At 43.0% G+C, this 128,906-nt stretch overlaps 3 protein-coding genes and 2 pseudogenes across 3 annotated transcripts; 2 read left to right on the top strand and 3 right to left on the bottom strand.

The window, feature by feature from the left end:
- Positions 1 to 7,623: 7,623 nt before the first annotated feature.
- Positions 7,624 to 93,454, bottom strand: LOC147465803 (protein MLN51 homolog). The gene is made up of 12 exons (XM_086522049.1): positions 93,320 to 93,454; positions 92,531 to 93,071; positions 35,774 to 35,879; positions 9,895 to 10,103; positions 8,938 to 9,746; positions 8,736 to 8,850; positions 8,501 to 8,650; positions 8,355 to 8,416; positions 8,240 to 8,270; positions 8,099 to 8,148; positions 7,952 to 7,992; positions 7,624 to 7,721 (listed from the first exon to the last, which is right to left on the bottom strand). Exons 2-10 carry the CDS (start codon positions 93,028 to 93,030, stop codon positions 8,112 to 8,114), a joined length of 2,019 nt encoding a protein of 672 aa, XP_086378175.1. The 5' UTR covers positions 93,031 to 93,071; positions 93,320 to 93,454; the 3' UTR covers positions 7,624 to 7,721; positions 7,952 to 7,992; positions 8,099 to 8,111.
- Positions 20,538 to 22,373, top strand: LOC147465805 (uncharacterized). Its single transcript, XM_086524855.1, has one exon. It carries the CDS (start codon positions 20,538 to 20,540, stop codon positions 22,371 to 22,373), a length of 1,836 nt encoding a protein of 611 aa, XP_086380981.1.
- LOC147465804 (uncharacterized) lies at positions 87,439 to 90,239 on the bottom strand (annotated as a pseudogene).
- Positions 93,455 to 95,411: 1,957 nt separating the features above from the next.
- Positions 95,412 to 96,464, bottom strand: LOC147465802 (uncharacterized; annotated as a pseudogene).
- An 18,599-nt stretch (positions 96,465 to 115,063) lies between these two features.
- Positions 115,064 to 116,641, top strand: LOC147465801 (uncharacterized). The gene is made up of 3 exons (XM_086499468.1): positions 115,064 to 115,628; positions 115,707 to 116,235; positions 116,491 to 116,641. Exons 1-3 carry the CDS (start codon positions 115,064 to 115,066, stop codon positions 116,639 to 116,641), a joined length of 1,245 nt encoding a protein of 414 aa, XP_086355594.1.
- Positions 116,642 to 128,906: the final 12,265 nt, after the last annotated feature.

Here is a 128,906-nt window from a genome sequence, read left to right as displayed (position 1 = left end):
TGTAACAAGTGCAAGGGTGCACCGATGTAACCAGTAGCGGATGGTCCTTATCGGAATGACTTTGTTGGTCAGAATTTTTTTCATAAATGTGTGGTTATGTGGATTTTGGGCAATAGAACTCGGAGGCCTCGAGGGGGGCTTCTTCCATTGCGATGGAACTGGCTACGTTGTGGAAGCATGCATAGGGGTGAAGTTGAGATTTTTGGTGCAGAGGAATGGGGTTGCGGACCCACAGTGTTGGTTATGCTAATGGGCCCAGAGTCCCTTGTCGAGTCTCGAGCAAAGGACTCGTGGTATGTATCCAAATTGAGTGCTCTTGGGCTTGTGAATGGCAACCACAGCGGGTATCCTTTTTAGTGAATAAGCCCACTGAACGGGCAAGTATTGGGGCCTAGACAACCCTGTTGATGATAAATTTACGTAAGGTTTTTCTGATGCTTGGTAAAGGGAGTCTCGGGGTTGGGATGGGGACCCTTCAAGGACAGTTATGCGGGAAAGATAATGGGCAAGGTGGCCTTGTATGTGACCCGGGGAAAAAGGCCCAAGCCCAGATTATGGATGTGATTATGAGGCAATATAAAGCAACCAGGATGTATGAGGAGTGGTCGGTGAAAAGGCTACTAAGCAGGGTCAATCTAAGCGAGGATAAACCCGAGGAATTGGAGGTGCTTACTGGGTTGATAGAGCACTATGTGGGCTGAGATAATTCGTACCAAACAGCACACCGGAGTATGTTATTGAGGCAGGCCAAATGGCCGATGGGTCCCCCCTCGACGGAGGAGGTTGGATGGTGATGCTACGCACGCAAGGGGTGGAATGTACAAGGCCGGGCACATAGGCCAGCAAATGTTCAGATGAGACAACATGTATCAGCAGAGAAGAAAACTGGGCAGACGGCTATGCTCCACTGCTTCATGTATTGCTTGTATGGCACGAAAATGGATCCCCAGGAGCATCAACGCGTAACTATAGCCAGCGGGTTTGTTTGGTTGATCGCTTGGGGAGAGTGGTATGCTAGTTCAGATGAGCGCTACTGTGGACCCCTAACCGTTATTATGTATGCGGATGAGGATGGTGATGGACAGGACACGCTTCATTTTTTTGGGAAGTGTTGTCATGCTCGATGAGGACATCAAGCTCTCTTATGGGCGGGGACAGTGTTACGGGTCTCTCTTCTCGGTTGGGGTTCGAGACTCTTCACGGTTATTGGGCACCATTACTCGGCTCCGAGTCACAAGGCCTCAAGGAGGACCCTAGGCTGATGAGAGGCCTTTAGTGCGGGTAAGCTCCCTTGTGAAATGGGCAATATAGGAAACTCACAAGACGTCACGTGGGAATGGACCCTTTGGAGAGTTAATAGGGTAGGTGGTGGAAAGTCCAAGTGTAGACTGACTCTAGAGAATTTGATGGGGGCATGAATACGTATTAAGGATACGAGCATCATGCATGCACAATAATAAAAAGTTATCGAACCTGCAGGTTCGTGCAGGGAGACAGAGTAGAAAAACAACAGTCAAGGCCTCGGCTTCGCGAGTGCGCGCGTCGGGTAAATAGTTCAAGTCGCCCAACGTGGGCTGTTGTGCTTGCGCGCCTTGAGGGGTTACCATCCAGCCGCGTGCTGACCTGTACAAGGGACCACGAGTTTCTCATTTGCAGACAGTTTCGAGGAGCAGGTTTTGCTCAGCAGGACGTTGGTCCCTTTGCTTCTTTTGTGTTGCTTGGTTGGCAAGGCCCGCAATGGGCTGTGGTTCCATTCGTTCGCATTAGGAATTGAGCAGGTGATTCGACATGGATGTTTATGCGTTGCCGGCCCTTACAGATTTCAGCGAGCAGGCTTTGTATTTGGGCGGCACGTCCTGGATTGCGGTTGTTGTTAGTGGTTGTGCCCGCAGTGGGCTAAGGTATTTCTCTTGGGATCTAGTCCTTTCGGACAGGCAGCTTGGTGCTACAGGACAAGTCTCTTGCAGGGCTTTTTGAGAGCGAGGTTAAGGAATTCGGTGAATACTCTCTCGTCCTCTTTGCATTGTGCTTGATTGCACGTAGTGGGATGTGCATTGCATTCTTTTGGTCAAAGATAGTTTCCCAACATAGCTGGATATTGCGAGGTTATTCCATCAGGATTTTGCATCGTTTATACGTCAGAAGAGTACGGTGATATCGCCCGCAACGTGCTTATGTTTGTGAAGCTGCCTGGTCTCCGTAAAGCTAGAGCGTGCTGAGCCTTTGAGGCTAAAACTGGTTCTTCGTGCGCGTTACGAAATCCATATTTTATATGTCAGTCAATGTACGAGCCATAGAGCTCCGAACACTTATCATACGGATTGTAGAGCCTGTGCTCACTCATCGAGTCAAGGCAGATACACCCTCACTCGCATCTTATCTTATGGCATTGGATTGTTGGTGTTGCCGATCACTATAGACCCAGCCATTGAACACGGGGCTCCCATGCTCGAGTGGAGCCCCGTGTTCAGTGTCATAGGCTCTCTTTGTGTGGTGTAAACACGAGGGGCTTAACAAAGAGAAGAGTGTCTTCTTGGGATATAGCAAAGAGTCTAAAGCATACACACTTTATGATCTTGAAACAAAGAAGACAACCACAAGTCAAGATATAGTGTTTAAAGAAGGACCACACTCAATGAACAAAATAAGTACATCAACTATCTTACCATACAAATAAATAGCTCACCATGTGCCAGCTCAAACTCAGGTAAAAATTGAGGAGTAGGAGGTATTTGATGTAGATAGCTCATGTGAAATTAACTAACAAGTTGCACCACCATAGGAAAAGCCACTACCAAAGTAGACTCAATAAACCTCGGATGATCGCAATCCTTGTGTTCATACTCCCAAGGTAATAGTAGATGATTTGCACAGTTCAAGGAGAATAGAGAAGTAGAAAAGGACCTCTGAACACATTTTAACATGGCTCTAATGGCTAAGATTATGGGCTCTAGAAAAAAAACCAACATCTTTGGTTGATCCAAAGTGAAAAGAAGCAATGCAGTTTTAGTATGAGAGCATTATGAAGAACAACATTTGGGAGCTAGTGGACCGGCCAATAACGAAGAATGGCATTAGCAATGTGAATTTTGAAAGCTTAGTAGAAGGTTGATGGTTCGCTAAAAAATATAAAGCAAGGTCAGTACTAACAGTTTTTCTCAAGTTCAAAGTCTTGATGTTAGTAAAAACTTTTATCCAATAGCTCCCATGGCCACTATTTGCATAGTAGGTGCATTGGCTATTGCTAAAATTTGGCCTATTTTCTAAATGAACGTGAAATCGAACTTTCTAAACGGGCATAAAAAGGAGGAGTTATATGTAACTTCAACACCAGGCTTGATTTGTTCCATTCAAAAAATAAGATGGTCAGGCTGAAAATCCTTTATGGGCTAAAGGAACCATCAACAGTATGGTATGAAAGAATAAATATTTTTTTAAAAAATCTTGGTTTTAAAAAATGGCTTTTGATGAAAATTTGTATTTGAGAAGGAAGAATAAGATGTATGGGTAATATATCTTGTATGTAATGACGTGATTCTCATAGGTGATCATAAAGACTGCATTAATGAGACATAAGGTTTACAGATTGAAAGGATTTTCTTGGCCTAAAGCAAGCACCAAGAGCATGGTATGAAAGAATAGAGAACTTTTTAGAAATCTTGGTTTTAGAAGAATGCATTGGTGAGACCTACAAGAGTTTAAGCTCAGAGTTTGAGATGACACTTGCGGCTTCCACACTATTGCTTGAGAATTGAGGTAAGAAAATTCAAAAGGCATCTTCATTCCTCAACGAAGGCCTACCACAAAAATCCTAAAGACATTTGGATCTTGGATTTCAAGCCTATGAGAAATCCTATGGAGATCAATTCTAAATTCTCCATGGAAGACTCTTCCCCTTAGTGGATGTTGGAAGCTTGATTTTATTATGTAACACAGCCATATTTTTGTTTTCCAACTAAAGTGATAAGCGACTGCTCCAATAGATATCACTGCAAGGTAGGTATGTGTGTTCCTTAGAACAACAAAGGTACTTTGGGTGATGGTATTTTTCATGGGCATGGCATTGATACTCTAGACGGGTAATGATTTGGTTTCTTCTTTAAAGGGCCGGACAAGCTTCATATAATCCAGTTTGTGTGCTATTCAAATGGATTAATTCATATTTTTAAAGTAAACATATTGTAGCTATAAGCTCAAGTATAAACATGGGTTTACATGCATGGTATTCTTGGGTATAGTCATGCTTATAGTCCTAGGTATACTCTTTTTATAATCCTTTGTAATTCCATGGCTAGTCATGATGTTATGGACTTGGTCTTATGGTTTGAAGTTTGTTGTGATAACATGTATGCATTTATCTTCTTCTATTACCGTTGAATCTTAATAGCTAAGAAAAAGGTCACGTTTGTTGGGATAATATTCTCAAAACATACATCGTTCTTCCATACCCATACGTGTTTGTCGTATGTTAAACGTATGAAAAATCTATGCATTAGACCTTTAGGATGCAAGCCCCTATTACATATCCTAACACAATGGGAAGCACTTCTCAATATTCCTATATTTTTGGGTGGTGCACAAGAACTTCCCTCCATCTTGTCCATAGTGATATTATGTGTTCTTTGTGGGCCAACATTGGTATAAGAGCTGGCAGATTCACATCTTGGTCGATTTGCTCATGGAGGTCAATAATTTGAAGTATGTAGAATACCGCATAGCATTGACACGCACCTAGTATCTAGAAGTACTCTTTTGATCGTTCCATCAGCTAGCTGTACATTGATTTGTACATCCATTCCTCCAAGCTAACTTTGCTCAATTTGGACTATTGTAATAGGAGAAGAAGGTGCTTCAACTTGCTATAGTGGAGCTGGATTTTATCTTTCTTTGCGTTTCAATATCCATAATTGAGCTTCTTCATGTGCCTATTCTTTAATTTTTAATGCCTTTTTCTTCCTTTCCTTTGCTTCCTGTATCTTTTCCAACATTCTTGCAGTGAGGGGTTGATGATACTTCTTCAATCTGCATCCATTGATCCAATTAGACATTACCTCTCCCTCCAATGTACCCTTGAGACTATACAAAATCTTAGTGTCAAATTTTTTTAGTCATCACCATCTTTGTAGAACCCTAAAGCCATCATAGTCAAGGATTGAATCCTTCAACACGATGAGCTTAGAAAAAGCACAAAGAGACAAAGAGAAGAAGAGAATGTTTCACTCATATAGGAAACACCCCAAGAGACCTTAAAGATCTATCCATGACAAGAGTCTTGAACTCAAGACCTAGGGTCATCAAGGATTTAGGGTAACCATGCTAGAATCCCAGGCTAGTGCGGGAATATAGGCCTCAACTACATGGTATGCACTTTACATTAGTGCACCACAATCCCTCATGTATGCCATGTTGTGATTTGTTTTATTGATTTTTTAACATGAACAGACTTTTGGTGAATGATGCCACCACAAATGTTTGGACTTCGGTGTGAGTATCGCATGTAGCATTGTAATAAAAGGCACATGGAAAGCAAGTTATACACTTCAATAACATGAAAATTCAAAGGCCAGAGAATTTCAATTGGTGCTATCACCATGTTCAATGTGCACGTTCAACAAATTCAACATGGCTTGAAATGTTGTGACAATACCTTGTCGCTACCGACGACGACAATGCATTTTATGTCTTAACTTGTAAATTCTAATTTCCTATGGCGTCTACTGTAAAGTAAAACTATATAGCTTAGATAGTAATCCACCATTCCATGCTTCCATCCAAATAGATCATAAGGGCAATGAAAATTGTAATTTCTAAGAGATCATAAGCTGGTACACACATTTGGTGTATCAAGAGCCAAAACCATGCCCTCAAATTGATCCTTATACTAGTCGATCATCAAAACCATAGAAAAGATTAAGCTTTTGCTCTACGTTCACATGCTTCTTTCTTGCTAAAATGACCACTATGTCTCTCTCTTTTGCAAAAAGCTGCAAACCAAACTTTATTATTTTCGTGCTGCTGGCAAAAAAGTAGAGCAAGGTTGCTTTTTGCTGGGCATTTTACCCATTTTGCCTATTTCTTGTAGGTTCTACCCTTCAAAAAATACACCAAAATGCTTGAAAAATCATAAATCATGGAGGGCAAGGTGCACATCAAGAATCAACCAGCAATGTGTGGGGTATTGCTCTGGCACCCACGATCACAAAGTACACGACAAGAGGCATGGGAGAGGGGGGGTGCACAGAGAGAGAGAGAGAGAGAGAGAGAGAGAGAGAGAGACCCTGCTTTTCATTTTGAAGGCCTCAAAAAAACTCCTCTTTTCTTTCAACACAAATTGCAAGGGCTGCGTTTATTCAAACTTCTTATTTTACTTTGAAGGGTAGTATTTTCTCAGCCCTTCTCTAACAAGGCTGAACCCCCTTGGAAGGATGTTGAAGCCTTCTATTTTAAGGGCTGGCAATGTCCCCCATTGCCCCCTCCATGCCTGGTACGACCCCGTCTACTAATTGGGACAGTTTTCCTTGCATGCTCTCGCATTCCCAAAACAAGATTCAAACCCAAGGCAATCCCAACAATGCCTCTTAGCTAACTAGAATTATAAGCAGCAGCTTATGCTTAGCAAGTATCTTGGTCCCCCTGTCTCTCAAATGCTCTTAGGCCCTATCTACACTCAAAAGTTAAAAAGAAGTAAAATAAAATAGACAAGGAGATGAGGAATATTCTCACAAGTGACCCTCTACCATCCGTTTTCTTGTTTATTGGCGGGACAAGCACGCGAGCACGGGGAGTAGCAAAATTTAGTGAACTTGACTCGACGGAGAAAACTCTAATTAAAAACTTCGAAAAGCATACACCACATCATACATTTTGCAAGCCATGTAAAGGGTTCAAAAATTTCGAAAAAAGGTACCACAAATTGGATGCTATATAAACCAGAGCAATAGTACGATGCATGTATTGGCGGTAGTTACATTTGTGAACCTCCTTGAACTATGTTTTACACATGCACCTTCTATGGAAATAACTTCTCCTCTCTCACGAGCTGATCAGAGTTGCACTTGTTCGACTACTTGTACTACATTCAACTACCTTAAAGGGGCAGTGCCAAACCAGGGAAGGCTTAGAAGCTCTATCCAAAAGATAAGCACACCCCAATAATCACAGACATAGCAACTCAAACTGAGCAGCAGACTTCATGATTTGTGCCCAAAAAATTCTGTTTAACCAAAACAAAAGAGCACAGGAAATTTGGTTCAATTCATTGAGTGTACTCCGGCAATTACTTTTAATTGTAGACATCATGCTAAGTTGGAGTCCATTTAAGTGGGAATTGAACCCATCAAGTGGAAGGTCAGTTTTACCCGCCAGCAGGATTTGAACCCAGAAGCTGAATGTTATGCTGAACCCAGAAGCCTAAATAAAACAGACAAACTCTCTTCTTTATTCATATGTTACAGGTTACAAAAGTCAAATCCAACACTCACAATACATCTAAAACGAAAATTACTCTGAAAAATCTGCAATACGGTAATCAAGCACGTTACATACACATGAAAGATTTCAATATGAATATAAACAGGACTTCTGCATGTAGCTATTGCTTTAGTTTTTGTCCAATTTCGACAAGGTTTTGAACCGCTTCCACATTCCTTTGATGTTGCCTTGTCTGCATCATAGACACGACCATAATCCCCTGTTCCAATGCCACTTAAACAATCTGCAAGCTGAAGATTGAATAAGAGCAGACTAGTCAGTATCAGTCCATTTACAGATAATCGAACACAAATAGCACCACCCATGCACTCTGCTGGCTCTTTTAATAATGAAAATGCTAGCCAGACCAATACTTTGTTAAACAGACTCTATGGCAGGTGAGCCGTGCAAGGACTAAGTAACATTGACGCCCAAGAATTTATTCAAAGAATCAGCACAATACTGCTGTCATCACTCATACCATCCAAACTGCTGACATGGAAATCCAATCGATGCTGAAGTCTGCAATGACAGAAGTATTAAGTAGTTACAATCAACCATGTATACTCCAAACAACACTTCCTTTTCAGGCAAGGAAGAATCATATAAGGTTGCAAAAAGGACATACTTCCTCACTAAGACTATCTCCTTTCCTCCCCAAAAGTCATTTGAGAGTATCTGGCCAGACAGAACAAAACATTTGCTTAGCCTCCATCCAGCTTAGAAAAATTCCATGCTCCAGCTTTTAAAATCAACTAAATGGACTTACCTCCTTCGCTGCTGACCAAACTCATCAGCTTCTGCTTCAAAAGCAATGGAAATAGGGTGACATCATTTGACAGATTTTAAAAAGCGATGTGAGCCTGCAGTGAAAACTACATTACCAGATCTTGCAGGAGGATTGAAGGAGCCGCCAGCAGCTGTCTTCGAGTTATTTGTTTCTCTTCTGAACGCAGATTTTTTTCAGATGATCAACTAGAATTAAAATATATACAGAAGTTTAGCAACTGATCAAAACCATCAGCCTCACCCCAAATTTGGAAAAGTAGACGTCTGAGATGCCTGCTGTGTGTGGGATGCTGGAGGCGTGTAGTAAACAGCAGGTGAGCTACTGTCTACAGCAATATAAGAGTTGTTGTAATTTGAACCCAGTGACCCACCACCTGCTAAAATTGGTATCCTACAACGAACAAGAGTCGTCAGAAACTTTCAACGACGAATAGCATTACAATCATCATATTCCAGTCTTACAACCAAACACTAACCATGTCACTTCTGAATTTGGGAAACCAAACTGCGGCTGACTTGAATAGCCTGGTAAAGCAACACCCACTGTTGGAACTCCAAGGTTAGCTTGTGGCTGACCAGCAAATTGTACGACTGCAATTTTACACCCTAGCCAATCCAATTAGCTCCAACAACCAAGAGAAGCTGCAATGTGAAAGAGAAAACTCATTTCCAACCTACCACTGCGAAGGCCATTTGTGAGTGAGCTACCACCATACATTAATGACCCCCTTCCCGCTGAGAGAGTTCCTGCTTGTGTAGCCCTTTGATTTGCAGCATTAACTAGTTTGTTCCCTGGTGGTGGAGGAGCCCCTTTGGAGTCAACAGCTGGCTGCACTGAAAGGGCAACGGGTGAAACTAAAGATTGTGCTTGCATCGTCTGTCCCCTTGATACTTGGCTTGGTGTCATTGTCTGCACATGTTGCTGTGGCTGCTGCAGCCGCAATAACTGAGATGGATTTCCTCTAGTAGTCTGTTGAGTTGGCTGAGATGGTGAAGAAGGCGAAGACTGCTCTAAAACGTGCTGCATGCTTCCTTCAGCTCTTCCTGGTCGCTGATGCTGAAGCATGGAACCGGATCCTGTTTTCATCAACTGCTGCTTCAGAGTGTTCGCACCTCGAGGCAAACTCCTGTCTACTTCCCCCAAACCAGAATCCGAGATCATATTCACAATATTTCCTGGAGTAGAAGATGACCTCATAACTGATGGAGGGTTGGCCTTTGTAACGCCCTTGTCCACAACGCTTCTTGCCGTGTTTACTAGACTTCCAGGTTGGGTGGCATCCCTGTCGATTACTTTTTCTTCAGAGCCTTTGCCTGTGTTAGATTGTCCTCCAGTGATATTGTTCGTCACTGCCCCGGTAGGAAAAAAAGGAGGGGATTTAGAATTGAGCACAGAACTGGTTGAAGGTTTCTTTGATGCAGCGTCCTCAGCTTTGCCTGAAGGCTGTGGCACTGCTGGCTTTGGTGTTGATAGAACTCTATTATCACTGGAATTTCATCAATAAAAGAAAACTTCACTAGAGCTTTAATTTCACTGTAATTTCATTGGTAAAATTTACAAATGAGGACTCATTTTTAGAATTCCTGATTGACCTCAACAACAGATAACAAAGTAAGATGAGAATTGCCATTTACTTCCTGATGCTTGCTGGCTTGGTATCTCTAAACTCATAATCATCCATTCTGGCTCTCCTCATACCCCGTCCTCTTCCACGTACACGACGGGCAGGAAACCTGACATTTTCTTCGGGATCCTTCTCGTTGAGACCCCTGTGCCCTGAACCCCTGCCTCTACCTTGACCTCTTCTTCCTTCACGGCCTCTTCCACGTCTCCCTCTTCCACCCTATCAAGAAAGTATGAAGTTGTAAAAAGCATTTCAGCCATCGATAGCAAATAATTCATATAGATAGAACTCTTCATAACAACCAGGACTGGACTTATGATACAACAACATACTACACCTCCTTTTTGCAAGGTCAACCCTTTTTTTTGCAATACAAGTTCTTGCCACAGTAGACTTCAAACCTTCCAAATTTCACGTCATACTTGACAATGTCGCCATGATAATTTGACATGCACCATAAACATCACAATTTATTTGAAAGTTACACATGTGAGTCATGAACCATCACATCAATTTCACAAAAGCCTCACTGCATGTGTGTGCTTATACGTGTGCATATGAGATATATGCAAAAGCACACAATGAAATTCTAGACTTTAGGGTCTAGGTTCACAAATGCAGAGACAATCGGCAAAACATGAAACCCCACATAAATATTGCAAAGCCACGAAGTACATAAATAAGCAGAACATGGAGAGAGAGAGAGAGAGAGAGAGAGAGAGAGAGAGAGAGAGAGAGAGAGAGAGAGAGAGAGAGAGAGAGAGAGGAGAAGAAGAAGAAATAAAAACATCGTACGAAACTATCCTAAGAGACCTTAAAGATCTATTTGACGAGGAGAGTTGAACTCAAGCCCTATTATTCAAGAGGGAAATGGAGAGAGAGAGAGAGAGAGAGAGAGAGAGAGAGAGAGAGAGAGAGCTTTTGCTTTTGCTTTTTAACCTCTATGTGAGGCCGAAGTTGGCCTGTGAGACAAATCAAGTATACATGTATGTCCTCTATCTATTGAAAAAGACAAAATAGTTCAGACTGGTACAAAATAAAAGAGAGAAGGACGTCTGGTGGGTGATGAAATCTATGGGGATGGGTGGAGCTCTAGTACTAGGGGTATGTGCATGTCTATATGCTGAGGGTAGTACAACCATGCAAATGCATCAATCTAGCTAGCTCCATCATGTGATAATGGCGGAGTGTAAAATGTGGTGCATGGGAGGGCCGGGAGCAAGGGCTGCCCTAATGAATGCCTCTAGGTGAGCCATCATCTGGGCCCGTCTCTCCTCGGCAGCTCGATGTGCTCGAGTCTAGATCTCCTCGATCTGTCTGCGGTGGAGTTGGCGGGCCTAGCCTCTGGTAGCCCGCGGGCGTCATCGGGCCCGGCTCGTCTCAGCCTACTGAAGGGTCACTCCCCTCGGTGGGTCTAGGAGTGGGAGGGGTGTAGCTCTCTGAAAAAAATATGTAAGCTAAGACGGTTTCCCCCCGCCCCGCCCCCCAGGTCTCTGTAGGTGGCTACAAAAGTGTGTCCCTGAGCCTCTGTATCTCTAGCAAGTAGCACCCCAGCTGTATTGATCTCGAGAGTGCATGATATCTCGGAAGGTAACCTGCCCTCTGAATAGGGGCTCGTTCCGACCTCTGATATCCGCATAAGCTCTGCATCTGCAAACAAAATGCTCCTTGCCCTCCACTTCCTCTCTGCATACTCTACACACTCTCCTCTCCATGGGAATGTCATGAGCTCGCCCCACCTCAATCTCTAGTCTATGTCATGACACTCTGAGCTGACAAATTGCCACCCGTGAGCTTTGTGGCATGTACGTTTCCATATAGCATGGTCGTTGTATGAACCCATCCTTCAATATGATAAGAAAATGGTCCCCGTAGTGACATCTTCCGCCAGAGGGGGGATGTGATCCAAGTCTATCTAATATAGAGCTGCCAGAGATCCTGTCAGATCACTATGTTTCTCTCATTGCGTGAGAGATGAAGTTGGGGGGAGTCGGGGTCATACTGGAAAGGTGGCAAACTCTCCAGGTCAAGCCGTGTGCTCCGAACCATGCTCTGTTGTATGCGGTCTCTGATCTCTGTATAGCTGACTCAAATGCTCGTCGTGTGAGTTTGTCAGTCGGGGAGCTCTCGCACTCTCTAGATGAAGCAAACCGTCTGGAAGAGTGCCTCCACTACCATGGGGGTGGGTGTGTCACAAGACAGGAACCACGTGCCAACGGAAAAGAACAGATTCAACAACTTTAAACACTCTAATAACAATTGAACTGAAAGAGAGAGACGACACGGGGAGTGGCGAAGTTCCACCCCAGAGATTATTGGCCCCAAACCTTGGCGCCCCTTTCGGTATTTCTTTATATTACTTGAATGTCGGTACTCCACCCTCTGCACCTTCCTACTGAAGCATGTCAGACAATGAGTGTAAGGTGCAGCAGAATGAATGTTGTATTTTCTCAGTTTGTATTCGAACAAAAGGGTAAAAGCTCATTTGATTTGAGCTTTTACCCTTTTGTTCGAATACAAACTGAGAAAATACAACATTCATTCTGTTGCACCTTACATTGGTATCAGAGCTTTGGAAGTGTTCTGCATTACTCAAGGGAAGAACCAGAAGGATTTTTTTGCTTGTTGCAATTGCACGAACCCAAGTTTACTTAGGCGTGACGATTCCTAATCGTGTTTTGTTGAAGAGTGACAGGAATCCCAAGAAAGAAGGGCTTGTCCAACCTCCCCTTGTGTCTCTTTTCACTCATTGAGAGCGGACCATGCACTTAGCGGCCGGCCAATCGACATGAGGTGGGAAAAAGCAACCTTGGTGTGAGCGCAAGGCCGCCAAGGGGTGCGCCTACAGAAAGAAGTACAACTCGGGTGAAGAGAAGATCCTTCTCCAACGCGATTTGCAAGCGAAAGAAAACCTCAAGAACCCCAAGAACCCAAGACCCTCAAGACTCAAGAACATCAAGAACCTCAAGAACACAAGATTCTCACGAATCAAGGACCTCAAGAACCTCAAGACCCTCAAGACCCAAGTTCCTCGCGAGCTTAAGACCCCAAGATCATAGTGCATGGTCGTCACCCGAAGCGGAATGGATACTTCGCATACAGGTGATGAGCATGAGAGAGGCGACGAAGACTCGTCCCCACCCAGAGATGATTTCTTCAACCCTCCTCCTTCGCCATCTACGCCACCAAGTGCACCAAACCCTATGGAGGAAATGGTCAAGCAGATGATGGCCATGATGGATAGACAAGAACAAAGTCACCTTGCTCAGGAGCGTGAACGCCTTCCTCTTGCCGCAAAACAAGAAGAAAATCGCCTTGCTCGAGAGCGTGAGCGCCTTGCTCTTGCCGCAAAACGAGAAGAAAATCGACTTGCTTTCGAACGCAAGCGCGATGAATGAGAGGCTTGAAGGGAGATTCGTCATCAAGAATTTATTTCCCACATGCTAGCCTCGAAGACCGAACCACCCAAAGATCGTGGGAGTTCATCAAGTGGCGCAAGCCACGATGCGGATTCCAACCATCCAGTCACAGAGAAGTTGACTTTCAGTAAGTACGACGGTAAGATGGATGCTACAGTTATTCATTCTTGGTTGCATCAATTTAATGCTTATTTTGCGACAACTAAGAAGACAGGAAATAGCAAAGTTTTGACGACCGCTATGTACCTTGCCGGTGATGCCATTAATTGGTACCACGCATGGCAAGAGGCACAGCTAGCCGCGCACCTAGAGGCAGCCGACGATTTCACGCCCCTCTCTTTTAGTTGGGCTGATTTCCAAGACAAGCTCAAGGCGCGGTTTATGCCACCTCAGTACCTCGCACGATTGAAGGACGATTGGCGCACTCTCAAGCAAATGGTATGCCGGTTATGTCTTTTTCTAATCGTGTTTTGCAGCTAGGTACCCATTTACGCATGTCGGATGATGAGCGCAAAGAGGCTTTTCTCTTTGGATTCGACGAGTATATCAAGTACGATGTCGAGGTATTCGATCCAATCGATCTCAACAAGGTGGTAGCGATTGCTCTCGCACAGGAGATGAAGCACAACAAGGGAAAGCCTAAGGAGAACAAGACTTGCACAAGTACCTCACAGACTTCTCAGAACCCGCAGAATGGTAAGAACGGTAAGAATGATAACTCTTCTAACCAATCTACCAACAGTATCTCATCAAAGAATTCTTCCAATGAATCTAAGGGTAAGGCTAACACAACTGCTAAACCTAAGCTTACTCCAAATGAAAAGGTAGCACAAGGAATTGTAGGAGGATACATCACTTCGGAAGCACTTATTTTAAGGAAGGTCGTTGTTTTCATTGTCACATTAAGGGTCACATAAAAAGAACATGTCCTAAGCTTGAATCGAATGAATCTAAAGAACCCACAGCACCCACTACATCTATCAATGCAATGAATGATAGCACAGGTGTGCACAAAGTTTCTCAGGACCCTCCCATTGATGATTCTCTCATTAAATGTTATGGTCGTACGTCGGGGCACCGTTTTGTCATATTGTTTGACCCAAGTAGTATGCATGATGTGATCAGTTCCTCCCTTGTTGAGAGAGCCCGCCTCGAAGTTAGTCTGAGATCTCCTATCGAGGTCTCTGGCTTTCGTCCCGGTATGGACGCTCTCATCACGAAGGAGTGCCTTGATGTGTTGTTTGCCAAAAGTGATTCTCCTACTATCTTTCATGGAGAGGACATTATTCATTCTCCATCTCTCATTGCTAATATGCAAGACAAGGTTGAAAGGATTCGGGATAAGGAGATTCTCTAAGTCTCTTTTTCTCTACAGCATGACACACAGAACTTGCATGATTATGAGAAGCATAATGATTTGAAGGATAATGATTTGCTTGATGATTTGGATGAAAAAGACAAGCATGATGAATTGAATGAAGATGACGTGATTGTTCACAAGGATGATGTGTTAGTTGATGCTTTTTCTAGCGAAGCTAACCTCGTTGTAGAATCAATCAATCACCAAGAATCGATCTTGGCTTTCGAGTCGAGGTCCACAGATCCCCCACAAGAAGATTCGATATCCCGAAGAAGCGATCTTGGCTCTCGAGCCTTGGTCCAAAGAACCCTCAAAGGAAGTATTATGTGTTCACGCATTGTATGAGTGTTTCATTCGTAAAGGTTTCGTGTATTTTAGTCAGTATCGTTATGTGATCCCTTTTACTAGGCATGACATACTGTATGTTGAGCACGTTTCTCTCATGGATGAGCGCGAATGTCTGCGGATTTTTCGTAAAAAGCTGAAAAATTTGTATGTAAGGAAGTCACATTCCATGTCTCTTCCTTGGCATGACATAGTTTCCGAAAGCGCACATGATAGTATGAACACCAAACATGGACATTTCCATTGGGATTTGCCACAGTTGATTGATTTCGATCAAACACAAAAGATTTGACCTCATTGTTTGCATGTGTTTGATGAACGGGTTGTCACTCCGTCTCTATGTTCATCTACATTGCATACACAGTCTTTAGAGAAGACAAGATTTTTTTCCTTCACTTTACATGGAATAGGTATGTTCATGGTTTTGTGTTGGAGATAGTTTCAGGAATTTTTAGCCATGAAGATTCTTGAAGACGAAAGAAGCAGGACTCTACACGAAGTTGAAGCAAGGAAGGAGATTCGGAAGACTTTGAGTCGCTTTCGGCGCGGCCCATAGAAGCAAGCGTTGCAGACCTTTATGAAGTTCAAGTACCGCACGACCCACACATCAGAGTGGGCCGGCGAATAGTCCCTTCGGGGATTCCGGATGCTATTGGCGATCTCCCTCGACGTCATACAGTTCGGTACCAGTACCTCACTTTGAAAAGGAGGGGATGTCACGTGACACATCCCAACCCTATGTGTCCGTGGACAATCTACACCATGGCAGGGTTCCCGTCAGTCAAGTCAGTCTAGATTAGCAGTGATCTGGCACTTTTGTGAGTCTATTCGTAGATCGTGCATGCCCAGTCACTTAGCATAGATGCATATCCTCCGGTTGCACACAGCATGATCATCGGAATTCCCTTCAGAATCCATTAGCATCAGTTAGGGGAATTTTCCAGTGCATTTAGCCTATTTTTCTATTTTTGGTTATTTTCACTTATTATTTTTAAGTGACTTTCCAACAAAAGTAGGTAGGGCAATTTTGCTAAGTTAATATATAAGGAAACCCAAGTTAGCACTTTCTGGCAGAAGAGGCAGCAGGAGCTTCCCGCTCAACACGCAACTTCTCAGCAATACCCTCCCTCAACACGTAGCCTCGCCATACCGCTCACCCCTTCCTTGGCGTTTTTCCCAGATCAAGCCATCGCCATCAAACCCCATTGTCTGGCGTTTTCTCCCTTAGCTACCTCAGCCCTTTAGCGGTTCTAGCTCAGCAACTTCAGCGTTTTTGTTGCAACTACTAACGCTAGGGCATGCTGGCCATTCCAGCGTTTTGGGATTGCAGAAACATCAGCAGATCAGCGTTTTCCTTGCATGTCATCAGCGTTTCCAACCCCAGCAGAGCAGAAGAGAATTCAGCCAAAAACGCTAGCATTGCACCAGCCATCTCAGCGTTTTTGGGATCAGAAATTCAGCAGTCAGAATACACACAGTTTCAGCCATGACACAATAGCAGATCCCCCCCCCCCCCAGGTTGGTTGCAGCTGTTCCCCCATTTTCAGCCCTAAAAACGCAGCCAAAACAGTCATTTTCAGCCACCGAAACAGTCCCGAAATTCAGCAATTAGAAGATCTCAGATTTCAGCCACCAAGTCGTCGTCGTCATCACCGTCGTCGTCATCGGCATAGTGTCATTGCATCAATCCATTGCATACGCATTGTACACCTTTGTGCAATCAAAGTAGACCGCTCTCGATGAGAGTGGGACCTTCGGAGGAGGGTTTTACAACCTCTCGGGTGTCATATCTCTTCTCTCTCCTTCTCTCAGTCTCATTCACTTGCACGCACAATATCCACTGACTTTGTTCGTGATCATAGCACTCTCCATAACACGGAAAGCTCTCTCTTTCCCTAAGAACAAAAAGGAACCTTGAGTAATAAAGATCACTAATCTTGAGAAAATACAACATTCATTCCGCTGCACCTTACAATGAGCCCTTGGCTCATATTTAAAGGCCCTTGGCCATAAAAAGCAACCACATGAAAATCTTTCTAACTCAAAAGCAATTGGCCCAAAAAGCTAATGTACAAAGCTGCCAACGCAAATTACAGAAATCCGTACACTGCCACGTCAGCACATGTCAGTGCAAAACACGGAAATCTGTACACTGCTACGTCAGCACCTGTCAGTGTGAAATCCATGCGTCCATACAATTGCCACGTCAGCATGTCAACGTAAAATGCCGGATTCCGTACAACTATGCCACATCATCAATCTTTAGCAATTCTTCTTCTGCTACTTCTCCTTCTTCTGCTAATGCTTCTAGGGTTGAGGCCTCTCGACCAAGATCTGCAGGTTGGCTTCGTTCTTCAGTGGCTTGACACGTCAACAGTTTGTGACATTCTTGGTCCGGGCCATGAGCTATTCAACGACTCCATATCACTCCTCCCGCAAATAACCTAAAAAGGTCCGAGCCATGAGATATAGAGGCCTTGTACAACCAAACGCCCCCCAGACCACAGTGTGCGTCGCTTGGAGGTGCTTAGAGTAACCACTACTCAAACTTCTTAATACTTCCCCCATAAATAACCATCAAGGTCTGGGCCATGAGTAAAACAGCACTTTTCAATCATTGAATACTCCCCCAGCAAATAACCACAAGGGTCCGGGCCATGAGTATGAACAAGTATTCTCAAACATTATTTCTCACTACTCCACCCAAGAGTAAAAATCACCAATCATTGAAACGTTTATTAAAACCAGAGTCAGACAATTCAAATCGGCACCAAGTCAGGTTTAAAACAGATACCATCCATTTCAAACAAATTTTCGAACAATATTTTCTCAAACAGAGTTGAAAAGTATGTAACTATAAAACAACTAGAGAGTTCATTGAGGGTTTTGTTTGGACAACCAAACTTTGAGGACGACTCGCTTGTCCTTCTGCATCACGGTGATGGTTCGGTTCCGAACCTGGAAAGTCGCATCATTCTTGTCATGCCAAGGCATGCCCAAGAGAACCTCGCAATGGCCCAACTTCATAATGTGGAGATCGGCTTTTCCTTGGCATCCTTGGATGGTCACTGTAAGAGCACCAATGAGAGGTACCACTTTATGGGTTAGACCGGTGGCTAACTCGGCTTCGATTTCACCACCTTGTGGATCGTAATCAAAGTCCATTTGCTTCAAGAATTCAGGATGGATGAAGTTTTTGGTAGCTCTTTGGTCAAAGAAAATAAGGGCTTTCAAACCGTTGACTTTGCCATATGCTCGACACAAGTCATTTGTACTTTCAAGGCGTATGCCATAGATGTCAGGTACTAATCCAATGGCTGGTTTAGCTCGTTTGGCTGGAGATGTTCCTGGGTTTTTGTCAATCGTTGCCGCGAACGTCGGCTCCACTGGTCTGTCAGAGCGTTGGGGACAAACGAAATAGTTATATCTTGTTTGAAAGCATCCAAACCATAGGCCTTCTTGTAGTAAGGTGTCTCTATTCTTGGAAAACCTTGCTAACATATTTCAATGGATTTTGTTACTAGATTTCCACTCACTATTCACAAGCATGATATGATTTGGACTATAATTGACTATTTTTCTAAACAAGCATACTTTATTCCTTGTAAGAAAACACTCACAACACATCAAGCTGCACTTCTATTTCTTAAAGCTGTCTTTCCACATCATGGTTTGCCTAAAGTTATAATATCTGATCGAGATTCCAAATTTTGTAGTGCTTTTTGGACTACTGTTTTTGAAAATCTTGGAACAACACTTGATTTTACTTATGCATTCCATCCTGAATCTAATGGTCAAACCGAAGTCACTAATCGCACTATCATTGACTTGCTAAAAGCTTATGTTTCTTCTCAACCCAAGAAATGGGATGATTACTTGCATATTCTACAGTTTGCATATAACAACACCTCTCACACTCCCACAAGTAAATCTCCATTTTAAATTGTGTATGGTCATTCTGTCTACTCCTGCTTCACGTCTTTCTAATGGTGTGCCTGCGGCTGATGATTTTACTCCTAATTTTCATGATATTTGTGCAAGTGTGCATTCTGACATTAAACATTCACAAGAACTTTATAACAAGCACCACAAGGCACACCAATTTAAAGAAGGTGATTATGTTATGCTTCGCATTGAAAAACGAAGGATCAAAAGTGTTGATACCAATGTTTTTGTTAAACTTGCTCCTTGTTTTTACGGCCCATTCAAAATTTCTGTTGTGATCAATGATGTCTCATTTCGTTTAGACTTACCTTCACATTGGCACATCCACAATGCTTTTCACATTAGTCTTTTAAGACCTCTCAGCTTCGGAGACAGATTGGTGTTCTTGCACCTGTGGTATGAGGATTTTACACTAGCCGCTTTTGAAGACAAATGTCAGGTTCCGAAGTACCCAGTAAAAATATCTTTCCCAGAGCTTCCTACACAGTTTTGGTTGCCAGACATGATGAGGCAGATGGGTTCTATCTTTGGCATACCATTTGTTCATTTGATGCAGCTTCACATATATGTGCCATCTATAAAGGTAGCTACTACCCTTCTACAATCTTTCCAAATACCATCACCTTTGAGTGGACAAAGGTGTTGCACTCGTACGGGTAGACTGAACCAGTGCCTCAGATACCATAAGATGGGGCACTTGGTGAGGAATCGCCCTAGACGGCGACAACAGAGACAGATTGGTCGGAGAAGGAGATTCACAGCCACAACAAACACAGCAGAGCTCTGCACAACGGCAGGACCCTATGCAGAGTCAGCAGCAGCGGAGTGCTGAACAGCACCACTGTGTTGAGCAAACACAAAGACAAAAAAAACCAAGTAGACAAGTATACGCACAATCTATCCTTGTTTAGGAAGGGTAGTGAGACAAAGGTTGGCAGAGGCAAAGCAACCCCCAAACAGACCTTGTTTATGGAAGGGTAGCGAGACAAAGGTTGGAAGAGGTAGAGCGACCCCCAGACACACCTCTAGAGGATAGGTTACCAAACCAGGGTCGAGAGGAGGTACCAAGGCAGTTGGAATGTGAGATTGAGGAGGATCAACAATCGATGGCAATTCAGGAGCAACCTGAGCTACCCCAGGATAGGCAAGTCCAACAGACTTTGGATCTCCTAGAGATCAGTCGTAGGTACAGCTCACAGTAGGCACCATAGTTTTTTCCAGACGCGTCCGATTGCCCAATCGGGCTTCCTCACGCATCCGCGCATGGTTGCCGCATGGTATCCGTTTCCGGACGTGAGTAGGGCATTTTTTGACGGGCTGGCAAAATTCCCCCAATTTCTCAAATGTGGCCCAAAACGCCTCTGCGGGATTTTAAAAAAACCTGCAGTGTTGCCGTTTCTACACACAGAGTCCCCATCGAAGCTTTAGAGTCGAGAAGACTCGAGACCGCGAGCCGGGAGCCCTACCCAGTGCCCACACACTCTCCCGCGCGCGGCTGATTCTTCACCTACGCCCTCCGTTACTCGTGAGGCCGCCACTTTGTCAAGGTTTGCAGTGTGCACCTTGCAAGTTTGCAGAATCCGGATGGGCCGAGTGAAGCGTCCCGAATGGCAATATGTAGAACAATTGAAGCCTCAAAAGAAAGGGCAATTTACATGTAAATGCAAGTATTGTGGGCATAATTGGGACGGCGGTCCCTTCCGTATTCGTGCACATTTATTGTCCCTCTCTGGCTATGGTGTAGGCCCATGTGATAGTGTGCCAGAGGACGTCAAAGAGGTGGTCACAAGATTGCATGTAGATGTACAGAATGATGGGAAGGACCCAAATGCATTTGTAGATGCCTTGGTGGATGATTTGGGAGGTAATGCCTCTGCCTCAGGCTCAATGAGTACACATGCATCAGGGAGTGCTCATGTAAGTGCCACTGGGACTTCGGCTTCCGAATCAAATGTGGGGTCCTCGAGCAAGAAGAGGAAGGTTGCACAAGGGCCCTTGGCAAGTGCATTTAGCTTGCAAGCACGCAAGCAAGCAGATCAAGCCTTGCGCAGGTTTTTTTATGCAGAGGACATTCCTGAATGGAAAGTGCGGAGTCCTTTCTTTTTGGAAATGGTCAAGGCAATTGGACAAGTTGGTCCATCTTATGTGCCTCCCACATACAATGCTTTGCGCACCACAGAGTTAAATGATGAGGTCAAATGCATTGGTCATGAGATCATGGGTGTGCGCGAGAAATGGAAAAAACATGGATGCACAATTGTATGTGATGGATGGTCTGACACTAGACGCAGATCTATCATTAACTTTCTTGCATGCTCTATACATGGTTCTGTGTTTTTGAAATTTGTGGACACATCTAGGGAGACAAAGACATCAGAATTTATTTTCAAGCAGCTTAAGGATGTGATTATTGGGGTAGGACCCTCCAATGTTGTGCAGGTATGCATGGACAATGCAACTAATTGTGTTGGGGCCGGGCAAATGGTGGAAGAGAAATGGAAACACATTTTTTTCACGAGATGTGCATGCCATTGCTTGGACCTCTTGTTTGAGAATATTGGGAAGCTCCCTTGGATTGCAAAAATTCTTGAAGATGCAACAAAGGTTGTCACATTTGTCACAAGGAAGTCCACTGTCTTGACATTGTTTCGAATGCTTAGCAAGAAGGAATTATTGAAGCCATCGGCCACTCGATTTGCCTACTACTTCATCATGTTGGCTAGTCTTGTGGATGAGAGATGTATGCAAGGTGTGCGTAGGCTTATGATTGATGCAAAATTTGTGAAAATGAAGGCATCCAAGACTGCAAAGGCCATAGTGGTCTCGGACATTGTGTTTAATGCATCCTTTTGGCAAGAGACCAAGTTGATTTTGAAGATTTGTGCTCCCATCTTGAAGACACTTCGTTTGGTTGATAGGGAAGGAGCCACCATGGGGCTTGTGTATGAGCTTACGGATCGCATGGTTGAGCAAATTCAAAACATGCAAGGTATTGATGCGGCAAGGATGCAAGAGATCAACGACCTATGCGTTGATAGATGGAATATGATGCACACACCATTGCATGTTGTGGGATACTTGTTGCATCCTATATGGCAAGGAAGAGGGCAATTCAATGATAGTGAGGTTCATGACGGGTGGATGACATTTTTGGACAGGTATACCAAGGGTGATTTAACCATGCAGGGTACCCTCATTGATAAGGTGGACACTTTCCTCATTGAAAGAAAGTCATTTGCTCATCCTATTGCAAAGGGTCCAAAGAGCATGCAAGAGGGTGTAAAATGGTGGGAGACTTTTGGGGCTTGCACGCCCACATTGCAAACTCTTGCACTTAAGGTGCTTTCTCAAGGGACATGTGCCTCTCCATGTGAGAAATTGGAGCACCTTCTCTCTCATTCACACCAAGAGAAGAAATAGGTTACTTCCTGCTCATACCGAGAAGCTTGTCTACATACACACCAACTTGAGGCTCTTATGCAAGATCAAAGAGCGCGGCTATGAGAGAATGGAGGTGACATTGGAGGTGCTTAACAAAGAGAAGGATGAGGAGCGCTTGCTTGAGTTGCAGGAGATTCAAGAGGCTATTGCACAGAGCACTTATGATGTTATGGAGTCTCTTCCGATTAGCATGTCCAGTGATATTGGGACTTCATGCACCGTTGTTGAGGATGAGTCTGGGGATGAGGATGAGGATGATGAGGGTGATGATGAGGATGATGATAAGGAGGTGACCTTTGATGAGAGTTAGAGCTCATTGCATTTTGCTCTAGCCTCGGTCCTGACTCCTCTTAGCTCTGCTTATGTTTTGGATTCACTATTTAGCATCGAGCGGCTGGACTCCACCCTCTAGGCTCTATTTATGTTCTGTCATTTGAATTTTGAAGTACTCAGTATACAGTCTTGTTGGTTTTGGAGGCTCCATACTTTGCCATCTAGTATGATCATGATTCATTGATGTATCTATTGATCAGAGATCTTGATCTGTTTCTCGGCTCCCGACTCCTTGATTTAGCTAGATTCTACATTTTCTATGATGTTTTAATGCATTATGTGGCTTTGGGCTGCTCTCTAGAGTCTAGCGTTTTAATTTTAATTGCTATTTGTTATGAGATATATATATATACACTAATTTTTTAGTGCCGTATGGTATTCCACGTATGGATACTACACTAATTTTTTAGTGCCGTATGGTATTCCACGTATGGTATCCATACGTGGAATACCATACGGCACTAAAAAATTAGTGTATATATATATATCTCATAACAAATAGCAATTAAAATTAAAACGCTAGACTCTAGAGAGCAGCCCATATAGTATTCCACGTATGAAATCCTCGGGGGGTCTGAATCGGGCTTATATCGGGCTTCCATACCCGCCCGAGTAAGACGCATGGTTGCCGCATGAAAAAACTATGGTAGACACTGTAAATAGACTATTTTCTTATCTTTCTAAGTAATTTCTACTTATTGAAATTAGCATATTTAAATGTGTACACTTGAATTGTAAAATATAGGAATTGTATATCTACTAGAATTGATAAAAGCCATCAGCAACGGACAACTCAGATGTGTCATATGATGGGTGATATTAAGCATCACGAAGGAGTTGTTCCGATGGGTCACATGATGGGTGATGGGTGCATCGGATAGAGGGAATATTCCATTGGTCTTGGAAGAAATCCAAACTAGAAAAAGGAACACGCCTAAAGATGCACGCACAAGAATAAAGATGGGTTCTAAGAGGCTTTTTTTGAAAAGCGGGATATTTTTTAAGTGCTTTCCGGGAAAGCAGATGCTTTCCTGCAAGGAATCTATGTATGCATTGCATCCGTGCATGAGGTTGCATCTAGGGATGCCTAAAGAAGTGTTGTGTAGCATCGGTTTTCAGCTCACTGAGTTTTTATTGAGTTTTTGAAAAGATTCACATTATTTTAAAAGATGACCGTTGCCCACTTAATACGTGGACAACCAATTATAAAAATAAAGCAAGGCCAGTACGAGGCGCCCCATAAACTGCTAAAAACAACCTAAGGGCTGCGATTTCTCTCTCTCCTCTCTCAGAAAAGCTGCCCCCTCCCTATTCTAGTCGCCCCCGCTCCACTTGGTATTGTTGTGGGAGGGTTACTGGCTATTCCTGCTGCCCTCTAAGGCCTATAAAATCAGCCAGCGCTTCTCTCTCTTGTTCTCACTTCTGCCAGCGCTAGCACAAGGAGTCTACACCAACGAGAATCTGCAAGTGATCACGAGAAGCTATTAAGCGCATGTGACTTTTCCACACTTGGGGGACCAGCCCATCTTCTGTTCCCCAATACTGTGTCGATCTTCTCCCTCGTCTCTTTTGGTTGAGAGTTCTTTATTTTCAGCTTATTGATTATTCGTGTGCGCTCCTCTTTGTGACAAGAGCTCACACTGTGCCTAGGAGAGAGAACTTTGTAGGTCTAAGTTGAAGAAAGGGGCGAGACTACAAAATCCTTCCCTATGATGCATTAACCCTGAACTTAAGGTGCAAACTCTAATCCTAAGCCTGCACACTCTACCTCCTCCCCTTTTAACCCGCGTGCATTGCATCATCGTGCTGCTAAAATACACTGAAACTAGAGGTGTGTATACATGTGTATGAGGGATAAGAGGGATGCAACCATGGTATGCAAAAGATTGACTAGCTTCATCTAATACACACTAGGGGGTGCAGTGTCACGTGACACATCCAACCCTATGTGTCCGTGGACAAGCTACAGCATGATCAGGGTTCAGTCAGTCCAGTCAGTCTAGATTAGAAGTGATCTGGCACTTTTGTGAGTCTATTCATAGACCGTGCATGCCCAGACACTTAGTGTAGATGCATATCCTCTAGTTGCACACAACATGATCATAAGCATTCCCATCAGAATCGGTCAGGGGAATTTTCCAGTGATTTTAGCCTATTTTCCCTATTTTTCACTTATTATTTTTAAGTGACTTTTGTTGGAAAGTAGGTAGGGCAAATTGAGTAAGTTTGTATATAAGCAAACAAGAGCTAGCACTATTTGGCAGCAGAGGCAACAGGAGCCAAGCTCAGCAGGCAACTTCTCAACAAGACCCCTTGGCGGTTTCCCCCTCCAAGCAAGAAGAACCAGCAGACCCTTGCCCTAGTGTTCTCTCATCAAGGAGATCCTCACCAGAAGGCCCCAGATCCTAGCGTTTTGCATCAGCCTTGCCATCGCCAGAAGACCCCAGTGCACGGTAACAGGGAACGAGGGCAAATCGTTCCATAACGACGTTCCGAGCAAGGCCAACCGGGCAAACGGCTACGGGAACGGACCAACGTTCCGGTTCCGGAACGTAACACTGGAACGGCGTTCCAGCCGAGCAGAACGGGCGGCTGCAGATTTTGAATTTTGAATTTCAAAAATAGGCGGCAATTTTTGGAGCGCCCATTTTTGGGATGGTTCACACTAGAGGTGTGTGTGTGTGTGGGGGGGGGGGGGGGGGGGGGGGGGGGGTTCTTCACTATTTTCTCCTATAAAAGCCAATCCACACCCCTCACAATTTCATAACCCTCACTCTTCCGCATTGCTACTTGAGTCTTGAAGCCACACTCTCGAGTCTCACCCTCCCTCTCAAGCTTGAAGCTTAAAGCCACTCTCTCACACCCTCTCTCAAGCTTGAAGCTTCAAGCCACTCTCACCCTCTCTCTCAAGCTCGAAGCCACAAGCTCTTAAGCTTGAAGCTTCATCCCTCTCGCAACTTGCAAGCTCCATTCCAATTTCCTTCATCGCATCCCTCTCTCAAGCTTCATCCCTCTCTCAACTTTCAAGCTCCATCCCTCCATCCCTCTCTCGAGTTTCAAGCCTCAAGCCTCAAGTCTCAAGCGCCATCAATATGGCACAAGCTTCCGCATCAAATGAAGGTCCCTCAGTTGGTAAGAGAGGAAAGAAGGATGAGCCTTCATGGTGGGATGAGGTGCACTCCGAAGTCATCGGCAAAGAAGGCGGTGCAAGATCATGGACGTGCAAATTATGTAGCTTTTAACGCAAATCCGGGACAAGCAAGGTTCGAGCACATCTCCTTCACATAGTGGGGGAGCAAGTGAAGCATTGCAGTAATGTGACGGCCGAGAAGAAGAAGGAGCTTGAGATCAAGGATGCCATTATAAGAGCCAAAGCAAATGATCGACCCAAGCGGAAAGCCATTGACCCCAATCACACTAGAGGTGGGGGGGGGGGGGGGGGGGGGGGGGGGGGGGGGGGGTCTTCACTATTTTCTCCTATAAAAGCTAATTCACACCCCTCACAATTTCATAGCCCTCACTCTCCCGTATTGCTACTTGAGTCTTGAAGCCACACTCTAGAGTCTCACCCCTCCCTCTCAAGCTTGAAGCTTGAAGCCACTCTCTCACACCCTCTCTCAAGCTTGAAGCTTCAAGCCACTCTCACCCTCTCTCTCAAGCTCGAAGCTTCATCCCTCTCGCAACTTGCAAGCTCCATTCCAATTTCCTTCATCGCATCCCTCTCTCAAGCTCCATCCCTCTCTCAACTTTCAAGCTCCATCCCTCCATCCCTCTCTCGAGTTTCAAGCCTCAAGCCTCAAATCTCAAGCGCCATCAATATGGCACAAGCTTCCGCATCAAATGAAGGTCCCTCGGTTGGTAAGAGAGGAAAGAAGGATGAGCCCCTTCATGGTGGGATGAGGTGCACTCCGAAGTCTTCGGCAAAGAAGGCGGTGCAAGATCATGGACGTGCAAACTATGTAGCTTTCAACGCAAATCCGGGACAAGCAAGGTTCGAGCACATCTCCTTCACATAGTGGGGGAGCAAGTGAAGCATTGCAGTAATGTGACGGCCGAGAAGAAGAAGGAGCTTGAGATCAAGGATGCCATCATAAGAGCCAAAGCAAATGATCGACCCAAGCAGAAAGCCATTGACCCCAATCAATTGGTTTTTCCTTCTTCTACCACTCATTCGCACGCTTCCGTTAGAGGTAGTAGTGCGGCGGCTCAATCTCATTTCAAACGATCACTCCCTCTCATCCCACCCATCGTCAACGAACTCTAGATGCGTCATGGGATCCAAAAAAGAAGGAGGATGTGGATGCCACCGTTGCCCGCTTTTTTTATCATGATCATATCTCTTTCATAAAGGCTCGGTAAGTTCCAAGTTCTCAATGCTCTTTTATATCATGACCATAACTAGTATGTTTGTTTTCCAATTTACATTGTCTTCTCTTTTGACCTTTGTGACATGTACATTGTATAGGTCGGACTACTTCAAGGCAATGTGCACAACACGTTGCATCCACGAAGAGAAACCGACTTGCAGTGGAGAAAGCAAATGATCTTGTATTTGTGAGTGCAAACTTGCGTATGCTTTGCAAGTCGGCATCCAAAGTATCAGATCCCTTTCTACAGTGGGAGATGGAGGCGGACGCGGAGATACTTGGGGAGGGTGGATCTACAGAGGTTTTACATGAAGTGGATGATGCGGACGAGCCTGTTGGGGATGAGGATTGGGATGACATCCATGATCTCCATGACACCACTACAGATTGGCAGGCTGGCTCTTCTGCCACTGGTCCTTGAGCCTTGGCCCTTGGGCCTTGACATGTTTTCATTATGGCATTTTGGCATCTATGTATTGAGCTCTTGAGTCCCTAGTGGCTACTCTTTACTCTTGAGCCTCGACTCTTATCTTTTCTCGGTGCTTACCTTTTTGTAGCGCCTTCGCTGGCCTTATAAGCCACACTTGAATTTACAGTCATAGTCTTTTAAGTTTTTACTCCGTCTTTCTGTCTATTAAGCTCTTCAATCTTTGCACTTCCTAGATAATGTTATTTGTGATGCGCTTAGTATGTTGTGAGGTGTCTACAACCCCGGTATATTGAATTTACATCCGCAACCACTAACGCGCACAAGCGACATGTTGAAACTTGAAACATGCTTGAACATGATTCTAATTGTCCAAGTAGGTGTTGGAGGTTGGCTTATAGTTGTTTCCTAACTTATAGGCTGTTTTGAGCCTAATTTCAACGTTTTTTCGTGGACCGTTCCGGCGTTCCCGTTCCGGTCCCCGCCTATACGTTCCGGTACCGTTCCGGAGCCCCCCGTTCCCGTTCCAAGTAACTTTGCCCCGGTGCATAGCGTTTTTGCATCAGCATCCTCGCCACCGAAGCCCAGTACCTAGCGTTTTTGACAGAGTCTGACCTAGCGTTTTCAACAAATACCACCTCAATCTGCAGCGTTTTTCAGCAATGAAGTACTTGCAGATTCAGCCCTACAGGAATAGCAGATTCAGCCCAGAAAGACCATCAGTTTTCAGCCTAAAGAAACCTCAGTTTTCAGCCCTAAACCTGCAGATTTTCAGCGTCAAGGACCTACGAAAACAGTGCCAGAATCAACGTTTTTGGACTAGTCGCAGATTCCAGCCCATAGCGTTTCTGGACAGCAGTAGAAAGATTGCAGATTTCAGCCCTAGTGCCGGCCTCGTCACCCCCGTCGTCGTGGTCGTCGTAGCCTAGACGTGCATCAGTCACTTGCATTCAGTTTGTACCAGTTTGTGCAATCATCAGTAGACCGCTCTCGCCGACAAGAGTGGGGCCTTCGGAGGAGGGTTTTACAACGTCTCTGGTGTCGTATCTCTCTTCTCTCTCTATCTCTCAGTCTCATACACTTGCACGCACAGTGTCCATTCACTTTGTTTGTGATCATAGCATTCTTTCATTAAGAACAGAAGGCTCTCCCTTCCATAAGAACAAAAGGAACCTTGAGCATGGTTCGGAGCACTCATATTGAGCAAAACGCAAACATTCATTCCGCTACACCTAACATTGGTATCAGAGCTTTGGCAGTGTTCTGTATCACTCAAGGAAAGAACCACAAGAACCACATAATTTTTTTTTTGCGTGTTGAGGTCGCACGAGCCCAAGTTTGCTTGGGCGTTTCGATTCCTAATCGTGTTTTTGAAGAGTGACAGGAATCCCAGGAAAGAAGGGCTTGTCCAACCTCCCCTTGTGCCTCTTTTCACTCATTGAGAGCGGACCGTGCACTTAGCGGCCGGCCAATCGACGTGAGGTGGGAAAAAGCAACCTTGGTGTGAGCGCAAGGCCGCGAAGAGGTGCGCCCGTGGAAAAGAGTAGAACTCGGGTGAAGAGAAGATCCTTCTCAAACACGGTTTGCAAGCGAAAGAAAACCTCAAGACTCTCAAGCACCCAAGAACCCAAGACCCTCGTGGACTTAAGAACCAAAGATCATGGAGCATGGTCATCACCCGAAGCGGAATGGATACTTCGCATACAGGTGATGAGCATGAGAGAGGCGAAGAAGAATTTTCCCCACCAGGAAGTTTTTCCGACCCTTCCCCTTCCCCATCTACTTCAAGGATTGCACTAACTCCTATGCAGGAATTGAAGCAGTTGTTTATGGAAAGGAAGTTGGAACGCGAAGAAAGAGAAGCAGAAAGAAAGGCCTACGAAGAAGAAATGGCAACCATAGATCGTGACTACGAAGAAGAAATGGCAGCCATAGAGCGTCAGTACGACTTGGAAGAAAAAGAAAGACTAGCAAGATTTGATCGCGAGAACAAAGCAAGAATGCAAGAGATGTTGCGACTCTTTTCTCAAGTGCAGGCACAGATGCAAGAGATTCAGGAGATGGAGACTCTCTCAGTCTCTTCTTCTCCAAAGCATGATACACAAGATTTGCATGATGACAAGCATGATGATGATTTGAATGACAATGATTTGGTTGACAATGATAAGCATGATGAATCGGATATTAATGATAAGCATGATGATTTGCATGATCAACATGTGATGTCTCACAACCATGATGAGTTGCATGAAGATGATGTGATTGTTCACAAGGATGATGTGCTAGTGGATGCTTTTTCTAACGAAGCTAACCTTGTTGTAGATTCAATCAATCACGAAGAACCGATCTTGGCTTTCAAGTCGAGGTCCAAAGAACCCCCACAGGACAATTCGATCATTCAGGAAGAACCGATCTTGGCTCTCGAGCCTAGGTCCAAAGAACCCTCACAGGAAGTATTATGTGTTTGCATGATTGATACGCACGCATTGTTCGAGTGTTTCATTCGTGATCGTTTCCTGTATTTTAGCCAGCGTCTTTATGTGATCCCTTTTCCTAGGCATGACATATTGTACGTTGAGCACGTTTCACTCATGAATGAACACGAATGTATGCGGATTGTTCATAAAAAGCTGAAAAGTATGCATTCAAGGAAGTCACATTCAATGTCTCTTCCTTGGCATGACACATTTGTCAAAAGAGCACATGAAAGTATGAGCACCAAGCATGTGCATTTCCGTTGTGAATTGCCACAGTTAATTGATTTAGATCAAAAGAGAAAGATTCGATCTCATTGTTTGCGTGTGTTTGATGAACGGTTTGTCACTCCGTCTCTTTGTTCATCTACATTGCATGCACAGTCTTTGAGGAAGACAATATTTTTTCCAGTCACTTTACATAGAATAGGTATGTTCATGGTTTTGTGTTGGAAATGGTTTCAGGAATTTTCAGCCATGGAGATTCTTGAAGAAGAAGAAAGCATGACTCTAGACGAAGTTGAAGCATCGAAGGAGCCAAAGAAAACTTTGTGTCGCTTTCGGCGTGGCCCAAAGAAGCAAGCGTTGCAGACCTTTATGAAGTTCAAGTACCGCACGACCCACACAACAGAGTGGGCCGGCGAAGAGTCCTTCCAAGATTCCGGATGCTATTGGCGATCTCCCTCGACGCCATACAGTTCGGTACCAGTACCTCACTTTGAAAAGGAGGGGATGTCACGTGACACATCCAACCCTATGTGTCCAAGGACAAGCTACAGCATGATCAGGGTTCAGTTAGTCCAATCAGTCTAGATTAGAAGTGATCTGGCACTTTTGTGAGTCTATTCGTAGACCGTGCATGCCAAGACACTTAGTGTAGATGCATATCCTCTGGTTGCACACAGCATGATCATAAGCATTCCCATCAGAATCCATCAGAATCGGTCAGGGGAATTTTCCAGTGATTTTAGCCTATTTTCCCTATTTTTCAGTTATTATTTTTAAGTGATTTTTGTTGGAAAGTAGGTAGGGCAAATTGAGTAAGTTTGTATATCAGCAAACTAGAGCTAGCACTATTTGGCAAAAGAGGCAACAGGAGCCAAGCTCAGCAGGCAACTTCTCAACAAGACCCCTTGGCGGTTTCCCCCTTCAAGCAAGAAGAACCATCAGACCCTTGCCCTAGCGTTTTCTCATCAAGGAGATCCTCACCAGAAGACCCCAGATCCTAGCGTTTTGCATCAGCCTTGCCATCGCCAGAAGACCCGAGTGCATAGCGTTTTTGCATCAGCATCCTCGCCACTGAAGCCGAGTACCTAGCGTTTTACCACCTCAATCTGCAGCGTTTTCACAGCAATGAAGTACTTGCAGATTCAGACCTAAAGGAATAGCAGATTCAGCCCAGAAAGACCATCAGTTTTCAGCCTAAAGAAACCTCAGTTTTCAGCCCTAAACCTGCAGATTTTCAGCGTCAAGGACCTACGTAAACAGTCCCAAAATCAGCGTTTTTGGACTAATCGCAGATTTCAGCCCATAGCGTTTTTGGACAGCAGTAGAAAGATTGCAGATTTCAGCCCTAGTGTCGGCCTCGTCACCCCTGTCGTCGTCGTCGTCATAGCCTAGACATGCATCAGTCACTTGCATTCAGTTTGTACCAGTTTGTGCAATCATAAGTAGACCGCTCTCAGCGACGAGAGTGGGGCCTTTGGAGGAGGGTTTTACAACGTCTCTAGTGTCGTACTCTCTTCTCTCTCTATCTCTCAGTCTCATACACTTGCACGCACAGTGTCCATTCACTTTGTTTGTGATCATAGCATTCTCTCATTAAGAACAGAAGGCTCTCCCTTCCATAAGAACAAAAGGAGCCTTGAGCACAGTTCGGAGCACTCATCTTGAGCAAAGCGCAAACATTAGGTTGATCATTCTAGTCTACTTTATGTCCCAAAACATAATAATAGTATCATTGCTTCACAAAGTAAATGATGAACTCGTTGTTGTTGGGTTTTGCCCATACACTTGTAAGAATGTGGTGTGCATATGCTGCACCAATATTGTGTGTTGCAAATCAGATATTTTAAAAGAGATTATCCCTTTGTGCTTCTAGTGGCTCTGAAAGTGTGTGCCGTGTAAAATGAATTTGACACAACTTTTTGCATTCCTTGTAGCTCAACTGGCCCATACACAGCTGAATCCTGTGTAGCTCTTCCTTCATTGCATGGATGTCATTGATTTGAAGAGCATCATTGAGCAATGTCTGCCAAGTCTTCCATTCCACAGTTGATCGCTCATACCAATCCCTAAGCTCATCAGTTGCACCTAACATGCAGTATGGCATGCATAGGTAGATAGGGAGTGAAGAGTCCCCGTAGCATAGCAGCATGGTCCGAGAAAGCGTGCTCTGTCTTCCCGGGATACATAGTGCTCGTTGCTCTCAGCCCACCTCTACATACTTAGCAAGCTGTGGTCTCTGCCGTTCTAGTCTGTGAGATGAAACCTTGAGCTATCCAATCACCAGTCTAGCACTATGTGGCACATATGTGTCCATATATCCTTGCTGCTGGATGTGACCACCGTCTAGAATAGTCATACAACATCTTCAGTGGAAGAGGATGTATGAGTGCAATCCATGTCTCTCGGATATATAACTACTAAAAACCTTGTTTAGGACCAAGTTCCCTCTATGTGAGAAGCCTATACATGGTGAATCTCGATCATACTAAACTGTTGGGAGCTGCTCTATATACAGAACATGTGTGCCAAACCACAATGCCATATGTGCATACCATGATCTACTCTCACCTGCCTTTGCAAAGCCACCTAGGTGCCTCAAGTGCTTTGTATGAAAGCCTATCCTTCAATAGTTCCCTGAATCTGGATGAAACATATTGTTTGAAAGAGAGCCTCCACTAACATGGGCCGTGTGGCAAGCTCCGCTCTAATAATGTTATGTGGGATGGAAGTTTGTTGTGAACGATGCGGGCACTCCTCAGAACCTGTGGTCTCTCAATCGATGTCCACCGTGAAGTTCCAAGTCCAAGTGCTCAAAATTTTGTTGCATACATCATGGCAAGGGTAATAAAGGTGTCAAAAAGCTATCCCTTTGTGCAAGGCTCCTACCATTGAAACCGGCTGGCCACCTAGCATGGCGGTAAGACATTACAACACCACCACAAACAAACTAAAATTAGAAAATATTTGAACTCAAAGAGAGAACTAAACACTTGAGACAAAACATAGTGGGGCACCTAGTGTAGGCGCCTTGCAGTACCTCTTTTCATTGACTCAAATCTTGCACGTGGGCTCACAGTGGTAGTTGATGTCATAACTTGGTGACATTGGGCCGACCCGGCTCGATCGAAAAGGAGCACAGCATGAGAGGTGACACGAACATTCAACAGCACCTACATTTTGCGGTGTAAATAATAGCGCAACATATGGTGCATTTCGCAAGACCGTACGATAGGTGTTGATGTGCAAACGTATGGACGCTAATGATGTGGCACGTCTCATGAGTGGGTTGCTTTCCATATACAATTTTTGAAAAACATTGACTTTTGGAGCCTTTTGGGGGCATCAACTTTTGATAACAGGTGATTTTGGGAGCTTTTAGGCTTTGTGGCACGTCTCATGAGTGGGTTGCTTTCCATATACAATTTTTGAAAAACATTGACTTTTGGAGCCTTTTGGGGGCATCAACTTTTGATAGCAGATGAGTTTGGGAGCTCTTAGGCTGTTTTCTTTTGGCAAAGAGCCCAATGCCTATATTACAGGTTAGGCTTGAGCCAAAGCACTCAAAGTTTGCGACTGGGCTCACAACAGTAGTTGTACAATGTACACTCAACTCGAATCAGCCTCCAACCACAGGCCGCCTTCCTAACCTCCACCCCCTGGCACAACCCACCTCTCGCCTCACTCCTAGTCACCCTCTATACCCCCATTTTTTGCTTGGATCCATCCTCTTGTTTCGGAATGCCTTTTCCCTCTTTTGGTTTTTCTAAGGATACTCTTTAAAACTCTTTATGACAGCCTCCTTCTCTAGGAGCCCTTCCCAATCCCCTTTCCTCTCTAGTTTGGTACATAGTCCTTCCTTTCACTTACTTCTGTGCATTTCACCATTAACTCTACCCCCCCCCCCCCCCCCCCCCCCCCCCCCCCCCCCCCCCCCCCCCCCCCCCCCTCCCCCCCCCCTCCCTCTAATTGAAAGATGCACTAGGCTCTTTTTTTTTTTGGTCGTACGTCAGGTCAACGTTTGTCCAGTTTTTTTAGTTCGACTGGTACTGCATGTCTTTGTACGTGCACACACCGCACATGTCAATCATGGTAAGGTCTCTTGCATGGATTTTAAATGAGAATCTTCTTATGCTGCAACTTCTACTGCCATTTGGTAAGCCTTGTGGATGTGCATTTAGTTACGTATATCCATCATCCCTGAATGAGTTGTTTGAAGTAGTGTGTGGGTGCTGAAGTTTGTACAATAGTCCAATCACGGACAGTTGAAAGCTTTATTACCATAGAAGTTTTGTTGTTATGTGTCTTGTGACTTGTCATGTGGTGTGGGGAGCAATGACTAAAATATTGAGAAAGGTACAAAGGGACGGGGAGAAATAAAGAGGTTTGGCAGTGGACAACCTACAAATGGGAAATGATAGAGGAAAATTGACTATTTTTTAAGGTTTTTATTTCTCTCAATTGTGTAGGTTTACTCACCTTCAAAGTTAAAATTTTAGAGGTAAATTTGAAGGTGGCATTACACTAAACCAAGGTTTTAGAGAATAGAGGGTTGGAGAAAGGAACAAGAAAGAGCACCGAAGAAATGGGCACGGCGAAGAAAAACAAGGTAAAGGAAAGCGAGCCGCTTATGTGTGCCATGTGTGATACATCAAGGGCCAAGGTGCATCTTTGTACAATGAAGATGAAATTCGAAAGTGTCAATGTAGACATTGGATAGAGATAATACTTTAAAAGGGTATACATTCACGTCACATGAATCATGAACTTAACATCTATGATCTACAAGTGTCAAGCATTAGTTTCACATATTTAACTAAGAACTTAGAAGTCGAGAACATGATTCATGATAGACCCAACCTTCAAGAAATAAACAAGGAAGACATTGGACAAAAATGTTCAAAAGAGCTAAAGATAATGTGGGGTTCAAATCGTTTTCTTGGTCTTCTTTTACATGCTCTGGAAAGAGAGGCCTACCAATTTGCAATAAAATAGCAGGCATTTTAACCTTGTCAAGACCAACCAGTTGAACAAGTACCCAAAACCTTTTTCCGAATTTCCAACCTATTGGGCCTCGACACAATTTCCATCAATTGAATGTATTGATGACTATTGAACAAATTAAACTGATGAATGACTTTGTTATAATAGCTATAATACCATAATACAACTGAAGAATGGAATACCAGATTTTTTGAAGAGCTATACTTGTGCTAGCAACAGCTATAGAATTTAAGTGCTTTAAGATTCGAAAGATATAGAATATTATTGGTGTTTTCTAGTGTTAGTTTGAGCTATAATGCTTCTTTGCAAAACCAGGGTTTCTTTGTATCTCTTATGCACAACTTAAGGATGTAGAAACTACACTTCTACATTTGAAAGAACCGCTCAAGTGAAAACAAACCTATTTGTGCATTTGAAACGAGGCCCATTCTCTTAACCCTGGATGTCGATGTAGACTTAAAAGTTTACAATGATCTAGCCTAAGGACCCAACTAGTTTCATGCATATGCATGCAAGGGATGACTATTGGAGCACAAACAAAGAACAAACCTGAGGAGGGTAGTTTTCCTCGTTTAGCTTCAACTCTTCAAAACGATCATGCACCCACCGTTGCTCATCCTTGGCCTCCCATAGCTTTCTTCCTCCAGCACTACGCCTAAAGGAACACATGATCAAAACTCTGTGGTCTTAAAATAAAGCACAAAATATATTTAATTATGTATATACCTTCATAAGGTCTGAAAAATCTGAACATACAAATTATCAGAGAGGCTAAAACACTCGGAAAAACACAAAAGCAAGGGGCGCGGATTAAAAACAAATTAAACCACCTTATTTGTTTCTAAGAAAAAATAGATATAAACAAACCATTATTCACTTGAATATACTTTTAGAAAAGGCATAGAGTAAATCAGTCAAAGAATTTTACTTGACTGAACTTTGAAACAAGTACTCAAATGTAAACAATCACAAGGATAAGACATCACAAAGATTAAACCCTAGAATTCAAACTCCACATGACAGCTTCCAAAGGAACAAAATCTTAAATCCTAATATAAGCTAAAGACTAAAATGAGAAACTGCTACAAGCCTACCTAGAAGAGGCAAATAACCAAAGTAGTACGAAGTTGAAAACCTGACAATATGATGCTTGTCCAATACGATCATCACCTTTATCATGCATAGCCTCGACAACAGCTATGGCATCCCTACTCACGTCATCATTGCCCAAGAGTAGGTGCAAGTTTGTATAGAGTTCATTCATGATTAGAACCTACTCTATAAAACCAATGAACTAAGTTTCTATCACACTTCGCATACGCAACCGTGATAAAGGTTAGCACTTGTAGTTGTTAAGTACCAATAAAAATATTAAAAATGTTATAGATCTAACAACAAATTAGTGTGTTACTAAGTTTAACAATAAGTGGGCTTTTAAGCTCCCCATTTTTATGAAATTAATTATCTTGAACATTCCAAAAGAAAAAACATTGTAGATAAACTTACTACCCTGCAACAATAATCAAATGTTTTTCATGATTTTTTGAATAAGTAATAAATAAGATGGCTCAATTGAACAACAAAAGCAAATTCACTTGAACAAAGACGAGAGAATATAAATCGTTGAGAACAAATAACGCCATATTTAGCAGAAATAGAGATGTTCGAAGAAATGTGAGGCATACACATAATATTTGAATTTAGCATACTCCGGTTGAAGGCGTTTATCATAGATGTTGTCCTAAGATTGAATCTAGCGAATCTAAAGAACCCACAAAATCCACATCCTCTGTTAATGCCATAAATGAGAACACGAATGTGACCCAAGTTTCTCATGATCCTCCCATTGATGAGTCTCTCATTAAGTGTTATGGTCATGTGAAGGGTAAACGTTTTGTCATATTGTTTGATCCAAGCAGTATGCATGATGTGATAAATGACTCTCTTGTCGAAAGAGCCCGCTTGGAGGTTAGCAAGATATCTCCTTTCGAGGTATCGGGCTTCGCTCCCGGTATGGACTGTTCATTGTTCAACAAGTGTCCTTCCGCGGAAAATTTGTAGTATCTCCTCTTTCAGAATGTGATATGCCTTTAGGCATTCGATGGTTTCGTGAGCATAACCCTCTCATTGATTGGGCACTAGGCAGCCAATACTTTCACTTTCAATGCCAAAAGTGACTCTCCTATTGTCATTTGTAGGGAGGAAGTTGTTCATTCTTCATCTCTCATTTCTAATGTGCAGGTGAAGCTTGAAAAGAATCTGGAAAAGGAGACTCTCTCAGACTTGTCTTCTCCAAAGCACGACACATATGTTTTGCATGATAAAGATGTGATTATTCACAATGATCATGATTTGCATGATAAAGATGTGATTGTTCACAAGGATGATGGTTTAGTTGATTCTTTTTTCAGTGACGCTAACCTCATTGCAGATTCGATCAATCACGAAGAACCGATCTTGGCTCTCGAGTCAAGATCTAAGGAATCCCCACAGGAAGTATTGTGTATGCACATGATTAGTCAGCACGCGTTGTTTGTCACAAACGGGAGCACATAACAATATAAAATACATCCGGATAAATAGAATTTATCACTTATTACTGAAGCCAGAGGATATAGCGAGAAATAAATAGAGAGAGAGATAGAGGAGAGTGAGAAGATCGACACAGTACTGGGACCAGAAGATGGGCTGGTCCCCCCCCCCCCCCCGTAATAGTATCTTTATTACTGAGGAGAAGTCTATACAAGCACTTGAACCGAACGTATTACCACGTTCGTTCTAGAATAAGACTTGATGGTTCCCGGAAGCCTCAGCTTCTGATTCCTAGGGCAAAATCCTATTCCAAGGAACTTCCGTTCCTTATTCCAATTCCTCAAGAATCAAGGTTCTCGCCTCTGGATCTCACCTTCCAAACTCGGGGCATGGCATCCCTGCAACTCTTTTCCAACTCTCTTTCCAAAGTCCTCTTCCCGCTCTACTTTCCCGGACACGAAGTCCTTACTTGGGAATCCCAACTTCCGGATCACAACTTGAGAGACTACCTCTCTCCGATCCGTGGATCTACTTCCCAAACTCGGATACGAAACCCTTGGGCTGATCTGGCTCTAGTTCCTCAGAGCGCTTTTCTCCTGCAGATGCTCATGCCTTCCTCTGCTCCTACTCCCTCACAAAGAGGAAGTACACCTGCAATCAAATACTCAAAGATCATAACATGAAAATCGTTACCTTCAAAGTCTCGACGCTCGAAACGCAACTCGGTTCTCGAAAAAGAAATTCCCCAGAAGAGATCTCTACATAGAAAATCCTCTCTTCCAATCCTACACACAAAAGAGGTGTGTTCTTGGGTTCCTTCTCGTAAATCAGCCCCGTCTACGACGTTTATGGGCTGAAAACAGAGAAAAATAGCAACTTGTCGCGATGGAAACACGCTTCGTAGGCACTTCTTCGCGAGGGAACTCGCGCACTGGGTCTTGGCGACATCTGGTACACTTGGGGCAGCCATGGGCATCACTGGCAACGTCTTCTTTACGGCTAAAATTTGCAGCCGCATCTCCTCCTTGCAAAGATTGGTCCTCCCCTCTGAGTGAGGGCATGTGATGCTTTTATAGCTCCTAGCCACGGGCACGAATAGCTGCTCGCGTAGAGATCACGGCCGTTTTTTTTTTTTCCAAATTTTTCTTTTCTTTTTTTTTTTCGTTGTTCTGCCAGAAAAAGAGAGAGAGAAAACGTTGGCTGATCTGTTGCCTTATTTATCAGATGGCTGCCCACTTATTAAGTGGACGGCCGGTCACCTTTAAAAATGGTCTAAATCTGTCCAAAAACTCAAGAAAACCTTATAAGTTAAAAACAATGCTTTCACTGCACCTGCCAGCGTCCCTGGATGCAATCACACGCACAATTGCAATGCAGACATAGACTTCCTCGCGGGAAAGCATTTGCTTTCCCGAAAAGCAATTCTGCTTTCTCAAAAAGCATCCGTTTTTCCTCAAAGTTTCCTCTGAACCCATCTTCATTCAAGTGCTTGCCTTTCCTTGTGCACGATTCTAACACAGTTCGGAATTTCCTCCCGACTATGGATATTCCCTTTTCGATGTACCCGTCACCCACCTTGTGACGCATCAGGAATACCCATCACCTAGTCCTTTCCTACCGAACTTACGGTACAATCTCCTTCACGATGCTCTATGTCACCCATCCTATGACGCATCAGAGATGTCCGTTCCCGGATGGTCGGATACTTCTTTCCGATGCTCCCTGTCACCCATCCGATGTGACGCATTAGAAGTACCCGTTCCTAGTGGCCTTACAGATATTCCCGTTCTCAGTGTTCCCGTCATTACTTTAAATGACGCACTAGGAATACTCTATACTCCGATGTCTCCAGTGAGAAAAGCCCTCTCACTTAAAATTCCAATAATTCATTTAGCATTATTTTTCCTTGGTGTTCCAAGCGAGAAAACCCTCTCACTTATAAATCCAATAATTCATTTAGAATTATTTTTTTGTAAGATAAAGCCAATTTAGCAACATTGTTCGTGTGTTATCATTCGTGATGGTTTCTTGTATTTTTGTCACCGTCTTTACGTGTGCCCTTTTCACGGGCATGCCGTATTGTATGATGCAGATGATTCACTCATAGGTGAGCACGGATGTATGCGGATCACTCATGAAGAGAAAAAAAATTTGTATAACACAGTCTTAGAACGAGCACAAGAGAGATTGACCATCAAGCATTGGCCTTTCCATTATGAGTTGCCACAGTTGATAGATTTAGGTCAAAAAGTCAAGATTTGATCCCCTTTTTTGGGTGTGTTTGATGAATGATTCGGCACTCCGTCACTTTGTTCATCTACATTGCATGCACTATCTTTTAGGAAGAATAGTCTTTTTCTAGTCACTCTACATGGAATGGGTACGTTCATGTTTTTGTGTTGGAGGTGGTTTCAAAAATTTTCCTCCTCGAAGATTCTTGAAGAAGGTGGACCTACGTCCATAGACTCAGTTGGACCACTGAAGCAGCCTCAGATGACTTTGTGTCGCTTTCGGCGCGGCCCGAAGAAGCAAGCGTTGCAGACCTTTATGAAGTTCAAGTATCGCATGACCCACACATCAAAGTGGGCCCGCGAAGAGTCCTTCACAGGATTCCAGATACTGTTGGCGATCTCCCTCGACGCCATACAGTTTGGTACCAGTACCTCACTTTAAAAAGGAGGGGATGTCACGTGCACATCTAACCTTATGTGCAGATGGACAAGCTACTTCATGACTAGGGTTCGGTTCAACTAGGGTTCGGTTCAGCTTAGGAAGTGTTCTGGCACCTTTGTGAGTCTGATCGCAGACCGTGCATGTTCAGACACTTAGAGTAGTTGCATTTCCTCTGGTTGCACACAGCATGATCATCAGATTACAGTCAGTACCCATCAGGAGCATTTTTCAGTGCACAAAACCCATTTTCCCTATTTAAGCCATTTTTCACTTATTAAGCAACTTTGTTGGGAACTGGGTAGGGCAATTTGACTAAGGCAATATATAAGAAAAGCTAGCGCTAGCACTTTCTGGCAGAAGAGGCAGTAGAGACCGAGTGTCTAACAATGCACCTTCCCGACAAGACCCGACAAGAACTCCTAGCGTTTTTCAGCCACCAAGACAGCCTAGCGTTTTCAGCAACTACAGATCAGCCTGGCGTTAGCATTTTGCAACAGATTCCTCAGCGTTTTTGCAGCAGACAGCACATCAACCTAACGTTTTTGCATTTGCAGACTACCATCAGCGTTTGCAGATTCCCGACAATAGAACATCCATTTGCATCAGCGTTTTGCATTTTCAGCAGTTAGATTCCGCACCGCAGCCCCCAAACCTCGCAGATCTCACCTTCCCACAGCAGATCCTCGCCGCACGGTCAAATCAGCCAGCGTTCACAGATTCAGCCCGCTATTCGCAAATTTCAGCATCTGCGTTCTCAGTGCATCGTCATCGCGTCGTCATCACCGACATAGAGTCAGAATTCAGCAGATACAAGATTTGCATTTCAGCCCTTAGCGTTTTCAGATTTCAGCCTGTCTCGTCGTCGTCGTTGACATCGTCGGCACGTCCATTGCATTATGACCATTGTACCAGCTTGTGCAATCAATAGCATAGACCTCTCTCGCCATAGAGAGTGGGGCCCTTGGAGGAGGGTTTGACAACTTTTCGGATGTCGTATTCTTCTCTCTCTATCTCTCAGTCTCAGTACCATCATTCACTATGTTATCCACTTTGTTTGTGATCATTTGCACTCTCTCACTAAAAAAACAGAAGGCTCTCCCTTCCGTAAGTAAAAGGAACCCTTGAGCACAGTTCGGAGCACTCATCTTGAGCACAGTTCAACATCACTTCCGTTGCACCTTACAACAAAACTAGACAATGGGGCAACTCTATTGTACTCAGTTGAAATTGTGGATCTATAGAGGCTCCCAAAATGCATCCCAACCCTACATGTACAATACGCTCTCTATGGAAGAAACTATTCCCCTCCTATGCATATGCTAAGAGTAAGCATAAAATACATGAGAGAGGGAGAGATGGTTGCTCTGAATAGAATTGAGAAAGAGGTCTACGACGCCTTTCCTCTAGCTGCGCTATATATCTGGTATAAATCTCTACCGTCCGTCAAAGAGTCCAATCGTCACAAGTTAGTGACGTGGCAAGGCCCTATGGGTTTTAGAGAATAAAAGACCCCAACTTGGGACAACCGGCCGGTCCATAAATCGTGGAGGCCAGCCAACATGGCAAACTGTGTTTCGCGAGAACTGAGTTTGGCACCAACTTTTGGATGTGGAAGCTTTTCGTTGTAGTTGCTTTTAGGCCAAGGGCCTTCAAATATGAGCCTAGGGGTCTGACTCTAGCATTCCAGGTTTGTGGAGGCAGAGTTAGAGTCCCCTACAAAGGATACGATCCATCTTCTACAGCACACATGGGTTCCAACAATGAATCTAACAAAGAGGACAGTGTTCCACCAACTACCCGACTCTGGGGAGATGAAGAGCACTCCAATCCCACGGAGCGAAGAGAGATCAACGGAGATTTCAACGGAACCAAACCTCCTTCCAAGAAATCGGGAGAAAACCATGGCAAGTTTCTAACGGGAGATCTCGACAAGACAAAGTACTGACATCAATTCCATGTTGACACATGTGCCGAATGAATGATCAAGTACTCCAAGGACCCAAACTACGTTAAGTATTTAAAGAATCATCCGCTTGATGAGGTTCACTCTCAATAGCGAGATGTCGTCCATTCACCTCTCAAGATAGTCAAGAAGACCACAGCAAAATTGAGTGCAGAAAAAGCGACAACTGTACTCACAAGAAGAGTTTGACGATGCTCTTTTACAAAAAGTCGATCAATTGATGAAAAGCAAAAAGCACTCTCGAAAGAAAAGCAAGTCAGAGGACTACCCTAGATACCTAGGCCGGAAATCAACTTCGAGGAGGCTAGTGGATCCAAGAAGCATGTTCACTTTGAGGATGACCCCAATTCTTCTTCATTTTAGACTTCATCTTTAGAGAGTTTAGAAAGTTCCCCTTCCTCTGATTCTAGTGAGGATGAGAAGAGGTGGAAGAAGGAAAGGAAGACTAAGAAAAGCAAGAAAAGCAAATCCAAGACAAGTCTAGAAAGCGCAAAAAGCAATTTACTCCTTCAAAGGAGGACACCTCGTCCTCTTTAGACAATTCGGATAATGAATCCCACACTTTTGATAGAATCTATGGTAACCACCTTATGAGACTAACTCAGTACAACGATTTGGAAAAGAAGAAAAAGCAGACCAAAGAGTTCAAGGATAAGGGTCAAGCCATATGGTTCGACACTTGTTTAGGTTTTAAAGATGCCAATCAAGCTCTTGCCTACATACAACAATTTACTGTTTGACACCACTTTCTCTAGGGGTCACTTCTCGGAAGCCTCCAAGGTACAAAAGGCTGCGTCTTGACTCTTTTCTTAAAAGTAATGCTCAGACATGGTGGTCGACCCTACTCTTGCATAAGAACGCTCCAAAAACTAGGTAAAGTTCAAAAGATTGTACACTTTTGGCATGGAGACCGAGGAGTACAAACAAGCCGCCATTAGAACTTGGAACCATCTAAGGATGACAAAAGATGATACTTATTGTCAACGGTTTTAAGATGCCATTAGAGCTTGGAACCATCTAAGTATGACAAAAGATGATACTTATTGTCGACAGTTTTAGGATACTTTTTTGCCAATAGACCTTCATGGGAGCAAATGGAGCGGTTTTGTTGTGGCTTACATAAATAGATCTGGCGGTATTGTTTGAAGCAGAAGTCCCAAAGCATCCAGAGGCTCATGGAACATGCCAAGGACAATTTCTCTTTGCATTCAAGCTCCATGACTTAACCATCAGACAATTTCTCTTTGCATTCAAGCTCCATGACTTAACCATTAGACAAGCCCATGTCCACGACAATGGGGAAAGAGTCTTCAGACGAGAAAAAGAAGAAGGGCAAGAAACAAAAAAAGAAATCCACCAGCCTGAAATCGACGATAGAGCAGCATGTGGAGTACACAAGGAAAGCAAGTGTTATGGTTGTGAGGAACAAGGACACATTTTTGCAAAGTGTCCTAAGAAAGAGCAGGCAGAGGACAAGCCACAGAGTTCCAAATCGGCAGAAGAGCGGGCAAAGAAAGGAAGATGAAGGCAAGATTGGTTCCAAATTTTGTGGGGGCGACATTGAAAAGGTTGAGAATACTGAGCTCTGCACAGCGTGGGGGAAAGTAGAAGACTAGGAAGTCCTCATATTCTTCGATGGAGGAGCAAGGGCCTACTCCATCCACCACAAGTGCCACTCGACTTGGGATTCCGCCTAAAGAAATGAGACCACAGATGGAAAAGATGCAAAAGTTCAAAGCAAGCCTACAACCATAGCTTTGAAAGAGCATGAACGTTAAACCTCATGATACTCTTTAGAGGATGATGGAGTTGGTAATCATTGTTGAAGACCTACACTGTACCGGAACTCCCAAAAGGATGAAACAAAGCACCTACCGTGCAAGACAAAGAGCGGTATATGACGATCATAGCAGCCAAGGCAGAAAGCATCCCCCTGAGGACCCTAATCAGTCTAAGCGTCACAAAATGATGGCATGGCAATACTGCTCACACACACACGAGCACACACACACACACACACAATCGATGACGTGGCAAGACAATACGACATGCTGACGTTGCAAAAAGTACGAACAGACAGTACGGCAAGCTGACGTGATAAACAGTATGGACTTCCGTGATTCGCGCTGACAAATGCTGGCGTGGCAGCCTGTACGGATTCTCTCAAATTGCCCAAACTGCTTTTTGGGGCAAATTTCTGACCGGTTGCTTTTGGGACTACTTGTTTTTGAGTTAGAAGCTTTTGGGGCTCTGCTTTTGGGGCATCCCTTGTAAGAATAAATGAGCCCAAGGGGCCTCACTCTTCAAAGCATCTGGACGCAGAGTCTGAGAGCAGAGGACCCCTCGGGTGTTGTGCTTTGCTCAAGCATTAATATAATAAAGAAATACCGAAAGGGACACCAGGTTTTTGGGACCAACACCTCTGGGCACGGAACTACGCCGGGCCGCCGTGTTGACTGAAATTTTAAAGTTGTGAAGTATTTTAAGTGATTCTCTCGTGTGTCGTGCCAAATTCCCAACTTGGGGTGCCCAAGTCTATGACACTAAGAAGCACAAGGGCTCCGGTAAGCGGCTTAAATATATCACGACCTCCCAAGTACAAACCTTCAAGGTGGAAGGAAGATGTTTCCATTGTGGAGAGAAAGGACATATGAAGCCCAACTACCCTATTCGGCAACAACGGCAAGAACAAGCATCTTTGAGGAAGGAGCAAATAAAGAAGGAACCCGCTCTACCAAGCTCAAATTCTAGTTCTGATGCACAAGGGAATGTGAAATGGAGAAAGGGAAGCGTCAGCTTCTAAAAGGCTGGGGAATCGAACAACCAGCAACGAGTATTGATCCTGTATGATATGGGATCTGCGATCAACTTCGTTCTCTTGATACTACAGAGTGCCTGAGCCTCATACGTGATGAGCTCCAATCACATCCGGATCTGAGCTCAATCTTTGGACTGGCGAGTACAAGGACCGAGAATCATTTCTGATGGCACCCATCGAAGAATGTGACATTATCCTTGGTATGCCATGGCACTTCCACATCCAACCAATCCCAGATTATGTGGAAAAGTCCCTCACCTTCAAATTTGAGGGCAAGAAAGTTAAAAAAAATTTGATGATGGGGATTGGCTATAGCCTATTCCTTATTGTAAGTCATATCTCTATTGAAAAGAAAATGCAGAAGTGTGTTTCTGCTTACTTGATTTTCACACGAGAGAGGGATAAGTTCGCTCTCGAGTCTTGATATGAAGCGTTTTCAATGTATTGAAAGGTACATTGAACTCTTCCTGATAAGCTACCTCCGCAACATCCAAAAGATCTTTGTATTGATCTCATACCGAGTAGCTCTCCTCCCAACCAACCCCCTACAAGGTAAGTCTAGCTCAGCAAGAGGAAATTTTAAAGCAAGTCAATGAGCTTCTCGAGAAAGGTCTCGTATGGCCAAGTACTTCGCCCTACTACTCTCCAGTTCTAATGGTGTAGAAGAAAGATAGCACGTTCCAAATGTGCACAGATGAGCGATCTCTAAACAAGGTCACAATCAAGAATCTTTTTCTGCTTCCTCGGATTGATGATGCTCTTGGTTAGATACACGGTGCAAGCATCTTTATTCGAATAGACAAAGAGTGGGTATCATCAGATAAACATAGCCCCTGAAGATGTCCATAAAAGTGATTTTTGCACCACTTTTGGACTTCATAAATTTTTGGTCATGCCTTTCGGACTAACCAATGCTCCTACCACATTCAATCGAATAATGGATCGTATCTTCAGTCCATACCGAGCATTTACAGGAGTATTCTTGATGACATACAATCTTCTCTTGATCAAAAGAGAAACATCGGAAGTACTTGGATATAGTGTTTCACGAACTGCATAAGCATGAGTTGCATATCAATGCAAAGAAAAGTTAGTTCTTCCTCACGAAGATTCACTACTTAGGTCATATAGTCTCTTACAATAACCCCCAAAGATCCATATTGTTCAAGACTGCCCAGCTCCCACTAGATACGTATCTTTCTGGGATTGTGTTCATATTATTAGAGATTCATGTGAGGCTTTGCTCATGTTGTAAGACCACTCCATGACCTAGCCAGGAAGAAGATCACTTTTAAATGGGGAACGAGACAACAGCTCCCTTCGACATGAAGTACCTATTGAGCCATGGTCCTATTCTGATAGTGCCAGACTTAAGGAAACCATTTGGCATTCACTGCGATGCTTCAGGTGATTGCATCGGTGCATTGCTTAACCAAGAAGCTATACAAGGCGGGAACCACCTCTAGCAGGACTAGCGGGTATTAGAAGCTTCCAAAAGTAGTAACCAACGAGTTACCACAGTAACTGACAGTGAACAGTCAGTCAGCCGGAAGCCTATAAATAGGACCCACTATTCATTTTTGGGGACTTTTGACTCTTGGAACTCTTGTGACTTTTGTATCACTTTGTCATCATCTTATAACGACATCTTGTACTCTTGCGCTCTCTCTCTCTCTCTCTTTCTGTAATTACAAAGCCATTTACTAGCATACTTAATGCTTACAAGTTGTACACTAACTATTCTGAATACAAATCCAATTCCAATTTCAGTCACACTGTTTTGTAATTTCATTTTCCAGTTCTGCCTCCCAGTAGTCTGAAGTGCTATCTAAATTCTCTGAATCTAACATCTCTAACTCTAAGTACCAACCTCTGCTTTCCTTACTGATGGTCTTGTCTTCGGAACCAAGAAAGGAGAAGGCACCAAATAGTCTCGAGGAGTCTATGATTGCCGCAACACAGAGTTTGGCACATGAAACAAGGAGAGTCAGAGCAGACTTGACCGAAGCTGGAAATACTAGCTGGAGAAGAATCAAGTGGATTCATCACAGAGCCAACCAGCAACCAGAAACGGAACAATGAAATGGAACTGTGAAGACACTCAAGAGGAGAAGTCTTCTGGTTCAGACAGTGGCAGCTCTCGCAATGAGCAAGATGAAATTTATGTGAAGGTTTGTGAACGAATTCAAGAAATTAACAGTGGAATTAGACGATATCAGACGCACATTGCTTGAGGCAGCCTACTTCATCAAACAAAAGAGAAAACCCGAAGCATGAGGCCAGAACAGTGGATTTGGCAGCCATCCAATACGATGAAGTTTCGATGATCCACATAGATTATAAGCTTAAAAAACAATGGGAGTCATTTTCTGGAGTCATTTTGGATGGAGGAGCTGGAATGAACATTCTTGGCATACAAAAGTTGGATCATAGAGTAGTCCAAGCCGCTTGACTTATTGAGAAGATACAGATAAGTGTGGGGAAAGAAAAGTTCAAAACAATCTTCTTGGCGTTGACAAGTAGCCTATGGTATGTTGTTGGGAAGACCATGGCGTAGGATTGCTCGAGCCATACATCAATACGCAAGCAAACCTTAACTATCAAGGCTCCAATAGGAGAATTCAGATAAAGACAAACAACACCAGAACGTGGAGAAAAGCTATGAGACCAGAGAAACTATGTAAGAAGCATGGAACGAAGAAGATTGAGAGAATGCTTGCCTCCATGAACATCTTTCCCTTAACAGAAATTGATCTCAGTGCAGTACTGATGGACAAGGAACAAGCTGAATGACAGAAGCAGCAATATCCACAACAATTTACTGAGCTAAATTCTGGAGAAAGGTCAGTTCAGATTGATGATCGATTACCAGAACAGCCTACATCAGAAAAGTTTAATTTCAAACCGGAGGAAGAATCCAGTTCAGCAAACGGTTTAGCAACTTCTAATGAAGAAACTCCACTAGTACTCACACCAGATGTTCCCAGTGATCTACTGGAAGTCAACAATCCTTTTAATGACTATGATGTTGGTATTCGAACAGACAAAGAAGCAGTCATTGGCCAAGAGAAAGGGAGGTGGGTCAAACTGGTTACTTCAAGATGATCAAAGAATTGGAAGAATGGAATCTCGGCTTAGAGAAGAATCCCAAAATGATTAAAAACAACAAGCATTTGAAGCCAAAGATTAAGGAGAAAGCCAAGGAACTGTTCTACAAATACAAAGACATATTTGCCTGGGAACATACGAAAAGGAGTAGATCCAAAAGTGTGCCGACATCGGATACCACTGAAGACTAATGCCAGACCAGTATGACTACAGCGGTACAGAATGAATCCTAATTATGCAAAAAAGGTCAAGGAGGAAACTGATAATCTTCTTAAATCTCAGTCCATCACAGAGGTTGTTCCAAAAAAGAACGCTAAACTCAAAATATGCGTGGATTATAGGAAGCTGAACGCCCAAACCGTTAAATATCCCTTCCTATTATCATTCACGAATATGATGTTAGATGAGATTGCACGCCACGAAATGTATAGTTTCATAGATGGCTACAGTGGCTACAATCAACTGAAGATTACACCAGAAGACAGGGTTAAAACAACATTCATCATTGAATGGGGAGCATTTATGTATTTGGTAATGCCATTTGGACTTTGAAATGCTCCAGCAACCTTTCAGCGGTGTATGATGGAGATCTTGAGTGAATTTCTGCACAAGTTTCTTGCCATCTTCGTAGACTACTTTACTGTCTTTTTCCAATGAAGAAATGCATATATTGTTTCTGAAAATGGTCTTTGAGATGTGCAGGGAGAACGGGATCTCTTTAATTCCATTCAAATCTGTTTTTATGATTTGGAAGGGTCAGCTAGTGGCCATATTGTCTCAAGAAATGGTATTGAGATGGCTGGAAATAAAATTAAGAGTATTCAGCAAGCAAGAGCACTACCATTGTTTCAGAACTAAGTTCATTCTTCAGGTAAATTAATTTTTGTCGAAGATTTGTTCATATGTTTGCAGCTAAAGCATTACCCCTATATGAGTTACAAAGAAAGGGAATAAATTCATCTGGACTGAAGAATGTGAACGCACTTTCCAATGCCTAAAAGCTGCGATCAACACAAAACCAGTCTTTCGCCAACCCAATTGGGATATTATATTCCATGTACATGTTGATGCTTCAGGTATGGCGATGGGGGCTATACTAGCTCAGCCTGATGGGAAGACAGACTATCTAATGGTTAAAGACCCTCTAGCTAATATATTTAATCATATTAAGAGGGCTTTTGAAACTGGCCCGTAGGGCGGTAGACGTAGGCTTGCACCCGAAACTTTACTTAAGACTTTAAAACACAAAGAAACTTTGCAGGTAAAACTTGTAACGGGAATTGATACTTCAAACACACACAGCTCAGAAGCTAGAGCGCTCCAAGCAGACACCGACACCTTGTAGGCCCCAAAACTTAGGCCCTTTCGGTAATTCTTTATTGTATTCAAAGAGAGAATAAAACCTACGATTTCCTACGTGCTGTCCCCACAATCCGGGCTGAAAATGACCTGTTCTAGCCCGATTTACTAGGAAGCTTCACATATGAAATCCCCACGCAATAAGTGACTTTACAAAACCTGGCAACAATCTACAATACGCTAAATTTTCTGTTTTCTGCCCTGAAAATGCGCCAGATCACCCACACAGCGGTCCCCTTGCATCCCCGGACCTCCTGGAGGTATTAGGGACCGTTTAGGGTCGAACCCTAAACCTGCAAAAATAGACAGCAGGCTATGTTTTCCTGTTTTGGGCTCCGTTTCACAAGTCGGTCGTCTCCGTAGCAAGCCCTCCAGCTCTCGCACCTGTAGGGCTACTTGCCCTTTGAATCAGACAAGATTTCTCGCGTGAAATCTCTCCGAATTCACCTCTACCGGCGGAAGATTAACAACTAACTAATCCAGTACCTGTGCAAGAGGCTCTTGCCTCACAATCGCACATGAACCCACATAATTGTACATACAAATGAGTAGCCCTCGAGCGGGGCATCATGATTCTGTATTCAAAAGGGGAGAGAGGTGCGCGAGAGCGGAATCATCGCGCTACATAGTGCAAGCGAGAAGGCAAGCTTTCCATTAAAGTTGTGAAACCTGCACCCACTACTCACCCACACAGTGTAAGTCACAATGTGAGAGAAGGGCAGCCCTCAAGTGGGCTTTGCTCCAATTTTCAGCTGAGGTGGCAGAGTTTGACCCTCTCGAGACTCTGGTGCTGCCGAGTGTCTACTGTGCCTCGTTTGAGTTAATTTCCTCGTACCCACCGACTTCTTAGTGTAGCATGGGGGCCTAAATGACTTTGAGCTGAGCCTAGACATACTTTTACTGCTCGGAGATTCCAGTGTCGGTCGGCCTGACCAACTCGTGGCGACAAGGCCTTCCCATCTACGGGTGAAACTCTCAGCCGTCGGTCGTTTCACACTGGCCATACAATGTCCAACCATTTGCAACTTCAAAAGGAGGGTCCCAAAAATTAAATAAATTATCAAAAAGGAACCAACAACTAAGGTTAGCAGTTGCCACATCCTCGTGACATACCTCCCTCTTGATATCGCAAACGTCCTCGATTGCATGCCATATATACATGCCATTGATGATCTTGTGTTGTTAACACGCTTTTATCATCGCATGCACCCGCAAGAAAGGTCATAACACATAGATACAAATGACTTAATGAGACCATCATACGTTTGTCATTTCCATCTATGATAGAAGCGAGCATAATACCTTTAACTAGAAGAGCGATCCACACTTGTATTGCACTCAATCCATATGTACATTCAATGTGCTAGCTCCATCATTACCCCTCCTTTGCACAAGTTGGGTTGGGGCATATGTAGCATGTAACCCATAGGCCTCAAGGTAAAGCTAGAATACATTTGGTGACTTTGACAATCTGTGCTCTTCCATCTACTTTGCCTTTGTGCGAGCATGCATAGTTTGCCAAAAGGTCAAGTTTGACAGGCAAAAGGCAACAGGGTTGTTACAACCACTGCTGATTCCGGATAAGCCATGGAAAAGCATTGCTATATACTTTATCTTTGATCTTCCAATAACGCCAACAGGGAATGATGGTATATGGACCATTATCTGCAGGTTCAGTAAGCAGGCCCATTTTATCCCTGTCAAGAAGAAGATAAATCTAATCAGATGGCACGCTTGTTCATGTACAATGTGTTTAAGTACCATGGTATGCCACAATAGATTGTCAGTGATCGTGATCCTTGTATGACCAGTTTGTTTTGGAGAGGATTGCTTGAGAACATGGGCACTACGCTCAAGTACTTGTCTTCGTTTCATCCACAAACTGATGGATAGTCAGAAGAGGCTAACTCTACTGTCTTAAATCTGCTGAATTGCTATGTGTCAGATAATAAGAGCAAGTGGGAACAGTATTTGCCTATGCTTGAATATGCGTACAATAATACGGTGCATTCCTCTACTGGCAAAGCACCTTTTGAGATTGTTGAAGGCGGCAAAAAAGTTCCTCCCATTTTGCATACAAAGGACAAGATCTTTGAGGCAAATCGATATGTTGAGAACATGGATGAAATGTATAAAAAAATTAAAGTTGCCTTGGAGAAGACTCGGACAAAAAAGAAAAAGGATGTTGATCGTCACCGTCTTGAATTGTTGTTATCACCTGGTGATTGGGTTCTGTTAAGGTTTGAAAAGGCAATATTAAAGAAGATGAAGGGAAAGGAACGGCTGTTTCCTAAGCTCAGTTGTAAGGTGCAACGGAATGAATGATGTATTTTCTCAAGATTAGTGATCTTTATTGCTCAAGGTTACTTTTAGTTCTTAGGGAAGGAGAGAGCCTTCCGTCTTATAGAGTGCTGCGGTCACGAACAAAGTGAGTGGATATTGTGCGTGCAAGTGAATGAGACTGAGAGAAGGAGAGAGAAGAGATACGACACCGAGAGGTTGTAAAACCCTCCTCCGAAGGCCCCACTCTCGTCGGCGAGAGTGGTCTACTTTGATTGCACAAAGGTGTACAATGCGAATGCAATGGACTGATGCAATGGGACTATGCCGATGACGACGACGGTGATGACGACGATGACTTAGGCTGAAATCTATGATCTGCTATGGGCTGAATTCGGTGGCTGTTTCGGGGCTGAAACTGACTGTTTTCTTGTTGTGGCTATGGCTGAAAATGACTGTCTCTGTCGGGTGTCATGCTGATGGTAAAACGCTGAACTGTGGGACTTCTTTAGCTGCGTTTTTAGGTCAATCTCTCATACTGAAAAACGCTGGACAGCAGGCCTCTTTGATGCTGAAAACAGCTGGTATGGCAGAGATCCCAATGATGATCAAAACGCTGAAGCTTGCTGGCAAAGACGCTGCCTATATGCATCCATAAAACGCTGATATGCTGGGGATCCTAGCATCAGTGAAAGGCTGCAAAAACGCTGTGTTTGCTGGGGACAAAAACGCTAAGGCTGAGGTGGTTTGGTCGCAGGAAAAACCAAAGATGGGGCTGATCTGCAAGGGGATTATCGCCATAAGGTGGAAGCTTCAAGACGATGGATCTGCTGCTAGAGAAGGAAACGCCAAGGGGATGGTGAGAGGTATGGCGAGGGTCTACTACGGGGGGGGGGGGGGGGGGGGGGGGTGGTACTGCTGAGAAGTTGCATGTTGAGCGGGAAGCTCCTGCTGCCTCTTCTGCCAGAAAGTGCTAACTTGTGTTTGCTTCTATATTAACATTGCCCTACCTACTTTTGTTGGAAAGTCACTTAAAGAAAATAAGTGAAAATCCCAATAAATAGGAAAATAGACTAAATGCACTGGAAAATTCCCCGAACTGATGCTAATGGATTCTGATGGGAATTTCGATGATCATGTTGTGTGCAACCGGAGGCTGACTGAACTGACGGGAACCCTGCTATGGTGTAGCTTGTCCATGGACACATAGGGTTGGGATGTGTCACGTGACATCCCCTCCTTTTCAAAGTGAGGTACTGGTACCGAACTGTATGGCGTCGAGGGAGATCGCCAACAGCATCCGGAATCCTGGAAGGGACTCTTCGCCGGCCCACTCTGCTGTGTGGGTCGAGCGGTACTTGAACTTCATAAAGGTCTACAACACTTGCTTCTTTGGGCCGCGCCGAAAGCGACACAAAATCTTCTGAATCTCCTTTGTTGCTTCAACTTCGTCTAGAGTCCTGCTTCCTTCATCTTCAAGAATCTCCATGGCTGAAAATTCCTGAAACAATCTCCAACACAAAACCATGAACATACCTATTCCATGTAAAGTGAAGGAAAAAAATCTTGTCTTCTCTAAAGACTGTATATGCAATGTAGACGAACATAGAGACGGAGTGACAACCCGTTCATCAAACACCTACAAACAGTGCGCTCCAATCTTTTCTGTTTGATCAAAATCAATCAACTGTGGCAAATCACAATGAAAATGCCCATGCTTGGTGCTCATACTATCATGTGCTCTTTCGGAAACTGTGTCATGCCAAGGAAAAGACATGGAATGTGACTTCCTTACATACAAACTTTTCAACTTTTCATGAACAATCCGCATACATTCGTGCTCATCCATGAGAGAAACGTGCTCAACATACAATATGTCATGCCTAGGAAAAGGGATCACATAACGATGTTGACTAAAATACAGGAAACCTTCACGAATGAAACACTCGAACAATGCGTGCGTATCAATCATGCGAACACATAATACTTCCTGTGAGGGTGCTTTTGACCAAGGCTCGAGAGCCAAGATCAGTTCTTTCTGAAGGGGTTCTTGGGACCTAGGCTCGAGAGCCGAGATCGATCCTTCGTGATTAATCGATTCTGCAACGAGGTTACCTTCGCTAGAAAAAGCATCCACTAACACCTCATCCTGGTGAACAATCACATCTTCGTCATGCAAGTCATCATGCTTATCTTTGTCATCCAAATCATCATGCAAATCATTATCATTCAAATCATCATGCTTCTCATAATCATGCAAATCCTGTGTATCATGCTGTGGAGAAAAAGAGAATCTCCTTATCCCGAATCCTTTCAACCTTGTCCTGCATATTAGCAATGAGAGATAGAGAAGGAGAAGTATCCACTCCATGAAAGACAGTAGGAGAAGTACTTTTGGAATTTAGAGTTAAAGTGCTAGCCTCCCAATAAACGAGAGGGTTTATTTCACGAAACCATTTCATGCCTAAAATCATATCACATCCTGAGAGAGGAGAAACAACAAATCTTCTAGTGAAGGCAGTCTGTTGAATTGCAAACAACACATCAAGACACTCCTTCGTGATGAGAGCGTCCTACCAGGACGAGAGCCAAATACCTCGATAGGAGATCTCGGACTAACTTCGAGACGGGCTCTCTCCACAAGAGAAGGACTGATCACATCATGCATACTACCTGGGTCAAACAATATGACAAAACGGTGCTCCGATGTACGACCATAACATTTAATGAGAGGATCATCAATGGGAGGGTCCTGAGAAACTTTGGGCACAATCGTGTTATCATTCATTGCATTGACAGATATAGTGGGTGCTGTGGGTTCTTTAGATTCATTCGATTTAAGCTTAGGACATTTTCGTTTTATGTGACTGACAATGAAAACAACGACCTTCCTTAGAATAAGTGCTTTGTTCTTCTGACGTGATGTAACCTCCTACAATTCCTTGTGCTACCTTTTCATCTGGAGTAAGCTTAGGTTTAGCAGTTGTGTGAGCCTTACCCTTAGATTCATTGGAAAAATTCTTTGATAAGATACTGTTGGAAGATTGGTTAGAAGAGTTATCATTCTTACAATTCTTACCGTTCCGAGGGTTTTGAGAATTCTGCGAGGTACTTCTGGAAGTCTTGTTCTCCTTGGGCTTTCCCTTGTTGTGCTTCATCTCCTGTGCGAGAGCAATCGCTACCGCCTTGTTGAGATCGATTGGATCGAGTACCTCTACATCGTACTTGATATACTCGTCCAATCCAAAGAGAAAAGCCTCTTTGCGCTCTTCATCCGACATGCATAGTTGGGTACCTAGCTGCAAAACACGATTAGAAAAAGACATAACCGGCATACCATTTTGCTTGAGAGCGCGCCAATCGTCCTTCAATCGTGCGAGGTACTGAGGTGGCATAAACCGCGCCTTGAGCTTGTCTTGGAAATCAGCCCAACTAAAAGAGAGGGACGTGAAATCGTCGGCTGCCTCTAGGTGCGCGGCTAGTTGTGCCTCTTGCCATGCGTGGTACCAATTGATGGCATCAACGGCAAGGTACATAGCTGCCCTTAAAACTTTGCTATTTCCTGTCTTCTTAGTTGTCGCAAAATAAGCATTAAATTGATGCAACCAAGAATGAATAACTGTAGCATCCATCTTACCGTCATACTTACTGAAAGTCAACTTTTCTATAACTGGATGATTGGAATCCGTGTCGTGGCTTGCGCCACTTGACAAACTTTCACGATCTTTAGGTGGTTCGGTCTTCGAGGCTAGGATGTGGGAAATAAACTCTTGATGACGAATCTCCCTATGAGTCTCTCGTTCATCGCGCTCGCGTTCGAAAACAAGTCGATTTTCTTCTTGTTTTGCGGTAAGAGCAATGCGCTCACGTTCCTGAGCAAGGCGATTTTCTTCTTGTTTTGCGGCAAGTGTGGCGTTTCTTTCATCGCGCTGGCGGTTCTTGGCTTCTTACGCTTTTGCTTTGCTTGCAAGTTGTGCCAATGCAACTCGATTCGTTTCTTGTTGTTGTGCCATCATGTCCAACATCGACTTGACCATCATTTCCATAGGAGTGAGTGCAACTCGTGGCGTAGATGGCGAAGGGGGAGGGTCGAAAAAGTCTCCTCGTCTTCGCCGCCTCCCTCATGCTCATCACCTGTATGCGAAGTATCCATTCCGCTTCGGGTGACAACCATGCACTATGATCTTGGGTTCTTAAGCTCACGAGGAACTTGGGTTCTTGAGGGTCTTGGTTCTTGGGTTCTTGGGTTCTTGAGTTCTTGAGGTTCTTGAGTCTTGAGGGTCTTGGGTTCTTGGGGTTCTTGAGGTGTTCTTTCGCTTGCAAATCGCGTTGGAGAAGGATCTTCTCTTCACCCGAGTTCTACTCTTTTCTGCGGACGCACCCCTTGGCGGCCTTGCGCTCACACCAAGGTTGCTTTTTACCACCTCACGCCGATTGGCCGGCCGCGAAGTGCACGGTCCGCTCTTTATGAGTGAAGAGACACAAGGGGAGGCTGGACAAGCCCTTCTTTCTTGGGATTCCTGTCACTCTTCAACAAAACACGATTAGGGATAGCCACGCCCAAGTAAACTTGGGTTCGTGCGATCGCAACAAGCAAAAATATTCTTGTGGTTCTTGTAGTTCTTTCCTTGAGTAATGCAGAACACTTCCAAAGCTCTGATACCAATGTAAGGTGGAGCGGAATGAATGATGTATTTTCTCAAGATTAGTGATCTTTATTGCTCAAGGTTCCTTTTCGTTCTTAGGGAAGGAGAGAGCCTTCCGTCTTATAGAGTGCTGCGATCACGAACAAAGTGAGTGGATATTGTGCGTGCAAGTGAATGAGACTGAGAGAAGGAGAGAGAAGAGATACGACACCGAGAGGTTGTAAAACCCTCCTCCGAAGGCCCCACTCTCGTCGGCGAGAGTGGTCTACTTTGATTGCACAAAGGTGTACAATGCGAATGCAATGGACTGATGCAACGGGACTATGCCGATGACGACGACGGCGACTTAGGCTGAAATCTGTGATCTGCTATGGGCTGAATTCGCTGGCTGTTTCGGGGCTGAAACTGACTGTTTTCTTGCTGTGGCTATGGCTGAAAATGATTGTCTCGGTCGGGTGTCATGCTGATGGTAAAACGCTGAACTGTGGGACTTCTTTAGCTGCGTTTTTAGGTCAATCTCTCATACTGAAAAACGCTGGACAGCAGGCCTCTTTGATGCTGAAAACCGCTGGTATGGCAGAGATCCCAATGATGATCAAAACGGTGAAGCTTGCTGGCAAAAACGCTGGCTATATGCATCCATAAAACGCTGATATGCTGGGGATCCTAGCGTTAGTGAAAGGCTGCAAAAACGCTGTGTTTGCTGGGGACAAAAACGCTAAGGCTGAGGTGGTTTGAACTTTGGTCGCGGGAAAAACCGAAGATGGGGCTGATCTACAAGGGGATTATCGCCAGAAGGTGGAAGCTTCAAGACGATGGATCTGCTGCTAGAGAAGGAAACGCCAAGGGGATGGTGAGAGGTATGGCGAGGGTCTACTACTGGGGGGGGGGGGGGGTACTGCTGAGAAGTTGCCTGTTGAGCGGGAAGCTCCTGCTGCCTCTTCTACCAGAAAGTGCCAACTTGTGTTTGCTTATATATTAACTTAGCAAAATTGCCCTACCTCCTTTTGTTGGAAAGTCACTTAAAAATAATAAGTGAAAATCCCAATAAATAGGAAAATAGGCTAAATGCATTGGAAAATTCCCCTAACTGATGCTAATGGATTCTCATGGGAATTCCGATGATCATGCTGTGTGCAACCGGAGATATGCATCTATGCTAAGTGACTGGGCATGCACGGTCTACGAATAGACTCACAAAAGTGTCAGATCACTGCTAATCTAAACTGATAGAACTAACGAGAACCCTGCTATGGGGTAGCTTGTCCACGGACACATAGAGTTGGGATGTGTCACGTGACATCAGTATGCGTTACTATGGGCCTTTTCAAGTGCTTGACAAGATCAGTGATGTGGCTTACATGCTGAATTGCCTGACGTGTGGAAAATTCATAATGCGTTTCACGTGAGTCTTCTAAGACCTTTCATGGGTGATGTGCCAGAAGATATGCAAGATCAGGATCAACCAGAAGTTGAGGAAGTTGATGAGATCTTGGTAGCTGAGCAAGTTTTGCCACATAAGGATAGAAAAGTTGAAGGACAAGTTGCAAGACGCTATTTGGTGAAGTTCAAGAACTATCCGGCTATGGATGCAAAGTGGATGGAAGAGCATGAACAGTCAGTGAAACCGACCTGTTCAATCCAAAAAGGGCGGTAGACTTTACTTTAAACCTTGATTTAGCTTTCACCCATTATTAGTCGTCTATTCTACCTGTACTTTCAAGACACAACAAAGGGGAAAGGGATACAAGCTGCTAGATTGCACCTGTATGAGAAGACCGACACCAGATTGGCCCCTAACTTAGGCGCCCCTTTCGGTATTTCTTTATTGCTTAAAAGAGGGAATAAACGCTGTGGTTCTCTATAAGCTGCCCCGCACAAGCTTGGCTGAATTTCAACCGTTCCGGCCCGATTTCGGCAACATAACTGTACTAGGACCCTTCACAGTCAATATTCCCACGCATTGAACGACTTTCCCAACGCATACGGACACTTTGCAAAACCTGGCGAGAATCTGCAGCACGCTGAATTCTCTGTTTTAAGCCCCGAAAATGCGCCAGATCACCTGTACAGCGGTCCCCTCGCGTCCCCGAACCTCCTGGGGGTATTAGGGTCCGTTTAGGGGCAAAACCCTAAACCTGCAAAAATACACAGCAGGCTGTAATTTACTGTTTCGGGCTCCGTTTCGCGTGCCGGTCGCATCCGTAGCAAGTCCTCGAGCTCCTGCACCTGTAGGGCGACTTGCCCTTTGAATCGGACGAGATTTTTGGCGTGAAACCTCTCCGAATTCACCTGTACCTGCAGGGGATTAGCCGCTAGCTAATCCAGTACCTGTGCAAGAGGCTCTTGCCTCGGCAATCGCGCATGAACCCACACAATTGTACATTGGTCAATTGAAAAGCCCACTAGAGGGGCATAACATACTGCCATACGGGAGAGAGAGGGCAGTGCGTAGCGTGCAGGGCATCACTCCTGGCACCGCACTGTACAAAGGAGGGAAAGCAAGCACTCCATAGCTCTTAACCTGTGACAAGAAACTTGAAAATGAGCTCACAGCTGAAAATCACGTTTTTGCCTTCTCTATAAGTAGTAAACTGGCCTCAGAGTGCCAAGTGTCACTCATTTGTGCATTTTCCCGCTTTAGACCCTCGGGTCTAAAAATATCTCACCTGCAGCCTCTGTTGACTTGGCCACAGAGTAACAAAATGATCCCCATGTCAAACTGCACGTAATGACGCGAAGACATTTTCAGGTCCCAAAATAGCAGTTCCCTAAATTTTAGGAGATACTGCCATTGTATCTTTCTAGGTCATCTGACCCCCTTTGTACACTGCAGCCACACCCAAAACTGAAATGTAGCCTCTGTAGCAAAGGATTCCACTTTGGCTAGTCAATGACTCCACTTTGGCTAACCATAGTCCTTGTCCAACCTTTGTGCTCTCTTGTCCTCAGGCCTGGACTCCCTCTGGACAGTTCCACACTAGCTATGCAATGCAGGGCAGTTAGATTTCCCGAGGGGTGTTTCCAAAAAGTGAAAGTAAATAGATAATAAGAAAGAAATCAACAAAAAGGATACATAGTAGTCACACGCTGGTGAGAGTCAGAGTCACCAAATGTATTGCAGCTTTACCTTGAAGCATTTGGGTTACATCCTACCTATGCCCCAACCCAACGTGTGCAAAGCGAGGGTAATGATAGAGCTAGCACATCAAATGTATGAATTCGTGATAAATGGAAATGACGAAAGTATTAAGGTCTCATTAAGTCATTTGTATCTATATATACGACCTTTCTTGCGAACACATGCGATGATAAAAGAGTGCTAACAACACAAGATCATCAGTGGCATGTATTTATGGTATGCAATCGAGGACGTTTGCGATTTCAAGAGGGGGGTATGTCACGAGGACGTGGCAGCTGTTAACTATGTCACAGGGACGTGGCAACTGCTAACCTTAGTTGTTGGTTTCTTTCCAATGATTTTAGTTTTATTTTTGAGACCCTCTTTTTGAAGTTGCAAATGATCGGACATTGTATGGCCAATGTGAACGGTAGTTTCACCCGCAAACGGGAAGTTGGTCGGCACTGGAATGCGTATAGTAAGAGGATGTCTAGGCTCAGTGCAAGATCATGTAGGTCCCCCCGTCGCACTTAGCAAGTTGGTGGATACTAGGAAGTGAACTCAATAAAGGCATAAAGTCAAGGTGGGATCACCAACAGAAAGTATCCGACAGTTGGGCCACATTGCACTTTTGCATGCGGTCCCAATGAGGATAGATGGTCAGATGACCAGTGGGAGCCCAACGGAAGCAGCTCCTAAAAATTAGGGAACTGCTATTTTGGGCCGTGAAATGTGTTCGCGTCATTACCTTTGCCACGAAGTCACTGGGCAACCAGTCGGGAGATTTTTAGGCGGCAACCGCGAAACGGGAAAATGCCTGTAAATGCGCCAAGTGGCACATTTCTGTGCACTTTCCTCTTACATCAAGAAGTGGCGCTGAATTTGTAGCTGGGAGACTCATTTTTCAACTTTTGTCACAAGTTAAGAGCTATGGAGTGCTTTCTTTCCCTCTCATGTACAGTGTGGTGCTAGGAGTGATGCCCCGCACACTACACACTGCTCTCTCTCTCCCCTACGTGCAGTTATGTGATGCCCCACAAGAGGGCTCTTCATTTGACTGATGTACAGCTGTGTCGGTTCATGCTTTTTTGCTGAGGCAAGAGTCTCCTTGAGCAGGAACAGGGGTAGCTAACTGCTACTCCAAAGCAGACACCAGTCAGGGTCATAACCTCACCGTACAAGTGCGTTTTCAACGTTGTGTATGCACTGTAAATTGACTGTTTTTTAGCCATACGGACGCCAGAACCATTGGGTATAGTGCCTCACTGGCAGAGGACAGTTAGGGGACTGTTTGGGGCTGATAACAGGGCAAAAACCAGTAAATATAGCGTGCTGAATTTACTGTTTTTGGGCAGGAATCAGAGGGTTTATGCCAGTGGAAGAGAGTTCCAACAGGGGAATTGGTTTCGTGCAAGTTTTGGGACTATTATGCTGCCAAAATTTGGCCAAAATAGGTGGTATCTAGCTCGATACAGATAAAGGATTCCTAGGACTCTTCTTTGTAATTTACCCTCCTAAAAAATAAAGAAATACCGAAAGGGGCGCCAATTTTGGGGCCTACAGGTTGTCAGCGTCTGCTCGAGGCATTCTAGCTTCCGAGCCGTGTGTGTGCTTAAGTGTTAATTCCCATCGCAGGTTTCCTTTGCACGTTCTCTCTGTGTGGGTCTAAAGTAAAGAATTTCCGGTGAAAGCCAAAGCCTACCGCCCCACGGGCCGGTTTCATGGTTCCGTTGCCGGGACATCAATCACTTTTTGGTCAAAGAGTGAGCTTTGGTTGTTTTGGGTAAAGACACAGAGTACAGGAACGCGGGATTACACTATGGCCGACAAAGGAAAGGACATTATGGAAGAGGGTTCCTCTTCGAAGGACAGACAGGAAACTGCTATGGTGTTCGAGATTGGCGAAAGCTCACGGCCACGTCAGTCTGTACCTCCTGTTAATGTCAATGTCCCTCCAGTAGTACAGGGCTTTATGACTGGGCAACTTGAGGATGATGCGTTCAGGACTCGGTTAGTTGCCGCGGTGAATGTCTTTTCGCAACTGGTGCAGAATCCAAGGTTTATGGAGTTCTTGCAAGCACCACCAGTGCAACAACAAAATAGGCAACCTACACCACGTACAGAGCTTGTTGAGGCTCAAGCCCAGGTACTTCATGCGACTCAGCAGGATAGGGAACACTCACATGTTGCGGAGTCAGGGGCTCCAAAACAGGTTCCTCCCGTGCTTGAACGGGTGGCTAGAACACCTATTCCACAGGTTATGCAAGTTCAACCCGCCACCTTTCAGAGCCCGCATGCTGTCTTGAATGGACAAGGAACTGGTTACTAGGCAATGCACCCAGTTTTTCCACCACCCACGATACATTTTGGGTATTTTGGGGGTGGATCAGTGTTCCAAAGTATGGCTGGTTATGCGCCTAGAAGTCAGTCGTACATGCTAGGAACAGTGTTTGGGGGTATGCAAGACATGATGCCAAACCCCATGTATGGTAGTATCGGCATGCAGCAAGGTTTTCAGTGCAACAAGGGCCAGTTTGGGGTGCCACAAGGTCAATTTGGCATGGCTGGTTTTTCTGGACAACTGTCAGACATCGCACTTCTGACGCAAAATGTTAATGGCCAAGACGTGCCGATCATGCCTACTACAGTGCCCATGTTGCAGACTATTCCGTATGACAACTTGGGGGCACTGGAGAAGCCGAAAGCTTACAAAGAAGGTGGTGCAGTTGTAGAGTTCAGTACTTTCAATGGTTTTGAGGATAAAGCAAAGACTCTCACTTTCCTCCAGCAGTTTGCTACAGCTTATGCAGGCTTGCTGGAGTATACTCGGAGGTTTTGTAAAGTGTTACTCTGAGTGACCTCCTATAGATTTGTACCATTGACAGAGCAAATAGAGAAGTATTGTGGTGGGCTGCTTAAAGGGCTTCGTGATTACTGTACCAAGAACACAGTGGCTACCCTCACTCAGCTTATGGAAGTTGCGAACACTGGTCTTGCCTTGTTGAAAGGAGAGGACAATGGATTTCCGAGCAATGAGAAAGGAGGGTAGCAAAAGAAAAATTCAGCAAAGAAGCCCTTTGTGAAAACCGCTCCTGAAGCGTCACAGGGGTCAGAAAAGGCCACCAAAGACAAGGATTCAGCCGAGACTTTTGGAGCGCATGCAAAGAAACAAAAAAGGAAGCCTTTTGTGCGCAAGTCGCTCGAGGAAAAGAAGGTCCTAATGGCTGAAAATAAATGCTTTATATGCGAGCAGCCTTGTCACTTTGCTACCAATTGTCCACAAAGGAAAAGACCATTTGACTCAAATGATAGAAGACCAGAAAGGCAAGAAGCCTAAACCCACGGCAGGTTTGGTGTCAGACATGGTGGGTGATAGGCCCAGTACAAATGCCAGTGAGTTATGCAGGGCATGGGGTAAAGTTAGGGATGAGACGGCACTCATCTTCTTTGATCCAGGTGCCAAAGCAAACTTTATCTCACCAGAGCTAGCTATGAAGCTGGGCATCAAAGCTGAAGAGATGGAGTACACAGCACAGGCAGGGTTGGCATGTCTTGGCTACTCAGAGTGTGTTACTCCCATTATTGGAAAGCTGCGTCTGCATATTCAATCATATGTGGACACAGAAGAGTTCTATATCATGCCATTTGGAAGGGTGTGATGCGCTACTTGGAATTCCCTGGATGTTCAAAGTGCATGGCGTGCTGGATGTCTTCGGCAAGACAATCACCCTTCAGCATAGGGGCAAAACTCATGTTTTGGATGTAAAGCTGAAAGGGGAATCTATCCCTATTGTATCTGCTTCTGCTATCACTTCTCTAATAAAGAATCATCTTTCTGTGTACTTGATTTTTGCACATGATGTCTCAAATAATGATCAGTCAAATTTATATGTGTTAGATAAAGAAAGGTCAGCATTTTTGCAAAAGTTTAGTGATTGTTTTTCTGATTCATTACCGTCGTAGAGGACCATCGGATAGATTTGGTGCCAGGGTGTAGCCCACCAAATAGACCTCCCTACAGGGTTAGTGCGGCACAGCAGAAAGAGATTATGGGCCAGGTTGAGGAGTTATTAGAGAAAGGGCTAATTCAACCTAGTTCTTCACCTTTTTGCTCCCCGCTCCTAGTGCAGAAAAAGGATGGCTCATGTCGCATGTGTATTAATTACCGTGCGTTGAATAAGTACAAATCAAGAATAGGTTTCCTATTCCTAGAATTGATGATATTCACGATCGTTTAGAGGGTGCTGCAATTTTCAGCAGGATAGACCTTAAGAGTGGGTACCATCATATTCGTATGAGGCCAGAGGATGTGCACAAGACTGCGTTTAGAACGACATTTGGTCTTTATGAGTTTCTAGTGATGTCGTTTGGTCTAACAAATGCTCCTGCCACGTTCAACAGAATGATGGACCGGATTTTCCGCTCGCATCAGCAGTTTGTTGGGACATTCTTCGATGACATGATAGTCTACTCGAAGCTTCTTGGAAGGGATCCACTTTCTTGGCCACATAGTCTCAAAGGATGGTGTCAGAATGGATCCCGCAAAAGTCGAAGCTATTAAGACATGGCATGACTTGACGACTATGCACGATGTCAGAAGCTTCTTGGATTGTATTCCTACTATAGAAGGTTTATCAGAAATTTTGCAGAGATAGCATCGCCTCTTCACACTTTGCGAGGTCACTTTCAGATGGACCCAAAAAGCGATTTCAGCTTTTAGTCTCTTAAAGGAAAAGTTGACTTCAGATCTAGTAATTGTTTTACACAATCTCAGGAAGTCATTTGTGGTCCAATGTGACGCATGTGGCAGTAGCATCAGAGCAGTGCTAATGCAAGACGGACAGGTAGTAGCTTATGAAAGCCGAATTTTGCAAGGGCCAGAGAGGACTATGCAAGTCTATGAGAAAGAGCTCTTGGCCATGATTCATGCGCTTGCTAGCTGGCAGCACTACCTCTTAGGTGTTGATTTATCCTTTCTATGTTCCACTTCTAGATTATGCATGTGGAAGGCAAGAAGAATGTTGTGGCTGATGCGTTATCAAGAAAGCCACAGCTGTGTCAATTCCTTATCATCATGAGTTAGATGACATGAAGGAACGGTATGCTATTGATGAAGATTTTGCAAGGATCTTTGAACAGTTGCAAGAGGGGTAGTATAACCGGCCTGTACAACGTGGAGGGCGGTACTATTTCAATTACCTGTTTACTTTACACAGAGCACTGAGAAGGAAAGAGAACACAGATGCGTTCAGCAACTAGAATGTCACTGCGCACAAGAGACCGACACCCTATAGGCCCCAAAGACTGGCGCCCCTTTCGGTATTTCTTTATTAATTTAAGGAAGACGATACGACCACTTGATACAAGCCTTCACAAAGCTGTCCAAACCTGGCGAGGGCTGAAAACACAGGTTTCCGACCTGATTTTGGCAACATAACGATGCAAAAACCCCTGTAGGTCAAAAGTACCTGTCTAGGGCGGATTCCCTCGCTATATGGAAGCTTTCTGGTGAGCTGTCACAGAAATTCAGCGGGCTGTAATTCTCGTTTTTCACTGCCGGGTGCCCAAAAGCCTGTATACGCATCCCAAGGCTCTCATGAGGCTCCCCTGGTGTTCCCTTGCAGTTTAGGTGCGAAACCCTAAACCTGCAGAAAAACACAGCAGGCTGTAATTCCCTGTTTCAGATCGTTTTTAGCGGAGCAAACACGCCTACGCGTGTCCCAAGGGCTCTGCACACAATGGGACACTTCCCCTGTGAATTGGACGAGTTTTCACGCGAGAAAACTCTCCAAACTCGCAATCTTTCGCAATGGAACTGTGCATACCTGTGGGGGATTAGCAATTAGCTAATCCGATTCCTGTTCAAAAGGCTCTTGCCTTGGCCAACGCGCACAAACCCCCAGAATTGTACATGTTCATCTGAGTAGCCCAACTAGTGGGACATTACCATATGTGCCAAAGGGAAGAGAGAGATGCACGAGAGCATGTCATCGCGCTACATGAGACAGCGGAGAAGGCAAGCTTTCCATTAAAGCTGTAGACCTGCACCCACTACTCACACACACACTGTAGGTCACTTATGAGTAAAAAATCAGCCCCCTGCCTTAAATGGGCGCCTCCTCTTGCTAAGGTGTCCTGCAGGCTGCTCTCCTCCTGCCAAGTGTCCAATTTGCCCCTTTGAGTTAATTCTCTAGTTCCCACTGACTTATAAAGCTATAAGTGACTTTCCGAGTGGCCCAGACTGCATTTTGCGCACACAGGCTTCCATACTCATCAGAATTCAGTGCTAATTGGCCCAACCAGTCCAAGACTGACCGACCTAGACTCCCAATGCGAGAAACCTGTTCGGCCGCAGCCGTTTCACACTGGCCATGCAATGTCCACTTGCACCTTTTCAAGGATTCCGAGCAAAACAAGTAAAAATAAAAATAAACAAAAATATCTAGTACTTATTTATGGAAGGCAACAGGAAAAATACACCTCCTTGTGACACACCCCACCCTTGAAATACTACAAGCAACGTCGCTTGCATGCCAATAATACATGCGAATATCTCCTGATATCATATATATTCTATGATGGGAATTCAAGATATACATGCTTCCGGAAATGTAGCGTTGGATGATTAAACAATCCCACCAACCTGGCTACGACACATATATCAAGCATAGATGTCACTTTGACACATCCCAACCCTATGTGTCCGTGGACAAGCTACACCACAGTAGGGTTCAGTCAGTCCAGTCAGTTTAGATTAGCAGTGATCTAGCACTTTTGTAAGTCTATTCGTAGACTGTGCATGCCCAGTCACTTAGCATAGATGCATATCCTCCGGTTGCACACAACATTATCATCGGAATTCCCATCAGAATCCATTAGCATCAGTTAGGGGGATTTTCCAGTGCATTTAGCCTATTTTCCTATTTATTGGTATTTTCACTTATTATTTTTAAGTGACTTTCCAACAAAAGTAGGTAGGGCAATTTTGCTAAGTTAATATATAAGCAAACCCAAGTTAGCACTTTCTGGCAGAAGAGGCAGCAGGAGCTTCCCGCTCAACAAGCAACTTCTCAACAGTAACCCCCAGAACCTCCCAGCGTTTTTGGACCTCCTCCTTCGCGGGGATTCCTAGCAGAACCATCGCCTTGAATCTTCCCTCTTGGAGCGCTTGTTCCCCTTGCAGATCAGCCCCATCCTCGGTGTTTTCCCGCAACAGAACCACCTCAGCTTTAGCGTTTTGGAACCTCAGATCCCCCGCATCCCCCCTTGCACGATCGCCCCAAATAGCACCCTCAACCCGGCATTTTGCATGGTAAAAACGCTACACCTGCATCAGCGTTTTTCATAGCAAAAACGCCAGCATGACCTCAGCCTTTGTCCAGTGTTTTCATCCCAACACGCCAGCCCTAGACCTGCAGCATCAGCGTTTTTTTATCAGCAGATTTCAGCCTTGAAGAAACTCAGGTTTTCGGCATACGAAGCATAGCAGAACCACCCCAATTGGTTGCAGAAGTTCCCCCAACTTTAGCCCATAAAAACGCAGCCAAAACAGTCATTTTCAGCCATCAAAACCGTCCCCGAATTCAGCGATTAGAAGATCCCAGATTTCAGCCATCAAGTCGTCGTCGTCGTCACCGTCGTCGGCATCGGCATAGTCCCATTGCATCAGTCCAATGCATTCGTATTGTACACCTTTGTGCAATCAAAGTAGACTACTCTCGCCGACGAGAGTGGGGCCTTCTGTAACTATGTCCGACTTTGTAAATAATTAATTTATTTACGAGAAAAGAATTATCTAATTAGTTGTGTGCACATCAGAATAGATCTAGCAGTTTCTGGGGCCTCAGGTGCGCCCAAGTTTGCGCCAGTGCACCTCAGAGAGACCCTAGCAGAAAATACCCTGAAGCCCTAGCGATTGGGAAATCGGGTCTTCAATGAAGGGGTAGATAGTAGCCTCAGATTTCAGGCTCAGAAAATTACGCGCGCTAGTGCAAGCACAGGAATGAGATGGGATCCTTAGACTATTAACCCTAAGGCTTGATTATTTTACGGCCTTAGCATAAGTTAGTTAAAAGTATTCTTAAATGATTTGCGCTGGACCAAATGGCCGGACAAGTGCGAACAGGTAATGCCAGAGCATTGCTGGCACGGCGATGCGCTAGGGAGCAGCCAACATTTTCATTTGTTGCATCTATGTGTGCAGTTGTGCACTTAATTACACATTTCACTAACTAGCAAAGGATTTTTAAAGTCAAAAGTTAGAATGGTTTTTAAGTTTTAAAGTAAGTGTGTCACTTTCCCATGCAATCTCTCTCTCTCCCTCACTCCCTCTCTTCATGCTAGCGCCCCCTCTTCTGGGAGGCTATAAGAGAGCAGCCCCTCCCCCTCTTGCCAGGTTGGCAATGCACTACCCCCCCCCCCCCAAGTTGACCATCCTCTACGCAGTGAAGCTCTCCATTGAAGCTTGAGGGCAGCACCTTGTGGTGTATGTGGAGCCTCTGAGCACCCATCACCTAGAACAAGGCCTCTCATGGTTGCTTGCAGCTTTGGGAGAAGTTTCATCGCGTAAAGTAGTAGAAAACTCTCTTTCTCCCTTGTCTAGCTGCTGCAAATTCCCTGTTTTCAGCCCCTAATCACTTGTATTAGGGTGAATTTCAGCAAAGTCTTAATAGAATCTCATTCCCCGCTACCTACTCTACACATACACCGAGTTTGGAGCATTTCCATCACGAAAAGGACCTCCATTTTGGCATTGGAACGCGCTCAGGTAACAATTTCTGGTTATGTGCAGAAAATTACAGCAAGCGTGTGTGTGTGTGTGTTTTGCATGTTTCTGTGGTTGGTTGATTGCAGGAATGATTACGTCCAAAGTGGCACAGTTAGCGGAAGATAGACCCTGATTTGTGAGAGCTTCCGATGAGTTTTGGGGAAGGTAGACTCTCCCCTACGAGAGCTTCCCAAAATCTCGCAGAAGAGGATAGATCCTCTCGGTAGTCAGAGAGCAGTTCTTCTACTCTCTCAGTCACAAGCAGAAAAAGGCCAAGAGAGAATAGAGGATGGGCTTTCACCCTGTTCCTGCGCTTGTAAAGATTCTCCCTTAGTAATAAAGATATTCTCTTTATGGGGGGGACCAGCCCATCTTCTGGTCCCCAATGAAGTGTCAAGCTTTTCCTCTCTCTCTCTCCAATTCTCTTGAGTATTTGAAGTACAATTAAAAGTCAGTTTACGCTTCCGTATTTTTGTGACAGTGGTATCAAAGCAAGGTCATCTCTCTCTTCCTTAAGGGATTGACGACTCTTGGCAGACTGCAGAAAATGGGAGGATGCGAGATAGAGTTCTCTCTCCTTCAACAGCAGGTGGAAGAGTTGCAAAAAGCTATCTCCCAACCAGAAGTCCAAAAGATTCTCCATACTCTTGAGAAAGGGAAGGAGAAAATGCCGATGGGGTCGGGAGAAATCCCGCAGAACCCAAAGGTGCCAGAACCAAGGAAAGATACTTGGAGACTGATGACCCAAGGAAATCCTGAAGTTGTCAAGTTTGATGCATTATGCACATTGCTGTTGCAAGAGTCACTGTACAGAAAAAACAGGACTAGACAGTGTGCAGTTGAACAGGCTTTTATTGCTTCTCAAAGAAAGGGTGGTAACAGTAATGCAGCCACTTCTTATGGTTCTGCTGCGAGTGGCAAAAATTATGTTCCTAATGCTTCTGCTGGTAGAACCTCCCGCATGCACGAGAGGCACAGGAAACCTCCAGAACGTCATGTGCGGTTTAACCCAAAGGTTCAAGAGCAAGATCCCTCTGATTCCCCTCAGTTCTCTTTCATGAAGGATCTGGATGACATCGTTGGTCCGGAAGACATGTTTCTTGACGATCCGTCGCAGCAAGAAGTGCATTCAAGGGAAAAGACTCCTATCCATAAGGAGTCTAAGCATAGAAAGAAGGAGCACCATAAGAAGAAGCACCACAGGCAGAAAACATTCAAGTCGGGAGACAAAGATGTGAAATTCGACACCTACAATGGACGGCCTGATAATGACAAAGCTTTGGCTTTCATCCGCCAATTCGAAGTTGCATTTGCTGAAGGGAATTTTAAAGAAAGATCCAAGCTCCCCCATGTTAGTATGTATCTGAAAGGCACCGCCAGCAGTTGGTGGTTAACCTTTATCCTGGAAGATCGTAAACCCCAAGATTGGATTGCTTTCATGAAGGAGTTCTACGCACAGTTCCTTCCTCCATACTATGAGGAAGAGGTAAAGAAAGAATGGGATCGACTTTCATAGTCGGAGAACGAAACTGTTCCACGCTATGTGGATAGGTTTTGGGACGTTCTCTTGAAAGTCACTCCATTCAAGAAGATTGACGATTCGGAAAAGATGCGCAAGTTTGAAGCAAGATTGCATGAAGCCTTGCAAAAGGCTATGAAGCTTTACCCTCGAGGTAACTTGCAGATACTTATGGAATCAGCCCGCATAGCTGATGGAATACATGACAAGGGTACTCCCAGGAAGATGGAGCAAAGCACTTACCATGCCAAGCAGAAGGCTCTCCATGAGCAGCCCACCTCTACTTCTTCGCAAAAGAAGAAAAGAACCGCCTCCGAAGCAGAAGCAAAGCCAAATCAGTCCAAGAAAGAGAGATCTCTCTCTCCTGCCAAGTTGCGAACCTACATTAGTGAAGGAAGATGCTTCAAGTGCGGACAAGTTGGTCATATGAAGGGTGATTGTCCTACCAAACCTCCGCAACCACCCTCTTCCAATGCAGTCCAAGATGTACAGGGAAATACAACCAAGGATGGAAAAAAAAGAGCTCTTCTTAAAGCATGGGGTAGCATCAACAATCAACGGGCTCTCATTTTGTTTGACCCTGGTAGTACAGACAACTTCATCTCTACCAAGCTAGCTGACGACCTGAACTTGCAGCCCAATCTTTATGGAGTTTCTATTCGAGCACAATCTGCTTTCAAAGGGCAGAACTCAAACTCTACTCCAATCATAGGAAAGTTGAATCTAAAGGTCGACGACTACAAAGATCAAGAGTCTTTCTTACTAGCTTCACTTGAAGGATGCGATGTTATCTTGGGAATGCCTTGGCACTACAAGATGCATCCCATTCCTGACTATGTTCAGAAAACCTTATCCTTTGCTCATAAAGGAAAGGAGTGTCTTGTACTTGCACATGCAGGTGATTGGCGTATCCCTATCGCCAATCACATTGCCATCAAGAAAGAAATGAAAAAGTGTATTTCAGCGTACTTGATTTTTGCAAGAGAGAGAGATGTGTCTGTTTCACAACTTTCTTCCTCTTTAGAGCAAAAAAGACTTAAGTTATTAGAAAGTTATAAAGATTGTTTTGCAAATGAACTTCCAAATGAACTCCCACCTTCGCGACCTGAGGATCATACAATTGATTTGATCCCAGGAAGTTCTCCTCCAAATCAGCCCCCTTATCGAGTTAGTGTAATGCAACAAGAGAAAATTCTCAAGCAAGTTAATGAACTTTTGGAGAAGGGCTTAATAAGGCCTAGTACTTCTCCATATTGTTCACCTGTCTTGCTAGTACAGAAAAAGGATGGCACATTCCGCATGTGCATAGACTATAGATCTCTAAACAAGATCACAATCAAGAATCGCTTTCCAATCCCTCGGATTGACGACATTCTTGACAAGTTACAAGGAGCAAGTGTTTTTAGACGTATAGACTTGAAGAGCGGTTATCATCAAATCCGCATAGCTCCTCAGGATGTGCATAAGACTTCATTTAGAACAACCTTCGGGTTGTATGAATTCTTAGTGATGCCTTTTGGACTCACTAATGCACCAGCCACATTCAACAGAATGATGGATAGAATCTTCCACTCATATAGAAGCTTCACAAGCGTTTTCTTTGATGACGTCTTAATCTTCTCAGAGACGGAAGACGAACACTATAAGCATCTCGCCTTAGTGTTTGAAGAATTACGCAAACACAAATTATTTGTGAATGCTAAGAAGAGTGAGTTCTTTCTAAAAGAAATCCACTATTTGGGCCATATAGTATCTCACAATCAGGTGAGAATGGACCTTGATAAGATTCAAGCAGTTGTAGAATGGCCTACGCCAACTACGGTACATGAACGGTACATGATGTACGAAGTTTCCTTGGCCTCTATTCTTATTATCGGTGTTTCATTCGAGCTTTTTCCGCGATAGCAGGTCCCCTCCATGACCTGACAAAGAAGCGGATTCCATTCCATTGGGGGTCTGGACAAAAACAAGCTTTCAAAAAGCTGAAGTATCTACTCAGTCAAGGACCTTTTCTCACCGTCCCCGATCTTCGCAAACCTTTCGAGGTATACTGCGACGCATCTGGAGATTGTGTAGGAGCAGTTTTGAACCAAGAGGGTCACGCCATAGCCTATGAAAGTCGGTGCCTTAAAGACGCAGAGTTGCATGTCTCCATATACGAGAAAGAGCTAATGGCAGTAATTCATGCTCTTTCCATTTGGAAACGCTATCTATTAGGAGCTGATTTTATTATCAAGACAGATCATCAAAGTCTTCGCTACTTTCTCACACAGAGAAAGTTATCAGAAAAGCAGATGAGATGGGCCAACTATCTTTCAATGTTCCATTTTCAGATTTTACACACTTCTGGAACAAAGAATGCAGTTGCAAATGCTCTCTCCAGGAGTCCAAAGATCAATGCACTAACAACAATTTATCAGGAGGAACTGGAATCTCTCAGCAAGATGTATCCTCAAGATCCAGACTTCGCCACAATTTGGGCAGATCTTCAAGTTGGTCGCTCAAGGCCACCTTATTCCATTAGGGATAATACGCTCTATCATCAACAAGCAATATGCATAGCTCAGCCCTTACGACAGAAGGTGATGGATGAAGCCCATAATTCCCCTTATGTCGGGCATCGAAGAATTGCTTCCACCACTAGTGCCCTCGAAAGGTATTTCTTTTGGCCAACACTCCGTGCGAACATTGAAAAACATGTACGTGAGTGTTTAGTCTGCCAAAAAGTAAAATATGACAGACAAAGTTTATGGCAAGCTTCAACCGCTCCCTATGCCTAACACACCATGGGAAAGTATTGCCATGGATTTTATTACGGATCTTCCTCGATCCAAGAATGGAAATGATGCAATCTAGACTATAGTCGACAGATTCAGTAAGCAAGCACATTTTCTTCCAGTAAAGAAGACGATCAAAGCTGATCACATGGCTAGAATATTTCTAGCTCAGATTTTTAAACACCATGGATTGCCAAAGACTATTGTCAGCAATAGAGATCCCCACATGACTAGTCTATTTTGGCAGGCATTGTTTGAAAACTTGGGAACTAAGCTTGACTTTTCATCAGCTTACTTTCCACAACCCATTGCATGAGAATCTAAGAGTAGGGTAAGTAGGATCCAAAGTGGATCTTAGACCATTTCTCTCTCTCAAGGAATCATTGTGAGTTGTTATTGGAAGTTGCAAAATTTCAGGTCTACCGCTAGAAATAGCACGAAAAGACTCTAAACCACTCAATTGGACTGGAGAGTAAGCTTAAAAGTTGGTTGAACCAATGGGTAAGCTCAAGGACACAGGTAAAAATTTCAAGAGTTTGCCAAAACTCAGATTATATACTTTTTTTCTTGACATTTTAGGCCAAATTATTTTTTGACTTGATTCATAGGCTTAAAATAACTCATAAAAAGAATGTCCAATGAAAAATTGCAAAAATTGGTTCATTTCAAGCCTGAAGTTAATAATCATGATTAATAATAATTTTCAGCTCAGATTTGACCAAGGTTCATACCATTTACTCATTGCATATGTACAAACAACTTTTATAAAGGCACAAAAGATTTGGATCACCAAACTCGCAAAAAACTGGGTAAAAACTAAAGTTTGTACTGACTTTCTGAATCTTGAGTGTAAATTGAGAAAACATTTGTCCAAACTGGGCTAGAGACCTTAACTTGAGGTGCTTAACAGATTTGTGTCAAAGTTGGGACAAAAATTTGCAAAATATAGATGGAGTAAATAATCGCAATTATTTATATCTGCTTCAAAACTTGGAAATTGTGCAAACTTGAGTATACCACAAGGTCAAGCATATCAATTAGACCCCACAAATCAATTTTGGTGAAATTTGGATCACAAAAGTGAGACTTAAGCCAGATTCTTGAAATCAGGGTCTGCCGACACAAAACAGTTGATAAACTTGATCAGATTTTGTCCAAACTTGTTGAAACTTGTCCAGGGACTTTAACAGGTTGTATACTTGCCAAACCAAGCCAAAAAGTGCAAAAAACTAACAAAAGTAAATAATCACGATTATTTACTACTGCTACCCAGGGATATCAGTTTTGACTTTTGAACTTGTACATTGTTAGACCAGCATAATATAAAGCCACCGGGCAATTTTGGGTTCAATCGGATCCAAATTGTTATATGTTCACTCAGTTTCCAAGTTGCAGATTAATCCTTTGATTATCGCCAAAGTCGAATCTAAAAGTCAATTGTTGACTCGCATAGATCAATTTGACGTGATACACATAGACCAATCACGACAGTTAGCAAAAACTCTCCTATCTTTGTAGAGGAATAGCTAACTTGATCAAATTTGTACAGGAATCAGGTTGCAAACGAGGAATCGGTAGCTTGAAAAGAAGTTGTAATCGAATCAAGTGGAAATTGACAAAAGGTCAATCCAAAGGTAAGTACTCTATCCGGGGCTTCATAAATCTATATGAACCTTAGATCTGGTCGTGTACTAGGAAATATGGGTATACTCGGAGAAACCTGGAGTAGAGTATCCACCAAAGAAAGCGTGAATCAAGGCAATTCATTGCACACTATTCTTGAAGAAGTCTCAGACACTTTTTCAAATTCACCATCTGAAATGTCTTCTTACTCGACTCACTCGGAAATCGGAATGAAGATGCGCTATAAGCATATACTCTCATTTTATAAAACTAATCGCCATGGAGCTCAAGTTCACCTAGACCCTAATGAGGAGTATACTATTCGCATTGATGATCATAGTATTGAGTTCGAAGAAGAGATTAGGGCAAACAAACAAGGAAAAATGTACATGGATAGAAACAGAACTCAGTATGTACAAGTCAAAAACCCTGACGTGATAGACAAATGGGGACTAGAAGTAACAGCATAATCCCAAATATGTCAGCAAAACAAGGACCACCAACTTTAGAATTCGAGGGATACGATCAAGTAGGTTTGAAGCTTTTCAAATGTCTTAGTATGGATAATCCTAGGATCGGAGTCTATTGTTGGGAGGATAGAAACGTAAAAGATCTTCTGTGGACTTTGCATGTCAAATCAGGACAACTAACGGCCATGAAGATTTTCTATATCTTCAAGATCAAAGATAAGGGATCAGCAGACCTATCAACCTACCTGTTTAGGGATTTTTATAACAACAACTTTGTTATGATGACTCTGAGGAGGGAGAACAAACCAAGATTTATTGTATTTGGTCAACAAGCCATACATCACATGAAGAATAGTGAGATGGTTCATCATTCTTCTAGGATTTCACTGTGGTTGTAAAATAGGGCATTGCACATCAAAGAGCAGATCAATTGTCAAGGATTATTTCAAGAGAATCATCTAAAGGGGTAGATGATGATCTACCAGATGTCTATTTGTTCTCCGTAGAAATGATACCTCGATGGTCGGAAAACATGGTATCAATGATGACAATAGCTCAAGTTGATTCACAAATACCACTTCCTATTATAATCAGATTAATTGAGCAATCGGCTATGTATCAATTACTAGCTCGTACGCTATACAAAAGAAATCAAGATGGAATATTGCTCTTATGCATTAATCCTGAGGAGAAAAACAGATGGTCAAAGCGAAATCGCTAATGCCACTGTTTTAGATCTCCTCAAGTGCTATGTTTCGGAACGACAATCCGAATGGGAACAGTACTTACCAATTGTTGAGTTTGCGTATAATAATACCATACATTCCTCAACTGGTAAAGCTCCCTTCGAAATTATTTATGGGAAGCCACTCTTACTTTCTATTATGGTTACCAAAGAAAACATCTTCGCCGCAGATGAATTTGTGCACAATATTGATATTGCCCATCAACAAGTAAAGCAAGCGATTCTTCATACTCAAGAGCAACAGAAGAGAAAAGCAGACAAGCATAGAAGGAATCTCAATCTAGAAAAAGGACAATATGTCCTGCTTCAGTTTCAGAAAGCTAGATTGAAAAAGCGGGTCGGCAAAGGGAAAGTTGTCAAACTTTCCCATAGATTTTACGGCCCTTTCAAAATTACAGATAAAGTCAATGACGTGACTTTCAGATTGGATTTGCCTTCTCACTGGCGCATCCATAATGCTTTTCATGTCAGTCTCCTCAGACCATATGTTGGACTTCCTCCAGTGGCACCAGTACAAGAAGATCCTCCAGAAGTCGAAGAGACTAAGGAAATCCTTCAACCTGAATAGATAATCCACCACTCGGAGAGACAACTCAAGTCGGGGAGTCTACATCGAAAGTATTTAGTCAAGTTCAAGAATTACACTCCTTTAGATGCAAAGTGGATGACTGAGTCCGATCTTAAGGACTACCCAGACATCTTGCACAGTTATGCTGACACTCTACAGTTGAGGTCAACTATTTAGAACCAAGAGGGATGTAACTATGTCAAACTTTGTAAATAATTAATTTATTTACGAGAAAAGAATTATCTAATTAGTTGTGTGCACATCAGAATATATCTAGCAGTTTCTGGGACCTCAAGTGCGCCCAAGTTTGCGCCAGTGCACCTCAGGGAGACCCAGCAGAAAATACCCTGAAGCCCTAGCGATTGGGAAATCGGGTCTTCAATGAAGGGGTAGATAGTAGCCTCAAATTTCAGGCTCAGAAAATTACGCGCGCTAGTGCAAGCACAGGAATGAGATGGGGTCCTTAGACTATTAACCCTAAGGCTTGATTATTTTACGGCCTTAGGATAAGTTAGTTAAAAGTATTCTTAAATGATTTGCGCTGGACCAAATGGCCGGACAAGTGCGAACAAGTAATGCCAGAGCATTGCTGGCACGGCGATGCGCTAGGGAGCAGCTAACATTTTCATTTGTTGCATCTATGTTTGCAGTTGTGCACTTAATTGCACATTTCACTAACTAGCAAAGGATTTTTAAAGTCAAAAGTTGAATGGTTTTTAAGTTTTAAAGTAAGTGTGTCACTTTCCCATGCAATCTCTCTCTCTCTCTCTCCCTCACTCCCTCTCCATGCTAGCACCCCCTCTTCTGGGAGGCTATAAGAGAGCAGCCCCTCCCCCTCTTGCCAGGTTGGCAGTGCACTACCCCCCCCCCCCCCCCCCCCCCCCCCCCTCCCCCCCAAGTTGACCATCCTCTACGCAATGAAGCTCTCCATTGAAGCTTGAGAGCAGCACCTTGTGGTGTATGTGGAGCCTCTGAGCACCCATCACCTAGAACAAGCCCTCTCATGGTTGCTTGCAGCTTTGGGAGAAGTTTCATCGCGTAAAGTAGTAGAAAACTCTCTTTCTCCCTTGTCTAGCTGCTGCAAATTCCCTGTTTTCAGCCCCTAATCACTTGTACTAGGGTGAATTTCAGCAAAGTCTTAATAGAATCTCATTCCCTGCTACCTACTCTACACATACACCAAGTTTGGAGCATTTCCATCACGAAAAGGACCTCCATTTTGGTATTGGAACGCGCTCAGGTAACAATTTCTGGTTATGTGCAGAAAATTACAGCAAGCGTGTGTGTGTGTGTGTGTGTGTGTTTTGCATGTTTCTGTGGTTGGTTGATTGCAGGAATGATTACGTCCAAAGTGGCACACTTAGCGGAAGATAGACCCTCATTTGTGAGAGCTTCCGATGAGTTTTGTAGAAGGTAGACTCTCCCCTACGAGAGCTTCCCAAAATCTCGCAGAAGAGGATAGATCCTCTCGGTAGTCAGAGAGCAGTTGTTCTACTCTCTCCGTCAGAAGCAGAAAAAGGCCAAGAAAGAATAGAGGATGGGCTTTCGCCCCGTTCCTGCGCTTGTAAAGATTCTCCCTTAGTAATAAAGATATTCTCTTTATGGGGGGAGGACCAGCCCATCTTCTGGTCCCCAATGAAGTGTCAAGCTTTTCCTCTCTCTCTCCAATTCTCTTGAGTATTTGAAGTACAATTAAAAGTCAGTTTACGCTTCTGTATTTTTGTGACACCTTTGGAGGAGGGTTTTACAACCTCTCGGGTGTTGTATCTCTTCTCTCTCCTTCTCTCAGTCTCATTCACTTGCACGCACAATATCCACTCACTTTGTTCGTGATCATAGCACTCTCCATAAGACGGAAAGCTCTCTCTTTCCCTAAGAACTAAAAGGAACCTTGAGCAATAAGGATCACTAATCTTGAGAAAATACAACATTCATTCAGCTGCACCTTACATTGGTATCATGCGAATATCTCATGATATCATATATATTCTATGATGGGAATTCAAGATATACATGCTTCCGGAAATGTAGCGTTGGATGATTAAACAATCCCACCAACCTGGCTACGACACATATATCAAGCATAGAAGTCTTCTAGTGTACTCTCAAGCACAAACTTCTCTAGCTAAATTCTGTATGGAAAGAGTAGATACAATTGCTTAACTACTCTCTTGAGCATCATGAACCATGCTCTTGCCTTGCTCCAAAAAGGCTACATCAAGTCACTATGGGTTCCATCTGAAAGGCTTCAAGATACAATTGCAATAGCTGAGGTGAATTAAGTTCAATTAACCAATCCAGACTGTCACAAAGTGATGACGTGGCGGACAGCAAAAACCCTAATTTCTGCCAAAAACCCTAAAATTCCTGCAAACCCTAATTTTTGCCAGAAACCCTAAATTCCGGAAATCGCGGAGGCGGATTATTATATTAAAAAAAAAAAATGATGAGCGACGCAAATTTCGCTTTTTCTCTACGTAAATGAGAAAGAGAGAGAATGCTTTTGCTTTCATGTTTTGACTCTCTGTGAGAGAGAGAGAGAGCAATTGCTTTTGATTTGAAGCTTTTGGGGCTCTGCTTTTGGGCATCCCTTGTAACCTTTAAATTAGTGGTGAGGGCCTCACTTCTCAGAGCATCTGGACGCAGAGTCTGAGAGTGAAACCCTAACCGCTCTTTTGTACTTTGATGATTGATTAATATAAAAAGAAATACCGAAAGGGGCGCCAGTCTTTGGTGCCAATATCTCTAGGCACGGAACTCCGTAGGGCCAGTGCAAATCTATTGTGATCTGTGAATTGTTTTGAAGTGGTTATTTGGTGCTGTCGCGGTTGATTCTTGACTTGGAGTGTCCAAGTCTGTTACAGTGGTATTAGAGCACGGCCGATTTCTCTTTTACGGGAAATCCGATCCCCGAATTTTTTTTTCCGCGGCACCTATGGCTTCAGGCAATGATCAGTCGACTCCTTCTGCATCTGGAGATGCGGGCTGGGATCACAACGAAGATTCAGGCAGAGAGTATGGCCCGCCTTGGCCTACTTAGGCGGAGTGGCGAGAGAGAGCAAAATATATGAACCACACCTCTTTGAAAGAGGTACAGATGGAGTGGCAGAGAACCACGACACCACTCCCGAAACCCGCTCTCAAGAAACCTTCTGCCTCCAAGAAATATACGAAGAAGGAACTGGAGAACGTGGTTGATGCACGGATTGCTCAGCTTTTTGACACGCAAAAGAAAGCCAAAAAGCACGGCAAAAAGCAGAAGAAAGGCACTAACTTCCCGGGATATTTGGGTCGTCGATCGACATTTGACAAGGCAAAGAAATTGAAGAAGCGCGTCAAGTTTGAAGACCTACCCAGTTCTTCTTCTTCTTCTTCTGACAGTTCTTCTAGCTCCTCGGATTCGAGCGAAGAAGACAGAAAAGGTAAAAAGCGAAGCAAGAAGCAACGCTTTGGAAAGGGCAAGAGAAAGGCAAAGAAGGCTAAATCTCGCCCAGAGACTGACAGTTCTACTGAGGACTCGTCTACAGACAGCTCAGATTCCGATGACAGAAAGTTTTATGCGAACAAGAAGAATTTTTACAAAGCCAACCAGTATGACTTTCTCGAAGATAAAAGCAAGAAAGTCCGAGAGTTTAAGGAAGGTGGCCACTCGATGAAGTTTGATACTTTTCAGGATACTCAGATGCTTCGAAGGCTTTGTCTTTTTTCAGCAGTTTGACATCGCTTTCACGGGAGGACGCTATTCAAAGCACTCCAAGATTCGGAGAGCTGCCTCTTACTTTAAGGGGAATGCTCGTACTTGGTGGTCCACGCTTCTTTTAAACAAGACTGTGCCAGATAAATGGCTGAAATTTAAGAAGCTTTTTATTTCTTCTTGGTTGACGCAAGAATATGAACGAGATGTACGAGCTGCTTGGAACCATCTTCGGATGACCAAGAAAGATACAATCAATGCTTATTGTGAAAGATTCTGGAACTCTTTTCTACCCGCCTCTTCATTCAAGAAGATCTCGTTCAGAGAACAGATTGAGCGGTTTACCTTGAGTCTACCTACAGAGATCCGAGATCACTGCTTGGAACAGAAGTCAGCTTCTATTCAGGAGTTGATGAGTCATGCGAAGCGGGGCTTTGCCATTCACTCTGGTAGTCTGACCTACCCCACAGACGAGGTCATGACACAACGAGCCGAACAGACTTCTGGGAATGAAAGTAGAATAAAAAAGAGCAACCCAGAGAAAAAAAAAAGGATGCACGACCCAAGCTTACTCCTGAGGAGAGAGCTCGCTTCATCAGAGAGGGGAAGTGCTTTGGATGCGGGGAACATGGACATATCTCCGCGAAGTGCCCTAAAAAAGGCACACAAAGAACAGAATGATAAAGACGACGACAGGCCTAAGAGTTTGAGAGCAGCTGAGGAATGTGGCAAAAAAGGCAGATAGAAAAGTAGAACTGGTACCACATGGCGTGGGACTTGCACCAAATCAAATGAATGAAAGTAAAAACTTTGCCGCTATTTTTTGGGGCAAAGTGAAGGATCAGGAAGCTCTTTTGAAGGAGCCGAGGCCAACTTCTTTTCACTTGGAATTGGCGGCTCGATTTGGAACTACGCCCGACAGACTCACGCCACAGGCGGAGGTAGTTCGACTGGCACCCGGATGGGATGTTGCCATTACACCGAGCATTGGCAAACTTCGTTTGCAATGACAGCGGTGTTCAGGGCACGCGAGGGACGTTCTACTCGGGATCCCTTGGTACCACAAGAACTACGCCGTGGTTGACTACCGGGACGAGAAAGCGACTTTGATAAATGAAGGGCTTAGAAATTGTACTTGATGAACTTCAGTTTTCTTACTCATTCTTTTGGGAGAACTGAACGATGGATAAAAGTTGAATATGTTTTGACCTGAAGAAAAGAACGCCAAGATTTTTTTTCTCCACGCTCATGTCGATTGCTTTTGAGAGGGCCTAAAGATCATACCATTGATCTGATATCTGGAAGCACGCCACCGAATCGGCCACCTTATCGTGTGAGCCGAGTACAGAATGAAAAGATTATGAACTTAGTGAAACACCTCTTGGAAAAGGGTCTTGTCCAGCCTAGTACTTCACCATATTGCTCTCCAGTGTTGTTGGTTTTGAAGAAAGACAGATCTTGGAGAATGTGCATCGATTATAGCACTCTCAACGAAATCACCATCAAGAACAGATTTCCGATTTCTAGGATCGATGATATACTCGACAGGTTACAGGGATCCTCGTGCTTTAGCAGGATTGACTTGAAGAGTGGATATCATCAGATCAGGATAGCGCCAGGAGATGTCTACAAGACAGCTTTTCGGACGACTTTTGGGTTATTTGAGTTTTTGGTGATGCCTTTTGGCTTAACCAATGCTCCTGCGACATTTAACCGGATGATGGATAGGATTTTTCGAGAGTACGGGCTATTTGTTGGCACTTTCTTTGACGACATCATTGTTTTCTCCAAGAATGAGGCAGAACACAGAGATCATCTGCTTCAAGTCTTTCAGGCATTACGAGATCACACGTTAGTGATTAATGCTAAGAAAAGTGAATTTTTCCTACCAGAGATACACTTTTTGGGACACATTGTGTCAACAGCAAGAGTGCAAATGAACCCGGCCAAGATAGAGACTATCCGTGCTTGGCCCGATTTGAGGAATGTCCATGAAGTTAGAAGCTTCTTGGGACTGTGTTCGTACTACAGGCGGTTCATACGAAAGTTTGCAGAGGTTGCTTCCCCTTTGCATACCTTGACACAGAAAGGAGTACCTTTTTCGTGGGGACCCACAGAGGTGACTGCCTTTCGGACATTGAAAGAGAAATTGACTACGAGACCTATTTTGACTTTGCCGGACTTGCAGAAGTCATTTGAAGTATATTGTGATGCTTGTGGTCGTAGACTGGGTGCGGTCTTGATGCAAGAAGGCCATGTCATAGCTTACGAGAGCCGTTTGTTCTCTAGGCCGGAGATGACAGCACAGATCTATGGGAAAGAGCTTTTGGCGGTTATCCACGCTCTTACTCAGTGGCAGCATTACCTACTCGGAGCGGATTTTACTGTCTTTACAGACCATCAGAGTTTGCGCTACTTCTTGTCACAGAAGCAGATTTCGGAAAAGCAGATGCGGTGGGTGAACATCTTGTCACAGTTCCACTTCCAGATTGTCCATGTGGAGGGACAGAAGAATGTGGTGGCAGATGCTTTGTCTCGAAAACCGTTGGTTCTGGCTATTTCCGCAATACATCATAGGAGCTTCGAGGATATGGTCGATCAGTATGCCACAGATACAGATTTTGCAGATAATTTCACACGGATACGAGATGGGGAGACAATAGCGGGATACTCCCTTCGGGAAGGCTACTTGATGAAAAAGACTATGTTGTGCGTTACACAGCCGTTGAGGGAAAAGGTTATGACTGATTGCCACTGTCCACCTTTTACGGGTCACCGCGGCATTGCTACCACCATGAAAGGGGTAGAGAGAGATTTCTTTTGGCGGAGACTGAAGAAGGATGTGGAAGAGTTTGTGCGCAGTTGCTTGGTATGCCAGAAGGTCAAGTTTGACAGGCATAAGGCACGAGGATTGTTACAGCCTTTAACCATACCCACCCGCCCCTGGGAAAATATTGAAATGGATTTCATTTTTTTTATCTCCCGAGAATACAGAATGATCACGATGATTTTCCGATTACATGGCACGCCTGAGACGATTGCCTCCGACAGAGACCCCAGATTTATGAGTTTGTTTTGGAAGGCAATTTGGGAGAACATTGGCACGCGGTTGCAGTTCTCGTCATCGTTCCACTTGCAGACTGACGGGCAATCTGAGATTGCCAATTCAGTGATTTTAGATTTATTGAAGTCTTGTATCTCGCATCAGAAGACTCAATGGGAAAAGAACTTACCTTTGGTGGAATTTGCCTACAATAACACGATACACTCTTTGACGGGGAAGACGCCATGTGAGATTGTTGAAGGTTCCATCCTTCCTGAGCACGAAAGATTAGATATTGGAAGCGGATGAATATTCGTGAGACTTGGATACGGCTTTTACCAAGGTTCGCGAGACTTTGCAGAAGTCTCAAGAACGACAGAAAAAGGCAACGGATCGCCATCGTCGCGACTGGAAACTGAAGGAGGATGATTGGGTGCTCTTACTTTTGAGAAGGCACGCCTAAGAAAGAAGAAGGGAAAGGAGAGGCTTTTTCCAAAGCTTAGTATGTGATACTACGGACCTTTCCAGATTACTGACAAGATAAATGATGTCTCCTTCCGATTGAAACTGCCAGATACTTGGAGGATTCACAATGCATTGCATGTGAGTCTCTTGAAACCTGTTAAGGGTGATGTACCTGATGATGGGGAGCCTGATGAGCAACCCAAAGTGGAAGAAAACGAGGAGATCCTTGTTCCTGAATAGATTTTGGCACATAATGATACGAAGAAAGGTAAAGTCCGAAGGCGGTTCTTGGTTAAGTTCAAGAATTTTCCTGCATTTGATGCGAAGTGGATGGAGGAGGAGGACCTAGCAAATACTCCTAGGATTGTGAAACTTTACCTCGATGTTTTGGTTTAGCATAGTCTACTCCAAACGGAACCCAGAATTCAGCTTGGCCGGAGATCTGGTGCAGTGGGATGCACAAGAGGGGAGTCACTCCACTCCAACAGATGCCTCGATTTTGATACTAAAGTCACTGATGTCTCTTTGAGCTTCAAGGATACTGAGAGCTAACAGTATTCTGCTGGATGACTTTATGAAATGGAATTCCTGATTATGATACTGATTTGTTCTTGACTTCTTGTGAGTGCAGGAACTGATAGACGAAATGACTGCAGCATTTTGGTCTGATTGATCTCGAATAGACATGGTTGCAATAGGGGTTAGTCAATCGGACATCGATGAGGTCCCGATTGGACCTAGATGTGATTGCTAGCTACGTTGCCGATAAATCATGGTCTAAGATCCGAATGAATGTTGAATGTCATGTGATGTCTGGTGATGTCCTGTGATGTCGTGTGATGTGACTGTCGATTTTGTACATGTGCTAGATGTGCGTTCCTAGTACGTAGGTACTAACAGTCAGTGTCTGCTAAGACGGTTTATGGCTTTTGTCGGTTTTGCAGGCGTAATCGCGGTCGATTACAATGCTTTCAAGAGGGGGGTATGTCACAAAGTGATGACGTGGCGGACAGTAGAAACCCTAAAATTCCTGCAAACCCTAATTTTTGCCAAAAACCCTAAATTCCGGAAATCGCGGAGGCGGATTATTAATAAATAAATTTATTAAAAAAAATTTGGAAAATGATGAGCGACGCAAATTTCGCTTTTTCTCTACTTAAATGAGAAAGAGAGAGAGAATGCTTTTGCTTTCATGTTTTGACTCTCTGTGAGAGAGAGAGAGAGCAATTGCTTTTGATTTGAAGCTTTTGGGGCTCTGCTTTTGGGCATCCCTTGTAACCTTTAAATTAGTGGTGAGGGCCTCACTTCTCAGAGCATTTGGACGCAGAGTCTGAGAGTGAAACCCTAACCGCTCTTTTGTACTTTGATGATTGATTAATATAAAAAGAAATACCGAAAGGGGCGCCAGTCTTTGGGGCCAATATCTCTAGGCACGGAACTCCGCCGGGCCAGTGCAAATGTATTGTGATCTGTGAATTGTTTTGAAGTGGTTATTTGGTGCTGTCGCGGTTGATTCTTGACTTGGAGTGTCCAAGTCTGTTACACAGACTCTTCCATCCATTTGGCATCCAACGATGGATAGTTCTTGAACTTCACCAAATAGCGTCTTGCAACCTTTCCTCTAACCTTTCTTTCCTTATGTACCAATATCTGTTCAGGAACAAGGATCTCATCCGATTCTTCCACTTCAAGTTGTTCCTCATCCAACATATTCTTTGGCACATTACCAACAAAGGGTCTTAGAAGGCTGACATGAAAAGCATTACGTATTTTCCAGCCTTCTGGTAGCTTTAACCTGTAAGCTACATCGCTGATCTTTTCTGAAATCTGAAAAGGACCATAATATCGCATACTGAGCTTAGGAAACAAGCGTTCCTTGCCTTTCCTTTTCCTTAACCTGGCCTTTTCAAAGCACAAAAGCACGGGAAAAGCACCCAATCACCAAGTGAAAATACAAGTTCACGACACTGTCAATCAGCAGCTTTCTTTTGCTTAGCCTGAGTCTTCTCAAGGGCAATCTTTATCTTCCTGTATGTTTCATCCACATCTTGCACATACTTGTCTGCATCAAAAATCTTGTCCTTAGTCTGCAAAATGGGCAGGACTTTCTTCCCTCCTTCCACTATCTCAAATGGTGCCTTACCTGTTAACGTATGCACAGCGTTATTGTAAGCATATTCAACCAATGGAAGATGGTGTTCCCAAGTTGCCTTGTGCTCTGACACATAACATTTGAGCAGGTCCAGGACAGTAGAATTTACCTCTTTTGACTGTCCATCAATTTGCGGATGAAACGAAGAAGAGAACTTTAGCGTAGTGCCCATGTTCTCAAGCAATGCCTTCCAAAAAAGACTCGTCATACATGAATCCCGGTCACTGACAATTGACTGAGGCATCCCGTGATACTTAAAGATATTGCCCATGAATATCTTGACGTGTTCTGGCTTTATCTTCTTCCTCACAGGAATGAAATGGGCCTACTTACTGAACCTACAAATGATAGTCCAAATCCCATCATTGCCTGTTTGTGTTCTTGGACGATCAAAGATAAAGTCCATTGCTATGCTTTCCCATGGCCTATTAGGGATCGGCAATGGCTGCAACAATCCTGGTTGCTTTTGTCTGTCAAATTTGACTTTTTGGCATACTAAGCATGATCTTACAAATGTGTCAACATCTTGACGCAAAGCTTGCCAGTAGAAGAATGCCTCAACCCCTTTCACTGTCACATCAATTCCACGATGCCCAGCATAAGGTGGAGCATGACTTTCCATCAAAATCTTTGGCCGTAACTGTTTAGTAACGCATAACCTTCCATGCATCATGAGAAAGTCATTCTTAAGCATATAGTGCTCATGATGTTGTCCATCAACAAGCTGATCATAGATCCTTGCAAAATCTGAATCTTCAGCATATCGTGTCTTCATTTCGTCTAGTTCACAATGGTACGACATTGACACTGCTGAAATTTGGGGCTTTTGTGACAACGCATCAACCACCACGTTCTTTTTCCCTTGCACATGCACAATCTGAAAATGGAACATTGACAAGATGTTTGCCCATCGCATGTGCTTCTCAGACAACTTCGTTTGTGTGAGAAAATATCGCAAAGTTTGATGATCTATTTGGACAACAAAATCAACCCCCAACAGATAGTGTTTCCAACTAGTGAGAGCGTGAATTACTGCCAGCAATTCTTTCTCATAGACTTGCAAGTTCCTTTCAGTCTTCAAAAGAATTCTGCTCTCATATGCGACTACTCGGCCATTCTGCATTAGAACTGCACCAAGACTATGGCCACACGCATCACACTGAACCACAAAAGGTTTCGAAAGATCTAGCAAAATGATTACCGGATCTGAAGTCAGCTTCTCTTTTAAGTGTTTAAAGGCTAAAATTTCCTTGGCTGTCCACTTGAAAGTAACTCCTTTTCCTTGCAGTGCATGGAGTGGAGAAGCAATCTCAGCAAAATTTCGGATGAACCTCCTGTAGTCATAGTTTTTCCATACGTCAATCACACGTCGGACGCACACGGGTACGGAAGTACGGAATAAGTACGGATCAGACCACCCAAAATTCCACACGTCAGTCTTAGGATGCTACATAGTAATTGTAGAAATACTTACTGCACCACCATGTTTAAAACTTTATAAGTTTATAGACAGACAAAAGTTAAAACTTAAAACCATAGAAACTTTAGAAATTAAAAGTGGATTGAGGACTCTGGAGAGTCGAGACTGGAGAGAATCAAGATGGTGCCTCAGACCTCTAAGTAATGATTGATAAAGTAACCTCCAAACAGAAAGGAGTCAAAAGTCAGGACAATAGAAGCAAGCCAAAAACATTCAAGAATCACGAGTATAGTCTCCTGAAGGCTGAATCCAAAACATAAGTAGGGAGGCGAGACTAGAGGCTAGAATCTAAACTGTAGACTCTAGAGTCAACAGTGAACAAAACACCATACGGGTAACGGCATGCCGCATAAGTAAATGTCAAAAACCATGGTCCAGACTCCATAAGTAGGCGGCCAAGCACAGTGAGCTCTAACTCTCACCATAGCTCACATCCTCATCGTCATAAGCAGCATCATCATCCTCCTCATCCTTGTCCTCGTCCTCATCCTCATCACCACCAACTGAGCATGATGCTCCAATATGACTGGTCCCAGCAATGGGAATAGGCTCTATCGCATCTGTAGTACTCTCTGCAATGGCCTCCTGAATCTCTTGCAAGGCAAGCAAGCGGTCGTCATCTTTTTCCTTATTGAGCATTTCCAATGTGACCTCCATTCTCTCATAGCCGCGCTCTTTGATTTTGGATATGAGCCTCAAGTTCGTGTGTATGTACACAAGCTTCTCTGTATGAGATGGGAGTAGCCTATTTCTTCTCTTGGTATGAATGAGAGAGAAGGTGCTCCAATTTCTCTCACATGGAGAGGCACATGTCCCTTGCGAAAGCACTCTCAAAGCAAGAGCTTGCAAAGCAGGTGTGCAAGCCCCAAAAGTTTCCCACCATTTCACTCCCTCTTGCATCCTCAATGCATCTTTTGCAATTGGATTAGCAAATGACTTGCTTTCAGCTTTATAAATGTCAAACTCGTCAATTAGGGTGCCTTGCAAGGTCAAATCACCCTTGGTGTACCTGTCCAAGAATGTCATCCATCCTTCATGCACCTCACCATCACTTTCTTGCCCTCTTCCTCTCCATATGGGATGCAACATGTATCCAACAGCATGTAACGGTGTGTGCAACATATTCCATCTTTAAATGCATAGATCCCTAATCTCTCTCATCCTTGCAGCATCAATGCCTTGCATGTTTTCAATTTGCTCTACCATGCGATCCGTAAGCTCGTACATGAGCCCCATGGTGGCTCCTTCCCTATCAGCCAAACGGAGAATTTTCAAAATCGGAGCACACATTTTCAAAATCAGCCTTGCCTCTTGCCAAAAGGATGCATTAAACACAATGTTCGAGACCTCAGTAGCCTTTTGAGTCTTGGATCTCTTCATCTTAACAAATTTGTCATCAATCATAAGCTTGCGCATACCTTGCATGCATCTCTCATCCACAAGATTGGCCAACATAATAAAGTAGTACGCAAATCGAGTGGCTGATGGCTTGACCAAGTCCTTCTTGCTAAGTTGTCGAAACAATGCCAACACAGTAGATTTTCTTGTCACAAATGTGACAATCTTTGTTGCATCCTCGAGCACTTTTCCAACCCAACCAATCTGTCCAATGTCCTCAAACAAAAGGTCCAAGCAATGGCAAGCACATCTGGTAAAAAAAATGTGTTTCCACTCCCTTTCAATCATCTCCCCAGCACCAACACAATTGGTTGCATTGTCCATGCATACCTGCACAACATTTGCTGGGCCAATCTCTCTGATAACCTGTTTGAGATGCTTAAAAATAAATTCCGATGTCTTTGTTTCCCCAGATGTGTCTACAACTTTCAAAAACACTGACCCATGAATAGAGCATGCAAGAAAGTTAATGATAGGTCTGCACCTAGTGTCAGACCATCCATCACACACTATAGAGCATCCATATCTTTTCCATTTCTCGCGTACACCCATGATCTCAATCTTTACGCATTTAACCTCCTCATTCAATTCTGTGGTGCGCAAAGCATGATAAGAGGGGGGAACATACGAAGGACTTGCTTGCCCAATAGCTTTCACCATTTGCAAAAAGTAAGGGCTCCTTACTTTCCACGTAGGAACATCCTGAGCATAAAAAAACCTACGCAAGGCTTGGTCTGCTTGCTTCCGTGTTTGCAAGCCAAATGTACTCGCCAAACCCCCTTGAGAAACCTTCCTCTTTTTGCTTGAGGACCCCACATTGGACTTGGAAGAGCCACTTACATTAGTTGTTCCCTTAGCATGCGTACTCATTGAAGCACTTCCTTGAGCTTGAGAGGCATCTCCTTCCAAATCATTGACCAGTGCATCTACAAAAGCAGCTCTGTCTTCTCCCTCTGGCCTTGCATCTGCATGCAATCTTGTGACAATCTCTACAACATCTGTTGGGGCCTCATCACATGGGCCTCCCACACCATGGCCAGCAATACCCAAAATATGTGCACGGATACGCAAAGGACCACCGTCCCATGAATGCCCACAAAAATTACATTTACAAGTCCATTTTCCTTTTGGAAGACTCTTCACTTGCTGCACATACTGCAACTCGGGACGCTTGGTTCGGCCCATCTGCAAACTTGCAAAGAATTCGGCTTGGAAGTTGGAACTTGGAAGATGGTGCAACGAGCTTGAGCCTTGCCACTTGGAGTACTGAGCTGGCTGCTGCGCTATGTGTTGGGGGAGAGGTTGGAGGCAAGAGAAAGTGCGACCCGAGGGCGGAGACTCGAGAGAATGGGCACTCTTCTTCGCATTAATGAGTAGCCTGTTCTTACGTAACTCATTGAAAACTGCGATCAAGTGATCCCTATGCTCCTCTACAGACTTTGAGTAGACAATCATGTCATCAAAGAAGGTACCCACGAAGTTTCTATGTGGTCTAAAGATTTTGTCCATCATTCCATTAAACGTGGCAGGCGCATTTGTGAGACCAAATGGCATGACAAGAAACTCATAGAGACCAAATGTTGTCCTGAACGCAGTCTAATGGACATCTTCTGGCCTAATGCGTATCTGATGGTACCCACTCTTTAGGTCTATCCTTGTAAACAATGACGCTCCCTCAAGCCGATCAAGAATGTCATCTATCCTCGGTATGAGGAACCTGTTCTTGATGGTATTCTTATTCAAGGCGCGATAGTCAATGCACATGCACCATGAACCATCCTTCTTCTGCACTAGGAGTACAGGCGAACAAAAAGGGGATGAACTAGGCTGAATCGGTCCCTTTTCTAAAAGCTCGTTGACCTGACTCATAATCTCTTTCTGCTGGGCTGCACTAACCATGTATGGTGGTCTATTCGGTGGACTAGAACCTGGCACAAGATCTATGGTATGATCCTCAGGTCTCTCAGGAGGTAACTCCCCTGGCAAAGAGTCAGAAAAACAATCACTGAAACCACTCAAAAAAGTTGACCTGTCTTTATCTAAGGTAGACAAATTAGATACAACTTCGTGTACTTCTTTTGCAAAGATCAAGTACGCAGAAAGATGATTCTTTATTACAGATGAAATGCAGAAGCAGAAACAATTGGAACAGACTTGCCTTTAAGCTTTACATCAAGGACATGAGTCTTTCCTCTATGCACAAGGGTAATCTTTTTGTTGTAAGTATCCACCATAGCATGCAACCTGTGACACCATGGAATACCAAGTAACACATAACAGCCCTCAAGTGGCATAATATGAAATTCTTCTGCATCCACATAGCTCTGAATATGCAGACAAAGCTTCCCCAAAATGGGAGTAACAGGCTCTGAATGAGGAGCTCCTGCACACAATGAGACAGTTCCTCTGTGGTTTGGACTAGTTTTCATCCGCGAAAACTCTCCGTTTTCGCAATTTGTCGTGATGGAACTGTGCGCACTTGTGAAGGATTAGCAATTAGTTAATCAGGTTCCTATTTAGAAAGCTCTTGCCTTGGCAAACACGCATAAAACCCACAGAATTGTACAAGGTCATCTAAGTAGCCCAACTAGTGGGGCATTACAAAGGGAAGAGAGAGATGCACGAGAGCAAATCGTCGCGCTACAAGAAACAAGGGAAAAGGCAAGCTTTCCATTAAAGCTGTGATCACCCGCACCCACTACTCACACACACACACACATTGTACTCGCTTATGAGCTTCAAATCAACCCTCTCAATTTTGGGAGCCCCGAGCTGGGATGAGCCTTCTAGATGTGTCACAGAATCGAAAGTCTGCACTTAAATACTTCTACGATTATTTAATTAAATTCACCTAACCACACGGAACAGAACTTAGATAATAATGTAGAGAGAAAACACAACACTACGGACCAGAAGATGGTCTATCCCCCCCATGAGGAGATTTTCTATTAGTTTGAATTGTTACAAGTACGAAAGCTTCAAATCAGCCCTCTCGATTTTGGGCGCCCCCAGCTGGGATGAGCCTTCTAGATGTGTCACAAAACAAAAGCGTGCACTTAAATACTTCTATGATTATTTAATTACATTCACATACCCACAAGAACAGAACTTAGAAAATATTGGCAACTCTAGCTTTCGCCCGACGGTCTCCCTTGCATTTTAGAAGCTTTCCGGTGAGCTGCAGGTCAATTCCATCATGCTGTAATTTTCTGTTTTAGTCACTGCCAAGTGCCGAAAGCCACGACTTGATAGCTAGAGCGTTCCCAAGTAGACAATGACACCCTGTGAGCAAAAGTACACGTCTAAGACGGTTTGCCTTGCATTTTAGAAGCTTTCCGGTGAGCTGCAGGTCAATTCCATCATGCTGTAATTTTCTGTTTTAGTCACTGCCAAGTGCCGAAAGCCCTGTATAAGCACCCCAAGGCTTCCCCGAGGCTTCCTTGGTGTTATCTAGAGGTTCTATCTATGATGCTCTATGTCATCCTTCTAACGACACGTCCAAAAAACCCTCTCACTTATGCATCCAGTTATTTCCAATAATTTGTTTTGAATTATATTTCTTTAAGATATAGCTAAATTAGCAAGAGGTCTTGAGTTCAAGACCCATTGGATAGATCTTTGAGGTCTCTTGGGATTGTTACAACATAAAAATCTCTCTCTCTCTCTCTCTCTCTCTCTCTCTCTCTCTCTCTCTCTCTCTCTCTCTCTCTCTCTCTCTCTCTCTCTCTCTCATGTGCTATACTTGAATCAAACACTTCCTGAAGTTTTCCTCAACTACCAAGCCTATATCTCCCTATGGCAGCATTCTACCTAAAGAAAGGATGAAAATTTTCCACCTTCAATGAAAATGGCACATCAACCACTTGCCCAATCAACCCATCCACACAAATATGACAGGATACTACGCTCTTAATTAAATTATTGAGTTGTTATAATATAGACATAGTGTCAAAATAATAAACAAGTTTTTTCAATATACCACTACATTCAAATGAAGCATGAAATCCTCTACTAGTAACAAATGGCACACGTTCTAACAAATAGCACCACTAGTTGTACCAATAGCACACGTTCTAACAAATGTCACATTGCATAAAGTTCACACCTTGCACGAATTGCTCCATTGTTTCGAAATCGGTCATCGTGCATATAGAAAGCCCCAATTGTAGGTACAACAAAAGGTTCTGCATTTTGCTTATCCTCCTCAAGTCCTTCCTTATTGGCACTTCCTTTTGAAAGTTCCGTTGCACCAAGGGCTTCCCCTGCAACATGGTCAGTGATCCGTCTTTGCTGGCTGAACTTCTCTTCCCCATTGTCATCTTCCTCACTTGCATCACGAGTTCTTGCTGCATCATCACTATCTGCATATTCTTCTTCCTCATCCTCCTCCTCTTCTTGATCCTCGTCTTCATCAGGAGGTGCTCCTTCATCATCTTCATCATCATACACACCCTCCCCTTCCTTGGTCACCTCATGATCATCGTCCTCCACGTCACTTGCTACTCGACGTCTAAGAGCCAATGCAGAAGTGTCACCTTCGCTATCACTCTCATACTCTGCTTCCTCCTCGCCCCCAGAAGCAGCCCCTTGTTCATGGGAAGCCATTCAAACGGTAACTGCAGACATCAAAAGCCGCTTCCAATCGCCTGAGGCCAGAAAAAAATTTCAATCAAAGCAGATAAGCAAAATACGAGCTAAAGTAGAGAAATTCTTCTGCGTAGAGCAGGCTAAGAGAGTCCGATTCGCTCAACAAAATCGACCAAAGCTAAACTCTGATCGAAAGAAAGAAGGGAAAACCTTATGTGAAACCCTAAGTTTGCTTCTAAGAAGCAGAGAAAAAAGAAAGACACCATGAAAACAACAGGATGAAGGATCTCCAAGCAGAGAGACGAACCTGCCACAGAGATCGCGTTAACATTCGTAGTCGATGGCACGCAGCACGGCTGCTGTTGTCTAAAAAATTTTACATAAATTTCAAACATTACGGGCCCCACTAAGTCAAATTAATCTTTTAATTTACTATTGCGTGACCAGAGAGAGAGAGAGAAAGAAGAAGAGAGTTTTAACGTCGTAGTTGAACTCAAGACCTGTTATTCAAGAGGGAAATGGCATAACCAATCTACCACACAGCCTTCAGCCATTTTTTCGTTTAGGGTGTACCGAATCGGAATGTCCAAGATATAGCATGACCTTCAGGATGGCGGGCAAACATTTGGCCAGGTAGGGTTACAGTTAGCCATCACAAAGCGCTGCAAATTCGGAAGCTTGAGGATTGTTGGCCTTCTCATGAGTAAATAGTGGATGATCCACCTAGTATGTAAACAACCTAATTAGGCAAGTGCATGACCCGTGCTCCAGACGCGTGAGAGAGAGAGAGAGAGAGAGAGAGAGAGACTGCTCACATGCCTCCTCCCGACCGTTCAAGCCATCTTCACCGATCGGAAAGACCCTCCTCGTGCACAAGCAGGGTGGCAGCTGCGAACGGCCGCCACATGCAAGACGATCGGCCTGCAAACCGGCGACCGGTAGTCATCAACCTTGGCACTCACCTTGGTGGGAGCTCCATCAACCAAGGTTGTGCAGTAGTGCATACGAGGGCTACGGAGGAAGCTTGTTGGACTCGAATTCGACACTGTAGCCCCTATGTCGATGTTGAAGCTCAGGACTTGCAGCCCTAGTAATTACTGAAGTTGAAGACTGTGATTTTTCGCACTTTCCAGACTATGGATATGGTTTCCATGCAAAACGCTCTTGGAAGCATGAACGCTCTCAATAGATACAAAATATGGTGGATTTGTTTAATTGTAATATATGTCACAGAGCTTCACAGAAGTGTGTACATTAACAAATTGTAAAAGCCCGATAAATGAGACAGTAAAACAAGAATTACATTAAAAACCATGATCACGGGCAATACATCATTGTTGAACAAAATGTGCTGACAATACTAAATAATGAATAAAAGTGGTGCGGCAATGCGGTTCATTGTATTTGGAATACAAGGCAAGAAGGGAAGATGAGAATAAGACGACGAACGCAATGATCATAAGGCCAAAAACATGTTTCATACAAAAACCATTCTTAATTTTGTCAAAGACCTCCCGAGGAATGTTGCATCCAACAAGCCCAAAGCAACCTGCAAAACACCGATGGTGTTAGCACATTGAACAAATGATTGAACAAATAGCACCCTCATGTATGGAAATATGAAAGTGCGGCAACATGTTACGATGGCTTAAATGCAACATATAATCATGGTATACTTACGTATAGTGGAATCCCTAACAAGGGAAAGACAAGTCATTGATTTGGACGAATGACCATGTGCCAGTCTCCACAGTACACATGCTAGTGTTAAATTACCAGCTATGAGAGCACGGACAAATAAATCACCACTACAGGGCAAGAAAGGCTCCACTATCTCTAACAGAGCATTGAAAGACTCATAACATGCGATAGGCAAAGAAATATTTGTGCCGGTTATTTAGATTGGCTTCTGACCATAGGTGACAGTGAATTTAGGTCCAAAAAATTCCTTGCTTTGGAAACACCACCATTGACAAGGCCCATAGCATCATGCATCAGGCTCTAATAAACTCAGGAAAACTCTCGACATCATGAAGTACATGAAGTACGACATGGACTGCAAGTGTAGGTTGTGCCTCTTGTACGCAAGCTGATGGTGTTGCCAAGGTTGTTCATGTTGCATGCATATAGCAAAGGACTGCAGAAGCCAAAATATACACAAACTCTCCATCCTACAATGACAAGGGTATCCATAAAAATTGCTACTCAAACATTAAAGCGATTTGCGTACTTCAAAGTCAATAGTGTTACCTTATGCAGCCAAAAATTAGGATGACACGAAATCCAGCTACTCTATTACTGCTTGCAGTAAGCATACATCCATGAGCTAAACAATATTATACAAGAATTGATAGCCTTGCTAGAGAATAATGCATTTACTTACTAATCACGAACTTTAGCTAAGATCTTTGCAAGCTCCAATTGAGTGGATTTCTCGATGCCTCTAGCTCTCTCAATGTTGCGTTGTGTTTTTCTTCCACATCATGAAGTGTGTCCCATAACTTGGTCATGCCCTCACCCATGGTGTGATTCATAGATCCTAAGAAAGACCGCTTTGACTGCTTTTATTTGCTACCATTAACTCGCTCCAACTCTGTGAAGTGAATGGAGCGTATAGGGGTTTTTGGTGTACTGGCACTCACCTCAGAATTGATCCCCACTTCATGTTCAAGGTCATTCAAGATGTCTTCATTTCCCTTTGGTTGCACATCACTATCCAAACCCCCCACCAAGCCAATGCATATGGGGGTCTTGCACCACATGACATCTAAGATATCAAAGGAGGACCACGTGCTTGGACTTGCTCCAGTGGAAGACGATTTCAACTTCTCCTTTTTGTACATCTTTTTTACGGTATCAATTCAATTTTTTGCATTCTCTGTGTTGTATGTGGTATCCATCTTAGCATTGAGATTCATAACCATGGCTTCCCAATCCTTGAAGTGAAATTTTCCCTTGTTGATGTGATTCCATTTCTCGTTGTATATCCTTATCAGAGCACATGTAGTGTCATCATCCCATGTGGCCGACACTTGCTTAGGCCGCTTACTTGCCTTTCGAGACACTTTTCCACTTGGTTGGTCACAACAATTCCTACTTGGTTGCTCAATATGAGTACCACTTGGTTGTTCTATCCATGTTGTCATGTCCACATCTTGTGATTTGATCATGACCTTAAAAACCTTAGTAGGTTGTGGAGGAGGAAGAGTTGTGGTTCCTCCATCAAAAATAAAGTCCATGGCATGGGGAAGACCAAATGTCTTGGCTAGGTTAACCACTTGGGACAAAGGTACAAACTCCTCACAGTCATCGTCCGACGGAGAGCATGTGTTGGCTGAAGTGGGCCATGGGGTCGGTATGGGCCATGTCCCATACGTAGGAACATGCCTAGCAATGGTTCCTCCACTAGGAGGATCCTGATGCCAATCTAGCAAGGAGTATTTCAACACCATAGTGTGGAAATAAGTGCTAAGCAAGCAAGGTCATCATGGACAAGTGTGTTGATTAAATGAAACAAATAAAAACAAACACTCTACAAAAACACTAGAGAATGGTTGAGAAATCAAAGTATCGTCTACCTGAAACAATTTCTTAGTGAGGCACTCGCACACTATGTACAACATTCAAGACGGCATTCTCTCGGAGAGGGGATCGCTAGCCTACATGAGCGCTCGTGACCGACAACATCTACGAAATGTCGACGATCGAATTAAACATCAAAACCTTAATACTTATGTATATATAGAGGCAATCTTAATAATCTATTGCAATTAGTAGTAATCTATTGCAATGAGTAATACTTGCATCCAGTAGCTATCTTACCAATGTGTTGTAATTAGGATTAGTAGCATACAACAAAGGAGGAAGTCATTAGTTGTATACATGATATGCATCAACGATTTTTTGGAAAAAAAGAATCCTACTAGCATATTATAGCAGGAAGGTCACCGTAACAGTGATGTGCTAGTGGAGAAGCAAAGATGCACGAAAGGCCGCCACCAGCCGACGCCCTGATTCTCTATAGGTGCGTGAGGTAGGCTACACTTGAGGATCGTATTGCAAAGATATTGCTGACGCGATTCTCCAAGGAATCAGGACGACGGGCTCCCACGTAAGCCAAACAAATGCAATCTGTTGTATTGCAGGTGACAACGGATGATTAGAGGATGCCTTGCAGCAAATTAGAGAAAATGTGAATGGAGTAGAAGCTGGCGATGCTGCAAAGTCGAGAGGGAGGCTCAACAGAAAGTACTGCGTGGACTGCAGTTTCTTGATGTTGGTGCACTCCTGATCACACCATGATCACACCTTCATGCGAGGGATTGGAGGGTCACAACAGTTAATGGGATACACGGGTCAGTGTGCAAACATGCCCTCCATTACAACAGGTGAAGAGACGTTTACGTAAGCTGAAAGTTAAGCGGCGGGGTACGTGCATGTATACTCTTGCAAGAGTACGCACATGCAAATTTTGCTAAATATAGGATACCATCGCAAATGGCTAGGGGAGATGCAACACTTTCCATTGAAAGCGGCAGTTGCACATTGGGCAGGCGATTCGCTATGTTCCAAAAGTGTGGTGGGACACGTAGGAATTTCCATCAATCGGTGTCCTGTTCTAGGTGCATGTGTGCACTTTCAGAGAGAGGGAGGGACACATGGCAGACGGTGAGTTTTCAACCATTTTTTGGTAGCTCATTGTTACTTATGTTGGGCTTAAACAAGACGGCAACAACCTTCCTCTTATTTTTCTGCCTCCACCGTGCTATTTCACAAAGAATGGCAAGCACCTCGCGCTACAGTGATTGAGAGAGTTGGTGAGGCAAACGGTGTTGATTTCTTCCACCGCATTTAAAATGCATCCCCTCAAGTTTTGTTGAAAAACTAAGGTGGTACTAGCCATAACCACCAACACAACTAACGATCATTGTCACCAACCACTATCAACAGCACATCATTGCCCACAATGACCATGCGCGGTCACCCGCTAGGGGGAAGTAGACAACATTTCACCATAGCCAATGGGAGGAGATGCTCCCTCCAAGAAGTCACTCCTTCTTAAATGCTTATGAAGGGTGTTTGTTTACTTATATGCCATGCAAAGTCATCCTCAAAAATCCCATGCAGGACTAAGGGAGTGACATGTGGCACACCTCCCACATGGCCCCCCCCCCCCCAAAAAAAAAAAAAACCCAAAGCAATGTAAAAAGTGCTAGAAAATGATCCATTTTTACCAATTTTGGTCCAAAGAAAATCATTTGACCTCAATCTTGAGATCTAGCTTCTCAACATCCTCATTACGGATAGATCCTTTCATCCATTGCTTGTGATCATATTTGACATATAAATCAATGAATGTACGCGCATTGAACCTATCAGTGAATTGTTTCAATTGTAAACCCTATCAAAATTACATAATCCTAATACAATATTTGGAATACATTGAACCTATCAGCGAATTGTTCCAATTGTAAACCCTATCAAAATTACATAATCCTAATACATTCCAAGCAAACCCTTGTGAACTTTGATTCCTAGTACCAACCCATGATCCAAGCAAAACCCAAAGTGGAATCTATATTCCGTATTTCATCCCGGCACACAAAGTGGCACGACATTCATCCCCTCTGAACTCGCACATCCCCTGGCATGTGCCAACCTTATTGATATCTTCATACATTGAATTCATAAACTCCCAATCTTGGTGATTTAAACATATACTCCACCATGACCATATATGTAATTCAAAATTTCAGTATCAACATAACATAGTCTTCCATCACTCAGTAAATCCCCTACATCATAAATCACATCAATAATTTCAATAAATGGTGCACACAACAACATCCTCCTCGATCATATGGCATGTAAATAAGATGCCCATACTCTTCACAATCATAGCACCCTGCTAGCTCATATGGCATCAAACAACCATGAAGTAATTCTATCCAACATTCCCGTAGTACTAGGAAGACGTAACCTATTTGTAGCAAAATTGCCGTTTGGACCCCTATATACAGGATAGTCCTTTGTAAAATCTATCTTTTTGCCTTATAAAACCCCCCCTATTATAACAAGATAGACCTTTGTAAAATCTATCTTTTTGCCTTATAAAACCCCCCTATTGTACACTCGTGTGATACATACAACATAATTCCATAGCATACATCCAATGTCAAATAACTATATAAAAAATGCTTCACGAGATATCAGTAACCATCCGGTTAAAACATAATAAACAACACATAACATTGATTATCCATACAATAAGTGAAAACTTTCCCTAAATCAAAAGATAGCATCCACATCCCTTTGGTAACCACCACATTAGTTGTCTACGAGCATGCATATTAGAGTATTCATTCTAATTAATTGGCATCTAGAACATCATTGATACAATCATTAATAGAGAAAGCAGTAAAATCCAACCATAACTTGCATACCCTCCAACTTATGATTTTGTTTCCCTTGCAACATCGGTAGATGTACCGGTTTATCAGCTTCACCCCCTCCAAGTTTAGACCCATCATGCAACTTTTGGCAATCCATTCCCACACCATAAACATATCCAGTTGGTATTTGGGAATCATCATTGGAGAGCAACATTGTTCTATGTAACTCCATCCACATCACCACCCTAAAGACATATGGTGCAACAATATCCTCTTGAATGGTATAATCTTGTATGCCATCATCATCTATCAAAAAGCTTTGACTTATTGCTTCATTCAAATGTGCATAAGGCATAATACTAGAACCCTGCTTGATATCCTCCATTGCCTACGTCACTCTTGAAGCATAAGTCATACACACATACTTATCTTTGTAATTATATAAGCATGCTTCCTCTATTTGGATTTCTTAATGAACTCCTCTTTCACTTGAATACCCATCCTAGCATTGCATAAGATTTTTTACACCCCCTCTAAATGGCACTTCCATTAGTAGGGGTTGATAGTGGAAAATCATGGGGATGGCCTCTCCACCTTCATCTAGCCAAAGCCACCCGCTCCATCTAGAGATAAATTGGGGGCACCACCTAGCAGGTATGTGGCTAGGATGCAAGGACAAGATCATACAACACACTACACACCATGTCATGCAACCAAACATCATATGAATTGGGCACAAGCTCACACCACATGTTGGACGTGGCGGCGGAGAAACAATATGGGAGAGAGAGTGAGCACGAGAAAGTGTGTGAGTGTAGATGTATGGCTTGCTATTCATACAAGAGGTGGCGAACCCGCACACCTCAACATGCAAAACAAAAGAAAGAACAATCATAGAACATAAAAGAATTTTATCGGCAACGTGATACAAGGAATGACACAAAGAAGAGAGTAGATTATTTGCAAGGGAAGGATATAATGGGTAGAGAAGGGCAAGAGAGAAGGGGGAGACCATGGGGTGCATCATTGATGAATAAGAGGTGATGGCAAGCAGTAATGTGAGGGCGGCCTTCATTCGCCTTGTCAATGTCACATGTTGAATCCTACATTGCAAGTGCACAAGGTTGTGTATTGATGGTGATGGAAGGGTAGGGTGTGCTCTCCCTATGTGTGTGCATCATGTGTTGCAGTCCCTCAATGTGTGTGTGTGTGTGTGTGTGTGTGTGTGTGTGTGTGTGTGTGTGTGTGTGTGTTGCATGGCCTCCTTATATAGGGAAGGAGGGGAGGAGTTAACAATTTTCAAAATATGGAAAATATTAGTGACTAGGAAAATGGGGTGCATGTGACCGTGGCCCTATCTTATCTCTTGCTTTTAAAAAAATCCCATAGCACACACACACACACACACACACACACACACACACACACACACACACACAGAGAGAGAAGAAGAAGAAGAGAGAGGGTATGTAGGATTTAGGGAAAAAGGTGGTTTCCAATGGCTTCATTTTGGCTAGTGCCAAGATTATTAGGGAGAGGAGAGAGAGAGGGAGAGAGGAAAAAAACATTTACAAGAGGAGTTGTTGGAGGTGGAGAGTTGCTAGTAAGATTGAAGCTGCTACATATGAGAGTGAAAAGGGCCTACAAAAATACACAAAATAGCATTCTATGAGCAATAAATCAACAAATCTACATACATGACGAGACGAACATACACCAGTCAAGAACATTACACAATCTGAGAGAGATGGAGATTGTGAGGGAGAGGAGAAGAGCATGTGCAAGTGCACCTCCTAGAGCAGAATGCTACACGGTGAGAGAGGAGAGGTGAAAAGAGAGAAGAAGGACACAAATATTGAGTGCAATATCCCCCCGTGCAAGAGTGAACATTTTTCTCTTGCATGTATTTATTTATAGATTTCTTGAATGCTTAAAAGGAATACAAGCTGTCTGCTTGGACATAAAGTGACCATTGCTCATAACGAGATTTTAATAATAAAATGTAAATAAACTTAATATCCCATGCAATTTCCATAGTGCACATAAGCTTTTGCCACCTATCAGCTACATTAAATAACTATTTATCAATTTCCACTACATACCTCTCTCTTAGGAAAGCAATTGTCCTTAATTGCTAAATAATGAATTTGCAAATCATACTTGTCAAAAAGAATAGTTAAAATTATGTGTCAAAAAATCATTTAAAAAAACTTATAAATTTAAACAAATTTGCTTATGCCTACCGTCATCCACATACTGCAAATTTTAATGTCCCATACCATAAGAATAAGCAGAATATGTCATATCCTGATGTATCTGGATATCATTGGTCACACTCATCATTGATATAATCAATTTTTATAAATTCCAAGCTCAATTCCATAAACACTATCACTACAAGAAATCATTATAGACCAAATCCAAATCCAAAAATCTTCCATTACATACCTGGATTATCAAAATCATACCAGGGGCAATGGTGGCCAATCATTGCAGCATGATTTTGTAATTGGTGTTGCCTACATCGGCGGATCAACACCAATTAGTCGTACTGCCTACATCGGCAAATCTGTACTTGTGTTGCCTAAATCGATGAATCTGCACTGATATTGTTTAAACTAGTGAATTTTTTGTTTGTTTATGTGCTAATAATGCCATTCGAGTTGCTGTTGGCATCCATGTTTGTTGACGTCGTGGGTTGATGGTAGTTTCAAGGTAAAAGCCTTATGATGCCTAGCATGCTACATGTTCTCACTCTACAACTAAGAGTTGCGCGTTGACTTGATGGTACCAAGTCTGGCGGTTTACGCTGTTGAATGGTATAGAGGTTTATAGTAGTTGACATGGAGACGCTCCTAGGGTGCCCTCCTTTTGTTGTTGCTCAATATTTATTCTGAAATTTAAGATTTAGGGTAAATACATATAGCAAGCTTTCCCATGATCTCAAAAGGTTTGTCGGGATTCTTTTCGATTAGTAGCTCTATGGTTCAAATCCCTCATGCAGACTTTGAGGTCCCTTTGATTTTTCACTACAATAATTTTTGTGTGTATCTTGTTTTTCATCTTGAGCTATTGGTCATAAGTCCAAGACTCAATCACAAATATCTCTAAAGTCTCCATGGGAGTATTTGTTGAATCTTCTCTACTACTTCTTCCTCTTGCAACACAAGGCATAGCTGAGCCTTTTAATTCTATTGACTTAATACATCCGATAATTAAGTTTACATGCTATCTTATGTTCATCACTTATTCCCACTTGATTAACTTAACCGTCTCTATAATCCAAAAAATCCGTATAATCAATATTGGATGCTTATTATGTGTAATTAATATGATAACGCTAATTATTTTACCACGATGAGAGAAAATAAATGGGTCTCTAATCAATTTTTAATGCCACTAATGATCGTGAGCAATCAACATAAATTTCTACCAGTTGAATCAATTCAATGACATCCACAAACATAAGAAAACAAAATAGTTAGTTGTTGATTATCAAAATTTAAGGTTATTCAATTGTGGCTTGTGCTTTGATACCACTACTATAGACAACAACGTAGAGGGCCTACAAAAATACACAACATATCATTCTACGAGCAATAAATCAATAGATCTAAATAACGTGTCATTTGCATTAAATAACTATTTATCAATTTCCACTACACAATCCGCCAAAGACGATGGTTGCATCTCCATGGGTTAGCCAAGACCACCATAAAGAGGCCTTGTCTTCTTTCAATCATGCCTAATTGAAGCATCACACCCCTAGTAGAGTGTGAGATTGGAAATGAGCAGTGTCAACAATTTGTGAGCATAGTGGAGTCCATTATTTTAATTATAACTCCGCATCCATAGCTCCAAAAAGATGAGCAAACATTCAAACTCATGAGCTACAACTTTCATGTCGAGACACTTCTTTGGATTTGGAGGTCTAGTATGTGTAAAAATCTAGCCAATTAATGTAATATCTGAGCCCTAAAAGTCTTTTGGGGGTCCCCTCTTGGTTGAAATTTGCCTCATGCATCCCAGGTTGACTTCATCTATATGTGAAAGCATCATCAAGGGCCTCAAAGTTTCTTATGAAAATACAAACGAGGTCCCCTTTATTAATATTTAAAGACCTAGCCTACAAATGCAACTAATCATCATAGTATTATAAAAAAACTAGAAATGTGGACTAATAATATCTACAAGGTGGAATAAACTATAGTAAAAATAACTAAAAATTATAATGAGATAAATAGGTAGATCAAATAGTAATGGTCATAAATTTTGTTTTTCTCATGAATGTAAAAGCTATAAAGTAGAAATAAGTTTAGAGATAAATATTCAATGTGAATAAATTAGGCGAGGTTCTCGCACATAGGAGAGAGGTGGACCAAAAATTTGAAAAGCGGCCCTCAATAGCCCTCCCCCTTATGCTAGAGGCATCCATGCCTCTAGCTCCATGCTTGATTCTTCTTTAGTTGAGGTGGAGAAGTCTGCCTCCTCTAGAATATCATCATTGGCACTTGATAAAGCTTCAAAAAATATTGCTTCGATCTCCGTCCATTGACACGTGTTTTATGGAGCTTATGATCTGCCACCATTTTTGTAGTGCTTCTTAATGATGAACGGCCCCTCTTATTTGGGCAAAAATTTATTGTCTTTCCTATTGATGAACTTATCTTGAAACAGACATACCTTCCTTGAAACCTTTTTCCTTGAGTCCCTTGTTGAAGGTAAGTCGTCGTTGCTCTACATGTGTTGCATAGTAGTTGATAGCATCCTCTCTATCCAATTGAAGCATATTGCAAAGATGAGCAATAGGGTGCTCCATTTGCCTAGCTAGCACCTGGAGACTAGCCATTGTATTAGCAGAATGGCCTCCTTGCCATCTACTAGGTTGTAAGGTGTGTACCCAAGAGACGTGCGAAATGAAGTATGGTAAGCCCAAAGTGCAACCATAAGGTGGTTGTCCTAGTCACTTGTGTGATTGTATACCTGTTTAGTGATGATCTTGTAGATCATACCATTTGCCTTTTCAGCTAACCCGTTGCATTGTGGATAGTAAGGAGTTGAGTGTCAACGTGAGATGGCTAGATTCTCTGTTAGCTCTCCTACTATGGGGTGCATAAAAGAAGTGTGAGGATCTTTTTGCATTAATACAACCCCAAGTGTGTCATTCCCCACACCAGAGTCAAATAATATGGTTCGTCCCACTTTAGAGGTGCAATGGTGGTGGAGAATGAAGCTAAAATTTGTTTTACCTCATTGAACTATTGCTCGTTTTCTTCACTCCAAGTGAACATCTCTTGATTTGTAACTTGTTGTAACGGGAGAACCACTTGAGAGAGCAAGTGGATGAACTTGCTCAAATACCTTACCTTTTGAAGAAAAAAGACCAATTGCTTTGTTGTGGTAGGAGAGGGAAAAGACACCAAAGCTTGAACTTTACTTGGGTCAACTTCAATACCCTTGGCAGAGATTACATGGCCAAGAAGAGTAACCTTGCTTTCAACAATGTGACATTTGTCCATGTTGGGTTGGCCACCCAAAGCTCGCAGCCTAGCTAGACCTTCATAGACGTTCTCTAAATGAAGAGAGTGAGAGTTATAGATACAAAAGTCATCAATAAAAACACAAATTGATTTTCCAAAGAATGGTTGGAAAACAAATTACATATTGCTGAAAAGTGGTTGGGATGTTAGTGAGACCAAAATGCATAACTCTGTAAGCAAAACATCCCCATGGTGCGATGAAGGTTGTCTTGTTTTGATCTTCTTGAGCAATGCTAATTTGGAAGTAGCATGAGTAGCACTACATGTTTACTTCCCTCCTTAAGTTTAATGTGATGTTGACCGTGTAGGCTCATGTCTTGCTATGTCATTGAGAATTTCATCTTGAAAAGGAAGCAGGAAATGGTCCATCTTTGTGGCTGCATTAAGAGACTTTGTAATCAACACAAACCTCCACTTAACATTGTTCTTTGGTGTGACTACCATTAGAGAGACCCACTATGAGTCTTCAACAAGGTAGATGAAACCTGCTTCTAATAGCTTCCTTACCTCCGAGAGTAGGGCCTCGCGTTGAATTACTCCTAATTGCCTAATTTTTTGCACTATAGGTTTGCTTCCCTCCTTGAGTTTAATGTGACGTTGGCCGGTGATTTTTATCATACTCATCAATGAGCAGTGTGGTAAAATTACTTAGCATCAAAATATAATCTTCCAGCTCTTTGTCACACAACTCACTAAAGAGCATTCGATGTAGCTTACTTTCTTCTATCAGAGGTTGTATACCTGGTTTGATAAAGGTGTATCAAGTTGCTTCATCTTCTTAGGACCTTTGAGAATGACCCCCATTACTTCAATGTTGTTTTCACTTTCTTCTATCATTGTAGACTCCTCCTATATAGTGATTGAAGAGTCACTAAAAAACTCATCTTCAGAGGTTTCTAGATCCATTTCGCATTGTCAACTTGTCTTCATGTCATAGAGTATTGGATTTCCTTTGGTATCTTTCATGTGGATTATGTCAATGCCCCGGTCTTTCTTAGCTTCCATAGACATAATCCAAGGCCTCCCGAGAATGATGGGATAGCCCTTCCCTTTGTGTGGGATGATGAAGATGTCTACATCCACTTCAGTGTTGAAAGCTTTTACCCTGACTGCACTTACAATGCCAACACATCAAACTTTGACATTATTTGTTATCTTAGCTCAGCATGGTGTCGGCTTACTGACCTCTAGGCCCAAATGGCGCATCATTTTCTCACTCATGATGCATATTTATGTGCCCCAATTGCTCCACCTTGCACCTAGGGTGAGGAGGCACAAAGATAGTTAACACCAGATGACTAAAGCCAAAGATAGTTGGGGCTATCTCTAGGAGGAATCTAGAATACATACTACCTATGATGGATGCCCCATCAAAGGACAAAGCATCTCCAATATCTACATCAATGGTGGCGAGGTGATCTTTGGGCCCTGCATAGAGACATCTTGAACCAAATCATATGGTTTGGAACATTCACATAGGGCAAAATCTACAATGTCAATTCTACATCGGGGCTTGGACGGCTTTTGCTAGACGCTCCCTTGGTCTTCATCTTTTGTTCCCTTTGGGAAGCTTCCACATGCCTAGAACGCTTTACTCCCATGGTAGCCACCTCTTCCATCTTTATCTTCCCCTTTGCCACTCCCTTGTTGTGTTTCTCCACTTTCACCTTGCCCTTACCTTCAAGACTGATGACACTTAGTGCCTGGTTATCGATTGGTGGTGGGGGTAAGGGTGGAATGAGAGTATGCAGTGGTGGTGGCTATAGTTGCACAAGAGCTTGTAGGATTTGGATGGGTACTGGTTGTGGTTGCCTAGGTGGTGGTGATCTTGCTCTTGGTGGTGAGAATTGATTTTGCCTCACTCCCCTATTAAGATTTTGCCTCCTAGAGTGTGGATAATAGTACATACCATGTTCATATTCTTGATAGTTGTAGCAACAATATTCTTGGTTCAGCCTTCTCTTTTCTCTTCCTTGCTTTGGTGGATTATGGTTGGGTGTGTGCCTTTGCTGCACCAAATGCATAGATAAATTCTCCAACTGAGTAGTGATGCGGCTTAAAAGGTCTTGCTGCTCTTCTGATGCCTCTTGTGGTTGGATCCTTTTACGTGAATTTGCCATCACTGGGGCTATTCGAGATGATCTTGATTCCTCTGACTCGTTGGATTTTGCTTGCATGTGCAACTTCTTGTCTTTAAGGTGGGCTATCTCCACTACCAACTCGTATGTTGCAAGGAATATGCCCGTCGTCTTCTCCTTAAGGGGCGACCATAGGCCAATAATAAAACGACCCTTCTTGAGAAAATCAGACGCTCCTTCACCTTCCTCCAGTGAGGCAACCCATCCCTTTCATAAATCCACAAACTTGGATTCATAAGTCGCATACTCTAGCAAACCTCCCTGCTTCAACTCCCTCAGTCTTTGCCATAGTTTTTTAGAGGTAGTGTCTCCTCCAAGAGCTTCAAGATATACCCACATCAAAAGAAACATGGTGATGGATGAGGGATAAGATGAATGGTTGATCAAAACCTATAATCTCTTATGATTGCTCACCACCAAACATGGATATGATGATTTTTTTATAATGCATTTTTTGGTCAAGAATGACACAAATGGATTGGATGCATTCTGGAGCATAGGGCTGGCCTCTCGGAAAAGATTGGTTTGGTTGATTCATGCTGAGAATCTTACTCGGAAAGGTACATTATTGAAGGTTGCATGAAGATTATACCTGAGTGCAAGAAGTTCATCATACTCTATGTTTAGCTTGTGCAATGATATGAAGATGTGATCACTTTCTTTGTGGCGCAAGATTGCTCCTCTAGCAATCTCTTGAAAGAGTGTAAATTTATTTTCCTTTATCTTCAATGTTTCCTTGTTACCCAAGTAGCCCTCACGGTACCAAGGATAGACTATGTAGGTTGTGAGTCTTACCCCTTTCACTAATCCTAGCCTTACTACCACATAGTAGGCCATGAAGCCGTTATTGTAGCCATGGTTGAAAAACAACTTTCCTTGTATGTGAAGAGTGGTGTAGGCAAAGCTTGTGGCAAACACCTTGTTGATGATAAGGCTACCGGAAAACAAAACTGAAATTGGAAATGAAATGACACTGGAATTATATTACTCAGAGCCTAAACAAAGTACACTAGAAGCAGTACTGAAGGAGCTTTAGCTCAATGAGAGTACAAGTGTGTTAACGAATGGCTCAATATATGATAACAAGGCTTGGGGTTAGGTCTAGATCGCAGAAAGAGATCTACTATAGGAGCTAGAGATATTGAGAGACTCAAAATGAAATAGTAGGTCCTATTGGGGTCCTATTTTATAGTCCCTTGGATTGGTGTTTGATTGATTGTGTACTATCAGTTATCGTGGTAACTCTCTGGTTATTGCCTCTAAAAGCTTTTGGCACAGTCCCCCACCAACGGCTTGCTAAGAGTTGTTCCCGCCTTCTATATTTCTCCTCCCCTTTCTTGAATTTTGGTATAACTAGCAATTTTTTTAGAAAGTTCTAGTGTCAAAGGCAGCTCCATTGCTTCCTTTTATCTCTTGTATGTGTGCATCAAGTCCTTTGCTTCCTTTATCTCTTGGATTTGTGCATCAAGCCCTCCAATGTCAGCATAGGGCTCTAGTGTCGTGCCAATGCCAGAACACATTAGTGGTTTAACTAGTGTTCATCCCAGCGAACCTTCTTCTTGTCAGAGGTGCCTTCTTTCTGGTAGGTTTGTAAAGCACTTTAAAGGGTTTCATGTCTTGGTGATACAAAGTGCATTTGCCCTTTGTCAGTCTAGCCTTGACCAACTTGTGGCAATAGGATGCAGTGTGCATCCACCCTTAAGGCAATGGCTAATTACATTTGATGCGTGCTTTGAACAGAATCTTCACCATTTCTCTAAACAGGGGTTCAGAGCTTGCCTTATTTGCTAAGTCCTTTTACGGTGATTTTAATGAGCCTTCTGATCTGAACTTTCCATTGGCCCGTTAAGAGTTGAAATCTTTGTAGATTTGTGATCAGCTCGGTTGCCACAGTCTTCTTTAGTGTGTCCTGCAACACTTGATTCCATGCCCGCCATTCTAGGGAAGCCTCATCATACCAGACCTCGAGCCCGTCTGCTATTTGAACACACCTTTGCTGGTCAACAAGCTCAATGTGAGGTGGGTAAAGCACTGGGAAGTGAGGTAACTCAACTTCAATGGCTAGAATGGCACATAAGAGTACTGGAGAATCAGGTACAGACTCCAATAAATTCATTGTCATCTGATTCTCTTGCTGCATCATTTTTTTGGAAATCTACACTAGATGATATAAGCTTTTTTGGTGCATTTCCTGTTCATTAAGAGTCGTTCTTGTCTTGGGCTCTGGACTAGTTTGATTAGACTCATATATTATCCTGGGGAAGGCATAGGGTAGAGCAGCTCTATCAGGTTTCTTCATATACCAACCTCCCTTTGAGTGGTTTGCTTTGGAGTCTCTGGTGCCTACCCAACTTAATGATTGGCAATTGATTATGGCCAGGTTCTGGTCCACTACCCGATGCCTCCTCAAGCCTAGCACTAGTTTGAGCTTTTTATGTCCTTGCATTTTTTGTACTGGCATCTTTTTTTCTATGTTTGTTGTTGCTGCTCAGTAGCCTTGCTTTGTCATGTGTCTTTTGCAGTCTTCTCAGTGCTTTCTAGATTTTGGACTCTGTCTTTAAACATCTTCAATAGGTCACCTGATCTCTGTTTCTTACTAGATGATCCTACTTTGGTCTGGGTTACTTGTCTCTTCGTCCCAATTTGTTGTAGTGTCTCTTTGCCTTTGCATGCTACTTGCTTTGTGGCAGTGTCCTTTGATGGTTTTGTCAACCCCTCCAGTCTTAGTTTCTTCACAAGATTCCACTTTGATCTTGGTGGCTCTGTCTTTGGTGTTGGGATGTAGGCCAGGTGGCCGTGGGAAACCACCCTTACTCTTACTTTTCCCTAATCAATGTAGGGAGAGAAAGTGAGAGAGTTGACTCTCTCTCACTTTCCTCTCCACTAACCTAACTCCTTGTCTCTGCTTCATCCCCTTCCCCAATTCTCTTCTCCCCTCTCTTGCATGCATTCCTCACACGCACACTCTGCCAAGATAACCCCACAATTGGTATCAGAGCATTGGTGGCAGTTGGATCATAAAATCGACAGCCATGGAAGCTTGCAAAGCTTGGGAGCTTGTGGATCTTGCACCGGAGCTGGATTGGAGCAGCTCGGGATAATTTCAAAGCCTTGAAGCACTTGGAGTGCGTAGCTACCCTTGCACACACATTGTAGGCTGCAGGAGAAGCTCCAATTCCAAGGCTTGTGAGCACACTCAATTGAGCTGCAGGGAATCGGCATTGCACTCGGGCGGTAGCGAGGAGGTCAAAGAGTGGACAGAGCTGAGAGCAAAGGAGCTTGCAAATTGAGCATAGTAGGGGAAATCAAAGCCATTGCAAGCTCAACAGGGCGCAGTCGGGTAGCAGGCAAAGCCTTGGAGGTTTTTGGAGCACATTCGGGCAGGGCTTTGCAAATGACTAGGGGCAGTGCTATGGTGACATGGCCAAACACAGGTAAAGCGGGAGCAGCCATACCGAGCAGTTGAGCCCCATACACACAAGCTCTGTGAGCTTTTAGGAGCTTGTGCTAGCCAAGAAATCGATTGAGAGACGCGATAGCGCTGGCAATTGCAAGCCACACCAGGTACAAGAGCCAAGCTTAACACGGGCGGTGTAGGAGCACCCAATCGGGGCAAAGCCAATCGGAGCAGAACCCGAGAGCTATGAGCATATAAAAGCTTTGCAATGCTTGGGAGCGTTCAACAAACCAAGCAGCGCTGCTACAGCAGAATTGGACGATGGACAGGACAGTCGAGAGTTTGATCACCAAAAGGTGACCACATGGATAGAAGATCACATGAAACCATTATAGATTTCAAAAAGGGTTGGATAGAGAGAATAACACGTGTGATTGAAAGATCCAGTATTGCGGCCGAACCCTATAAATTTTAGATATAGAGTGAAAGTGAGAGAGAGAGAGAGAGAGAGAGAGAGAGAGAGAGAGAGAGAGGGAGATGGAAAGGAAGAGAGAGGGATAGGAAACAGACCTAGAAACAGATTTATTTAAAGAGACATATTGTAAAGTCAAGTTTTGTGGATGAAGTCCTAGAGCAACTACACTTACAATGTCTCTCTCTTTTTTCTTAGGAACTTTATGGCACCTAGCGTATCTGTTGAATGTTTTGGTCATGGATTGGAAGCGATGGAGATAGTAATGAATCATTCACTACTCTTCGAAAAACAAAGCTGACTTCTTTCAAAGCATTGTTCGAGGTTTCTTTCCGGGTGTTACTATAGAACAAGCTTGGAGAACCTACGACCGCACTTCCATGACTCGAGATGGAACACCCTTTCACCAGGTGTTTGTCAGAATCCAGAATGATCCCAGTCAATGGTTTCGCAACCTACGCCTTTTGCAGATTCGAGTAAATATGGGATACTCAGATGCCCTCTACCTTGATTTTGAGTTAGGTTGTTGTTCTATATCTGAAGCTTATAGCAAAATTAATGCGCTAAAGAGCATTGTAGGACCTGATAAGATAGAGAATCGTAAGGAGCCTATTTTCAAGCGTCCCAGTGCTAAACCTCTTTTCCCATTTTCAAATGTAGATGGGGTTGATTATGTATTGAGCAAAACTTTTATCCACTGAACAAAAGTGATTCATGAGCATTTTCGTTTGTTTTCCACTTCTCATGCAATCCTTTGTTGTTTTTCACATCTAGATAGAGATGATGTATTTTTTTTAATTCTAAAATAGCAGGCACTTAAAAAGTGAATATTCTACGAGCGTTACTTTTTAACTTACAAGCATTCAAAACTTCTCTTTGGTTGTCACATTTCTCTTTGCAACCACTTTAGGTTTTTCTGTACAATAAAATGGAGATTAGTTGTGCCATTCCATTGGCTATTGCAACCAACGGCTTGATATCTTTTGGGATAGCTGTAAGTGCATTAGCGGGTAAGGAAGAACTACCGTCATCTCTTCCTACTATTCGCAATGTGCGTGCAGCAAAGAGAGCAGCTCGAAATGTCGGGAGGAATAGTGCATCTGCTAATGAACGGGAGATACTTTCATCTCTTCGTATTTGAAACATGCGTGCGGCAAAGAGAGTAGCTCAAAATGTCGAGTGGAATTCGAAGAAGCAAATTATTGAAACCTTGCTAGAGATCAAAGCCTCCTGCTCGAGGATGGAGACAATGCAAACCAATGTCTCGGATGTGGTTGAAACTTTAAGCTCTGCATTGGAGATTGAAAGTGGGATACTATGGAAATTGCGAGAAGAGACAAAAGCATCAAACTTGCAGAGACTAGAGAGTGAGGCATACATGAGAGAGAAACTTTCCAAAGTTGAGGATTCTCAAAAGATGATATTGGCATCTATTGAGAATCTTCGAAAAGAGGCTTTGCGGAGTCAACGTGAATGAAAAGGACGAATGCAAGACAATAATCTACGACAAATCGTGCCAGGTTTGAGAAGTATTGTCAACAAGCTCGGTGCTTTGACAAAGGTTCAAGGTTCAAGACTTTCAGATATCCGAGCTACCTCAAATAAATTAAGTGCTTTGGCTAGATTAGTTCGACCAAAGCAGCGTCAAGTTTCTCAACGACCTAATCCTACTAATCCTACTAATGGTAGAAGTATGTAATGTTTTGATGTATCTTCATCAAACTGTTCTTTTTAATTGAGTCAAACCGTTGTGTCAAATGTAATTAGTCCTACTTATGGTAGAAATATGTAATGTTATGATGTATCTTCATCAAACTGTACTTTTTAATTGAGTCACTATCAATGTGTCAAATGTATTTAGGTTAGAGGATATAATTAGATGTCCCTTTTTATATCGATTTTATATTATGCATAAGAATGTCCTTTTAGTAGATTATATTATGATATGAGATCTATCTGCACTTGATTTCATAGATGGTATCTGGACCACGCATATTATCACCTGGTCATGAACGACGTAGTCGACTGTGTGATGATTCGCGAAAGGCGAGGTGCCAAATAGCACGAGAGAGAACAAGGCATGCACTACAAAGTACTATTGGAACTTTATTGGAGTGCAATGAAAGGCAGAGCATACATGACGTACATGAAGGAAACTCTGAAGCCATGAATGTTGGGACAACAATGAACATAGTAGAGGGAAACTATTCTAAAGTAGAAAAGCATTGTTTGTCCATCCGCTTTGAATATCCAACGTCTCTCCTTTTACATCACAAGTCTATGGCACCAGTTCTATCCAAAAAGTGTGTGTTGCATAACTTAAGAAGCTTAGATTTTGTTTGCTCCAAATGTGGAGCAAAGGCATGGAAGGATGAAGGAAAGACTATCCAAATATTTGTGGGTAAATATTGTTGCTCTGATGGAAGAGTTCGATTACTTCCTTTGAATGAGCCACCAAATGAATTGAAAGATTTGATGAGCTCAACCACAACAAGAAGTAGACAGTTCTTTCAAAACATTCGGGGATACAATAATGCATTGGCATTTGTGTCTCTTGGTGCCTATATCGATGAGACTATTAATTATGGTGGGAGGGGTGTATACACTTTTAACACTAGGTTGGTAACCTAATAGGACATAAAAGTGTCCTTTCAGGGTTTTGAAAAAAACCTCCAAAACCATAGTAGATCCACTCATTTTGTAAAATCCTTTCATGAGGTTATAGTTCAAGGCCTACTAAACATGGAAAAAATAAGAAACTTGTAAAATTTCTCATCTTTTGGTCACAACAAGCCTCCAAAGTTGATGGACCAGTGAATTTTCATCAAAACAGTCATTTCTTATGTTTTGTTGCATAAAAATAAGATTAGGGATTTTTGTAGGACTTGAGATAATTTCCCTAGTTAACTTCAATGGGTTGGTGATCAGAACATATGATTGCTTCTCACTCACTATTTTTTGTTTTGCCAAAATAAATAGGTACAAAAAAGTTGAACTTTTACCATTCTGCAAATCTATCATCAAAGTTTCTATAGCCACGCTCAATACAAATAATATATGCATGTTTTCTTAGTTCCCTATTGTCCTTTATGTTCATAAAAAGCCATGGAGCATGTCAAAAGATTAATACATCTCTTACCAAGGGGATTCTTGGGGACAAAGATTAAGTGTTAAATACAGCCAAACATGAAAAAAATGGGTTCAACATTATGAGTTGTAGAATCCCATAGAAACTATTCAATATCTAGCCAAATTTGATCCTTATGACTAGATATGGTTACTACCTACAAAATTCATGTAGTTGTCATGAGAAATTAACAATATTGAAGAAGCTATACTTGATATACTAGAATGTTTCGTTTTCTTCTATAATTGAAAAAATCAACCATCGTTGTGTACTATGCAAAATAGGGTATTGGGTGCCCCAAAACTCAAGGAATGTTAGCTTTATGTTACAATATGCGATATAGAAAATCAAAAATGCATTCGGATATCATGAAATCCACCAAAAAAATCATAGAAGAGGTAAAATTGGCTAAAAAACAAGATTTGACAATTTTTGTAATTTGGTCATAACTTACAACTTTAATATTTATTTCTCCCTAGAAGCATCAGGACATGTTGAGGAATACTAAAGATAGTTCTCTAGCATTATAGACCTCACAAACATGAATTCTAGAGTGGTATAGTTGCAAAAAGTTGAAAAATGCCAAAAACAGGACCCGTTTTTTCACACAGTTTAGGTTGTGAAATGTTGTGCAAGGACAATGTTAAAGATGGAATTGATATTCCAAAAAAATGTCGAGTTTTTTTCAGCTCATGAGACAACTTTCTAGATAGACAGCACCTCAAAATCCATTTTGAAACTCTTGACATAATTCAAGGAAAATGGTCACTTAACAGGACATAAAAGTGTCCCATTACCAACCTAGTGTTAAGGTTCATGGCTCTGTCTATCATAGCATTGGTTCTTTAGCGCGCCTGCTGAAGGACAAAATAAAGTTCCACGCTTTGCACAATTATATTTTTTTGATACCGAACATGAGTTGAGCAACATATTGCATCATGTTTCAAATTTAGATCGTAGTATTCTAGAGTGTCTACAATTGATGATGCATAGAGTAAATCCCTATGCAAATGCTCTACGATCTGCTGCTTCTTTGTCTGGAGATGCTATTGTACCCAATATGAGGATGGTTATTGCGGAGCATCGTTGTGATGGTTGGCAATATCTTGCTCCAAGGGGTTCGGAGGTTGCTGCAATTATGCTAGGACAAGGGGATGATAGAAATATTGGCTATCGCGACATTGTACTGAATTTGCGACATGGGGGCTTGAAAAGAATCTCCAGTATGCATCGAGCTTACATGTTCTTATTGTATGTTTTATTATTTCCAAGTGGAGAGGATGGGTGGCATCTTTATTTACAAACTACTGATGGAAAAAAAATGAGTCAAAAGCAATATTATGCCTTTCGCTTACAAATAAGAGATGATACCGTGGAGTGTCTTCTTCGATGGGGTAGGCTATTACAACAGCATGTCGTGGATGCTTATAGTACTCTAGAGGAGTCACGGCTTTTGTGGATGCGAAATAACCAAAAAACACTTCGTGGTGAAGTGTACCAAGGATTGGTGGACATGGTTGAGGCTAGAGATGGCTTAGAGAGGGCTGAAGGTCAAAATGTTGGCCGTAGAATTGTTTTGCCTTCATCTTTTGTTGGAGGTCCAAGATCTATGTGCCAACTATTTCAAGATGCAATGGCAATTGTTCGTAGTAGGGGTAAACCGGATCTCTTCATCACATTCACATGTAATCCACGATGGAAGGAAATAGATGATGCATTACTACCTGGACAAAGTGTTGTTGATCGTCCTGATCTGACTATACGAGTGTTTTATCAGAAGTTCCAAGATATGATGCATTTACTTATCAAGCAAGCCGTGTTTGGGGAGGTGATTGGACATGTTTCAGTGATTGAGTTTCAAAAGAGAGGTCTTCCTCATGCTCATATATTGTTGATACTTGCATCCAAATATAAACCCATAGATACATTACACCATGACAAGTTGGTTTGTGCAAAGCTCCCTGACAAGAATGTGTTTCCAGAATTATTTGATGTAGTGAGTCATTGTAATGTTCATGGGCCATGTGGTCCTTTGAACCCAAATTCTCCATGTATGGTTGATGGAAAGTGTAGATTTAAGTTTCCACGAACATTTTCTACGTCTACTAATGTAAATGAAAGTGGATATCCTGTGTACATGAGACGAGATGATGGAAGGTTTGTTCCGTCTAAAAATTACAATTTAGATAATCGTTGGGTTGTACCTTATATCCCCCTCTTATCACTAAGATACCAAGCCCATATTAATGTGGAGATCTGCTCAACTGTCACTGCCGTGAAATATCTTTATAAGTATGTCTACAAGGGACATGATCGAGCCACTATTGTTCTTCAAGATTGTGAAGGAGCTACTGATGAGATCAAAAGTTATCTCAATGCATGTTATGTTTCTTCATATGACGCTATGTGGAGAATATTTGGCTTCGACATGCATGGTGAAAGGCCAGCTATTCAACGATTGCAAGTACACCTTCCATTGCAGAATATGGTTACATTTCAAGATGGTGATGATGTATCACATTTGCTGGATAATGAGCAAAATAAAAAAACTACTTTGACATAATGGTTTGTTGCAAATCAAAACTATCCAAAAGCAAATAGCTTCACATATACTGACTTTCCAAATGGTTGGGTATGGAATAAAAATCGAAAGACATGGTCTCCACGACAACAGGGTGTTTCTATTGGGAGAATGTATAATATTGTCCCTACTGTTGGTGAGGTTTATTACCTACGAATGCTTCTCAATATTTGCAAGGGATGTAAGTCTTTTGAAGACTTGCGGATGTATGATGGTCACATTTATGATACGTACAAGGAGGCATGTATAGCTAGAGGATTATTGCAAGATGATGAAGAATGGTCACTTTGCCTCTAAGAGGCATCTTTTTTTCAAAATGGAATGCAATCGAGACAACTGTTTGCAATCATATTAGTCTTTTGTGAGCCACTTCATCCGGCTACTCTTTGGGACAGGTTTTGTATCGAATTTTGTGAGGACTATGTTTATGCCCTAAGGATGCGTATTTCAGATGCAAGCGTGCGATTTGATGTGGCAAAAAATCAAGCTTTGCTTCATATAGAATGCTTTTTGCAACAACATGGCAAGAGGCTTTGCGATTATATGTTGCCTGCAATAGACTCAACAATGGTATCCTTAAGTGAAAATGGTGTTATGGCTGAAGAAACAATGTCCATTGTTGATGAACAGTGTAGTATAGCAGATTGTATGGAGACTTCCTTAAATGAGGATCAACGAGATGCTTACCACCAAGTGCTAAAAGCTGTTGACACACATTCAGGGAAGGTATTTTTCCTAGATGGTCTTGGTGGCTCAAGAAAAACTTACTTATATAATGCACTTCTTTCACGAGTGCGAGGAAGTTGTAGAGTTGCTCTTGCATGTGCATCCTCGGGTATTGCAGCTTTGCTTTTGAGTAATGGAAGAACTGCTCATTCTAAGTTTAAGATACCTTTGGAGCTTCACTCTGAAGCAACTTGCAATATAAAGGTAAATAGTCAACTTGCAGAACTTCTAAGGAATGCAGCTTTACTTATATGGGATGAAGCTCCTATGACACATCGCTATGCATTTGAAGCAGTGGACAGAACTTTAAGACATATTATGCAGCGAGATACTTTGTTTGGTGGAAAAGTCATTTTGCTTGGAGGTGACTTTCGACAAATACTACTTGTTGTACCAAAAGGTAGTCGTACAGACATTGTAAATGCTTCGTTGTGTCATTCTCACATATGGAAATATACGAAGATATTGAGGCTTATTAGAAATATGCGTATACTTGATTGCGGTTCAAATTCACTTCAACAAAGTTTTTCCCGTTGGGTGGTTGATATTGGCAATGGGGTTATGGATGATGGAGGAGATTTAGACAGAGTCAAAATACCTTCACACATGATGCTTCCAGGAAATAGTTTGGCAGATCTTCTAAGCTTTATATATGGAGATTTGTGTCATGTGCAAGATCATGCAACTTTTTTCAGAGATCGAGCAATACTTGCTCCACGGAATAAAGAGGTGGATTTAATTAATGACTATGCATTGCAAAGGATGCATGGAGATTGCAAAGAGTATCTAAGTGCAGATTCAATTTGTATGTCAGAGGAAAACACACATTTGTACACAATTGAATATCTTAATAGCCTTACTCTTGGTGGTGGTTTTCCACCTCATGCTTTAGTCTTGAAAGAAAATGCTCCTATCATGTTGCTGCGAAATTTGGATCCAAGACGTGGATTATGCAACGGAACCAGGTTGATATGCAAGCAATTTCATCATAAGGTAATTGAGGCAGAGATAGATACAGGATCGAATATTGGAGAGAGAGTTTTTCTTCCAAGGATTGACTTTATTATTGGAAACCAACAGGGGCTTCCATTTCAAATGAAGCGTCGTCAGTTTCCAATCAGGCTTGCTTTTGGGATGACTATCAACAAAGCACAAGGACAAACACTTGGAATTCTTGGTCTATATCTTGCATCATCGATCTTCTCTCATGGACAGTTGTATGTTGCAATGTCACATGTACGAAGTGCAGCTTCTATGAGGATTGTTGTCAATACTGAAAACACTCAAGCGGAGTGTAATCACACTCCAAACATTGTATTCAAGGATGTATTACAACTAGCAAGCTCATAACAATAAGTTCAAATTGACATTGTGGCTCTCACTTAAAGTCAGACACACTTGATGTTAACTTTTATTCATATCTCTTAGATCAAAGTATTGCCCACAGATGGATCCTTGACGCAGTGCCTCCTATGTAGTGGGTCACATCACTGAATTCATTCGAGGTATTTATCTTCTTTTTTAAATTAGTTTATTACCTTGATCTATTGTTTTCTTGAGAAGATTGACTTATACATTGACTTACTCTGTTGAAGATCCACCGCAATGGAGGGGAAGAGTTCCTGCTATGTTTTTGGTGATCTTATTTGATCAAACTCATATTATATTGTAAGAGTTTTTATATATGGTATATTTGTAGTTTTAAGCTTTTATTGCTCTACATAATTCATGGATGCCTTTGCAGAGATCACTATTATCGAGGTTTTATCATCGTAGGTGTTTATGAAATGCTATACTTAGGAAGAGATATGTCCATGGAAGTTCTTGGATATTATCATGTTGCCTTTTCTTCGAACCACGAGCATCGTCAAATTCAAGTTAATATTTGGTTTGTGAGTGACGAGAGGCCAGTCAATGCACAACAAGTGGGGGTTGCTGGAGACCACACTCCACCATATCGGTTGAGGATATTTACTCAAGTTGAAACACCACCCCGTATCTTGCAAAACATATACAACATAGGTCCTTGGACTTATAGAATCCCTAATGTGGTCTCTCGAAAGCTACACTTTGAATAACTGTTTTGTATTGTCTCTTTGTGAAGTTGTGAAATTTCAAAGTCTGTTGAATTGATTTCATTCCTCTCTCTCTCTCTCTCTCTCTCTCTCTCTCTCTCTCTCTCTTAAATCCTTCACTAAAACAAAAGAAAGAAGGACATGGTTCTCTACGGCATGATCGTCAAAGTCTTCTTTATTCTATTTGGTCTTTGTTCCTCTTAAACTTCAAAATCTGTGCTGTTAGAGCAGATAAAGAATGGCACGATACATCATGGTTTCGTACACCCTCAATGATGTACCTACTTATACTAGAGGTATGTAAATGTAAAATCTTATCTTTGTTACTTACTTTTACAAAAAATGAGAACTTTGTGGCCTTTATTTTGTATGTTTACACGTGTTACATTTTTTCTAGATCCTCCATTGTGGAGGGGTCCTGCACATGCTGAGGATATTGTTTGTATTATCGAAGATTTTGAGATCCTTCGGTGCGTATAGCTTGAATTTGAATCCATATGACGTTAAATGTGTTGTTACTTTTTATGTATGAATGGTTGGTTGTTATTTTCATTGTAGACTTCAATATTATTGCAGACATTCTGTCTTGGCATTATATGAAGCACGATATTTTAGAAGTGTTGTAGGTTATTATCACATAGAGTTTGATATAGATGATATGCAAATCACTATACGAGAGTTAGATATGCAACGGCCTCTCAATTGCAACTTTTCATACGGTCCCTATGGAGTGAATGAATGGATGTTTAGAATCTATTCTTTGGGTGAATCACCTCGACGCCTCGGTCGCAGTGTTCGACGTGTCGGACCTTGGATCTTGAGAGTTCCAAGTAGAGTGTGTCGTAGGCTCAACTTCTCTAGATAATCAAACACTTTGATCCATTGTCTATGCATGCTAAGTACCATATTTTTTTAGTTATTGGTGGCATATTCAAGTGGGTTTTTATCTACTAGATAGGTTAATGAGTGAGAGAGAGAGAGAGAGAGAGAGAGAGAGAGAGAGAGAGATTTACAAATTGCTAATGTAGGTTAATATGGGTCATGATGTATTGGCTATTCTCCCAATACATATAAGGATGACTATATATTTGAAAGTTAAGGAAGAGTACATTTGTCAAGGATATGGTACATGGTGTTGGTGGCATCATTGGGTGTATTCATATGCTGATGGGTGGTATGGAAATTGTGGATGGTTAAGCATTTCACTATGCAAAGTGTCACAAATATTGAGCGAAATAAAATTGATGAGAGTCCTACAAGAACTACATATGGTTGATATTTATTATGTCAATGTTTGTGGTTGTGATATTCAGTTGCGAAAGATATATCACAATCACAAATCTTACATTTCGGATGAAGAGTTTGAAATTTTGAAATTAATTGTGAAGTTTATCAATGGGGTATATTGGAGCGATCCTGAACCGTCCAATTATAGAGTAGAATATGAGTCGTTGTAAGCAAAAAAATTGCAATGTTGTAAAGACTTTGACCTAATGAAGCTCTTGACACTTTTTGGCATGACAATCAGTAATTGAAGTATTTGTATTGTGCTTATACTTTTTTAAAGTGTTTAGGTGGCCATGTTGATCATCTCTCTCTCTCTCTCTCTCTCTCTCTCTCTCTCTCTCTCTCACACACACACACACACACACACACACACACACACACACATTTTAAGCTTTGAGTAATAATGTTATTTTCTTTTCTTGCAGCCAATTAAATGGCCCACGAAATTGTGAATATTTTTCCAAGTGTAATTTTTTTTATTATTGATGCCTTTGAAGAAAATTTGTTACCTGTTGAACGAGGATGGCAATGGGCATGGGAAGTGATTGAGAAAAACTACACTCTTTGGGGGTCATATATAGATGAAGAGTTAGACACGATTTACATCAAGTTGCTTGTTCCCTATTTCTTTCCCAACATTAGGCTAATGCTCTTAAAGCAAGAGCTTGGGATGATTCGTCATTACAAGATTTACTTGAGTTGGGTTCAAAAAGTAGATTTAAGAGAAGTTTGTAGAGCTCCAGCTCAATATCTTGATCCTGTTGAAATCACACGACTAAGAGTGCTATGCAGATATGTTCCTGAGCCCTTTTGGCATTAATGTGAACTATTTTTTTAATGTAAAGTTTCGATCGTGTGTGTGTCATTGAGAGATGTATAAAGATGCACACACACTCAAACACATACAGAGTGAGGTGGTAAGAGCGAGCGAGGCCCGCTGGTAGGCGGGGCGCGCGAGCTAGTTGCATATATGGCAAGGCTTTGATCTCAGGCATTGAGCAAATCGAGCAACGCTAGCAAAGGACATCCACACACACACACACACACCCTCGTCTACTATGGCTCGTTAGGTCCTACAGAAATCGAGAGCAGAAATCAAGAGAAAAGACAAAGCCAATTCGATTTTATTTTTTTGTGAGCCTTTAAAACAAACTTTTGTGTGCAAGGTTTCGTTCCCACGGAACCACCATCAAGCCCCTCAACCAACCCTGCTCTCGGACACCCCGAGTTTGGAGAGAGAGAGAGAGAGAGAGAGAGAGAGAGAGAGAGAGAGAGAGAGAGAGAGAGAGAGAGAGAGAGATCTCAATCGTGTGCGTGTGTAGAGAGACCAACTTTTTTTTGAGAGATAGGGTTGTGAGAGAGAGAGAGTGATTTTTCTTGAGAGAGAGAGAGAGAGAGCGAGTGAGATAGGGAGAGCAGGGAGGTACCTCGGCACCGGAGGCTTCCATCATCATCATCACTCTCAGGTAGAGAGAGAGAGAGAGAGAGAGAGAGAGAGAGAGAGCTCCGGCCCCGACATCGGCATTGCCTCCTCGACATCAGTGACTTACCGCTCCGTTTCGGCACAAATTCGACACCAATCCGACTCGGCCTCTACGGCTCGACACCAGCTTTGAGCATAGGCGTCTACGGCTACTTGGCTAGCCACTTCCATCCGGCGGTGGAAGACAACATTGCTTTCATCTTTCGGCATCGACTCAGAATCTCGACAACCTTGATGTCTCGACACCATTTCTAGCACACAGACTCGACATCCTTACACATTGCGGTGGATTTCTGCATATCTGACCAGACACTGATTTTTGCGGATGACTTTTCTTTGTGATCAACAGCTGTGCTCGCCACACGCACGGGTGAGATGTCTCTACTATAGAGGAGTGACACCAGGCATCGAGACTTAGCGCACCGATTACGCTCTACGGCACGGTTTTCGACTACACACCTTTGGTGGCTATCGACTAGCATATTTCTGCTCGAGGCATAAATCGGCACATATATACACCGACACATAGGTTACAGGTTACAGGGGCCTTTCAGACCGTTTACAAACGGATTCTCCAGGTTTTTAGACACAGAGCCTTCACAGGCAATTTAGTAGTCGTTTCGATAGCAGATTCTCTGCGGACAGATGCGTTGACATATGCATTTTTGTGTGAGCACACCTAGTGCTACTGAGCTCTTTTGAGAGCAGATATCCCCGCAGGGATCACTTTTACTTCATGCAGCAGTTCTTGGTGCCTACAATTACTCGTGTACATTGAGTTGCAGACACTGCCCATTGTACTACGTGTGGAGCCATTTTTGGCTATTTTGGTAGTTTTTCTCGGCCTTTTCTGAGACTCGGACCGAAAGAGCCCTTTCTGAGAATGTGGCTACTCCATTTGTGTCAACATTAGCTTTTGGAGGGTCGATAGTGTGCGGTTTTCTTTGAGCTGGAGTGTGCTCAAATGTTGAGATACCTTCGGTGACATAGGTAGTTGGAGTTCCCCACTTTCAGTACCCTTGCCATAGGAAATGTATATGGACGATTTCAAATGTTTTTGATGCCAAGTTGGCGATCACATTGGCAGTAAAAGTATCAGTTTTTTGATGCCCAATTAGTGCAGTTGGCACATTTATGCGTATTTTGAATTGAGTTTTGACTCCTCATACAAAGGGGGATGGGAATCGAGAAAGCTTTTTGTGGGAGTTTTTTTTTAGATTTTTACTTGTGGTACAAAAATCCAAAAAAGCTCCCTCGTGGAGAGAGCTTTAGGAGGGAGCTTTCTCCCCTCTCTCTCTCTCTATCTATCTCTCTCTCCATCTATCTATCTATCTATCTCCCTCTCTCTCTCTCTCTCTCTCTCTCTCTATATATATATATATATATATACATACACACACACACACACATATACATACAAACATACATGTATATATATATATATGTGTGTGTGTGTGTGAATTTAAATATAAATATACATAAATAAATAAATATATATATACCTCCTCTCTCCACCCACCCTCCCTCTCTCCCTCTCTCTCTCTCCCTCCCCATCATGCTCATGATGTGGGGAGGGGAGAGAGAGAGAGGGGGGGAGAGGAGAGAGAGGGAGGGTAGAGAGAGAGAGAGAGAGGGAGGGAGAGAGGGGGGAGAGGGTATATATATATGTGTATGTGCGTGTGTGTGTGTGTATATATATATATATATATATATATATATATATATATATATATATATATATATATATATATATATATACATATTTTATATGTGTATATATGAGAGAGAGAGAGAGAGAGAGAGATAGACAAAGATAGGGAGGGGGAGAGAGAGAGAGAGAGAGAAGGGAGAAAGCCCCTCCAAAATCTCTCTCTTCTTAGACCTTTCTAAGGCAGCTTTTTGGAGGAAGATTTTTAAGGAGCTTTTTTTAAATATTTTTGCTACTTCAAGTAAAAATTCAAGAAAAAAGCTTTCTAAAAAGCTCTCACCAATCCTCTACTCATACAAAGGAAACTCTGCCGGATTTCTTTCCCTCGAATCGTGACTTTCATTGTTGGCACCTTTCAACCTATTTCGATCGAGATTTTACTCCCTATACAAAGGTTACTCTACCCAAATTTCTGCAGCTTCTCGCCATAGTTTAGCACCTCTCAAACCCTCTTGTCAAAGCGATGGCTCAGAAAAGGAGGAGTATTTCATTTGCAAGTTCGATGGCAGCAACTTCACCATGTGGAAAGAGCGCATGAAAGATGTTTTGACAAACAAAGGCCTATCAGAACCGTTGAAAGAGTGTGTTGAGGATGATGACTATACGCAAGCTAAGTGGGAGCTTTTGGATTGGAGAGACATGGCTACAATACGTCTACATCTTGCCGAGTCAGTGTTCTTCACTGTCATAGGGAAGACAACAACCAAGGAGCTTTGGGATAGCTTGTGTTCAGCATGGGAGAGCAAAAGTGCATCCAACAAAGTTTTTCTCATGAAAAGCTTATGAAGCTCAACATGAGAAGGTAGCATAGTTTTTGGTCACTTAAATAAGTTCAACTCCTTGTTCAGTCAGTTGACATCTTAGGGCTTTAAGGATTTTGACGACAAACTCAAGTCTATATTCTTGTTATGCTCTCTACCCAGTTCATGGGACATCTTTTGCACAGCCATTAGCAATTCGATTCCAAATGGCAAGTTAGTGTTCAATGATACCACAAATGCGTTGCTCACTGAAGAAATTTGGCATAAATCTTTTGATGGTGCTTGTCATGGAGATGCATATATAGCTGGCAGTTCAATGAAGACAAGAGGCCGTGATAGGAACAAATACAAAAGCAAAAGTAAGACCGAAATCCTCGTAGTCCTAGTAGACACAAGAACTCAAGTAGAGACCGCAGTGCCAGAAATTTTGAGTGTTACTATTGCCATAAGAAGGGCCATTACAAGAAGGATTGTCGCACTTTCCTAAGAGATCAGAAAAACATGCAAAAAGATAATTCTAGCAAAGGCAAAAGTACTGTAATGTTTGAAGAGCTCAATGTGGTTGAGTCTCCGATACTTGCCACTGCAGTAGAGGATGCTCCTCCTCCAGTGATGAACATTATGCCAACAGAGATTCATGCAGAGGTGATAGCATATCCCTCATATGTCCTCATTTTCACTTTAGATCTCACTCTAGATGCTTTCGTTGCACAAGATGAGGGTTATGCACATAATTGGATTCTTGATTCTGGTGCAAGTTTTCATGTCACACCGCATAGAGAGTGGTTTTCCTCTTAAAGCATCTATGCATGGCATAGTCAAGCTTGGTGATTCCTATGAGCTTGACATTATTGGCATTGGTGATGTGAAACTTCATATGCATAATGGTACTACTTTTGTGTTGCAGAATGTCAGACATGTGCCCAAGCTTACAAAGAGCTTGTTATCTATAGGGCAATTGGATGATCTTGGCTACACTACAATTTTTGGTATTCTTGGCTACACTACAATTTTTGGTAATCTTTCTTGGCTGATCAGCAAGAACAACCTTGTCATGATGAAAGGTCGTAAAAACGGATCCTTGTACTCTATGTTTGTTTCGAGTGTTGACGAACACTCTATCTATGTTGTCAAGGAGCCATCTACTGAGTTGTGGCATAGTAGGCTAGGGCATATTGGCCAAAAGGAAATGAAAATACTTCAACATTTTGGCTACTTACATGTGTTAGATTACACGAACTTTCCATTGTGTGAGCGTTGTCTATACAACAAACATACTAGATTGACATCTTTGCTATTGAACAAAAAACTAAGCGAACCCCTAGACTTAGTGCATAGTGATTTGTGTGGTCCAATGCCACTTAAAACTCTAGGGGGGGCAAACTACTTTCTCACGTTCATAGATAATTCTACCAAAAAGGTGTGGGTGTATCTCCTTAAGCATAAGGAAGAGGTTTTTTCTACGTTCTAGAAATTCCTCGCCATGGTTGAGGACCGATCAGGAAAAAATCTCAAAGCTTTTCGAGCGGACAATGGTGGAGAATACGTCTCCACGGAGTTCAAGGATTTTTGCAATCGGTAGTTTACTACTCCATACACATGTGCACAAAATGGGACAACTGAAAGAATGAATTGCACGATTCAAGAGCGAGTTATCTCTATGATTTCTATGGAGAAGCTTATTCCAGAGTTTTGGGAGGAAGCTGTTCTAATAGCATTGTACATCATCAACAGGTCACCTAGTTCTCCTTTGAATTTCAAAATTCCAGAGGAATTATGGATTGGGAAAACACCAAGCTATGAGCATTCACTTGTATTTGGATGTGAGGCATATGCACATATTCCGAAAGAACTTCGTTGCAAGTTAGATCCCAGGTCACACAAATGCATTTTTATAGGCTATGGTGCAAATGGAGAGATGGGCTATTGTCTCTGGCACTCAGAATCCCGCAGTCATTCGTAGCTCACACATGATTTTCAATGAATAAAAAATGCACAAGAAGCCCATTAAAGAAGTTGAGTATATATACATTCGTTTTGAGGATGTAGCCTCCGAACCAACTCAGTTCATTAGTATTGCACCTAATCCTCGAGTGCAAGATACTTCTATAGCTTTGGAGAGAGCAGAGTCAAGCAGTCAAGCACTGAGACGCTCTATAAGAGTATCACGTGCGCTCGAGCGGTTTGAGACGGATATACACCACATTTTGGTCACTGCCGATGAAGGGCCAATCTACTACAAAGAAGCTATACAAATGGATGATAGTGTTAAGTGGGAGCAAGCTATGTAATCAAAATACAATTCAATTGTGGCTAATGAGACATGGGATTGGGTTGAATTACCAAAAGGCAAGAATGCTTTACCTTGCAAATGGGTATACAAAAAGAAGTATACAACGGAAGATCTCGAGCCTAGGTACAAGGCTCGTCTAGTTGCCAAGGGTCTCAAGCAACAAAAAGGTGTGGATTCCGATGAGATTTTCTCTCCAGTAGTCAAGAGATGCTTGGCTTGGTTGCTATCCAAGACATGGAACTTGTTCAAATAGACATGAACACAATATTTCTTCACGGGGATCTAGATGAAGATGCCTACATGAAACAACCAGAGGGTTTCGTATGTGAAACCCAAAAGCCAACGAGGGCAGAATTGGTTTGTAGACTTAAAAAGGCACTCTATGGCCTCAAGCAAGGTTCAAGGCAGTGGTATCAAAAATTCGACAAATTCATGCAGTCTCAGGGTTACATAGAAGTCAAGAGGATCACTGTTTATACACAAAGAGGTTGAACGATGGTTGTTTAATCATCTTGATCTTGTATGTAGTTGATATGCTTATCGTAGGCAAATCAATTGATGAGATCAATCAGCTGAAAAAGATGCTAAGCACTTAGTTTTAGTTTCTTGGTATGCGCATCAAGAGAGACAAGCAACGTGGAGTTCTTGAATCATCTCAAGAAAAGTACATTCACAAAGTCATGCAACGTTTTAGTATGCAGGGGGGGAAGTGACTGAGTACCCCAATGCAAGCATACTCCAAACTTAGCAAGGAAGATTTTCCCAAGACAATTGCTGAGAAAGAAGGAAATGGCAAAAGTGCCATATTCTTCAGCAGTTGGCAGTTTAATGTACGCTATGGTAGCCACAAGACTAGACATTGCACATGCAGTGAGAGTGGTTAGTAGGTACATGGCAAAACCTAGCAAGAATCATTGGGAAGCAGTGAAGAAAATCCTCAGATACTTGAAGGGTACATCTAGCACGTATTTACGCTTCGAAAACAACGACGCATCTACTGTAGGTTACACAGATGCGATTATGCGGGTTGTGTGGATCGTAGAAGATCCACATCTGGCTATGTGTTCATGTTTGCTTGAGCAGCTATCTCTTACAGATCATGTCTCCAAGATTGGTCGTCTTCATTTACCACTGAGGCAGAATATGTTGTTGCGTCTGGCGCAAGCAAGGAAGCCATATGGTTACCTCGTCTAGTGGGAGATTTGGGCATTCACAAGGTTCTAGTTTTGCATTGTGATAGTCAAAGTGCCATTGCTTTGGCAAAGAATCCGGTGTTTCACTCAAATCAAAACACGTAGAGGCCAGATACCATGTCATACGAGATGCATTGGCTGGCAAGCGCATCAAGCTTGTCAAGGTTCACACTGACGACAACCCCGCAGATGCCCTCACAAAGAGCCTAGCATCGGATTTACACATTGCATGGAACTTATGGGTGTAGGATGAAGCCTAGGCGATGCTTCATCAACTTTGTATAGACTAACTATACTGATGCCACTATTGGCCACCGTGACCTTCAAGTGAGGGCTTGTTGGGATGTAGGCCAGGTGGCCGTGGGAACCCACCCTTACTCTTACTTTTCCCTGATCAATATAGGGAGAGAAAGTGAGAGAGTTGACTCTCTCTCACTTTCCTCTCCACTAACCCAACTCTCTGTTTATGCTTCATCCCCTTCCCAAATTCTCTTCTCCCCTCTCTTGCATGCATTCCTTCCACACACACTCCACCAAGACAAACCCCACATTTGGTTACTCTATCCCACATTGTTTGTACATTCATGGGTATTGGAGCTAGATCTACCCTGTACAAATACTGCCATACATACCAGGCCTTGAACAGATTTTTGGACTTGGCCTTGGCAGTTTGTTGTACCACATTAGCATATAAAAATCGATTGATGTTGATGTTGGTCTC

The sequence above is a fragment of the Adiantum capillus-veneris genome, chromosome 1 (genome assembly GCF_014529385.1).
Source record: "Adiantum capillus-veneris isolate H3 chromosome 1, ASM1452938v2, whole genome shotgun sequence".
NCBI lineage: Eukaryota > Viridiplantae > Streptophyta > Polypodiopsida > Polypodiales > Pteridaceae > Adiantum > Adiantum capillus-veneris.
This window is presented reverse-complemented; position numbering and strand designations above follow the sequence as displayed.

What these genes read in the sequence shown, in the direction of transcription:
- LOC147465805 (XM_086524855.1), top strand. Translation starts at nt 20,538, where the DNA reads ATGGGCCGAGTGAAGCGTCCCGAATGGCAATATGTAGAACAATTGAAG.
- LOC147465803 (XM_086522049.1), bottom strand. Translation starts at nt 93,030, where the DNA reads ATGGCTTCCCATGAACAAGGGGCTGCTTCTGGGGGCGAGGAGGAAGCA. An exon ending in AGGAAAACTACCCTCCTCAG is followed by an intron (nt 10,104 to 35,773) that starts GTTTGTTCTTTG and finishes CTTTCTTGATAG; the next exon opens with GGTGGAAGAGGGAGACGTGG. An exon ending in TCTACTTTTCCAAATTTGGG is followed by an intron (nt 8,417 to 8,500) that starts GTGAGGCTGATG and finishes ATCTGCGTTCAG; the next exon opens with AAGAGAAACAAATAACTCGA.
- LOC147465801 (XM_086499468.1), top strand. Translation starts at nt 115,064, where the DNA reads ATGCATAGAGTAAATCCCTATGCAAATGCTCTACGATCTGCTGCTTCT. An exon ending in TGGCTTAGAGAGGGCTGAAG is followed by an intron (nt 115,629 to 115,706) that starts GTCAAAATGTTG and finishes AACTATTTCAAG; the next exon opens with ATGCAATGGCAATTGTTCGT. An exon ending in ATGAGACGAGATGATGGAAG is followed by an intron (nt 116,236 to 116,490) that starts GTTTGTTCCGTC and finishes CGCTATGTGGAG; the next exon opens with AATATTTGGCTTCGACATGC.